Source organism: Chrysemys picta, chromosome 8 (genome assembly GCF_011386835.1).
Source record: "Chrysemys picta bellii isolate R12L10 chromosome 8, ASM1138683v2, whole genome shotgun sequence".
NCBI lineage: Eukaryota > Metazoa > Chordata > Testudines > Emydidae > Chrysemys > Chrysemys picta.
This window is the reverse complement of record NC_088798.1, coordinates 96063332-96207510: the sequence shown is the minus strand read 5'-3', so window position 1 is coordinate 96207510 and position 144179 is coordinate 96063332. Positions and strand designations below refer to the sequence as shown.

The window sequence follows — 144179 nt, the reverse complement described above, 5'->3', positions numbered from 1 at the left end:
GTCAATATAAACCTACTTTAAAAAACACACAGTCCAGCCGTTGCTGACCAAAGGAAAGAGAAAAAAACTAAATCCTTGTGTTCACTTTATAGTTCTGGGAGGTGCTCAGAGACTATGGGGATGGTCTCTGTATTAGGAGAAGGAATGGCAGCAGTTTTACGTGGGTTGTAGTCCCTCATTAAAAAGCACAATGGCTGAATGCACCTTTCCTACATCAGGAGACAATGAGAGGAACTTCTTGCCATGCCCTTTGGGAACAGCATCCTGAGCCAAAACTCGGAAACACCCTCACAGAAGTACAAAAATAAGACTCCCAGCAAGAGCCAAAAAGCAATTAAACCCAATGATTTCTATTTGTTCACAAGAAAGGCAAGAGGAAGAAAATAATTGGCTCCAACTGAATGTTAATCTCAGTATTATTTGGCCTTTCATTTATGAGACACACCTTAAAATTTGAAGAGCGGCGCTTCAAGCATTTCTTGGGAGTTGGAGCAATTACCTCATTTTACAATTACAAGGCTCAGTCTTTCCACAATTGTAAAGGAAATATCCAAGTTGAATTCCCCTTGAAAAGCCATGTTTGGTTGCTGTGGATAAGTATTAATATCCCCATTTTACAGATGTGGAAACTGAGGCACGGAGGTTTAGGACTAGAGTTTAAATGGAATGAAGAAATGACATCTGTGGACTTACATATGCAGGAGGAGGAAAATAAGGGCTGTGTTGAGAAATCAAGGGGTAACCCAAGAAAGACAAGTATGTTGGGTTATATAGCCTTTGTTTTCCTAAAATATCTAGGATGAAATAAGCAACAGAGGGTCCTGTGGCACCTTTAAGACTAACAGAAGTATTGGGAGCATAAGCTTTCGTGTGTAAGAAAGCTTATGCTCCCAATATTTCTGTTAGTCTTAAAGGTGCCACAGGACCCTCTGTTGCTTTTTACAGATTCAGACTAACACGGCTACCCCTCTGATACTAGGATGAAATACTGGCTCCACTGAAGTCAATGGCAAAACTCGCATTGACTTCAATAGGCCAGGATCACCCCTTTAATCAAGCAAGAATCACCCAGTATTCCTGATCCAACGTGTCCAACATGGACGTATCCCATAGACCATGGGTGTCCAGCCTTTGGAACACCCAGGATTGCATTCAAACCCAGCCAGGGCTCGGTTTTGTGGAGAGGGCATTGGAGTGGAAGCCAGAAGGTTGGGTTCTACTCCTGGGTGCACCCACCAACTCACCCATGACCTTGAGCAGGTCATTTAACCTCTCTGTGCTGCAGTTTCCCCATCAATAAAATGGTGCTAGTACTAACTACCTGCCTTGGCATAGCACCATGAGTTCTGTGGAGGAAAAGTGTTTTAGAACGACTAGGTATTGTAAAAATTTACATAAAAACAAGTGCACGTACACCAACTCCTAGTGCTCTTTGTCTTTCTTGCACTTGTGTTTATCAGGAATGCAAACCTACCATTGATCAGCTTTCACCTCATACCCTGTAGTTACAGGGAGAAGGATATCATGGGGTGCATTTTAGGGCTCTGTGTGTCACATTTGCAGCAGGACAATGGCCTGCCAAATAAATCAGATCACCACCATGTGGCTATTGAGCTTGTCTCCCAAGAGGTATAAGTAGCCATTCTCTAATGCTATGTTGTACAGTGACATTAATATTGTTTTCTAATGGCTTGTGATGTCTCCAGAGCTGCTTGATGGAATTACTGGCTTACACTACAGCACTGGTTGTACAGCATTCTGTACGTTACCAAAGTGCACGTTATTCGAAGTAGTGTTGGTGTCTCTAATTTCTGAGAGTTGTTGACTATTCTATTGTATAGCTTATCTGATTAGGGTGATAAAGATGCTTTAACATCACTGAGATCGGTGGACAGAACTCCAAAAGAATGGTTCCATTTAAATAAGCCTGTGTGGACGCTTTACGAGCTCCCTTATTCCAAACCTTTTCTGTAAGTTATAAGCAGGGACCGTGTCTTTATTTGCTTTGCGAGATGCCTAGCACATTTCTGAATGCTTGAAAATTAATAATGTCCCGCAAATTGCTTGCCTACCTGCTCCTGGTTACTGGGCATCATTGCTAAGGGGAAAATGACTTGAAGTGTTGGCTCCAACTGCCTTATTGCAATAACAGGGAACGCACCTCACTCAACACTACCGCTATCTGAGCAGTCCTGGCAGCTATCTTTCCTGTAAATGAAGACAGAATTTTGTTACCGAATAGATAGCACATGGGACAATCCTGGATACTGATCCATATCAGTAAATGCAGGCATGCTGCATCAGACAGTAGAGTAGCTGATGGCTTTCCACCTCATTCATTTCAGACTTGCTATTGAAGAGTTGCCAAAGACAAACGCATCCAAGATGCAATCAGGCCAGCGGGAGTGGTCCTAATTGCTATGCTCACAGGCTTCCAGCTACATCAGGGCTGATATAGGAAAGATGGAACTTTTAGAATGAAGAGAGTTAATGGTTTTTGGCAGAGTATGATCATATAATGCTTTGAAATGCTGGGGCAAACAATCCAGCAATTAAGACCATATTCCCACTGGAAGCATTATCCAGGGTTGCCAACCTGTTTAAAACAATAGATTTTGCTTTGCTCTGTGATATGTCAAACCCAGGGGCTAGACAAGCTCCCATACAAAGGTTGCTTTTGGAATAATGTGGAATAGAAACTATCTGAATATTATACATTCCCTTTATTTCTAACTCTCCAGATGGCTATTGTGAACATGGTAAAGGATAATCCTGCCAAGGTTTAAAATCTCTCTGATCAAAATGCACATAAATTAGATGCACGACTAAAAGCTGCCATGGACTCTAAACATGTAACTTGAATAAAAGATTGAGTGGACAGAAATGTTACTGGAGTGTCAGAATGGGGTAAAGAGATGCAATTTAACGTGGTCCCAGACCCAGTAATCTGAATGGGATGCATAGAAATTATGTGGCTAAATTCCATGCATCACACTGAAAATTAATAGTATAATGCGCAACATGATTGAACCAATACACTAATTTAGCTCCTGATCCTGAGGAGATTTTGAGGTGCTGAGTTGTTGCATTGAAATGAAGGGGACTATGCATACGAATGAAGTCACATATGTGCATAACTGCTTGCAGGATCAGGGCCTTATTCAACACTTTACATTAACCTTGATTCATGCTAAATTTGGTCCACGGGAGCTAGAGTCTCTCTAAAAATATTTAAAATACATGCTGCTATAGGTGGTTTAGGCTTCTGCTCTGTACTGCATTTAAACCGCTGCCTTCCAAAGTCTATCCTTTCTTTAATCAGTGCTGTGTCTGAGTCCCAGTTATAAAATTCAGTTAAAAGTACAATCATCCCCCAAAACAAAGAGTGTAAACACTTACTTTATCCTCCATCTTCAGCAAATCAGCCTCAAACCGTGCTTTAGAACCGGGAGACCAATTTCTAAGGGAATCTGACCTGTATGAACAGTCGTAGAAACTAAGATTTAAAAAAGCAGATTTTTGCATTGTGACCTAAAAGTATCAAGACTGATGCTGTGCCGGTGGCTGGGAGTGAGTTCCAGTCCCTGTCACTGGACTCCTGAAAGCTCAGCCTGGGGATATAGACAACTGGACTATCCCTGAAAAATTCTAGCTAAAGAAGGAACAAATACTGTGAATGTGATTCTGAGTTGGCTGTGAGCATGCTCCTGTAATACATCCTTGATCATGTCACCAAGGAAGTATACATGGGAATGGCACAAATGTGTAGGGACAAAATCAGGAAAGCCAAGGCAAGGAATGAGTTAGAACTGATTAGTGACGATATCATAGACAACAAAAGGGGAAGGGATACAGATAAGGATAAGTAAAGAACACATCAGAGATCTTCTGACTAATCTGAATGAATTCAAGTCAGCAGGGCCTGATGCTATTCATCCCATGGTGCTGAAGGAATTAGCTGAAGAAATCTCAGAGCCACTGGCAATAATAGTTGCAAACTCATGGTGACAGGCAGAGCTGTCCCTAGGGTACAGCAAATCGAGGAGGCCACCCCAGGCCCTGCGCTTTGGGGGGCCCTGCGGTAGCCGCCCAGAATCACCATACCCGAGGGACGGCTCTGTGTGCGTGTCATGTGGAGGGTGGTAGGCCAGCCCGGGAGGGGTGGGGTTAGGGTTCGGGGAACCAGGCTGGCCCAAGGGGTTAGTGGAGGACCTGGCGCTGGCAGCGGGGGTTGGGCCCACACTCACCGGCAGGAAGCGGCAACAGAGACCCGAACCTGCCCTGTCAGCTCCTGGCATCACTCGGGGGAGGGGGCGGAAGTTGGAAAGAGGTGGGGCAGGGGCAGAGCCTGGGGCAGAGAGGAGAGGGTTGTCCCAGGCCCCACACCCCACGAGGGACAGTCCTGGTGACAGGGATGGTCCTGGAAGACTGGAGAAGGGCTAACGTAGTTCCCATGTTTAAAAAGGTGAAAAAAGGAGTTGCTGGGGAACTATAGCCTAGTCAGCCTGACCATGATGCCTGGGAAGCTACTCGAGCAATGTATAAAACATTCAGTTTGCAAATACCTGGAGAATGAAAGGGTGACCACTAGCAGCCAGCATGGATTGACTAAGAACAAATCATGCCGGCACAGACTATCCAACAAATTCTTGGACTGCATTGCAGACAACTTTTTATTTCAGAAGGTTGAAAAAGCTACAAGGGGGGAAGCTGTTCTAGACTTGATTTTAACAAATAGGGAGGAACTCGTTGAGAATTTGAAAGTAGACGGCAGCTTGGGTGAAAGTGATCATGAAATCATAGAGTTTGCAATTCTAAGGAAGGGTAGAAGGGAGAACAGCAAAATAGAGACAATGGATTTCAGGAAGACGGATTTTGGTAAGCTCAGAGAGCGATAGGTAAGGTCCCATGGGAATCAAGACTAAGGGGAAAAACAACTGAGGAGAGTTGGCAGTTTTTCAAAGGGACACTATTAAGGGCCCAAAAGCAAGCTATTCCGCTGGTTAGGAAAGATAGAAAATGTGGCAAAAGACCACCTTGGCTTAACCACGAGATCTTGCATCATCTAAAAAATAAAGAGTCATATAAAAAATGGAAACTAGGATAGATTACAAAGGATGAATATAGGCAAACAACACAGGAATGCAGGGGCAAGATTAGAAAGGCAAAGGCACAAAATGAGCTCAAACTAGCTACAGGAATAAAGGGAAACAAGAATACTTTTTATTAATACATTAGAAGCAAGAGGAAGACCAAAGACAGGGTAGGCCCACTGCTCAGTGAAGAGGGAGAAACAGTAACAGGAAACTTGAAAATGGCAGAGATGCTTAACGACTTCTTTGTTTCGGTCTTCACTGAGAAGTCTGAAGGAATGCCTAACATAGTGAATGCTAATGGGAAGGGGGTAGGTTTATCGGACAAAATAAAAAAGAACAAGTTAAAAATCACTCAGAAAAGTTAGATGCCTGCAAGTAACCAGGGCCTGATGAAATGCATCCTAGAATACTCAAGGAGCTAATAGAGGAGGTATCTGAGCCTCTAGCTATTATCTTTGGAAAATCATGGGAGACGGGAGAGATTCCAGAAGACTGGAAAAGGGCAAATATAGTGCCCATCTATAAAAAGGGAAATAAAAACAACCCAGGAAACTACAGACCAGTTAGTTTAACTTCTGTGCCAGGGAAGATAATGGAGCAAGTAATTAAGGAAATCATCTGCAAACACTTGGATGGTGGTAAGGTGATAGGGAATAGCCAGCATGGATTTGTAAAGAACAAATCGTGTCAAACCAATCTGATAGCTTTCTTTGATAGGATAACGAGTCTTGTGGATAAGGGAGAAGCTGTGGATGTGGTATACCTAGACTTTAGTAAGGCATTTGATACGGTCTCGCATGATATTCTTATCGATAAACTAGGCAAATACAATTTAGATGGGGCTACTATAAGGTAGGTGCATAACTGGCTGGATAACTGTACTCAGAGAGTTGTTATTAATGGTTCCCAATCCTGCTGGAAAGGCATAACAAGTGGGGTTCCGCAGGGGTCTGTTTTGGGACCGGCTCTGTTCAATATCTTCATTAACGACTTAGATATTGGCAAAGAAAGTATGCTTATTAAGTTTGCGGATGATACCAAACTGGGAGGGATTGCAACTGCTTTGGAGGACAGGGTCATAATTCAAAATGATCTGGACAAATTGGAGAAATGGTCTGAGTTAAACAGGATGAAGTTTAACAAAGACAAATGCAAAATGCTCCACTTAGGAAGGAAAGATCAGTTTCACACATACAGAATGGGAAGAGACTGTCTAGGAAGGGCAGAAAGGGATCTAGGGGTTATAGCGGACCACAAGCTAAATATGAGTCAACAGTGTGATGCTGTTGCAAAAAAAGCAAACATGATTCTGGGATGTATTAACAGGTGTGTTGTGACCAAGACATGAGAAGTCATTCTTCCACTCTACTCTGCTCTGGTTAGGCCTCAGCTGGAGTATTGTGTCCAGTTCTGGGTACCGCATTTCAAGAAAGATGTGGAGAAATTGAAGAGGGTCCAGAGAAGAGCAACAAGAATGATTAAAGGTCTTGAGAACATGACCTATGAAGGAAGGCTGAAAGAATTGGGTTTGTTTACTTTGGAAAAGAGAAGACTAAGAGGGACATGATAGCAGTTTTCAGGTATCTAACAGGGTGTCATAAGGAGGAGGGAGAAAACTTGTTCACCTTAGCCTCTAAGGATAGAACAAGAAGCAATGGGCTTAAACTGCAGCAAGGGAGGTCTAGGTTGGACATTAGGAAAAAGTTCCTAACTGTCAGGGTGGTTAAACACTGGAATAAATTGCCTAGGGAGGTTGTGGAATCTCCATCTCTGGAGATATTTAAGAGTAGGTTAGATAAATGTCTATCAGGGATGGTCTAGACCAGGGGTCTCAAACTCAGATGACCCCGAGGGCCGCATGAGGACTAGTGCATTGGCCCCAGGGCCGCATCACTGAACCCCCGCCCCGCTGCCTCTGGCCCCGCCCCCACTCCACCCCTTCCAATTAGGCCCCACACCTGCCCCACCTCTTCCCACCCCTTCCCTGCCTCATTCCTATCCCTTTCCTGAAGTTCCCACCCCAATGCTGCCCCCAGGGGGTGCAGAAAGGGTGCAGGGTGCAGTGGGGGCTCAGGGCAGGGAGTTGAGGTGCAGGAGGTGTGCAGGGGGCTCAGGGCAGGGAGTTGGGGGTGCAGGATGCGGCAGGGGGCTCAGGGCAGGGAACTGAGGTGTGGGATGTGGCGGGGGGCTCAGGGCAGGGAGTTGGGGGTGCAGGAGGGGTGCAGGATGTGGCAGGGGGCTCAGGCAGAGAGTTGGGGTGTGGAATGTGGCGGGGCCTCAGGGCAGGGAGTTGGGGGTGCAGGATGTGGCAGGGGGCTCAGGGCAGGGAGTTGAGGTGTGGGTTGTGGCAGGTGGCTCAGGGCAGGGGGTGCAGGAGGGGTGCGGGATGCGGCAGGGGCTCAGGGCAGGGAGTTGGGGGTGCAGAAGGGGTGCAGGATGTGGCAGGGGGCTCAGGGCAGGGAGATGGGGTGTGGGATGTGGCAAGGGGTTCAGGGCAGGGAGTTGGGGGTGCAGGCGGGGTGTGGGATGTGGCGGGGGACTCAGGGCAGGGAGTTGGGGGTGCAGGAGGGGTGCGGGATGTGGCAGGGGGCTCAAGTCAGGGAGTTGGGGTGTGGGATGTGGCAGGGGGCTCAGGGCAGGGAGGTGGTGGTGCAGGAGGGGTTCAGGGTGTGAGCTCCAGCCTGGTGCCGCTTACCTAGAGCGGCTCCGGGGTGGCAGCGGCGCTCACTGGGGCCAGCTCACGGGGGGCGCGGGGAGCTTGGCGGGCCACACACAAGAGACAGTATTTGGTCCTGCCATGCGGGCAGGGGACTGGAATCGATGACCTCTCGAGGTCCCTTCCAGTCCTAGAATCTATGAATCTATGAATCTATGCCAATGTCTAACCAGCTTGATTTCCTTCTTTGACAAGGTAACAGGTTTGGTGGATAAGGGGAATGCAGTGGACATAATATACCTGCCCTTTAGCAAGGCTTTTGACACAGTCTCATATGACATTCTCATAAGTAATGTGGGCGAAATGCAGGCTTGGTAGAACTACCATTAAGTGGATACCTAATTAATTAAACAACTATGAACAAAGGGTACTATGAATGGAATGATGTCACATTGGAAGGAGGTCTCAAGTGGGGTTCCACAGGGATTTGTTCTGGGTCCAGTGTTCATTAACATCTTTATTAATCACCTGAATGTAGGACTAGAGAGCATACCGGTAACATTTCAGATGACACAAAGCTGGCAGGGGCGGGTTGCATTTGCAAACACTTTGGAGGATAGAGCTACAGTTCAAAAGGATCTTCATAAATGGAGAACTGGGCTATAGGAAACAAAATGAAACTCACCAAGATGAATGTAAGGTGCTACAATTAGGGAAGAAAAACCAAATGCACAAATACCGAATGGGGGATAATTGGCTTGGTATCAGCACTGCTGAGGAGAATATGGGAGTTGTGGTGGAACACAACCTCAACATGAGTCAGCAATGCGATGATGTTGCAAAAAAAAAGTAAATGCAATTTTGGGTTACATTAACAGAGGCATAGCATGCAAATCATGGGAGGTGATAGTCCAGCTCTAATCAGTGCTGGTTAGGCCTCAGCTGGAGCCCTGTGACCAGTTTTGGTCACCACTGTATAGAAAGGATGTAGAGAAATTGGAAAGGATCCAGAGGTGATCAAAGGGATGGAAGGCAAGCCATATGAGCAAAGGCGGAAGGAACTGGGTATGTTTAGTTTGGAAAAGAGGAAATCAAGGGGGGACATGATAGCAGTCTTCAAATACTTGAAAGGCTGCCATAAAAAAGATGGAGACAAATTGTTCTCTCTTGCCACAGAGAACAGGACAAGAGGCAATGGGTTCCAACTCCAGCATAGGTGATTAGATTCAATTTTAGGAAAAACCTCCTACCTGTAAGAACAGGAGGACAATGGAACAGACTGCCTTGAGAAGCTGTGGAAGCTCCTTCACTGGAGGTTTTCAAAAGGAGGTTGGAGAGCCATCTGTCTTGGATGGTTTAAACACAACAAACCCTGCATCTTGGCAGTGGATTAGACTAGATGACCCTTGCGGTCTCTTTTCACCCTATGGTTCTATGATCCTCCCAATTTTCATGCAGCTGTGACACATTTTAATGTCTGACTATTAAATATCCAGGCAAGAAAGAAAAACAACTGCTTCTCCAAATACCATATTATCTGCTGGAGTTAGTCAGTGGAGTTTCAGAGATTTGGTCCCTGAACTTCTTTTTTGTCTTATGGATCAAATTATAACCAAGGGTTTCTTCCAGGGCAAGCTAATGCGTTGTTAGTCTTTGGTCAAACTTCAGTCAAAGCACAGCGCATCCTCCTCTGCATAAGCATCACGTGGGGAGTCATGCAGGGTCAAGTGCCTCCCCAGATTTCTGTTTGGCCTGCTGGGGGTGGGGTTAGGGAGAGGGGCTCTGTCCTTCTCCTGCTGCGCCCTGGCTGCTGGGCCAGGCAGGGAGCAGAGGGGGCTGGTCCAGCCACTTCTCACGGCGGCCTCTTCTCCGCTTCCCCCAGCACATTTCTGGCTCACCTAGCCCCAGTCCCTGGCAGCTGGGCCCAGGCAGGGAGCAGGCCACCGCTGCCACTTCTTCAGCCGGGCTCTCTCTCAGGCAGAGCAGTGACCTGGAGTGGACAGCTGCAGCCAGTGGCTCCCTCCCGCTCCCTGCCTGGGCCCGCCTGCCGGGGACAGGGGCTGAACATGCCAGGGGAGGAGGTGCAGCGAGAGAAGGATACAGCCACCACGCCCTCCCCACAGGTAACTCTGGTGAGGCGTGGAGGGCGCGGTGGCCCCGGGCTAGATGCAGCGTGGGGGGGCAGGGGGTGTTGCTGGGCAGAGGTGGGGTGGTCACATGTTCCCCCCTTTCGATTGCCTCTTCCCCCCCCCCCCGCAGTATTGGGTGGTATGGGTGTTTATGCTCCTCCGTAGTATAATTCATGAACCCAAAGGGATTAGTATTCTAATATCTGGTTGCTACTTGCAGTCTTTCCAGATGAGTGGAGTAGGAAACCAAGATGACTTGCATAGTTCACAAAGTCTGGATGTGTGTCGTCCATTGCTTTCAGAGATCAAACCTCCCCCTTCCAGCAAATAGTAAATTGTGTGTTTGCTCAACCACTTATCCATGGCTGATGGTGTGGAGTCCAGCCAAAGGGTTATTATGCATTTCCTAGCAAAGTCTGCTGATTTGCTTCTTGGGGAAATTTACCAGTATTCGTACATGAATACCCCAAGGGAAGGGATGGGATGGATCAGTCAGAATTATTTAACAGAATGTTCTCTATTACTTTTGCTCCAATAGCATCTGCTCTGCTTTTACCTTTCATCTTTTCCCTCCCAAGTAGGAGGGGAAAGTAACTGATGGGCTGAATGAAAAGCTGGAAACACCTGGGGTGGTGCGTGGGTGGGGATACAGGAGATGTGGTGCAAGGGAGGGTTGCCTTAAGTTTTATGTGTCTCTTTCAATCCACATCTACCCATGCAGGTGTGTTTGTGAGAGTAAATGAGTGCATCTGTCTGCGAGGCACTGTACCTCCTCTGACAGCAGATGTTATAGAAGTGCAAAGTATTACTACTGATTTGTGCATACAATGGCGCTGCTTGTAATATGGGTGCTCAGGGTCAGGAGGGAAGATGTAAAGGGTCTCTTCCTTCAGATACACCCGCCTAGGGTCAGGCAAAATCCCAGTTCTGGGATCCTGCATTGTTCTTTCCCTGTCTATTTTCCTGGAGCACAAATTGCCCTGAAGGTGAGGGGGAAGAGGCAACACACTCCTAAGGGATGGTAGACTGTCCCCTGTGCACAGAGGCACATTTCCTCCCTGACTTCCTCTGGGCTGTGAGCTTCTACATCTCCCCCTGCTCTGGGCTGTGGCTAAACGCCCTATTCTAGCCCATAAGTATCATCCAATAATATATCACTTTCCCCCAGGTCCATAGATTTCCCCTCGCCTGGGCTTTGAGAACCTGTGATTTTTAAAGGATCTGGGCCCTTTCTAGAACTATCTGTGGCTTTGGGCCATTTACTTTTTTTCAAAATCAGACTGTTAGGACTTGGAGTTTGCCCCAACTTCATCAGCCAAGAGGAATGGGAAGGAAAAAAGAGTCAGGGCAAAGCTCCGGGAGCAAATCAGAGTGCTAATTTTCTGGACACGATATGATTGGTTGTTGGAGTTACAGACTGACCCAAACACTCAATCGGTGCCTATTATTTTGAGATTGGATTTCTTCACCCTCTGTTATCTGGGTTCTTGGCAACAACTAAGTGGTGACATGCAGTTAAATGTGTGACCTTCATGCCTGCCAAGTAACCACTCTGTAGAAAACTAACTCATGCAAGAGGATCTGAAATCTACTCATTGGAAATGTGGAATCATTCTGGGTCCAAATGTGGATACTTAATACCCAATTCTTGCTATTACAGAGACATGTCTGGGTCACGGAACACATAATGTACATTTCACCTTCCTTCCACAGTTCTACTTTCCTGCAAACTAACCATACTTATTTATAAGCTTTGTAAATTCTTCCACAGCCTACCAAATGTGCTAGTTAAATGAATAAAACAAAAATATGCTCAGAAGAAAGGAATATACACACATCACATGTTTTCATCAGATTGTTCAAGATGGTTGGAAGGAGGAATCAGAACTGGATGATGTTTCCCAGACAGCTGTTCATACATTGGTTGTTGCAATATATGAGCTAAAACAGAATTCTTAATCTTCCCCCCCTTCCTGATCACTGTAGATAACACCATCCTGCCTACGAGCTGGGTATCATCTTTGACTCAGAACTCTCTCTATATCCTTATAACTAGACTGTGTCTAAATCTTGCTGATTCTTTCTGCATGACATCTCTACGATATGGCCTTTCCTATCCAGTCACACAGCTAAAACTCTTGTCCAGGATCTCATCATCTCGTGCCTTGATTACTCCTCCTTCTCTCTGGCCTTGACAAATGCAGTCTTGCCTCACTCGTACCCATCCTGAATGCTGCTGCAAAGACCATGTTCTTAGCCTGTTGCTTTGACCATGGTGCCTTTTCATTCCTTCACGAGCTCGTCCTCCTCCTACTGCATCACACATAAGCCATTTGTATTCACTTTCAAGGCCCTTTATGGCCTATCCCCTACTTATCATCTCACATTCGCCATTGAGATGTTGACTGCCACATCTGCTTGGTCAGTCATGCCAGCTTCCATCACCGACATGTTAAATTTTCAAACAAGCACCTTTGTGCTTTCTCCCATGTCGCCCCTCATGGTTGGGAGGAGCTCCCTGTAACCCTCTGCAAAACTATCTCATTTCCCACCTTCAAATCCCTTCTCACAACTCCCCTTGCCCATGATTCCTACAAAACACTTGACAATGGTTAGTCTAGTAGGGTGCTAATACAACTGCCTATCATGCTGACCAATTTTGTCTCATCATTTCCTTGTGCTCCCCTATCTGCTATTCCCAGGTCTCATCTTATACTAAGGCCACGCGGGTAATTATCGATCTATCAGGGAATCGATTTATCGCATCTCGTCTAGACGCGATAAATCGATCCCCGAATCAACGCCCGTATTCCACCTCAGCAGGAGGAGTAAGCGGAGTCGATGGGAGAGCCGCGGCGGTCGACTTGCCACCATGAGGACGGCCAGGTAAGTCGAACTAAGATACTTGGAGTTGCGTATCTTAGATCGATCCCCCCCCCCCCCCACCAGTGTGACCAGCCCTTAGATTGTAACCTCTTTTGGGCAGGGACCATCATTTTGTTCTGTGTTTGCACAGCGCCTAGCACAATGGGGCCCTGGTCCATGCCTGGGGCTCTGAGATGCTTCAATAACACAACTAATAAATACACTGGAGGAAAATGCTAGTGATAGGCCACCAATGAGCAAACTTGTTTTGTTAATCTAAAATGAATGGAAACGACATTTTCTTAGCGATCCTTTTTCAGCAGTCTTTGGTGAGTTTTGCCTGAGTAAAGAGAACTCAGAATGATGGAAATACTATTTATTTATCCTCACATAAATACACATTTAAAAAAAAAACAATATTATGATTGGTTTCAGAGGGGTAGCCATGTTAGTCTGTATCAAAAAGAACGAGGAGTACTTGTGACACCTTAGAGACTAACAAATTTATTTGAGCATAAACTTTCGTGGGCTAAACCCACTTCATCAGATGCATGCAGTGGAAAATACAGTACGAAGATATACATATACACACAGAGAACATGAAAAAAATGGGTGTTGCCATACCAACTCTAATGAGACTAATCGATTAAGGTGGGCTATTATCAGCAGGAGAAAAAAAACTTTTGTAGTGATAATCAGGATGGCCCATTTCAAACAGTTGACAAGAAGGTGTGAGTAACAGAAGGGGGAAAATTAGCATGGGGAAATAGTTTAGTTTGTGTAATGACTCATCCACTCCCAATCTTTATTCAGGCCTAATTTAATGGTGTCCATTTTGCAAATTAATTCCAGTTCTGCAGTTCCTCGTTGGAGTCTGTTTTTGAAGTTTTTTTGTTGAAAAATTACAACTTTGAGGGCTGTAATCGAGTGACCAGGGAGGTTGAAGTGTTCTCCGACTGGTTTTTGAATGTTTTAATTCTTGACGTCTGATTTGTGTCCATTTATTCTTTTGCGTAGAGACTGTCCAGTTTGGCCAATGTAATGACTGAGTGTCATTAGTCTTGAGGCTCTGCTGGGCTGTCCCTGCCTTCCTCTGACAGGGACCCAGGAATAGTGGTTTGTGTAAATAAAATATGGCTATGAACTAATAGAGGAGATGGAGCAGGCAAACCCAGTTAGTGGTGGCTGCTGGAATAGGGAGACCATGCCAGCGGCTGATAGAGTGAAAGCCCTAAGGCAATGGCTCTGTTCTCCATCAAGCTTCTTCTAAATTACTTATTAAAATGAGTTTCCTGAGTATTCAGGTCAGTAGGTCGGCACTGCAAAAGGCTGAATTGCCCAAGTGGGGTGTGATGGTCCTCTTGGATAGCTTGGACATTATTGTCCTCCATCTTGCATCATGTGTAGTCATTTACATCAGCTCACAGTAATTGAGCTGTGTGTTAGGAACTCTGGGAGGGCTGGAGTCCTCTTCCTACAAGCTGAAGAGCAGAAGTAGTAGCGCTACTGCATGGCTGTTGCTGCAGACTTAGGGCTACAATGATCCCAATAAAGTTTTGGTGGAGAACAGTGAGTGCATCAACATACTGATGGCTCCACCTTACACTTTCCTCCACCATCCTGCCCTATTCTAATTTGCCTTGCACTCTGCACCCCACACCCCAACTCCCTGGCCCAGCCCTGAGTCCCTCCCGTACCCCAAACCCCTCATCCACAGCCCCACCCCAGAGCCCGCACCCCCAGCTGGAGCCCTCACCCCATTCCACACCCCGACCCCCTCATTTCTGGATCCATCCCGGAGCCTCCACCCCCAGCCCAGAGCCTGTATCCCCTCCCACACCCCAACCCCCGCCTCAGCCCGGAGCTCCCTCCCACACTCCAAACCCCTCGGCCCCACCCCTATGCCCAGCACCCCCCTACCTAGAGACTTTCCCCATGCACCCTCCGTAACAACTTCATGGTGCCCTGCATACCACCACCCCCACCCAGTACCCCCCTGCCAACAGATTCCCCCCACTGCCCAATGCCCCGCACAGCCCCACCACCACAACTGCACATAGACCTCCCTCACCGCCCCACTGACCAGCACCCCACCCATCCCTGTGTCCAGTGCCCCAAAACACACAAACTTCTCCCACCCCCACTCCCTCACTGCCCAGTGCTTGCCCACACAACCCCCAGAGACCCACTTCCCCACCCCCTGCCCCCCAGCTGCACTCACTGGCCCCGCTGGGAGGTGACTGTCCACCGGGCTAAGCTGGCAGCATGGCTGGGGACAGTCCTGGGGCGGTATTGCTCTGGCCCCTTGGGAACAGCGCCATCAGCCCGGCAGGAGTGGGAGTAGGGCCTGCCCAAGCCAGGCTCCCTCAGGACCCATCTGCCTGGCGGGGCCCGGCCGAGCTTCCTGTGTTGCCCGTCTCCCCCCACTGGCCGAGACCAGACCAGCCTCTGCACCAGTCCCAGGGGGTTCGGCCCTGGGGAGGAAGGCGGGGCCCCACAGGTAGTGGGCAGCAGAGACTGCTTGGAGCTATGCTGGGGAGTGGGACAGACCCCTGGGTTGCAACCCCCCAAGAGCCCACCCGGCTTGGCTGTATCCCACCAGCAGCAGTGCCCAGCCTGCATGTTGGAGGCTGGCTGTTGGGCAGCGAGCCCCCTGCAGGTGAGCTGGGAGCACTCACAAGGCCTGGGCACTGGACTGCCCTGGGTGAGGGGTCAGACCTGGCTATGTGGATGGGTTAGACGGGTCCGTAATGGGCCCTTTCCCAATGTGGGCCTGGCACCATGGTGCCATTGTAAACCCAGTACTGCCCTTTAAAACTTAACAGGTAAACCACAAGGAAAGAACTGAAATAACCGGGTAGGACAAAAATAACTGATGTGAGAATGATCTAATGTCACTAATATGTATGTATATGTCATCAATACGTACAAACATATCAGCCTATGGAGTAAGTGTACCCGGACATTTTGTGGGTGAGGACACCAAGTTTGGACATAAAAGGAGGGCCTGAGTGGTCAAGCTCTATAAGAGGGGTGACCCACCATTCCAAGGAAGCGTCTGAGCTTCTAAGTTCCAGTTTTCCTAAGCTTCTGAGTTCCAAAGCTACTACGTTTCTAAGCTTTAGGGTTTCTAAGTTTCGAGCTTCAAGTTTCAGGCTTCTTTGGCTTGGTCTACACTACCCCCCTAATTCGAACTAAGGTACGCAACTTCAGCTACGTGAATAACGTAGCTGAAGTTCGAAGTACCTTAGTTCGAATTAGTTCGAACTTACCTTGGTCCACACTCGGCAGGCAGGCTCCCCCGTCGACTCCGCGGTACTCCTCTCGGCGAGCTGGAGTACCGCAGTCGACGGCGAGCACTTCCGGGTTCGACTTATCGCGTCCAGACTAGACGCGATAAGTCGAACCCAGAAGTTCGATTTCCAGCCGTCGAACTAGCGGGTAAGTGTAGCCAAGGCCTTTGTTTATGAGTCTATTAGTCTGTTAGTTCTTAACCTCCCACTCAAGAATTGAAGAACCTGGACCTGAACTCTTTTGGCATTCCAGAAGCGCGGCTGGTCCTTTGTCTCTTATCATCGCGTCATCAAGGAAGGGTGGGAGTATATTAATCAAAGCTTTATAGTATATAATATCACATGTATCTTGTCTAGAACAATATTACTGCACTTGTATCTCTAATTATTTTACCATTTGATTACTATTTGATTATAATTCAATTTATCTCAATAAAAGTCTTTAAGGCTATATTTGTCTGATTCTGGGACAAGAACCTTATTATCTTCTGATTAGATGAATTGGCAAGCCTATAACCCATACTATCCAAATTAATAATATTAGCCTCCTAAAATCAGGCAACAACAGAGGCCTGCGATGGGGCCTACTCTGAGCCTGAAGGGGTTGTTGACTAATATATGCTGACTAACATATAAATATATATCATATTAATAATAGGTATTAGCCTCACAATATGTATATTACTATGCATTAAGAACCAATAACATTAAGCACAAATATTGTAACAGTGATATAGCTTCAACTGGCCTATACCATAATCCTATTCACTTATGCTAAGTATCCTATAACACCTTGCATTTGCTGAAGTGAACATTTGGCATAAGCAGATAGGAAACTTGTCAAAATCAAGATATATTTGTTCTCTGTCTTAGTACAAGCCAGGGAAGTATCTTCACGGGTCAGTACCTGGAATGCTGGTATCCAAAACAAAGATAACCAAGGAACTGAACAACAAATTCGGGAATTGGAACAAACTGATGGACTGGATTTTAGTGCCATGTAATGAGATGTGTAATTTGTAAACTCATATAAATACCAACTGAAATGTGTAACTTGGGGAGCACACCTTCTGTGTAAAGTGCATGTAATATGGCTGCGCAGGACTGCTCTTTGGAGACTGGTATTGTATAGAACTTTTTTTCCTGTACCCTAATAATAAACCTGACTGACATTGGTAATTTGGTCTCTTGAGTATATTTCATAATGGATCAAAGTGTGGTCAAGCAGTTGGCTATACAATTTATCAGCTGTGTTAGTAAGAGCCTGTGGGCTCAATCAGCCTCACCCTGCTACACTTCCAGTATCAGACCTGAAGAGAGGAGTTTAAAGGGCTGAACAGTGGCTTAGGCCTGGTCCCCACTTAGTCCGGACTTCGGACTAAGGTACGCAAATTCAGCTACGTTAATAACGTAGCTGAATTCGAAGTACCTTAGTCCGAACTTACCGCGGTCCAGACGCGGCCGGAAGTCTCCCCCCGTCGACGCCGCGTACTCCTCTCGGCGAGCTGGAGTACCGGCGCCGACTGTGAGCACTTCCGGGATCGATCCGGGATCGATTTATCGCGTCTTAACCAGACGCGATAAATCGATCCCAGAACATCGATGGCGTGCCGCCGGACCAGCCGGTAAGTGAAGACTAGGCCTTAGTTAGGGCCTGATCAGGAAAGAGAGCAGCTCTCTGGCTCAGGGAGTTGCATAGGACTTCTGGCAGACAGAGCTTCTCAGAAGGAAGGTACATCTGCAACGGGGAGCCCAAGGCAGTTGGGAAAGAAAGCATCAGGCAGTGAGTCAGCCCAGGATTCTGTGCTCTGGTGGGTTTTTTAAAGTTTGTATAGCAGTGGTTCTTAACCAGGGGTATACGGATCCCAGGGTACAGGTCTTCCAGGAGGTACATCAACTCATCTAGATATTAGCCTAGTTTTACAACAGGCTACATAAAAAGCACTAGCGAAGTCAGTAGAAACTAAAATTTCATACAGACAATGACTTGTTTATACTGCTCTATATACTATACACTGAAATGTAAGTAGAACATTTACATTCCAATCGATTTATTTTGTAATATGGTAAAAATGAGAAAGTACGCAATATTTCAGTAATCGTGTGCTGTGACACTTTTGTATTTCTAGGTCTGATTTTGTAAGCAAGTAGTTTTTAAGTGAGGCAAAACTGGGGGTACGCAAGACAAATCTGTACCTGAAAGGGGTACAGTAGTCTGGAAAGGTTAGAGTCACTGTTGTATGTGGCTAAGGAAGGTTAGTACTGTACATTCTAATGGCAAAGTGCTGCTCTCTGATCTGGATATCCAATCTCCTGACTCCCGTTTCACATCCATGCACAGAATGTGCACGGGCAAGAAGAGCTGAACTCTGCTGTGTGCATCTGAGAGTAGAATTTGGCCCTAAGGATTTTTGTAAATACTCTGAGATTACTTTACTTCTCTCAGACCACTGTCAACTCCAGCTGTTCAGAAAGTGCTGAGAATATATGGTAAAAACGAACACATGGGTGGGGAAAAGGGTACAGGGACTTGGTGCACTTGTATTTCACTGATGTACACCCATTTGTGTACATCCCTTGGCCCGCGCCGCTTCCCGCTGCCCCCATTGGACCGGGACGGCGAACCGTGGCGAGTGGGGGCCGCGATCGGCCGAACCTGCTGCGTCAGCAGGTAAATAAACTGGCCTGGCCCGCTAGGGTGCTTATCCTGGCGAGCCGCGTGCCGAACGTTGCCGACCCCGGTTCTATACCTTGAGGCAGTGTACTGTAACCCCCATATTCCTCATTTTCATATAATCGTGATCTTACATATAAAGCATGCCTTGTAAGGTATCAGGAGAAAGGTTATGATTTGCTGAAAGTCATTTCTCTATCCATATATGTGTATCATTAATGCATATGAAGTTATGAGAATTGTGTTGTTGTATGGTTGTCACTAAAACATACTGTAAGTTGGGGAGTCAGCCAGATATTAGCTCCCCAAAAGCAACAGCAAGGAAAGTAACCAACGCCCGGCCAGGGTGTCAAACAACCAATCAACAGCCATTGTCCAGCAAGGGAGCTACAGTGCAATGACTCACCTGCATGAGGCCATACCAGGGGAATTGCTCAACCTGGCCTGGAGATACTCAGCAATGCCCCCCAGACATGCCTGGACTTGTGCTCCCCAAGCACATGGACTGAGGGTATAAAACAGACAGAGTGGACACATACTGGGCCTGTCTCCTGCCCCCACCTTCGCTGCAAGCAACTAAGACACTGAAGCCTGGTCTGCACTGGGGTGGGGGGCAGTGAGGGAGATCAATCTAATACGTGTATAACGTAGCTGAAGTTGACGTACTTAAACCTACTTACCGCAGTGTCTTCACTGCAGTGAGTCGACTGCTGCCGCTCCCCCGTCGACTCCGCCTGCGCCTCTCGTGGCGGTGGAGTACAGGAGTTGACGAGAGAGCGCTCGGGGATCGATTTATCACGTCTAGACTAGACACAATAAATCGACCCCTGCTGGATCGATCGCTGACCGCCAATCTGGCGGGTAGTGTAGACATACCCTAAGAAGAGAAGACTCCAACAGAGGAGATTGGCCCAGGTTTAAGGAACAAACCTGTATATTAAGGTCTGCAGTATCCAGGGGGGTGAGAAAAACTGCTTAATCTAGATGTTAATTAGTCTCTAATGTTAGTCTCTAATAGGAGACTGCGTGCTTATGTTTTATTTTATTTTATTTTGGTAACCACTCTGACTTTTTGCCTATCACTTAAAAATCTACCTTTTATAATCAATACATTTGTTTAATTGTTTATCTTTACCAGTGAGTTTGTATGAAGTGTGGGACAAATCTGCTCAGGTTGGCAAAGGCTGGTGTATGTCCACTTTCCATGTTGAAGTAGTGAACCAATTAATAAATGTGCACTGCCCATCTTGAGCAGTGCGAGACGGTATATTCCTGGGGTACAGTGCTGGGAACTGGGGGGATTTGGCTGGTGCCTCTCTCTGTGTGATTGATGAGTGGCTCTGGGAGCATTCATGCAATCTAGCTGGGTGTGGGGCTCCACATGCAGTTGTGCTGAGTGATCACAGCTCCTGGAGGGATTGCTGCTGGTCATTAGCAAGGCATGTGAGAAACAGCCCAGGCTGGGGAGAGTTCAGGGGGCACAGTCTCAGGTTGCATTCCGGTCCCAGGCTGCACCCAGGGGGATCCCATCACAAGCAAATTGCCTTATATTAATTCTATAGCTAAGTACAGGTAATGGACCTCCTTCAAAGTCATCCTAATTACCTTTTGAAGTCCAACTTGTCAAAAGACATGAAATTGTGTAAAAGATCCTTGGGTTCTGATTCTGTCATCTCAGATCTGCTTAGGCTTCATCAGGGGAAGTTTGAGTCGCAAGACTGAGGGCCCAGTTATGCTGGTCCACCCTGAATATGAGATTTGGACATTGGACTATAACCTATGAACTATTTCTGAAAGAACTCTTTACAACTACAAAGCTCACCATCTCTGCTATGAATCTGAACCTCAATGAATCAAACTCATATCTGTATATATATTGATCTTTTAACCATACTCGCTCTCTTTTGTTTTTTAATAAAGTTTAGTTTTAGTTTAGTTAATAAGAATTGGCTGTAGCGTGTATTTGGGTAAGATCTGAAACATTCATTAACCTGGGATGTGTCTGATCCTTTGGGATTGGTGGAACCTTTTCTTTTGTATAACAGAAATTTTCATATTTGACGTGGGTAGCTGGATAGAGGCCTAAGGCTGGATCACTTTAAGGGAACTATGTTGTTTGGACTTCTGAGTAACCAGTAAGGTAATAAAGAAGCTGTTTTATGTTGGCTTGGTAAATCTAAGTATTGGAATAGCCACCAGCTTTTTGGGGATTGTCTGCCACATTCTTTGCAGTTCACCCTAATTGAGTGACCACAGCTGGCTCCCCACTAGGATCCCGGTCACAGCTTCTAACTTTTTTAAAAGTCTCTTTTACTCTGTTTAGCCCTGGTGGCATTTTTGGTCCTCTTAATGTTTTTTTGATTTGATGTATACATTTAGTTTGAGCCTCTATTATGGTGTTTTAAATACTCTCCATGCATTTTGCAGGTATTTCACCTTTGCAACTGTTCTTTTTAATTAGCTTCCTCATTTTAGTGTAGTTCCCTTTTGAAGTTAAATGCTACGGTGGTGGGTTTCTTTGGCATTCTTCCCTCAGAAGAATGTTAAATTTAATTACAATATGGTCGCTTGTACTTTGCAGTTTATCTGTCTTCAGCTCTTGGACCACAGCCTGTGTTCCACCTAGGACTCAATCAGGAATTGCCTCCCCTTATGGGTTTCAGGACAGGCTGCTCCAAGAAGCAGTCATTAATGGTGTTTAGAAATTTTATTTCTGCATCCCATCCTGAGGTGACATGTGTCCAGTCAATATGAGGATAGTTGAAATCCCCCATTATTAAAGTATTTTCTGCCTTTGTTTCCTCTGAACCCCAATGGAGCAAGCTCAAGGAACTCAGCCAGAGCTCAGAGTTCCCATTCTATGGACAGAGAGGCTAATCACCCCAACCTGGATGATGAGATTCTGCCCTTCAGAGAGTATATTACCCCATCTATCCCATAGAGGTGCTGCAGAGGGGCTAGGTCCTTGACAAGGGCAGAAAGGATCTCCTTCTGGTTAAGGCAAACGAGCAGGAGATGCAACTGGGCTGAGTTTGTGGCATCTGTAAAGTAGGGATGAGGATAAGGGGATGTAGAGGTGGTTGCCAAGCTAAATTAAAGGGATGTTTGCAGAGAGAGCTGAGATCAGAGGCCCAGGGCTATGTAAGTGAAAAGCACTATAAATAAAAACAGCCACTGACCTTATAAAAATTCAGCACAGATTTTTTTAATCTGTTTAAGGGGAAATGAAATCTAAGCTCCCTCTCAAAGCTCTCACAGAACTCCAGTACTGTCTGCGGCTATTGCTACTGCCTGCCAGACCAGCACTTCCAGCTTCACTTTCTCTTCCTGGCCTTATCGGAGGCAGAGAGAGAGAGAGAGTCTCCTATACACCTTTGATATCTTGCTGTGACAATCTGAACGATTTGAGTTTTCATAAACAATTCCAAGGGAGCTTTTAAAGATGTCACTGAATGGCACACGGCAAATCCCCCTACAATGGAGAGGCTTTAGAAACAGCCTTAAAGTGAATCCAAATGGAGGGACCCTGCCTTGTTCTCCAGGAGGCAGCCTTGTGAAACCAGGACACTCTGTGCAGGGGCATCAGCATCGTCTGCAGCTGCAGGAGGGGGGGTTCAGCCTACTTCTGGCCGAGCTGTAAGGATGCTCCCACTAAGTCCTGCCTCCCAAAGTACCTCAGAGGAGCAGTTTTGTTGCCTTTGCAATGCAGCAGCTGGAAGACAGCATCAACCCCATGTCCTGGGGGAAGTGGAAGTACAGATACCATGGGATCCCCTTGCTACCCAAGGCCCACCCCTTCCCCCACCCTAGTGGGGACACCCCTTCCCCTACCCTAGAGGACTCCCTTCACTCCCACTCCCTGCAGCTCCCACCCTGCCTGCCCTAGAGGCAGGGTTTAATTTCTAATGAAAAAAGTGGGGCAGCTCAAGCAACTTTTTTACTGTCCCCATAACCGCTGCAGCACGCCCAGAGGCGCTGGGGCTAGGAACTGCCAAGCCTAGAGGTGCTGGGGCTTAGCCCCGGCACAAATTAAGCGCTGCCTAAAGGCCTCCCCCGCTGCCGGCCTTAGAGGGGTCCCCCACCTAGGATCACCAGACAGCAAGTGTGCAAAATCAGAACTAGGGATGGGGGTAATAGGAGCTTATATAAGAAAAAGACCCAACAATCAGGACTGTCCCTATAAAATCAGGACATCTGGTCACCCTACCCCCCACCCCGGCTGCCTCTCCGGCATCTCCAGCGCTCCTTGCTTGGCTTCCCCCCTGTCCGTGCCCTCGGGCCGGAGGACACAGGAGGAGGAGAAAGCGCCCACGTGGAGGGGCCCAGCCTTGCTTGCGATGGCTCCGGGCAGAGGGTTATCTAAGCCGAGGCGGTGCCCAAGCCGCGGCCGTACGGGAGAGGAGGAGCCAGCCGGGGAGACCCCACCTCCGCAGAGGTGACAGGCGAAGCCGGGTGCGGAGGGCGCCGCGCCTCATGTCCAGACGTGCGTGCAGTGAGCGGAGCTGCCGGGGGACGCTCTGCCCGCGCCCGCTGCCGGCATGCGGGATTACGACGAGCTGATCTCGTTCCTGGGCGAGTGGGGCCCCTTCCAGCGCCTCATCTTCTTCCTGCTCAGCGCCAGCATCGTCCCCAATGGCTTCAACGGCATGTCCGCCGTCTTCCTGGCCGGCACCCCCGAGCACCGCTGCCGGGTGCCCCCCGGCGCCAACCTGAGCCGCGAGTGGCTCAACGCCAGCATCCCCCGCGAGGTGCAGGGCGGCCGGGAGGGGCCCAGCAGGTGCCGCCGCTACCGCCTGGAGTCGCTGGCCAATTTCTCCGCGCTGGGGCTGCAGCCCGGCAGGGATGTGGATCTGAGTCAGCTGGAGCAGGAGAAGTGCCTGGACGGCTGGGAGTACAGCCGGGAGATCTACCTCTCCACCATCGTCACCGAGGTGCGCCCGGGCGGGGGGCAGCGGGGGGTGTGGGTGCTGGAGCAGGGGAGGTGGGCGGGCGGCCCTGTGCCCACCCATGTTGTGTAGCGCGCTTTCCTAAGGCAGCTGATGTGCCGCTCCGCATCCGCTCTCCTGCCCCGCAGCCCTGCCTGCCTTTCCGGGCGGGTCTCTCCCAGGCTAGCTTGGCCGGTGTGCGATCTCATCCCTGCGCCTTAGCTCTGCCGAAACGGGTTTCAGCATCCATGGGGTTGCGCCTCGCAGCGCCATTGTTTTTAGCGGTGAGTTTAAAATCTGGTGCAAGCGGTCTCCTGCCCTTCCACGCGGCCTTGGACACGTGCAGACTGTGGGAGTGGGAGGGAGCGCGCGCGCACACATACACGGCAGCACTACAAAGCAACAGCGACACACACACACACGCGCGGCAGCACTACAAAGCAACAGCGGTCACGCCAGGGAAGTTGCTAGGGGGCGGCACAGAGATCCGCAGCGTGCAAACTGCTGCCAACTTCCTTCCTTCCCCATCCCCAGGCCGGCACTGTGCTGATTTGTGGTCTGTAGTCACTGATCACTGTTGATTGACATTTTCATGCCTTTTATTTCAATTAAAATGCACGCCCTAGTGTTTTGGTCTACAACAGAAGGAGCGTGAGCCGTGTTGTGTAGCATCCTAGCGTTGCAATAGTTAAAGGTGTCAAGTATCAGAGGGGTAGCCGTGTTAGTCTGGATCTGTAAAAAGCGACAAGGAGTCCTGTGGCACCTTATAGACTAATAGATGTATTGGAGCATAAGCTTTCGTGGGTGAATACCCACTTCATCAGACATCTGTTCGATAAGTTGCCACAGGACTCCTTGTCGATAGTTAAAGGTGTCATTCAAGGGGTGTTTTCATTAAAAAAAAAAAAGTTTTCTTCTTCCTCCCCAGGATTTTATAACTTGGTCCCAAAATATTAGTTTGGAGCTAAAATCGGGTTTTATGAGATTACAGTCTAGAGTAAAGCCAGACATAATGGTCTTCAGTTACCCAAACACAGACTGTTTTGAAGATCCCATCAGGACTTGGTTTGGAATAAAACATAATATAATAATCTCGACGCCACAAGCAATTGTTTCTTGGAACAGGCGATTCTGGAGGCTTCTTTTGATTATTCAGTCTTATTATTAGTCCAGAGTGAAATCATAGATGCTGGGAAAGCATTTTAATTGTCCTCTTTCCCTTCCTCCAGCCACTTTACTCTGGAAGCCTAGCAAGTGTTTTAATTTCTTGATAGTATTGGTTGTGTTGTTATTCAGATCACTCCTTTCGCTGCCTTAAACTTCAGAAGATAAAACAGAAATCGAGGGTGAAATCCTGTTCCCGCTGAAGTCAATGATACTTTTGCTAATGGCTTCAGTAGGGCCAGGATTTCATTTCATTGTTCACTGAACACTATGACTCATAAACAAATCTTATGACATTGGTTCTTGAGAAACCTTATGAAACCCACAGACCAACTGGATATTTTTCCTGTGGATTGTCATAAATTGTTTTTTCGTGGAAAACAAAAAGCAGCTAGGAATGGAATATTCAGAGCTTCTAGTGTAGATGAAAGAAGCTTATGTTGGCTCTCATGTTTTAACCCACTTTAGCAGACTATACTTTGGAGCTACCATGATATGAGGATGACACGGAGTGGGCTATGGAGAGTCATGCTAGTAGGTGTTGTAGGTTCTTAAAGAAACCCTGTCAACTTGAAAATCACACTTGCCTCAAAAATTTGTACCCATTATGTTTATGAATAAGACCCAGTCTTTGATTTCTATATGGCTTTACATCGGGGCGGGCAAACTTTTTGGCCTGAGGGCCACATCGGGTTTCTGAAATTGTACGGAGGGCCGGTTAGGGGAGGTTGTGCCTCCCCTAACAGCCAGGTGTGGCCCAGCCCCTGCCCCCTATCCATCCCCCCCTGCTTCTCGCCCCCGATGCCCCCCCCAGACCCCAGCTCCATCCACCCCTCCCTGTCCCCTGACCGCCCCCGGATCCCCCGCCCCTGACTGTCCCCCATTGCCCCATCCAACCCCTCCTCTCATTCCTGACGGCCCCCCCGGGACCCCTGCCCCATCCAACCACCCCTTCTCCCTGACCGCCCCCAGAACCCCTGCCCCTGACTGCCCCCCGCCACCCCATCCAACCCCCCCCCTCCTTCCTGACTGCCCCCGTGGCATCCCTGCACCCATTCAACCCCCCTGTTCCCTGCCCTCTCACCGCCCCGACCCCTATCCACACTTCTGACCACCACCCCGAAATCCCCTGCCCTCTATCCAACCCCCCCTGCTCCCTGCCCCCTTACTGCGCTGCCTGGAGCACCAGTGGCTGGCGGCGCTACAGGCGTGCTGCCCGGCTGGAGCCAGCCATGCCACCGTGCAGCACTGCAGCCCCGCCGCCCAGAGCATTGCGCCCATGGCGTGGCGCAGTGAGCTGAGGCTGCGGGGCAGGGGAACAGCAGGGGAGGGGTCGGGGGCCTCCCGGGCCAGGAGCTCAGGGGCCGGGCAGGAGAGTCCCGCGGGCTGTAGTTTGCCCACCTCTGCTTTACGTGGACACAGAGGATTGCCCATGCACAGTCAGTTGCAGGGTAGAAAATTATTTATTTTCCCCCAATCTGATTACTTGCGCATCTGATAGCACTTTAGCTGGTGTAAATCTGGCTGTGTATAGTCAATGTTGCTGTTTTCCCTCTATATCACGTCAGCTTCTGCTTTGCTGTAAAGACTATGAATATCAGCGGGGTAGCAGAAAATTAAGTTTTGTTTTTTTTTAAAGGATTTTACAAAACAAAAACAAAAAACCACAACACCCAAAACCAAGATATACTACTAAAAGAGAACTTTATTAGAAATTGTTTTTTGTGGGGGGGAGAATATGATGTCCCTTTAAAGTTGTAGCGTCTGGTGTTGCTAAGTTGGCTCGGTGTTTCTAGTCTCTGTGTTGCCTTAGTTTACTTGTCATCTGCCCCTGGCTTCATCCACATATCTATGTTGACATGCTCTCTCGAGGTTCAAAAGGTTTGGCATTGATATAGGAAGGCTTTAAAGAAACTTCTTTATTTGGCATTGGTTTACAGCAATTGCACGGAAGCCTTTGGCTTTCCTGACCTGATTTGGTGGCCAGTTCTGAGTCTAGCTGACTCGAAGTCAAAATCTTTATTCGGGCACTATATAATGTTACAGTTCATTTCAAAATATTTCCGTTATGGGAAACAGACAGCAGAGTATTTTTAAATTGGATCTGCCTCTCTCTTTTGCCTCTTTAAAATCTAAAAAGAGGAACTGAAATAATTTTTGAAGACTTTTTCTGATTATCTTTTGTGTTTAGAAAGTACAAGAATTTGAAGTTTGGTCCTCATTGCCTTTGCTGGAGGAGGTTTTGGGGGTCTCTGCTGTGACTGTGAGCTCACATGGCTTAAGTGAGAAGGCTCTGTGCCAAATATTTGGCAAAAACTCTTTCTCCATAATGTCTATTAGACGAAATAGGTGTTAACAGATACACTACAGCTAATGGCTTACTGGTTTTACAATAGCACCCAGAAGACCAAAACAGATTGGGCTCCTACTTGGATTGGAACTGTACCAATGCATAAGTGAACAAGCTGACTAAAACCCCTACCTCTGTTAAACACTCAGCTTTCGTTCTCTTGGTTGTTGTGATGTTGTAATTTCACTAGTCATCTGGGCTGAGATCATCAGGTATTTAAGCACCTAGCTAGCTCCTATTGAAATCAATGGGAGTTACACAAATACCTTTTGAGCTCGGCCCTAATTGCAGTAATCCTTCAGGCTAGATGAGACCTGCATTTCCAGTGTGTGGGTTGTTTTTTAAAGCAAAACGTTTTTATTTTTGGGGGGAAGGGGAAAAAAAGGACACAAGTCTAATTCTTTTCCTTTGCAGGTCAGCTATGAAAAGGCACTTTCCATCTTGGTAGACCTTCAGACTGACTTAAGTCAATCATTAATTCCCATTCTCAAGTATACAGTATGTGTAGTTATCTTTAAACGTAGTTTATGTAAAAGCTTAGTGCCTGAATGAGCCAAACAGACTTTGGTTGTTCTGGTGTGAGCACTGCCAACTTCTGGAAGGAGAGCCACTTGGTCAGTCCCCCATCCTACATCATGGGTTAGTCAGTACCGCATAAATCTATCATCTGTCACTTTGTAATGAAAACCTTTTCTGAGTGGAGAACGCTAACAGGCATTGTGGTCACTGGCTTAACACTTCCTGCAAGTATCATGTAGTATGGTTTTACCAGGAAAATCACTTGAAGTGCTGGCAATGCTGAAGCAGTCTTCCTCTTATTTAGGGCAGGAGAAGGAGCACTGTAATGAGAGCCAGTCTCCTTGCAGTGCCAGGCAGCTATCCACTTCCCTCAACTTGTTAGTTTTCAACACGCATGTCAGCATTGGGTAGGAAGAACACTGTGAAATATGATGACAGGAAATCTGGCATCAAAGCGTTCTCAGTACTGTCAGTGTCATTACAAAAAAAGTTATTTGTTTATCATCTAGTGGGAGTGCTGCTAGTGTCACATAGGCATTTATTTAGGTTTTCCAGGTGTCATGAGACAATGGTAAAGGACAGTCACTCTCTCTAACACTGATCAAGGAACTTTATTAAATGGTAAGGAAACAGATTTCTCCCTAAAGCTACTTTGCGTGTCTCTCAGCTTTTCTCAGCCTCTTTCTTATTAGCTTCCTGTTACCAAGTTAAAGAAACAGTATGCATATCTTCATACCTGCCAGTGCTGGTGGTAATGTTGGAGTCTTGCTACTCCAAAATGTGATTGACTTCAGCATCAGCAACGGTCCTTTCTGCTAATTGGAGGGATGGAGAGTATTACACTTGCTAATTTGAGCCAATATGCTTTTTCTGTTCAGACTAGTATTAGATGGGGAAAAAACCTTAGAATTTACACTGCAAGATTTTCCCAGTTGATCCTACACTTAGACTTGCTTTGACAAATCAGAGTATAGTGGGTGCAAGAAAGGTTTTACAAGTTTTCTTTACAAGTTTTTTTGACAGTTCAATTTATTTGTGAAAGCCTATTTGTTCCTTTGGCTGCCTTTTAATATTGAAAAGCGTCAGACTTGGTTTACCGTGATCCAGTTTCTCAACTAATGGCAAGTTCCAAATCTGCTATTGGAAGTGGAGAACTACAATGCTAGAGTTTGTCTACACTGGCAATTTACAGCGCTGCAACTTTCTGGCTCAGGGGTGTGAAAAAACACCCCGCTGAGCGCAGCAAGTTTCAGTGCTGTAAAGCGCCAGTGTGGACAGTACACCAGCTGTGGGAGCTGTGCTCCCAGCACTGGTAGCTACGCCCCTCGTGGAGGTGGTTTTTTTAGAGCACTGGGAGAGCTCTCTTCCGCGCTGTGCCGCGACCACACAAGGCACGTTAAAGCCCTGCCAGTGTAGACTAGCCCTTAGTCTAGCAGGAGAGAAGTTGCAGTACTATCCCTACGCTAAGGGTACGTCTATACCCAGCCGCTAGTTCGGCGGCTGGCAATCGAACTTCTGGGTTCGACTTATCGCGTCTTGTCTGGACGCGATAAGTCGAACCCGGAAGTGCTCGCCGTCGACTGCGGTACTCCAGCTAGACGAGAGGAGTACCGCGGAGTCGACGGGGGAGCCTGCCTGCCGCGTGTGGACCGAGGTAAGATCGAACTAAGGTACTTCGAACTTCAGCTACGTTATTCACGTAGCTGAAGTTGCGTACCTTAGTTCGATTTGGGGGGTTAGTGTAGACCAAGCCTAAGAAGTTGCCAGATGACAGTACCATAGGGTCTAATGCAGCATAGTGATTCAGATGATATAGTCGTATAGCAGTTTAGGGGAGAGGGAGGCGGGGGTGCTACAGGGATATAGAGACACAAAAGTAATTCTGTGTGAGATATGGTAAGTATGCTTCTGAGCTGTATATATTGTACAGTGAAAAATCAATTCCATGAATGTAATGAGAAACACAATATTCATTCAGATAAATAGAGCTGCTGTTAGGCAATGAAATCTAAGCTCCTGTACGTTAATAATAAACACCAGTTCAGTGAGGTTCAGTTAACTGAAGTCACTTTGTAATTTAATTGTATAATATGGATGCTATTAAATTGTTTGGCGTTCAGTTATACATTTTTTTCATGTAAAAAAAAAAAGGCTCACTAAACCCTGGATATCAGACTAGCCATAACTGAAATTTTAAACTAAAATCTTAATTAATTTGCTTTCCCTGCTAAATCCTCCTTGAAAAGAGAACATCCCACAGATTTCCTGAATCTGCCCAAATCTTTGAGTGACAGCAGATTTCACATGAGATTGTCTGCTTATCGTTCACCTTCTTATGTTGCACGTCTGGCAGGGGAAGAATGTTGAGGATCTGTTCTGCTTATGTACATGGTCAGTGTTCAGCCACTGGCGAATCCAGGATTTGGGATATTCTTATGCATATGATCTTGTTTCTAGGCATTGTGCTTCGTATGGCTAATCCTAATTGATTGATTGATTCCTTGGCTTTTCCTTCTGGCTACTCAGAGCAAGTCTACACTACAAAATTAAGTCTGTTTAAGTTACGTCAACATACAGCCAGTGCAGTAATTGAATCGGTTTTACAGGCGTGCGCATCCTCACCTGGAGCACTTGCACCGATGTAACTGCCAGTGTAGGGCATTGTGGGATTGATTCTGAAAGGCAGCAACAGTCAATGTAAGAATGCAGTGTTTATACTGACACTGTGTCGACCTAATTACATCAACTTAAGTGCTACACCATGTGTGGAGGTGGAGTTATTAAGTCAGTGTAGTGGCCAAGTTACATAGGTGGGAACTACATTTTAGTGTAGTGCTTTACAACATAACTCTGTAGTGTAGACCAGGCCTCAGTCTCCTCCCTGTTTTCTGTACTTCACACAGACTATTCTCCTACCTACTCCATAAAACTGTGCACTAGAATCTGTATGTGTAGGGGCCCTACCTAGTTATGGATGAATAAGTTAACTTCCGCTCAGATTCCTACCTTCCCTTGCACCAGTGCAATGGAGAAGGCCTATATATTGGCTGCTTGGGAGAGTAGAAAGGAGAATACTGTTGCCCCTTTGGCTGCGGTTAGCCAATATTTGGGATCTTGCAGGATAGTTTCTGTTAGGAGAATTGCATGATATGGGTCAGGTATATTCTTTGTTGCAATCCTGTTTATTTACAAAGAAGATACAGAGTCTTGTTTTCCTGAACACAGTAGTAATAAACAGCAAGCAATTTCCTTACTCAGAAATCTCCAACACTGCCTTCCCAGTGTGTTCTGTGCCCAAGGAGCTCTGTCTCCTTCCCCCCTCTTAGGGTCATTCTCACAACTGTTTCTCTTCCTGTCTGCTGGCTTTTGGTGTTCTCTCTCTCTCTCTCACGCCCCCCACCCCTACCTTGCAGGGAATTCCCCAGCCCACTGGCTTAGCTTCTGATCTGGCCTTACCATGCAGCCTGGGCCATTGCCTTGTGTTGTGGCTAGGATTACCATACATCCGTTTTTTCCCGGACATGTCCGGCTTTTCGGCAATCAAACCCCCGTCCGGGGGGAATTGCCAAAAAGCCGAACATGTCCGGGAAAAATACCGGCTGGGCACTTCCTCTCCCGCGGCTGCTCTGCTCCTCCCCGGACTGAGACTTCGGCTCTGTTTAAGAGCCAAGCTGCCCGAGCCAGTGCTACCGGTTTTGGGCAGCCCCTGCGCCGCCGGAGCAGAGCAGCTGGAGCCGGGGAGGAGAAGTGCCCAGCCGGCGGCTGGGGTCCGGAGTCAAGGGGGCTGCCCGAAGCCGGTAGCGCTGGCTTGGGCAGCTTGGCTCTTAAACAGAGCCGAAGTCTCAGTCCGGGGAGGAGCAGAGCAGCTGGAGCCGGGGAGGAGAAGTGCCCGGCCGGGGGCGCAGGGTCCGGAGGCATAGGGGCTGCCCAAAGCCCGAGTGCTACCGGCTTCATGGTTTGCTGGGCAGCCTCCAGACCCTGCGCCCCCGGCTGGGCGCGTCCCCTCCCGGGCTCCAGCTGTGCTGGGGAAGCGCCGGCCGGGGGCGCAGGGTCTGGAGGCTGCCCGGCAAACTGTAAAGCCGGTAGCACTCGGGCAGCCCTTTTCGCGTGGTTGGGAGGGAGGAGGGGGAGTTAGGGTGGGGACTTTGGGGAAGGGGCGGGGAAAGGGCGGAGTTGGGGCGGGGCCGGGGGTGGGAAAGGGGCGGGGCGAGGGCCTGTGGATTGTCCTCTTTTTTATTTTTTAAATATGGTAACCCTAGTAGTGGCTTCTTTGTTGTTTTCAGCTATCTCACTACATAAAGGGGATTAATTGCTCCTTCCCTTGAACCTGAAAAAAGGGTGCTTAGCAAACCAGCTTGCAGGCCTCTGTTCTGTAGACCACAGATCCACTTGATGACTGCTATTTACACCTTCCAGCAGAACAACCCCCCTCCCCAGCTCTGCCCATCCTGCCAATGAATTTTAAAATGGTGAAACCCCAAATGAATTGTCCCAGACAGAAATACAGTAATTTAACAAATTAATATTTATACAAAGCTTAATTGTTTACACTGTGTCTTTCTGTCAGGATATATCCTATCACCAACTCAAATCAATTTTTCTCCCATCCAAATCTACATGGAGTTTTCTTCTTCCTGTCTGAGCTCTTTTAGCCAGATGCGAAGGGCCACTTTCAGTGGGCTTGTGAGGAGTGTCCAGCAGCAACTTTGGTATGGCGTTGCAGTGTGGCTGCTCATACCTGGGTTAGGTTAACCCAGGTGCTCAGACTTGAGTGCCAATCATCCAAGTTAACTCTACAGTGAAGACATTCCCATAGTCTTTGGAGATCAATGCCACCACTTTGAATTGATTCTGGGAACAAATAGGAAGTCCGTATATGTTTTGGAGAGCTGTTCTAATAGGTGTATCCTAGCTAACATTACTGAACAGGTAGTGTTAGGCTTGTCAATGCTAGGGTTTTTGGGGCAAGAATTCCCCATTATTGCTAATGCTGATGCAGCTAAAAACGTTAGTGCCCCTTACTGTAAAACACTTTAGTTCTCGGACTGTGCTGAGGAGAGCATTAGTTATCAACTTGCTTTTTAATATTGACTTCACTATGATGTGCATAATTCCCAGCTGTGCATCATTGAAATGGGAACTTTTGCTCAGCATAAAATAATTACACCAATCTAATGTGCAGCAGTGGCCAGAGTTGAAAATCCTCCGAATAAAAAGCTGAATAGAAACCACTACAGTTCTAATGTACCTGCAGAGACTACCCGCTCAGCTAACTTTTCTCAGTGATGCTTTTGAAATAGATTTCATGAGATCTACCCAATGCTGGCAGTATGGCTAAGAATACAATATCTAATGCTGTCAGCTTTGTGGTTTAGATGGGATAATCTCACTAGTATATTTAGTACATTTGGTGCAATACATGTGAAATTTATGAACTACAGACTTTATACAGTCATGAGAACCAGTGACTATTTTTGAGTTTCCCTGGAGCTGCGTGCTATTGATCTCCATTCTTATTCTCGGATATGAGATTCGCATTCCTGAGATTTATAGGCTCAGCCTTTTAAACAAGGTTTCAAACATCATTTATTTGTTATGAACTAGGTGGATTTCAAGTCACTTTTAGTGTAGTTTCCTGCTAAGTATTATGGTTTCTGTACTATGTGATGCTAGGTAGAGCCCTGTAGCACAATGGAACACTGAAGAAAATGAAGCAGTAATTTCGGATAGAGTACCAGAATAAAGTGTTGTGTGTGGGAAAGCTGGTTGGATAATCTCCTAAAAGGGCACTGTCACTTTCAGCAATGAAACTGATCTCTGCTATTATTTTGGAGAAGTAATTGGTTTGCAAATCTGTGAATCCTAAATTGTCACCAAGCAGCAGACAAAATTCACTATTCTGCATGCCCTTGCTAGCTTGTAGTAATCAAGTTGAGGTATTTGGCTATCGTGGATGTAGTCTCTTGCCTAAATAGTTTTTGCTGCTGAAAGTAAAAGCACCTTCCTTCCAAGTTTACCAAGACTTTGCCCCTGGATGTGTTTGGTCAGGAATTCTGCAGAATGACTTGTTTGTTGGTTAATGAATAATTTATTCAGTTAAGATATTTCAGAAGGTGTGTTTATAGTTAATCTACAAAAGGGCTAAACTATAATTTAATTACTGCAATCCATTTTGTGTGGCTGATAATCAATTGACTTTATTTGCAATAATCAAGTCGGCTTCATGTTTAAAAGTTGCAGGATTGGGCCCAATAGAGGAGTAAAAGGATCTGGTTTATCCATGGAAACCTTGGATGATGCTGGGGAAAAAAGGAAAAATAATTGGCTAGTTTAAAAACTTTAAAATCAAGAGATTGGTTTAGAAAATGTAGTACAAACCTCACATTTTTGTTGCCTCTCCTTTTTTCCATGATTGGTGACGGGACTCCGTAAGATGCACCAGTTGGACAGTTACTAATATCTCAAAACAACTACTGTCACATTTTAGTAAATGAAGTTCTGTTGACGGTTAATAATAGTATAATTATTGTACTCCATAGAGAAAAGTAGGATTAACACTTACAACCCTCTCCTAGATTCTAGAATGTAGGCGTTCAATAGACAAGAAAAGTACTATAGATTAATATACTGGGTGCCAATAAGAGAGAGAATTTAAATCTCCATTGAATGACAGTAGATAGCTAATTGTATGAGTGTGAAAAGAGTCAGGTTTCACACACTTAAAAATAGAATCCTTCCACTCACTGACAGTTCAATCCCCTTTGCCATCTCTGCTTAAACTGACAATGGGAGTCAGAAATGGTGATAGTCTTCGCGTTGAGGATACCTGTCCATTAAGAATTGTACTGAATTCAATTGACAAAGACCATTAAGCAGCCAGCCAATCAGAATAAATTTTGGTTATATCAGCTGGACCAAATCTGATCTATTGCTCTAGATGTGAAATATTGCATTGCCTATTTCTTGAGCCATCCAATATGACCTGCATAAGGACTTAGCTATGTGTCTCCCATAACATTAACAGGAATACTTTGGCTAACTCAACATGTTTGGGTTGACTCTACTACAGTGGTACGCAAACTTTTCCACTTGCCTCCGCCTCTACCATTCCTGGAATTTGTTGTGCCCCTCCTCCAGTTGTGCCCCATTGCCACCCTTACTTCTCCGCTGCTGCTGGCGGCAGCGTTGCCTTCAGAGCTGGGCAGCCGGAGAGCTGGCATGGGAGGACTATTTTTTTTTTTTAATCCTGCTCCCATCCCACGCTGAAAAACCCACTCCCATCCATTGAGTGTTAAACTTTTATACCGCTACTGCAGTTATGACAGTAGGTTCTGTGGAACCTGTGGGATCCTGCAGGACCCTCTGCCATAATAGTAGGTGCAGGATAAAAAGTTCAGAGTGGGTATTATGGGATAAAAATAGAGAGAGTATTGCGGGGTATTCTGTATGAAAATAAATGTTGTGGATTTTTTCCCCCTCTAAATCATTTGAAAATTAGGCTAACGGTCTGAACAATCCACCATTGAGATTTCAGCTGAAGCTATCCTCTAACTACAGTACATCTGAATAGATTTTATTTACTTTTTCAAACATTGCCTCTGCATTATATTTCATGCTCTACCTGCTGCATTATCGAAGGACAAGTTCCTGTAAAGGGATGGATTTAAATGTGATTTATATTATGTTGTACAAGATAATATTGCTTTGATCTGATGCTTAATCAGCCTAGATGTATGGCAAAATGATCTAATCTGAAATCAATATTTGTGAACTCTGGACTTGCAAGCAGTTCTGGCAAACACATCTGATCAAGGTTGTTTATTTCAATTTATGCTGTGACAAAAACATACTCAATTGTCACTTGCCTGGGATGAGATTCATTATGAATGTTCTAAAAAAAACCTTGCGCTATCGGGTTGATATAAGCTTAAACTGAAGATCAATAGAAATGTTTCCACGGTGGCTCAGTTTAAAGGTCCAATCAAAACAAATTCCAGAATAAATAGTGAACACTAAACTAGCTCTGTAGCTTATTAAATCAGAAGGCATTTTAAAGTGTTTTTAATGTGTGAAATGAGTTGACTTTTTTTTTAACTTGACAGCATTTTTTAGATACAGAAACGCAACAAGCCTTGCACTAGAGCAATGCAGGTACAATGAAAACTTTCACAAATGTGGGATCATGCTGCCCGCAAGCCTGTGACCCCCTACCTGCCTCCCCACCCTGTTTTAATCCAGGAACCTCATCTCAAATGTAAATGACTCTTTTCTTGTTGAGCTGTTGTGGTGAGAGTCTGTATGCCAAAGAACTGGTGTAGGGCCCAGAAAACTCTCTGTTCCTGCCACTTCATTCAGGTGTGTGTGTGTGTGTGTGTGTGTGTAGGGGGGATTGCGCTCTTTCAGAGCTTCTGTTCCTCCTCCCCTCTCCTCCCCATATGTGTATATCCAGGGCACTGTGATAGCATTGTTTTTGCAGTAGCTGTACTGGCCACTGCTCCTGGATCTCCATTCAGAAGAGCAAGATAAGGTTGCATTTCTCAGCATTTATTGTACTAACTTATTTTCCCCACAGCTTTGTGGAGAAGGAAGCTATGATGCCTCTGATATCAACTGTGCCAGCCACCCCACCCTCTTTGGAAAAATGTAGAGCCCAACCCTCTAGAAAGCCTGGTGGAGGAACTTCTGCAGGGTTCTATGAAGGAGATAATGTTGTGGAGCTCTTGCTCTCTAACCCCCCTTCCACATCCGTTACACCACGCCCTGTTTGTGGAATCAGTGGGGGACTATCGGGCCCTGGAAAATAACCTGTTGTCTGAAACTAGAAATATTTACAGTTCTTGTTGTAGTAGTGCGTGGCTCTCTCAATGCCGTCGCTGCAATCATCACTTGAACAAACCTGTAACAAAGCTCCATAACTAATGTTCTGACTAAATGCTTTTCCCCCCAGTGAAAATGAAGCTGCTATAAATCCCATTAATTTAGAAAAAAAATCAGAAGGGTTTTGTGAAGGGGGGGGGGAAGAGGGAGAGACTAGTAGTAAATATTTTATATTATGATAGTGTCTAAGGGCCTCAGTCCAGGTCTGGGCCCCATTGTGCTGGGCGCCATGCAGACATAGCAAAGACAGTCCCTGCCCAAGTTGGCTTCAAATCTAAAACCCCTGACTGATGAAGAGGTAGGTTATGGGGATCCAATGAAACAAGCATATAGTCGGGAAACATTTGGGTGCTTGTCAGTCTTTTTGAATCTTTCCTGTCTTCCTCACAGCTCTCTGGCCTGCTCTGACCCTGTAAATGTGTCTCAATCTCCATTGTTTCTGTGTGGTCACAATAGCCAAAAATGACTAGTGGTCTTTGGGTGCCCAACTTAGGCTCCCCCTCTGGTTGTCTTGATTTGCATTGGTGGGTGATCAACCCTTTCTGAAAATGAGGCCCCTTTAAGGTGTCTCATGTTAGGTGTCCAAAAATACCCCCCACCTCCTGGGGTGTCTGTGTCAACCATTGTGCTGCACCCTGCTGTCACCAAACTCCGACTTGTCTGCTCTGTGGTGACATGTCTCAGACTGCATTGTAGTTCTGATAGAACCGGGGGCGGGGGGGGGGGGGGATTAAATTGGGGCCAAATAGGGAGGCAGCTAGAGGCCTTACAGAAACCATATTGAAGGGATAGCAAGGTTCCTTTTCCTGACTTCTATGAAGTCAGTTGTAATTTTGCCCGTCCCTAGAAGAGAGGAGGTGATTTCATTTTTTTCTTTTTTGCTGTCTGTAAACTATGCTTCTGCGTAGTGAGCCGTCGCTGTCTAATTAATATACTATGCCTAGAAGTGCCCGATATTCAGACCCAGGCAGAAAAACAAGTGCGGGAGAATACACCAAAGAATGTTGAAATCCAATCACTTTCAAAATGAACTTGTTACTAATCAGCTAATTTAAGTCGTCTTTTGATCTGAATGATTGTGAAATGATATTAAGTAATAAGGAATGTTACATGTTGCTCTTTCTTTTGCAGTGGAATCTGGTATGTGATGATGACTGGAAAACCCCCCTGACTACCTCCTTGTTTTTTGTGGGGGTGCTTATTGGATCCTTTATATCAGGACAGCTCTCAGACAGGTAAAGTACATGCAGAAGGTTAGCCTTGTTGCTTCTAGAATTGTACAGCTTGACCTTACCCTTTAAAAAGAGGAGCGTAAGCTTTCCTTTCTGAGCATGTTTCAAGACTAATCTGTGCTCAACCAAAATGAGGATGCTAAGTCATATACAGTGAGATTTTAAAAGGGGCCTAAGGGAGTTAGGTGCCCAATTCCCATGACTTTCATTGGGAACTGGGCACCTACTCCATTAGCTTCTTTGAAATTCCCAGCTCTGTTCTTCTATTCGTTCAGCAGGCACCTTTAGAATTAAAATCAATGATGCACTTCAAACTAGGAACTAATCTCTGCAAAGTGCACATGTATTTGCCTTGTACTCAGATGTGGTATTTGACCATTCGACAAAGGGTCAGTTGATATTTCTTTATCTATGCTCTTCAAGTAGTTTCATCAAGAATAAAACATCTAACATCATAATGGAAGACCCAGTCTAGGAGCAGTGAGATGGCTTGAACTCAATTCACCATTTCTGTCAGTGTACTGAAGAGGGTTCGATGGAGACAAACTGAGCAGATCCAAAATGAAGGATGGAGCCAACCCTAAATTACTGTAAATCATAACGTGATTCATTAGGAGCAGATATATTTTTCATAGATCCATTCTTCAGATTAAAGACTAGAAGGGACCATTAGATAATCTGGCCTGACCTCCTGTATATCACAGGCCATTGAAAACCACCCATTTAATCCTGTATTAAACCTAAAAGCTTGTTTGGTTAATTTGGTTAACAGTCTTGATTTGAAGACATCAAGAAGATATGGCGAATCCACCACTTTCTTTGTTAGTTTGCTCCAGTGGTTAATCAGCCTCACTGTTAAAAAAATATGTGCCTAATTTCTAATTTGAATTGGTCTGGCTTCAGCTTCCAGCCGTCAGTTCTTGTTATGCCTTTTTCTGCTAAAGAGCCCTTTAGGACCTTTCTCACCATGAAGGTACGTAGACACTATAATCACGTCACTCCTCTCAACTCTCCTCCCAAAGAGCTGCCATGGTGCCTTTGAGGATGAGCTCTCACTACCTAGAAAATGCCTCATGCAGCTGGCATAAGATCTCTGACAGACAAACTCCTATCATATGTCTTCTTGTTGCGAAGGCGTCCTTAATTGAAAGTATGGGTGTGAAAGGTGGGTGTCTAGTACCTACTAACGAGATTGCTCTGGACACAGGGGGCTTGTTAGCTATGGTTGGCAGCCCACCTAGGAGAAGGGACTCCAATTTCAAACTAAGAACTTCTGGCCTGGATAGCTGGTTTGTAAAATTTGTGCCAATCACACATGCTCTATGGCAGAGGTTCTCAAACTGGGGGTCAGGACTCCTCAGGGGGTTGCAAGATTATTACATGGGGGGTCGCGAGCTGTCAGCGTCCACCCCAAACCCTGCTTTGCCTCCAGCATTTATAATGGTGTTAAATATATTAAGAAGTGTATTTAATTTATAAGGGGGGTCGCACTCAGAGGCTTGCTGTGTGAAAGGGGTCACCAGTACAAAAGTTTGAGAACCACTGCTCTGTGGGTCTTTGTCCTCGGGGAGTATATCAGTACAATGCTAGGGCATCCCCTGGAAGCAACATGTGACCGCTTACCTGAAGGCTGTGGAAAATGGGAAAAGGCTACCACATTCTGGGTGCATGTGGCTAAAGAAGTGAGCGCAAGACCTATGTTTGGCTTTCTTGAATGTGGGAGCAATGACTGGGAAATCAAGAGAAGAAGCCAAGATGCTGAAGAAAAGGGGAATGTTCTTTGCCAACAGGTCCCAATAGATTACTTCCTGAGAAGAGGAAGAGACTAGAAAGTGATTCCAGGAGAGCGGATTGCAGAGCAACATACATTACATGTAGTGGATTTCTGTGGGCGGAGGCTAGCGGGGGACAAAAGATGAATTACAGAACAAAGGATCAAGTGGTGGAAGCTCACAGATAGAGAAGTTAGTCTGAGATTTAAGGATGAGGTTCCGTAGAGATTGGACAACAACCAAACCAACACAACGACACCAATGAGCTTTGGGGAGGAAAATATCCAAACATATTAACACAAACTGCCTCTGGCCAAATGAAAGGATGGAAATTTTATGGCAAGGAGATGTGGTGATCCAGCGATGTGCCAGAGGTAGTAAAGGAGGAGGATCGGTTTAAGCAATGGCAGAAAGTGGAAAGTTGAGGAATATAAGCTGGTGAAGTAAATGGTGAAAAGAGTAGTTGTAGAAAAGCCTTATGAACAGAACTACTAATGAAGGAAAGTGAAAAAGGAATATATAGTTTAGGAAAGAAGCACAGAGGACTTGGGAGCTGTGAAGTGTGTAAAAGATGGAAGACTGTGAAATCATTAGGAGGTGTCAGCAGTTTTATGAGAAACTATTCAGTGAAGAGACTGCAAAGAAATCATTGAGCAACAACCTCTTAAGACAACATTAAAGATGACGAAACATGGCTAGGCAGTGGGACCAGACAAGTGTAACAATTGAGGCATTTGAAGCATTAAGCCAGGAGGGGGTAGTGATGAGGAAAAAAATTTTCAGCTCGTCCATAGTGGGGAAAAATGTCTGACAGGCGAACTAAGAGTACATTGGTCCCTATCTTCAAGGTAAAGGTGATGTGCAAGAATGTAGTAAGTAACGACCCATCAAGTTAATGAGTCACACAATTAAATGGCTGGAAAGAATTATTGAGAAAAGTCTTCAGGAGGAGCTGGAGTATCAAGTAAGCAACAGCCAGGGCCAGGAAGGTCAACAATGGATAAAGTGTTTGCAACCCGAATGCTGCAGAAGAACAGGGAAAAACACAAGGAATTGCACTTTGTGTTTGTGGATTTGGAGAAGGCTAATGACAGAGCTCCTAGAGAATTGATAGGGGGGTGACTGTGATCAATCAATCCGCTGGAGACATACGTTTTGGTCTATCATGGACACGTATGAATATAGCGCGACCGTAGTGAGAAGCAGCTGCAGTGAGTCATTCACTGTGAAGGGAGGTCTATATCAAGGATCAGCCTTAAGCCCATTCCTATTTGTGACCTTAATGGACACCTTGACGCAGGAGATTGGGCGACAGGGTCCATGGAGCATGCTTTTTGCCAGTTACATTATGTTGTGCTGTGAAGATAAATATGAACTGGAAAGGGACCTAGAACTAATGGAGGGCTGCATTAGAAGAAAATGGCTTACAAGTCAGCCAACAAAAAACAGAATACATGTGATGCTTTGTCAAGAGGGACAATGAGAAGCCAGTAAAACTAGATGATGTGGTTAGATGTTTGGCTGCGTGTGTGTGTTCTCTCTGTGTGTTGCCCCAGCTCTGTGCAGACAGCTGGCAAAGCAGATCTCAAGCGAACTGCCCAATGACCACAAGATCCGTTAAGGTAAGAAGGCGTCAGGCCACGTTTATTGTCGACAAAGCACGGTAATAGCACCTGGCAGACTCTACGAGGATACTAAGACGTATATACCCGTGACAATGGGGACGCAGCTCAGTGAATGGTGGGACTTTCCATTCCCCCCTTGGCTGGACAAAGATACTCCCTCTGAGATACATCTTCATACCCTGATACAAACAAGTTCCGTACAGCCTCTAACATAGTTAGTTACTGCCCCCTGATGTGGCTAGTTATTACCCATCACCTTGTACATGTTGGTTCGATTAAAACATTTCTATTACGTACTGTCATCCTGACCTTATCTTTTAGGAGGGGTCAGCGTGTTCCTGTTATCCTTGGGGAATGTTTTTGTACCATCCTTGATATCAGGATGTTCTGGTACCACTTGATATTGGGATGTGTTTGCGTGAGTACTCTGTGACTAGCACTTCTTAGGAATGTGTATTTTTGCAATATCAGCCCTGTTCTTGCCAGATTCTGTAAGCAGGTCCTGCCTCATACCAGGCCTCTGATACAAGGGCTTATGTTTCAGGCTCTCTTCCTACTACAGATGGTATAGAGTTTAAAGTCTGTGCGGCAACTTAAATACCTCCATTCAGTGTTGAGCATTGATGGGAATGTTAGGGGCTGCATGAAAAGCAGTTGGTGTAAATGGAAGGAAGTGATGGGAATTCTCTGAGATAAAAATATGCCAAAGAAACTAAAAAGCAAAGTGTATAAGGTCATGATTGGGCCAGCCATGATGTATGACCGGTGAAGAAGAGGGAACTACTACTTCATATTGCTCAGGTGGGTCGCTGTGTAGGATGAGAGCTGATAGGTTATGCAGTGAAATGGTATGAGCCATGATTCAGGTAGTCCCCATCACAGAAAAGCTGAGGGAGTATTGACTGAGATGGCTGGGTCATGTGAGATATCGGATATGTTGGCCAGAGAGTACAAGAACTAGTAGTCACGGGACAAAGTACCCAAGAAAGATCTAAAAAGGGTGGTTCGAAACACTGAAGGAAGACATGAAAAACATTGGTGTCAGCTTGGAAGATGCTTGCCAATAATGCTTGGGGAAGAAGAACAGGAGACACTCGCCCTGCTTGATGGAACAAGGTGAAAGTGAAGAAGAAGAAACAGATTGAACTCTAAGTCTCTCACTGCATGGCATTTTCTCCAGCCCTCGTATAATTCTTGTGGCTCTTTTTTTGTACCCTCACCAATTTTGCAACATTTTTCAAAATGTGGACCCCAGAATTGGACGCAGTTGTCTCAGTTCAGGGTTAGCTGCACCACTGACTCCTCCTCCTGTGGTCTCTCTGGACTTTATGCCTCGAGTCTTCCATCGCTTTGGGGTGGAATCCTGCGATTCACCCACTCTTTGACCAGGATACTAGGCTACTGCCGTGTACCATTTGTGATTGCTCAGCAGGCCTGACGGGGTTCAAGCTCTGTGAGTCTTCTCTTCAGAAGCTGTGACCAGTGGGTCAAAACAGCCTTTTCAAAATAAAGTATTGCGTAATCCAGACAGTAGGTACAAAGCATGACAAGTGCAAAGGTGGGTAACACAATAGTCTATATGCATAAATGACATACCTAAAGCCTAGCTAGGCCTACCTTATCCAGACACCCCCAACTTTGGGAGTGAGGGGACAGTCTACATCCTTGGAGTCTGTTTCCCTCTCCCCTGTTCCTCAGAGTTTGCCCTTTTATCTACCCCAAAGTCCTTTGTCTTCCCCTGTGCCTTGAACCTGGTTAAATTGGCTTATGCGGCCCACCAGGGGGGTCAGGGATAGACTTCAAAGCAGCATTGTCCTTTAATTATCAGCAAATGCGGGGGGTGGGGGGGCATTTGGAAGTGTTTGTCCCCCATCCAGGCTACATATAGCTTAAGCCATGCCTGACTTCACCCCTTATTATCATATAGCAAACAACACAATAAAAGTCAACCAGAAGAACATAAAATATTATGGGCATCTTCCACATCCTTCATAGCACTATTTCAGTATTGGTCTCACCAGTGTCATGCACAGTGGTAAAATCATCTCCTTACTTCTACTCACTATGCCCCTGTTTATGTATCCAAGCACCGTATTAGCCCTTTTTGCCACAGCATTGCATTGGGAGCTCATGTTGAGTTGCTTGTCCACTATGACCCCTTTTATGGAGCATCCTCAAGGATTTTATGTATCTGCTCAACTCTTGTACAAGGAATCAGCTTCTTGGGATGACGAATGTGGGTTTGTAAAACTTTGATGGAAGTTTTAATCCTAAAACCTCAAGTACTAAATTGCATTTAATCCAAAAGTAATCCGCTGACTCTTGCCTGAAGAGCAGAACTCGGTTAATTTAATATTTTAAAAAGGAGACATGATAATCACTAAAGCTTTCTGGCAACATTTGTGGTGTGGGAAATCTCTTTAAAAAAAAAAAAATCTTCAGCATGTAAATTTGCTTTCAGATACATTCAGTTCTGCCTTGCTGCTGTCAGGGCCCTGATAGGACTTTTTAGTAAAATTTTTGACAAGAAAGAGTTGTATGTTCTGAGTTTCACCTGTGCTGTTGCAGAAACCACTCTCCACGTGAGAGAATATTGTAGCCACCCTTTATAATAAAAGCCCCTTAAACTCCACATACAGATCAATGTGTCCTTATGGATGAGGCAGGTATTCTGTGGAAAAATAGTACAGTCTTTAATGACATAAGTCTATATCATCATCCATATGCACATCGGGGCCGAATTAAGGTTGGAGAGGCAATCTTAATTCTGTCCTTTCCTAACTTTTGAGTGCTTGGCTTTGCAACCTTAACACAGCATGTGGAGGGGTTATGTGTCTTTAAATCCAGAGGTTAGCTTGCAGTTATATTTCCATAAGAAAAAGGAAAAGAAACGTAATATAGACCAGAAGTGGAGACGAAGGAGTATAGTTAAATCATTGCTAGATTTCTACTACCTCGGTTTTATTGTTCCAGCAGAGTAAGCTGCTATGAGACTCGCTCTCCTGCATGTTGATTCTGCATCCGTTGAAGTCAGGGGCAAAGCTCCCATTGACTTTAATGCAATGCAAGATTAGGCCTCTGATTAATTGTATATTTATCACACTGATTGGCACTCTGACTACCTTAGATAGATAAATGTCTTGCGTAACTGCAGCTGTTGTATTGCTGTTTCTATACTTTTGGGAGCTGAACTATTTCTGCCAGTATGTGACAATCAGAAGTGTTCTTCAAGAAGGACAGTATATTAAACCTTTATACTACCTATTATTAAAGTTGTCCAACACATCCCATTTTAAGAAACCCTTTTTTCTGTTGCCTATAGCGTGACCAAACATATGAGGGTTTGGGTTGAAATTTTCCATGCCAGGTGTCTGCCTCAGGCTGACTTTTCTTTATTAAAAAAAACAAAACAAACAAAGAAAAAAAAACTTCAGACAGAATAGTTCAGTTGTTTCCAAGAATGAGACTAGGTCAAGGAGCTGGGGTGGGAGGAGATTGGAACTTGGACAGTGAGCCTGGAGGGGGAGTGTGGGACTAGGCTGAGAAGTCTAAGGAGTGGAGAGTGGGTCTGGGTAGACAATAGGGTGGCCAGGTGTCCGGTTTTTGACCTGAAAGTCTGGTCGAAAAGGGGACTTGACAGTGTCCGGTTGAATCTACTGACTGGACACCCAAAGTTCAGTTACTGTGGGTGGGGGAGGTGCCGAGTCATCACCTGTGCCAGCCGCTACTCAGCTGGGGCCACCTCTTATCTGCATTGGGTGGCTGCAATTCCCCGTGCTGGCTCCGCAGACGAGTCCCTTCCAACCCATGCAGGAGATTGGGGGTGGGGGGGATGGGCAGAGGGGGAAAGAGGAGTGAACGGGGGTGGGGCCTTGGGAAGAGGTGGGGAAGAGGAGGTTCCGGCACTCCTGCTGGAGTGTTTGTTTTTTAAATATTACAAAGTTGGCAGCCCTCTTGTCGACAGGGAGAGTGGAATTGGGGCAAGGAGCCAAGGGTGGGGTAGAGGCAGATTGGCACAGGAACAGGTTAGAAATGATGTAATATTTGTGAAGCACTCAGATACGATAGGGAGGAAATTAATAAATTTGTCTTCGTACAGTAGTTGCCTTTGAACAAGGCCTAGAGCTGCATACTGAACAGTGAGGAGAAAATAAAATATTGAATAGCTTCTCATTAAGTGAGCAGTATCCGTCCTGTGTGCTGAATGAGGAATGGGATCTGGGAAAAATAGTATGTGATGATGTAATTAAAGGCTATCATAATGTATATGCACAAGGGGGCTGAATTGTATCTATGTCACAGAGATACTAACAACTCTTTAGGATGTCTGCTCTTCTGAATTATTTTTGTTAATGTCTTGAGTTCCAAAGAACCTCCATTTTTAATGCTCCTAAAAATGATGGACTAATAGAGCACTGCCAGTGTTGATAAGCTATGTGGCTTTGAGTGGGATGTATGTGCTAGGTCTGTATTGCCTAGCCATGCATCTTGAAATTATTTTTATTCTGTATTTTTTTTTTAATATAACTTTCCTCTCTTTGTTTTTGCAAAAGGTTTGGCAGGAAGAGTATTCTCTTTGCAACCATGGCAGTGCAGACTGGCTTCAGTTTTGTGCAGATCTTCTCTACCAGCTGGGAGATGTTCACAGTGCTGTTTCTTATAGTTGGCATGGGACAGATCTCGAACTACGTGGTGGCCTTCATTCTGGGTATGAACATGTCTGTTACATTAAATGCTTGCTGAGTGTGCTGGTGAATGACTTAGGTTTTAATTCCAAGCAGATCGTTTGATAAGAGACTGTCACATTCTCCACTATGCATAATCCTCAATCTATTCTACTAGGATATTTTCTTGAAAAAATTAAGGAATCTCTGTAAACAAGCATGAACTATATGCTGAATGTACATTTTACTGTCTTAGACGAAAAGAGTATTTTAGAAGACTTTTAAATAATAATGAAAAATGTTTCTTTATGTCAAACCGTAAGCTACAGTGTCCAGTATGTTTATAAATTGAGGTGGAAAAGAAGGAATTCCCACTCTCCCCCCCCCCTATTTTTTTTTTTTTAAAGTACATGCATTAGGACCCAAGTCAGCAACTCACTTGGATGATTTCAGTGAGACTTCAGCATATGCTCAAAGTGAAACATATGATTAACTGTTTAGCTAAGTCAGGGCCTTAACAAACTTCCATATTCGGAGAGCTACTCAAAGGTGAATTCAGAGAAGTTGCCAATAATTCAGGCGCAATAATGTTCTGCAGATAAAGGAATTTGAAAGTTTATTATACTTAAGTACCTTTCACTAGTTTTGTCAACTTCTCTCGATTTGCGTGGAGTACTGTGAACTCAGTAGTTCATGCTTTGCTCAAGGAAAAATGTACTCTGGCACAGTCAGGTCTGAAACCCTCGCCCTGAATTTTCCTCTCTCTCTAGGGAAAGAAACAGGCTCTGGAAATAGTTCAAGGCCTGTTATCCAAAGGAACAGCTCTCAGAAAAGCCGCGTCAACTCCCTCCCCACTCCACCCACCCACTTGCAGCGAACTTTTTTACTGCCTGTATTTCAGTCCCATGCCAAAGTTGTACCTGGTGTAAATCCATTGGCTTCAGTGAAATTGCACCTTCTTATGCCAGTGCTGGATTCCATTGATCATATTGCTTTAATAACTACAGTGTTGCAAATTAAAATGACCCTTCCATATGGCAAAACAAGGTAAAGTCTGACTAAGTGACCTTTCGCCAAAGGTTAAGTTACTGAAAGGACTGTAGATTTGCATGCATTCTTGACAGTGAGATCACATTAAATGTGTATAGTTCACTCACTGTGCCACCACTGGTTTTGGTTTTAAGCAGATGTTGATCAGACAGTTAAAACATTTTTATAATTTTTCATTTTTAATCTCATTTGGTTTACAAACTTATTTTTCCTAAAACCAGAAGCATTGTAACCATATTATAGTGTGTTACATGCCAGATTTTTCTTTTTCAATGTAATCCCCTGCAAACTGGATGGAAGCTGGAAAGGAAAATGCTGATACATCATGACCACGAATATTTCAAAAGAACGGACTTTTTTCACAGTGCATTTACTACAAAGTATGATTTCCAAATGAGATGATTTAAATAATATTCATTCCAATGGTAGCCAATTAATTAATTTCATCATCCATTTATCATTGTTTTATTTAGTGTTATGGTCAACTCATATGCTATTGCATATATAATCAGTGCATGTTAAATAGATTTAAGTTGTAGAATTATAGAAGTATAAGAGTTAATAAAAGGCCACGCTATAAATAATCCTTAAATATCCAAGAAAGCATGAATTTTTCTTTCAGCATATAGCTAATATGTCTTTGATAACAGGGTTACATCTGAATAATTACGTTAGTTATACTGTGGCTTTAAATACATACTACCTCATAGGAAAATAGCATCTGAAACGGGCAGTCCCTCAATAGGATACTAAGGTTGGGAGTATCTTGTAAAATGCTGATAACACAGGAAAAATGTACCCATTTCTATTCACTTGAGTCTGTGCTACTAGAACACCTGCCATCCCTCCAAGCGAATCTTAGTGGAGAGATTAAGGGTGGATTTATTTTGTAGAACTGCTTCCAGATGTGAAGGCTCACACTCAAGGGTTCAATCCACTAGAGAACCGTGTTATAGATACTTCAGACTTGCATGGCGTCCTCTCTAAGGGCTTGTTCCATAGCCTGCCAGAGTCAGTGGGCCTGAATTTAACTGACTGTGGAAAGTTATCTCCTAGGGACACTTTATTGAATATTCTCAAGCAAGCTCACTTGACTTAACCGAAAACTTAGTGGTTAAGGGACACGTGGAAGTAAAATATCTTGGTACTGTGCTATCAACATTTTCATAATCAAGAGGGGAGGAGACAAATGAACTGTGTCCCATAGCAGAGCCTTCCCCTCGCCATGTGGCTAGCTAGCAAGTGATTTGTTCCAGAGGCCAGTTACTTTTTTTTTTTTTTTTACAAAATCTCATTCACCTCTGTTGGGCACTTTCTCTCAACAGCACAATGTGGCCTTAGACAAACCTATTTTGTGTCTCAAGTATCCATTTCTAAGGCATCTGTGTAGCACTGCTAGTAAAAGACGACCTTAAGTTGTGAGATTGACCTCCTAGTAGAGGTGCAGGGTGTGATGCTTCCTGAAGGTACCCGGGGTTGTGAGGCAGCTCGCTGCCACCTGCCCTTAGCATGAGGAAGCCTTGTCTGTGCCTGCCATGGGTCAGCTCCCCGACGCCAGCGGCCATGGGCAACGTAAGCACTCTCCTCTGGCCTGGCAGGCCCCATGTCACTCTGCAGGTGAGCAGTAGGCCCTCCGAGTATCTCCCTGGCATATCCAGCCCCTGGTCCACTCGGTATTGAGAGATTTGCTGCATCCAAAGAAATAGTGCAACCCAGTTTACCAGTTCCCCCTCAGATCACTGCTTTTCTTTACACACACCTCTTAGATATGTTTATAGTGAAATCAAGTACAAGTTTGTTTAACAAAGATTAGAGATTCAAAAAGTAGGAAATAGAAGTATTGGAAAGAAATGGTTACATATAAAAGAAAATTGTAACACACATTCTAAAGCCTAGACTCAATTAACAAAATACTCTCAAGTCTTGTAGAATATTGCTCACCCAAAATCCTTGCAGTGCTTTACAGCCAGGCTTGGCTGTGACCCGCCTTTCAGCTTGCCTCCCAGGTGAAGGATTTATGTTTCTTTGCCCCAAGATATACTTGTCCCATCCTTTTGCCTTTATTTATAAACAGGACACCCACTGCTGTGTGTTTCATCTTACAGATTTCCTTTTTTGTAGATTTTGCAATCTCTCATTTTACAACTGGCGAAGTATGCCTCAGGCTGTATGCCTATTTGTATACAATACACCATACCCGTATAGTTAAAAATAGGTGTCTCTTACCTCCTGCCTGAAAGGAACATTCCAAGGTATGTCACCTTTTGGTGACCTTCTTAAATCAAAGACCTTAAGAACATAATTTTCAGTATGCATACATGCCTCCTTAAATACTATCTGTAAATATATTTCACAATGATTATGTCAGCTATAGCTCTCGGCAGAGACCTTCCGTGCCACTCTTCAGAGAACTGTTTTATGTACCGTATTTTCCGGCGTATAAGACGACTGGGCGTATAAGACGACCCCCAACTTTTCCAGTTAAAATATAGAGTTTGGGATATACTCGCCGTATAAGACTACCCCTCTTCCAACGCACACCAAAAAAAAATTAAAAAAATATCAGATTTGATTTCAATATGGTAATTTTAATTCAAATGCTTATGACATGCAGGTACTTAGCAGGAAAACTGTCACTTATAAACATAAGGCTGTTTGTCATCAAACATGTAAACATAAAACAGTGCAAGTGAATTAAACTTTTCCTAATTCACTCTAAAGCTGAAAGGAAGGATAAGACAATAAACCCATGGGAGCTGCCATGCTGTTTGTTTTCTAAGCTGTCAACCAAACTGGAACTGATGATGATAGGAGGAAGATAACAAACAAGAGAGAGAGAGCAAGTGCCGGGCAAGTCCCTGGCGAGTTAGCAACGCCCATCATAACTGCAAGCTACGGTATTTTTACAGGTTTTGCTGGCGTGACAGTTTCCCTTTAAAAGCCTTCAAAATCCTCCTGTTCGTCATCTGCTATCATAAGTACATCAATGACATCTTGTGATACATTTGTAAGGCAGTCATCGTATGGATCGAATTCCGTATCAGATGGTGTGGTCTCAGCTTCGGCTTCCTCTTCATCTTGCCACAAGTAGTCGTCCTCCATACCATCTAATGAATTTGATATGCCACACTTCTTGAAAGACTTGATTACTGTTTCTGCATCAATATCATTCCAGGCTTTTATGACAAACTTGCACAAAACATCCAACTGTGGAGCACGCATGTTTCCTCCTTTTGTGAATGACTTTTCGCCGCTAACCATCCATTCATTCCACTGTTCTTGAATGCGATCTTTAAATGGCTTGTTTAGGCACACATCCAGTGGCTGTACCAACGATGTCAATCCTGCAGGAATAACTGCTGCATCTGTGTTTAGTCTTGCAAGCATTTGCTTGGTGCTGGGAGTTAAATGAGCCCTGAACATATCCCACACCAGTAGACTACATTTTTGAATAAGTCCACCTGGTCGCCTGCTCCATACATTATCAAGCCATAGCTTTACCCCTTCTTCATCCATCCAGCCTTTTTCATTCACATGTACAAAACAACCAACAGGGAACTTGAATTTCGGCATTGTTTTTCTTTTAAAAATAATCATTGGTCTCAGTTTGGCGCCATCAGCTGTGCATCCTAGTACCACTGTAAAACTGGACTTCTCATGTCCTGTTGTTTTAATTAAAATTGTTTTTTCACCTTTTTGATGGACAGTTTTATTTCCAACCATATCAAAATTCATTGGAGTTTCATCCATATTTCCAATACTACTTAACGCATAGCCATGTTTAGTGCGCTGTTGTATTACGTATCGATGGAAACTATTTACTTTGCTATCAAGATCTGCAGGTAATTTTGGGGCAATTTTCATCTTTTGCCTCAGTACCATATTATGCCTTCCCATGAATCTAGTACACCAGGATACAGTGGCCTTAAATCTGTTGCTGTGATCTGGGTTAGATTTGGCCCACTGAAGTGCAAACAAATGTATTTTATTTCGTGTCACTACATAACCGTTTTGGCGATGCTCATTCACCATGTCTGCTACATGTTTTTCGAGTTCTGGCCAATGTGGAGTGCCTCTTCTTAATGCACACTTACCCCTTGGCATACTCTTTAATGCTTTTTCGTTTGCTTTCCAGTCCCGAACCATCTTTTCTGTTACTCCATATTGTCTTGCAGCAGCGCAGTTATTATGTTCCATGGCAAAGTTTACAACTTTAAGTTTGAAACTGGCTTCATATTTCTTTCTTCTTGCTGGTGGAGCCATGATGGGGTTTTGACTGTTGGACATTTGTATACTGTACTGTATGTACTGGTGCTATACTGTATGAACAGGTACAGATACTGGTGCTGTACTGTATGTGGTACCCAGTATACAACAACCAGCCAATCACGGCAAGCGATGTACCTTACCGGCGATTGGCTGGTTGTTGTATACAAAGCCTGCTTGGATTGGTCAGCTCTCCCTGCCTGCCCAGCCCTCCCTGTCTCCAAGACTATCAGAGCGGTAGCGCAAACACGCCTCTTTCACCCGTCTGGCCCGCCCTTGTATCCTATTACCTCCTTCTCTGCCTCTCAGATCTCGCACATGCGTGCCTGCGCCGCTTCACTGCAGTCCTCAGGAGCGAGATCTGAGAGGCAGAGAAGGAGGTACGGTAATAGGATACAAGAGCGGGCCAGACGGGTGAAAGAGGCGTGTTTTTCTGGGCACAGCGCCGCTCTATCTCTTTTTTCCATACCCCGGGCGTCCCAGACGCCTGCAGCTTGCTCCGCCCTTCACTTACACCTTCCCGGTGAGGCGCCCCCTCACCTCGTCATTGGGCGGGGATGCGGCCGCGGCCGTTTTTGAGCTCCCCCCACCATATGCGGCGACCGCAGATTCTCCAGTCCGGCTCGGAAGTTTCAGCACCCGCCCTATAAGACGACACCCGGCGTATAAGACGACCCCCGACTTTTGAGAAGATTTTCCTGGGTTAAAAAGTAGTCTTATACGCCAGAAAATACAGTATATGTCCGACTTGGGGATCCCTATGAAACCCATGCCTGCCCCTTCTGCCCTCTGCCGATTTGCACCAAGAGGTCCCTGGGTCACACAGGGAAAAATAAGTTGTGGAGAAGATCTAATTTCCTCTGCCTCATCTCCCTTCTTGGATCTACCTTCAACTCCTCAGAAGAAGAATTCTTCAATACTTGCTAATAAGTATAAGTGGATTGTCCAGCTTTTCCTGAATCCAATGAGGAAATAAATCAGCTGAAAGAGAAAAAAAATTACAGACTCTCATTCTTATAATTTGACTTTAATGGTATGTTTTTTTGGGAGGAATGCTGTTGAGTGAAGGTTTCTGCCTCTCTCAAGGAAAGTTTGCCTGATGGGAGGCTTGAATGGGTTTTCCATTATTTGGGAAAGAACAAAGTACAATATTTGAGAAATCCAAACTGAAGGCCAAATTTTGGTCCAATTGTTGCTGTTAGCAGAATTTCCATTCTTAAATGAGATCAGGATTTGGTTCTACACACTTAACTTAGTACACAGTTTGATCAAATAAATGAACCTAACGATTTGACAAAAACTTAGCCGAGGTTTTAGTGTTGTGCATTAACAAAGCAAATAGGTCAATCAGATGAGTTATTGTACTTCTAGCAGAGTATCAGGATAAGTTAAGTATTTAGGATGAAGGGGCAGTTAAATCATGGATTTTTGAAAGCACTGGGCAGTGTTTTTACGCCACATTGTATTAGGCTACATAGTTATAGCATGTAAGTGGCAATCATTTGGATTCCCTCTGCTTTATCACATGTAGGTTAGAGCAATGTGCTGTACTGGTATGTAAGAATGTGCTGTCTCATTAATGATAAGAGAAAGGGAAAATGTAAGAGAAATACACACCAGCTAGAAAGGAGGAAGATGTAACAAGCAAGAGTCAGCTGTCATATAACTATTCTAGGGCTGCAAGCCATCTAGCAGAAAAATATGGTGGGAAAAATGTTATAAAAGGGTGATCATAGAATATCAGGGTTGGAAGGGACCAGGAGGTCATCTAGTCCAACCCAGTGCTCAAAGCAGGACCAATCCCCAGGCAGATTTTTGCCCCAGATCCCTAAATGGCCCCCTCAGTGATTGAACTCACAACCCTGGGTTTAGCAGGCCAATGCTCAAACCACTGAGCTATCCCCTTCCCCCCCCAAAAAACCTTGAAAGGTCATTGAGTCCGGTCCCCTGCTTTCACAACAGGACTAAGTACTGTCCCTGACAGATTTTTTTTGCCCAAGATCCCTAAATGGCCCCTTCAAGGATTGAACTCATAACCCTTTAGCAGGCCAATGCTCAAATCACAGAGCTATCCCTCCCCCTACCCAATGAGCCAACAGTGAAAAGTTTTAGTCATGACCAGGCAGTTGTAACCAGGGTGCTTTTAGGAATCCTTATTTTGGGGGAATGTATCTGGTTGAAAAACAAACTGGGCCTTCTTGGTCAAAGCCTGGTGTTTGAAATAGGGATGTCTTTTAAAAAAATGTTTCTATGTTAAACTGAGATGCCATTTTAACACTAGCATCTTGATAATTTCAGTTAAAACCACATACTAACAGCTAATCCTATTCTTTTCCACCCCTGTGAAACACTAACGGGGAAACATTACTTTTAAATGTTCCAAAACACAATGTAAAATCAGTACTATGCAAGGGGGCATGGCAGGGTCTCAGCATGGCTAATGGGTGTCACAACCGTCAGCAGCATGGTGCTGATAAGTAAGTCAGGCCATCAGCAGAGATACAGTTTATCCCCATCCAAGCCCTGGTTGTTATCAGTCTCTTTCAGATGAAGTTGTTTGAAGTTGAAGGGGCTGTGCCAAGCCTTTGATCTAAGTTCATGGATCATTACTGAGCTGTACAGCACTGACAGGTTTCTGAGCTAGTAAAGTTGCTATTAAAAAGATTGTCTTTTGCTCAGTGGGCTAAGTCAATGCCATTTGCTGAACTGAAAATCCTTTTAGAAAAATGCGTTGGGTCTCTTTTTAACCTACAACACTGTGGATTAAGTTGGAGACATGGTGATTAACGGGAGCTGTATTTGTTCTCTAGTGATAACTATTCCTACATAAATCCCATCTACTAGGCTTTGTGAGTTTGGTGCTGATTAGATAACCTTAAATGGTTATTAACTATATAACCTCTCAGCATGTAAGCTGGGTAATTGGCTTCCAAACTCACAATGTACCTGTTTGTGTTCTCCTCAGTATTTCATGAAGGTTAACCAGTACAAGACAGCAACCTAGTTCTGGGAAGATAATTAGAATGTTATGTCTGGTCTTACTGTTTAATCCAGCCTGTTTCTAAACTCTCTCTGTGCATGTGCATTTGTGTGTGAAGTTAGCATCTGTTGTTAGGAGACAGGCCAATGGGAGCTGCTGGAAGTGGCGCGGGCCGAGGGGCTTTCCCTGCACAAGCGGCAGAACAAGTTTGGGAACCACTGCATTAGTGGGAATAATTTCTTTTTGAACCTATGTTTCATTTCTGCAGTTCTGTCCTTCAGCCGTCTACCTGGAAAGCCTTTTCTACAAGAACTTTTTCTTTCCTTCCTTAGCTTCAGGCATCTATTACTTTCCATGGTTACCAGATTTTTTGTGGTCAAGTTATGTGACTATAAAAATACACTACGTTTGTACAGTATCAGAGGGGTAGCCGTGTTAGTCTGGATCTGTAAAAGCAGCAAAGAGTCCTGTGGCACCTTATAGACTAACAGACGTATTGGAGCATGAGCTTTCCTGGGTGAATACTCACTTCGTCGGATGCATGTGAGGGGTTAATATTTAATGGTTGATTTCTAGTCATACAATTTCTAGTCATCCGACGAAGTGGGTATTCACCCACGAAAGCTCATGCTCCAATACGTCTGTTAGTCTGTAAGGTGCCACAGGACTCTTTGCTGCTTTTACATTTGTACAGGCACTTTGGTAATGTCCTGAAATTGCTCTCTTTTGGCGGGAAAGGAATATAAAAGTACTCGAGAGGCTTAATCTTATGTTAGATCTTATTTTTGAATTGTCGCAAATCCTAAAGTTCTAGGCATTTTTAACCAAATGGTTAAACCCCATAATTCATTGGTTTTTTTTTTTAAATACTGAACTTCTCATAAAGACACAAAACAAACAACAACCACCAGGGGAGAATCTTATAACTTTGCTCTTTTTAAAAAAACAAAAACACGAAAGGTGGGGGTGGAGGAGATCCTTTTTGAAATTGCTTAATGGGGAATTATTCATGAGCCGCTTGCTCAGGTTAGTCAGTCTCCTAAATAAATGCAGCTCATAAATAGACCTTGTGCATTTCTACCACAATAGCTTTTAGGCAATATTGCAATGCACTTTTATGAACTATATAACTCGTATGTACCCCCCTAAACTCCCTTAGACCTTTGTATCTGTCTGCTTGATGTCATTAATTGAGTCCACATCATATTCAGTGAGTAAAGGAGTCTAATGCCCCTAATGGATAGGAAATTTCTGTAGTCCAGTAACTGAGGACCATGTGAGAGATGGGATAAAATTGTTATGCACAGACTTTCTTAAGAGAAGGCTAGGCATTTTATTGGAAAAAGAACTAGGTAACTAAAGGCTTACACTGTACCTCTCTCTAAAGGACTGAGTATCACATTGGCACAACGTGTGTGCTGAATGAGCCAGCTGTCAAAAATTTGTTTTGATTTAGGGATGCATGGTTATTTGAACTGTAACTATTACAAGATATTATCCTTCTTATTGATGTCCTTCAATTGATGATCATGTTATCGTCTTCATATTGCAGTCCTTCTCTTTCAAAGCGAAATTATAGATTGATCCAACCTCAGTTCAAACTTGCAGTCCTTTACCTGGGAGAATCTATGTCCGTTTGTCCGTTAATTTAAATCCACAGACCTGCTTCTCTTCAGGATCTTTCAAAGCTGGATTATATGATAACTCTTAAACTGGAAGATCATTAAACAGGGAAACAGATTCACTCCTAGTAGGACGCTCGGTGAAGGTTCCCGAAAGCTGGTGTTTGTTATAAGTGATCTATTTTAAGCTCCAAAGCAGACACAATCTATCCTAGACAAGGCATTGTGAAAAATGAATAAAAACAACAAAATTCTGCCCAGATTCCTGGCTAAAGTTAATTTTATTTTTTGCTACTTATTATATTAATTGTATAGGTCCTTAACTGCTAATCACTGAACTAGTCAGAACTGCGAGAGTATTTCTCCACTCTTTTCCTTATGCAATATCTCAGTTGTATTTTATCTTGGATCACCACTTCCATCATCTTGTGGAGTGCCTCAAAATGATGATAGCATGACATTCCAGCACTGCATCTTCATGAGTCACCAGTGTTATTGATGCAATGTGTCAGCACAGCCCTGGTGTAATGATGTGGTGTTGCAACACATCCCCCTTTCCGACCCCATAAAAAATTTGCCTTTGGAGCTGCTGGGAAGAGGTGGGGTTTTCTTCTTCTGCCATTTCCTTCTTTCCATTGCATTTTCCAGCACTTTACAAGGACAGAGAGAGGCACGCTCTATTTGAGTTTATTTGCTCTGTTCTCACCGAGTTGCTCCATGTGACCAGACATAAATGCTTTTACTGTACATTGAAAGTCACTGCTGAAGTTGCTAGAGGGATGTTACGTGATCACAGATTAGCGGGAAAGCGATCTGCATGTTGGCAATAGGAGGTGATGTGTCCACATGACAATCTGTTTATTGAAACCTGGTCCATGGTATAAGAAAGTTGAGACTCTCCTGTCTTGAGAAAGGATGCAAAGAATATGAATAAGTGGGAAATGATTAATAATAAAGTGACCCAGGAATTGGAAGTAAATCTAGTGTTGTTTTAATATTATTAAAGAAACAATGTCAGGTTAAGTATCAGGGGGTAGCTGTGTTAGTCTGTATCCACAAAAACAACAAGGAGTCTGGTGGCACCTTAAAGACTAACAGATTTACCCAAATAAATCTGTTAGTCTTTAAGGTGCCACCGGCCTCCTTGTTTTTAATGTCAGGTTAAAAACTTCCAGGGTATTTTACTAATAGCACATTAGGTATTAAAACTGAAAATGTTGTAAACATTTTTAATTTTTCATCATTTTATGCTGTCTATTCTTTCTGAACATCAGTGGGCATGGGGGATGAAAACACTGGGTAGTTTGTTTAAATTTCAGGTTCTTATGCACTAACATAATATTTTTGTCTGGGCTGCAAAAGCATCCAGGGAATATTTAAATCTAAAAAATGCTGTTTTCTGAGTTGTTTGTTTTAATTTCATGGAAACAACTTCTTGCAAACCATAAATTACCTTAGCCTGGGCCAGTCCAGTGGCTCTGAGGAGGTGGCTTTGCTTTGTGTAGCTGGACCATTGCAGCCTTTAAACTAGCCAAAGTGACTAGCTGGGGATTCCCCTGTAGAATCCCTGGGTACCATGCAGCCAGCGTAGGGGATGTGCTGGGGTTGGAGTGAGTGTGGCTGAAACGTGCTGTGCTCAGGCGATCCTCAGATGCTACAAATCCTCCCGAGGCTGTTCAGGCTATTGTAATTTAGATCAGCCCTGAGGCTGCTCTGATTTGTGCTGAGGGTGCCCTGGAGATAAGGGAGAGAGAATAAAGGTGGCGTAAAGTCATCTTCATTCCCCTTTTGGGTCCTACGCCAAATGTAGCTCAGCCAGACTTGAGAGCTAGGATCTGTGTGTGTCCCCTTATAACTGCTTAGAGGGGCTGGACAGTGAGGTAACTAAATTTACTAGCATAATATTTAGGTAAGTCAAAATCAGTGAGGATTGTAAGCAACTCCAGAGCATCCAATAATATGTAGTAACCGGGCAACACCATGGAAGACTGATTTCAGTGCAAGCAAGTGCAAAGTGTTCAGCCCAGTATGTGGTAACCTAAGCCATATGTACCTGCGCTCGGGTTCCAGATTAGTTATAGCTTCTGTAGGGAACACTGAGACACCTCAAACTGAACAGGTTAAAGGATCTTTCTCCATCATGATATCAACAAGGCGAATCTACCACTGTGGTGTTTCAGAGAAAAATCCTGATACTATGCCATTATATGTAGGTGGTGTATCCTCCTCAAGAACAGTGCATTCAATCTAATTAGTGTAATTTTGAGGACCTAGGAAAACTCAAAGTTTGAGAAGGGTCATGGAAATGATTGGAGGCTTATAGGGACTTCCAAACAAGGCGAGATTGAAAGACTAGGAATACTTATTTTGGAGAAGTATGGTAGGAAATATAGGCAAAGACTTTCAGAGATGAGTGTCTGAAGTTAGGGTCCCAAGCACTTATTTAGACACCCAAAGAAGTGGCACTCAGCAAATTCCATTGAAGTTAATGTGAACTATTAGGTGTTTGGCATTTTAAAAACCGGGCCAGTGAAGGCCTCAAATGTCCCTGTTTATCCTTTCTGGGGACACGAGGGCACTCAAAATGTATTATAATAGAAGACTGCTTTATGCAGTTGGTGAACCTGTGGAACGTGCCACTGCAGGGAAGAACTGAAGCAAAGGGTTTAGCAAGATTTTCAAAAATCTGTTGTATGTTCGTGTGAATAACAGCATCTGCGGTTTTGTGTCTGAAATGTAAATTCTTGGAGTGAGCGAGAGATTCGCTGCCCTCGTCTTCAGGTGCTATTGTAGAGGATTAGGGGCAGCGGCTCTATGCCTTCCTCTGAAGCATCTGCCATTGACCACGGTTGGAAACAGGGCACTGGACATGTGGCCCCATCAACTAATATGGCAGTTTTTTAATCCTGATCTATTTGGAGTGAGCCATGTTTCAGTATAAACTTCCTTTATGTTCTGTTCCCAAATTACTTAAAAACTGCTGGGAGAGATGAATAAGAAGGCTTGATTAAAAGGACACTGTCAGCTGTTTTTTTCTCTCTTAACTCCCCAGTCTTTGCAATGGCAGAAATGTAAGTCTCCTCCTACTTTTGTCCTGTCCGTTGAGCAAGTATTGATGCTAGCAATGCAGAAATTCAGAGGGGTGCTGAAACAAAGCTCTAAAAAAGGGGCCCATTTATTTTGTTGTCTTTGCGACATCACAGAAGTTATGAGGAAGATGTCTAGTGTTGAAAATAGCGGTGTATTACTTGAAATCTGCTTTTGCAGAACCAGCAGGGGGCACTGAAAGAGGTGGTTCCCACACAGATGGTGGCTGGCCTTGCAATTACTCATTAATGGCTTGGCAACTTTGAAATCTCTTATACGATTAAAATCTGGAAGACTGTCCCACCAGATTATCTTCATGTTAAGGTTGGCCTTATTTTGGGCCAGAACTCCTTGGCAGTGTCCCTTTAAGTATTACAAGGGAAATGACTCCATTTTAAAGATTGTTTTAGCTGATTTTTGTAAATGCGATAAAATATTTAGACGTGGTTTTTACAAAAAGAGTTAAAATGCTAATACAAACTCCCTTGTTTTGAACAGGCACAGAAATTCTTGGCAAATCAGTTCGTATTATATTCTCTACATTAGGAGTTTGCATATTTTTTGCAATTGGCTACATGTTGCTGCCACTATTTGCTTACTTCATCAGAGACTGGCGGATGCTGCTACTGGCTCTTACAGTACCGGGGGTGCTCTGCGTTCCACTGTGGTGGTGAGTTTAATTGTCTTGCAAGGTGTTCAGCTTCAGACAGTCCCATCTGTAGCTGGTAACCTCCAGTTTAAATTGTGAAACAACCAGTTGGATTATAATTGCTGTGGATTTTTTTTCTCTTCACGTTTTGGTATTGGGCGTGCCAAGTGAAGGGATTTGCCTTGAAGACGAAACATTTTCAGCCAGTTTTAAGATAACGTAACTTATCTGTGTGCTGAACCCTGCTGACACTGCTAGAGTCCATCTTATGCTGGCTTTCCAGTGCTGTTTGGAAATTCTTTCCAGACTATCGGACTCTTAACCTCAAACTCTCTTTATAACCTTTTTGTTATCTCCTTTATTATTGCTGGATGAGTTGTACTATACAAACTTTCCCTTCCAACTTTTCTTCCTTCCCTTTTTTTAGAAGCCTATTTTCTATGTGGATGCAACTGTTGGAATGCAACAAAAATCTTCCTTATTGAAATGCTACCCAGAAACTGTGTGTTTTGCTACACACAATATTTGTGTCTGAGGGCAGGATAAGGGTAAGAGACTGGAGCAGGGAGGATGTTTAAAACTTGTCTATGACATTGTGACTGTGATGAACATCTCATACTCCTGCTCGGCCTTCTGGCTCAGATCATATGTCGTTTAGCTTAATACATCTTCCTTTGGGGGGATTCTACCCTGCCCTTAAAAGAGGAGAAACTCTATGGTCTAATAAATCTCCTTGATCTTTAATTACTCTGATCTTTTTCATAACTCACTTTTAGTCTCACCACCTCTGGGCACAGTGTTGAGTCATTAAAAACAAAGAAAGTGTGGTGGAGTAGGGAAGCCAGCAACTAACAGTTTCGCCTAGCAGGCTCGCTGGAATCCAGGGTTCTAGCTTCGCGCCAGATCCTGGAACTTGTACCATATGCCTGGACACTGCCATCAGTAGGCCTTTGTAGAGTGCACCTCTGTTAAGCAGCTTGCAAGATTGGGGCCTAAACACAAGTAATTTACTTTAATATGATCATTTTAGTGACTTACGTCATGTCTTGGGTGCAGTGCCTCTCGTACATCAGATTCCCCACTAGAGGGAGATGCTAGTGGCATATGGGGGTGAGTTGAGGAAAAAAAGTCTCAGCCCTAACATTTTGGTGCTCAGTTTTCTTCTCTCCTCCCCCGCTTCGCTCCCCCCACCCCGGGTAAAGTTTGGTCACAGTTTGGGGGGTTTCACAGAGCAAGGTATTTGTTCCTCTAATGTGGCCTTGGAAAAGAAGTCAAAATCCAAAAAATTAATGATGGATTAACCCAATAGACCATAACAGATCCTCTGTCAGCAGTTCTGAAAGCTAAGCTTATTTGCTGTCTGGATGGTATCTGCGCCAAATGCCATATAACTCTTCCAAGAGTGGCTGTGCGGATTGATTGGCTGTAACAGTTCACAGCTCCTTTGTCATCATAGTTGTGTTACTTTTGGAATGTGAGGTCAGCCATACAGCAGGAAACCACCCTGATAAAGCAGGCATCTCATGTGCATCTTTGCTAATCCATGCAGCATTAACAAATTCAGAGCAATCCAAGGTTAGTTTATCCTAAAAACAACATATCAGAATCCCTTTATCTGTCTGTGATGCCTTTTCTTTGCAAAGATCTACTTCACTACTGAAGTAAAACCATAGCATGCCGCTGTTAGGATGAAATATGGTTTTGTGTATTTTAAAATTATTTGGGGAAACCAGTCCTGTACAGTAAATAACTTTCCAACCATAACTCCCATTAAAAACAAACAAACAAAATGTTTACGTGCCTAGGTTAAGGGATGAGGTTGAATTTTAGTCTAAAGGAAATGGAAAATGTGCCGTTATAAAGATGTCGCTACCGCCTTCTCCTAACCCCCCATGCCAGCTGAGTGAAGGGAGTTCTGACAGGCTTACCCAGGTCCTTGCATATGTGGGTTATAGTGGCACGGTCACCAAAACAAAATTCTGTGCCACGATCAGGTGCATGATTATTTAGCGTGCGTTGTGGAAGCTGCACTGAAGACGAGAGAGCACACTAAACAACAAAGTGTATACAAACGCAGCCCCAGGGACAGCTCGCTGGGTCAGTATTGGTCAGTAGCTTGTCCAGGGAGGGATTTACATGAGCACCATGACCTCTTGCAGGTTCATTTGGCTGGTCGAGCAGAACTCGATGGCTTCTTTGGCTCCACCCTGTTTTTTTTTCTCAGCCAATTGGATACCTCATCCTGTAAGGGGCTATGCCAGCCTATCTGGCCTTTAGAGACTGGGGATGCCGTCTTGAAGCTGACCTGACTTCCTGGGACTTGGAGATCTATGGCTCCGAGTGCCTTATACCTTTCAAAATATTTGTACAAATTTAAAGTGGGGTAGAATCTTACAATCCTTTGGAAAAGGTTTCCACTTAGATCAATGGGAACCATCATATGCATTTCTCAGCTGTTGCCACTATGGGTCCTTCCCTCTTTCCTCCCCACTTTTCTTCTCCCTGCTCCTTTCTCCCTTCCCTTGCTACTAACACCATGCACCAGCCTCTTTCCCATTAAACCCTGGCTGGCTGAGCACACAGCCAAGTTGGAGCTGGCATGTGTCAGATTTCTGGATCTCCCAGCAAGGGAGTGAGCATCCGTGAAGACCTAAAACAGCCTCTATAGCAGGGCCTGCTTTAAAGGTAAGTTTTCTTTTCTTGGTTGTGGCAGTCAGGTGAGCTGTTTGTCCAGTAACGTGACTGACGGGCTAGGAATCTGACTGGCTGCCCCAGGTTTGCATGTGTGGAGCTCTGTATTGAGCAGGGGTGGATGTAGCCTTTCGAGCACTATACTAAACTCTTCTTAGGGTTGGTTTTGGGTTGTAGCCAAGGGGTGCAGCAACCACCCGCTGCAGCACCCTCTGCCTCAGCACCGCAACCCTAGTCCTGGCATGGCATGGAGGCCACAGGGGTGGAGCTAAAGAGCAAACCTGCCCTCCTGTCCCGCGGGGCTGGGCCCGGCTCCCTGCTCTGGGCATTGCGACGCGGCGCATAACATCACAGCACCAGTCAGGTTTGGCGCCCTCGATTTCGTTATATTTGTGGTGCAGTTGAATCCATGGACTCGTGCTAAAGCCTCTCCTGGTATTGGATCACAGGGGGTGAGGAGCATCTGGTCCCTATGTGACAGGCAGCTCCATCACAAATACCTACTTAACAGGGCTTTGATGGAAATGCAGACAAGCAACTAGCTGTCTCTAGGTCTAGCACGCTTACCCAGACCCTTACTTTTTTTACTTTTCCCTGTTTTTCCAGTTGGGAGGATGTCCGCAATAGGCTTTGACAATGACAGTTTACCAGAATAAAGAGCTTCTCCTTGCTTTTTGTTTCTCTTTGCATGCAGTTGTCATGTTGGATTTTAAAAACATCACCCTAATGGATTTCATGTGGCTAACCTTAACCCTGACCATTCCAGGCTCCGCTCCTTGGTTTTTTGTTTCGTTTTTTGGTCTCTCCTTTGCACTCATCTCCCCCCCCCCCCCAATTCCTTTTTAAACTGACCCCAATTTAAACAAACTTTGCCTCACTCACCCATGGATGGTTATGCACTCCCAGTGTGAAAAGAAAACAATACAGAGACAAGACGGGAAAGCCTGATGTTTTTGATTGGCCCTGTAGGCAGATTAGAGGAGGGATGCTATGCTTGCCCTTTCTCTGCATCTGTGGAGTGAGTGCACTCATTTCCTGATAGAGGTGAGAAATGTGAGGTGTCTCCCTCTCCCTCCAAAACGTACATGTTCCCTTCAAAAAGTTACATGAAATTGTTCCTTCTTTTCACGCTGGTCTTAACCAGGAAGCTCCTCTCTTGTTCTTCTGAAGCAGCCTCATTTATGATACATAAAGACCTCAAAAATAACAATGTCTTTATCGCACTGTTAAGTAAAACAAATAGACTTGTATCCTACACAGTGCGAAATACCATTCAGCTCCATCTTTCTGCTCTTTGAATTTGGCTGAAAACATGAAGTAAAACCCTTTTAAAAACGTTTTTCAGTGCCTGCTTGCTATCACCAGACTAGAGAGTTGGTCAGAAATTTGATTCCTCTCCAGAGTGACATTTTAAATAATGCTTCTATTTAACTTGAAATGCTTTAGAATCCTTGGCTTCAATACGGCGTTGCTTGCTTTTCCTCTGCGACACGCAGCTTCGTTTTGTTAGTGGGAGTAATGGAGGAAAAGTAGGTGTTTGAACATAGAAGTCCAATTGGAAAAGCTGTTGCTAGAGTATAAATCCTAGGAGAGCTATGGTGGCTCACTGAGCTGTTTCACTGGCCTCTTGCTGCTGGAGACCTAGATTCAAAGCCCTGCTTGGGGTACCAGTGAAATTGTGTTTGGCGGCTGTTCTTCCTAGTTTTTGTTTGTCTGCATTGCAAAACATCCATACGGATTGCCCTGACTCTCATCCTCCACTTCAGGGTCTGGGACTGGAGAGGCAAAGAGATGGTAGGTGGGGATTGAGGTGCATTGGTAGAGGTATGTAAGGGAAGTTTGCACAGTGCCTGCCAGTGGCTCTTATGAACCAATGTATTTACTTAATAACTTTTATACAGTGAAATAAGAACTATCCTGTCAAAAGCTTAGTAAGATAAATACTCCAAAGGGGTTCCGAGTATCCCTTGCTTCTGCAATCTGCATTCATATTCATTAACTGACCTGTAAAGAAATGCAGTGGGGGAGACAGTAGTAGAAAAATGTTAATCAACCCTTTGAGAAGAGGTCTAGCAGCCGTTGCAGATCATGAGGGTATCTTGGCAGTCTCTGACCTATTGTTCCAGAGAGAGGGAAAATTACCATTGACTAAGGAGAGCAAGACAGCAGCAGTTAGGATTGAAGGATTTAGAGTTTTTAAAACAGGGAAGGAGAGGCTTTGTGTTTGTTATTAATGGACATAATCATGTTTGGATTTTACCTGTTGGATACAATCATGTCCACAAGGTGGCACTGCTACCATTCTCTTAGCCTGATCAGTTTTGTGATATGAAGATGAAGAAGGTTGGGTATAAACTCTCTATGGCAAGTAGCCTTTAAATAGATCTGCACTTTCCTTTAAATATCTCCACCACAACTCTACACCGTTTGTGTGCTGTATACAACTTTTGAAAGGATAACTTGTTTATATGATTGATTTTTATGCTACCTAACTTAATATTTTTGCTATTTACCAAGAAACTTCTGACTCTCTGATGGAATTTAATTATCCCCTTTTCAGAGTAGCAGCCGTGTTAGTCTGTATCCGCAAAAAGAACAGGAGTGCTTGTGGCATCTTAGAGACTAACACATTTATTTGAGCATAAGCTTTCGTGGGCTACATCCCACTTCTTCGGATGCATAGAATGGAACATATATTGAGGAGATATATATACACACACATACAGAGAGCTGGACAGGTGGGAGTTGTCTTACCAACTCTGAGAGGCCAATTAAGTAAGAAAAAAAAAACACTTTTGAAGTGATAATCAAGATAGCCCAGTACAGACAGGTTGATAAGAAGTGTGAGAATACTTACATGGATAGATAGATTCAATGTTTGTAATGTTTGTATCCCCTTAACGTACATGAATACAACTAATTTCAGAAACCAATTATAGGAAGAGGGCCCTCTCCTGCAAGTATTTGACCATGTGAGTAGTTACCCTTGAGCAGTACCATTGAGCTCAGTTGTACAGTAACTCCTCACTTAAAGTCGTCCCGGTTAACGTTGTTTTGTTGTTACATTGCTGATCAATTAGGGAACATGCTCGTTTAAAGTTGTGCAATGCTGCCTTCTAATGTCATTTGGCAGCCGCCTGCTTTGTCTACTGCTTGCAGGAAGAGCAGCCCGTTGGAGCTAGCTGGTGGGGGCTTGGAACCAGGGTGGACCTACAGCCCCTATCAGCTCCCCTCTGACCGCTCCCCTAAGTTCCCTGTGCGGCAGCTGCCTGCAGTTCAGCTGTGTCCCGCCCCCCACTGCCATGTGCTGCTCCTGCCCTCTGCCTTGGAGCTGCTCCCCGAGACTCCGGCTTGCTGTGTGGGGGGAGGGAAAGAAGAGGAGGGCTAATGTCAGGGTGTCCCCCTCCCTCCTGCACCCCGCTTACCCCATCTTCCATAGATTAGGGCTCAGGACAGAGGGAGCTTGCAGCAGCTGCCCATTCAGCGAGCTGATCTAATTAACAAGGCAGTGTACTTAAGGGAAATGCGCATATCTCCCTCCATTCCTGCTGCCTTGTGTAGAGAGAGAGTTAACCCTTGAGGGCTCAGCCAATTGCTAGATCATCATTTAGCAGTAAGGGAAATATCCCACCCTCTGACTCCTCCACCTCAGCCAAGCTTCACAATCATCATCACTGTGTACCAGTATTAAATTGTTTGTTTAAAACTTACACTGTGTGTGTAATATATCTATATATATATCTATATATAGTCTTTTGTCTGGTGAAATTTTTTTTCCTGGAACCTAACCCCCTCATTTACATTAATTCTTATGAGGAAATTGGATTCACTTAACAACATTTCACTTAAAGTCGCATTTTTCAGGAACATAACAACAACGTTAAGTGAGAAGTTACTGTACTATTCATTATGGGTAAAGTGACCCACGTGTTTATCTGTTGGGAGGCTTGGACCCTACCACAGGAAGTGATCTATTACTGAGATGGCAAAATCCATCCCCACAGTGTGTTTAATAAAGATGATTAAGTCAGCAGTTGTGATCATTGTAGAAATGTTGATTCAGTCCTTCTGAAATTTGTTGCAGGGTCATTCCTGAATCTCCCCGGTGGCTGATCTCTCAGGGAAGATTTAAAGAGGCAGAAATCATCATCCGAAAGGCTGCAAAAACAAATGGCATTGTAGCCCCAGCTATGCTGTTTGACTCCACAGAGGTACGTTTTCATATGTCCTGCCTCAACTGGGTGGGGTTGGGGGAGAGAGGGACTATATGACCTCTTGAGGTCTCTTCCAGTTCTCTCTACAGTTCTGGGATTCTAATCTGCTACTTGGCAACCTTTGCTATTTTCCTGTTCAGGCAATTCATTTCCATATTATTCTGATAAGCTAGAACACCAAACAGTTCAAAGCACAGCTCTGTCACAAGTTGTTTAGTAAATTGTCCAGGTTCAATACTTGCTGTGACATGAGGCAATTGGTGGTGGCTCATTTGCGTCAGTAAATCAAAAACATTCAGCTGGAGTTGCTGTTTATTTTTGCAGTAAGATCTCTACCCTTCAGCAATGATTTTCTCTGGCTTTCAGTCAGGACTGGCTTGTCTCATGGGTGTAACGAAATGTCTATCATTAGGGCACCACTGCCTCATTCAGAAAAATGAGAAATTAAAATACATTTATCTTCATCTCTGTTGGATGCACTATTGACAGCTGATCATTTAATTTAAACGTAGCTCTTCCAGATGGAAGGATCCGTGTGGAGCAGCTGTTCTGGTACCCAGATTTTATAATGCATATGTGCACCTGCTAGTAGGAGGCACTAAAGGAGAAGGCAGGGCTTCACTGAAGAGCCTGTCAGTCCCAGCACAGCACTAAAGGGCACCCTCAAAAGCGCCCTTAATAAATACCCGTGTATAGTGTGTAGGCAGTTCCATTGCCCCACTGCTAAGTAGTCCTTTTTCGCTGGCTTAGCACACTGTTGGCTCTGTGTGTGTGCATGGGGGGTTATTATTTGTTTTCTGGCTTTTTAATAATGATCTGGTGGTAAAAGGGCTCCATTTTAATTAAAAACATTTAGTCCTTTCATAGGAATGATACCTCTTGGCTAATCTTCTTAGTTACAAAGAAAAAAGCCTAGCACAGAAAGCTTATTAGCATTTAAAGGTTGACCGCAACACAAGTACACACATAATACAGTGATTGAGCATTTGTGATCTTGTCTCCCTCTAGCGGCTAGCTCCGTGAGCATAATAGCCGGCTAGTTACTCTGCTTAATTAGATGGTAGGGGCTCATACTCTCTGGTGATTACGATCCTCGGTTTCAGTCCCATGTGTCTGTGTTCAATACATGTGCACATGTCTTTTACGTGAGACTTTACGTATTGTTGTCATATAAATAGCCACATCTTAAGCTCCATATAATCCATGGCACAGTACAAAACCACACGTTGTTATGACTTTTCTACAAGAATAATGTGTTCTTTGATGAACTTGCTGCTTGGCAGCATAAACTACTCAAATATTGTTTAGTTTTTGGTTATGCCACTTAAAATCTGTTCTCGAAAAGCAAGTGTGTTTTGGGGGTGGGAATTTTATCCTATGACGGCTGTGAGAAAGCAAAGCACTTCCTTTCTGTCTCAGCTGTAGATCAGCTGTAGGTTTAATACTTTAAAAGACTTTTTCAGGCTCCAGTAGAAAAGTCTGCTTTTCATCACTGCCTCATGCCTTTCAGTACAGCCACTCTTCCCCCTCCCCCCTCACCAACCATACAAGTCTGATTCTGATGTCAGCCTTTACATTTGCCAGTGGATGATGCCTGCACAATGTATGTTCTGTTAAAATAACCTTAGAGCTTGTGAGCGATGCCAGATGGACGTTCCTAGAAAGTGAAAACTTCTAGCAAGCCAAACAGGAACAGCCAAGGAAGCAGCATTTCAGCTTCCCCCAGGCAGGCCAGGAATGTGACACAGCCTTGTTGTCTGGGACTGAGAGATTAGCCCTGTTTTATGCCCCTTCAGTCCTGGGCTGGCCCCTCACCTGAGACTAACTTGGTATACGTTGTGGCAGTGGCCTTTGTAGTAATGGCCCCAGCCTACTAAGCCCTGGACCAAGATCACCAGCTCCTTTCTTCATCGTAGGCTGCTAAATGGTAATAGTTTTTGACCAGTGCTGGCCCAGGGAGGGTGTAATTCTTAGTTGGGAACCCTACCTCCAGACTTTGAATCAGTTGGACCCAGCAAAGAAGACTCTGCACATGCCAGATTGGCTGGAGATTGTCTGTTTCCAGTACCAAATGGTCTCTCAGCCTCTGCTAACATGGGGAGCAGTGGTGGCAAATATCATCACAGCAAGTAATTGAGTTCAGGACTGAGCTCCAATTTCCCGTGTGCTGTTGCAACCAACCATGCTAAATAGGCAGCGAGCCTGAGGATTCTTTGTTTTACACTGATCTGTGTATTCTAAATAAAGACAGATCTCAATAGCAGTGTGCGGGAAACTGCCCTTGTCAGTGAGGCCAGTGCCGGGAGTGCCTTTGTATGGCATGAAGGAGGAGAAGTTAGTGCAAGTTTTTTCCCTGTTAGATTTTCTAGTCTTTGACTTGTTAACTGATTTCTAGATCAAATTGGTATTGGTGTGTCAGTGCTGCCCTATGTCACAAGTAACTTAAAGTTACTTTGAAGTACCGCTGGGGTAGAGAATAATCAAGATTCCTATGAAACCCCTTTGCTGATGCAGAATTGGTTGTGTGGCAGTTGATTTGTGTATTTTCTGCCCTTTCACTTTACTTGGAAGAGTTAATGTGGGGGTATCTTTTCATAACCTCCATCCTCCCAAATTTGTGTGTTAAGATTTTTTCCCCACGGATTAGATTGATCTCTTCCTTGGGTATAGGGATATTTTGGGTTTGTTTTCCTTTTCCCCTCAGATGCAGGATATGAAGCTTCAGCAGCAGCAGAAGGCATACATTTTGGACTTGTTCAGAACCCGAAACATTGCAGTTATCACTGTTATGTCATTGTTTTTGTGGTAAGTGAATGTGTGATCCTAAAGGACATGGACAACAAACAATCTGTTTGTGATGCCTGTTGTAGGTTTTTATAATAACCAGTCTCATAAACTGGGACCTATTTCAAATGTGGGAATCTGCATAGGGTGTCTAAATACCTGCATTAAGGTGCTTGCATCCGTGTTTAGGCAGGTAGAGATTTGTGCTCCTGTGAGCATGCACATTTATGATGACTGTATTGATGATGAGCATTTATATAGCACATTGTGTACTCAAAATGCTGCTGTAAAAAAACAACAACCACCCACAATCTTATCCACACAACATCCGTGTGAAGTACATATTACTGTCTTGGGGGTATAGCAAAAGAGGTCATGTGGCTTGCTCAAGGCTACATAGCAGTTCAGTAGCAGAACAAGAATTAGAACCTAATACATGACTCTCAATCTGTGATCCAGGCCTTTGGACTCCACTGCCTCCCATCTAGAGGAATGGCTAATTCCTTTCAGATGTCAAATTGAGGTGTCCCAAGATTTGAAATACGATCTTCCAGCTCTGTTCTGCAGAACCATAGCATTCAGATGGTGTAATGGAGCTTTTTATGAGTACCCCAAGAATTTTCATAGAATTTGCTCTAGGGAGAGGTTCACTAAAAATGGGATTGTAGATGGCACACTGTAGTGAACTGAAACGTTTCGGGACTTCCTACTTCACTATATTGTTAATGGATCTGTCACAGTGAAACACCATCATGAATAACTTCCAGTGAGCCTTTCATTTACCGTATTGTATATGAGAGGGAGAGTTAAGTTAGGGTTCTGTGGAGAGGATTGTGTTCATACATTTTTAGTACAAAAAGAAGCTGCAGGGACTTAGAAACTGTGCTGTAGCTATTGAAAATTCTGAAAACCATCCCATCACTGCTGATGTTTGGTACAGTGCTGATTCTGAAACAGAATCTTGGGTAATACTGTAGAGACTTTACTTTTTACGCATCTTTCAGGATGTTGACATCAATTGGTTATTTTGGACTGTCACTCAACACTCCCAACTTGCATGGAAATGCCTACGTCAATTGCTTCCTCTCAGCCATTATTGAAGTTCCGGCTTATGTGATTGCCTGGCTGCTCCTCCGAACCTTACCTCGGCGGTATTCCATATCTGGCACCTTGTTCTTAGGAGGAGGAGTTATTCTCTTCATTCAGCTGGTGCCTACAGGTATGAGCTTCAACTCATGACATAAAAATAAAATATATCCTACAGTGCCATCTAACTGCTCCAGTAAAGGGTTCGAAACCAGAAAGTTCCTGGGTGAAATTTGCACCAAACCTCAATCATTTGTGGCTTGATTTGATTTTGGGGTTTTTTTTTTTTTTCATACATACTGAGCACCTGCAGCTCTCATTGTGTTGCTCAGCACCTCTGAATATCAAACTATTGATCTGTTTATGCTTCGGATGACCAGCTCATAAAATTGGATAAATTACAGAACACAACTGCAGCTGAACTAGAGTCACTGCTTACAAAAATCAGAAGTTCTCCAAATTTCACCGTAGACTTCAGTAGAACCTAAATGCACTGCTGATTAGATATGAATTTAAGCATGTGCTTATGTGGTTTGCTGAATCAGAGCTATAATGCATTTCAAGTGCACTCTCAGATTGGGAATGAACCAAAGTCCTGGTAGTACAAAATAAGCTGTCTGCTCAAGTTATAAATTGGATAATCTAGGTCTGGGGGGTGGTTATGATAAGAGAAGACTACAATTATAGAGAGGAAAAACTGAAGTCTTTGGGAGGTAAAAGCAATGGCGGTAACAACATGGGAACTTGGTGCAGCTTTATTGATCTTATTTAATTTTATTTTCAGACTTTCACATCCTGTCTGTCTTCCTGGTGATGCTGGGGAAGTTTGGGATCACATCCGCATTCTCAATGCTTTATGTCTACACTTCTGAGCTCTACCCAACAATAGTAAGAAACATGGCAGTTGGAGCTACTTCCATGTCTTCCAGGGTGGGCAGCATCATCGCTCCTTACTTTGTTTACCTTGGTGAGATGTCTTCTGTCATTTGGCTTGAATTTAAACATGAGAGCAAACTGCACAGAAAAATTATCCCAAAGAATGGGTGCAAGCTAGAAAGTCCTGGTGCTCCCGAGATTTTTAAACCAACTTTTTAGATATTGTAATTTCAGTCCCTTTCCTCCATTTTGGGCCATTTTGTTTTACACCAAGGGAAATAAATGGCATTACTCCAGTTTTATACAGGTGCAACAGTCGTGTAACAGGCCCTTTTACTCTCTTTGATTGAGGCAGGTGCTTTCCAAACAGAAGAGGCCTCACCCCCTGCTCACAATCCAAAGACAAAGGGGGAAAGCAAAGGGGTGAAACGTACAAGTAGAGTGGCTGATATGATACTTTGCCACATCTTGATAGTGCACACTTGAAAACTAATCTCACTCACTCCTGAAACTTGCCGTTTTCAGTCAGCTAATTTCCCAAGGGCATGATGGCCCAAATGGGCCTTCGGGAGAGACTTAAATATAGAAAGCAGAGTGGTGGCCTAATAGATTAGCACACGTAGAGCGTTCATTGCATAGCGCTCAGCCGAGAAGAGAGCACAGAGACTCATGAGATGCTGAAAAACAGGCAGATGCAGGTCAAATAATCTCTTGGAATCTATACTTTTCTGAAAATGGTACTTAGAAAATATGCAGTATAAAGTGTACATAGTGGTGTGTACATATAATATATCGAATTAAACACAAAACACTATGGTAAAAGAAATTTTAAGGTTGCAAAGTCAAACACTCAAAAGTAAAAGGAAATTCAGCCCCTTTGTGCGTATGCGTTACCGCCGTCGTTAATTAGATGTTCACATCTGTTTTATAGATTGGAGTATTTTATAGATGGAGAGCTGAGGCACCGAGAGATTAAAGTCAAAAGTATCCACTCATTTTGGGTGCTCAGTTTGCGATGGGTAGGTCCTGATTTTTTTCAGAGTATTTAACCTAAATAGAGCCACATGAGGCTATAAGCACAGCTTTGATTGACTTCTATTGCCGCTGTGAGTGCTCAACACTCCTATATATCAGACCCCAGGGTCTTAAGTGAAGTGATGAGGGACCACCTCTGAGAAGTTTGGTCTAAGTGATTTAACTAGCCTTAAATAGAGAAACTGAATCAGGGGCAAGGATAGAATCCACTTCTTCAGAGCAGCATTCAGTTGCCTTAGATATGAGACGACATGCTGTCTCTTCCTACAATCTGCTGCCACATTCACTACACCCCTTCCAAGTTCTGCAACAAATGAAGCAGGGGTCCTAACAGATAAGCCTCCTTCACTACAGAACCCTCATTCATCTCTAGAACAGGCCCATCCTGAATGAGATGGGTCCTGCAGAAAAAATGGTATGTGATCAAGTAATGACTGTATCCTAAGGCTTATGTACAAAAGGGTTGAGTTGCACAGATTTAATTCTCGCACTTTTGAGTGCTTGACTTTGCAACCCTGGTGTTTTTAATGTAACTTTCTGTGTGCGACTTCTTCGGTTTTTAAAAAAGCACATTGAAATAATAGAAATTCCATCAAGTGGCATCATACTGACACCCCCGGGTTCATCAGCAGGTAGGAACTTTTAGATCTAACAGAGTAACTGATAGCTATAGTAGCTTGTGATTCACTATGTGGACCAGCAGTAGTAGGGGATGAGACACACACACTTTGCCAGTGGATTTCACAGGTAGCAGAGAAATGGTGAGACTCAGGAATCTTGGTTTCCATTCCAGGTTCTGGACAGAAATGAAATAGATATGGACCCTTGTGCACGTTTCCCCCCAAGCTTGACCCCCCTCCTGCTCTATCTCTTCCAACCTGTCCCAGTTGGTCTCTTCACTACTCCTAGCTCCATGTCCCAGTCCCATTCTTTATCCCCACCCAGTCACTGTCCCTACTCCTCAGGCGTCTCACGCCATCCCAGTTTCCTTGCCCACCCAGTCATAGTATCCCCGTCCAGGCCAGCCTCTCACCCCCACCCCTCCCAGCCAGTTGTAGTCTCCTTGCTCAGTCAGTCCCAGTTCCCCTGTGAGGCTTCTCGGGGCATGCAGGGCTGTGAGTCACCTTGTTGCCAGCTTTCTCCAGTGCCTGTGCCAGTCTGGTGTTAGCTCCCTAACACAACCAGCCTGTCAGGCACACGAGCGTTCTCCTCTGGGCTACACCTGCAGATTGACAGTAGATGCACCGCAGCCCTCAAGTTCCTTCGACGGGTCCCCTTGTGGAATCCAGCCCCTAATCACTGGATATCCACAGAAATTCCAGATCATCTGAAACTGTGTCCCAGTTTTCACCTAGCCCACGACTCCTGTATCGCACACAGCCCTTGTTCAATGGTAGTAAAACAAAAGATAATTTATTTGAATCTCCATTTTTTTTTCTTAAACAGAAACAAGTGGAAACAAATGGTTACATACGAAACAAAATCATAAAACGTGAAGTAGGGCCTACCCTTATTCATACGGTAGTTACCTGTCCTAGCTAATAAAGTAGATTCTCACTCCAAAGTTCAATCTTTTGCAGTGCTGGCTATCCCCAAGGAGCTAGGACCCAGTCTTTCACAAAGCACCTCCACTCATCCAGGTACCACCTCAGTGGACGGATGTAGAATGGCTTTCTCCACCCTGTGATATACTGAATCAGTCTTTATTCACAGACAGGGCGCTCCCCTCACTCGCCTGTCCTTCCTTGTGGCTTCCAAGTCGTTTTGATGTTTAATTTTCCTGGGTTGGTGCAAAGGTAAACAACTGAGCAAAACATTATGTAATCAGCTAGCCAGAGAGAGGTGAGAGCTCCCTCCCGCTTGAATGGGCCAACACCATTCCCTGGTGACTCACTTTCACTTCAAGACCATAAGGGTATAATTTTAAGTATAGTTAAGGAATAATGTTACTATTACCCATATACGCATCGCACAATGATTATGAGTATTGATAAGTTACAAGCTTTCATTAGAGACCTAACATGCTACCCTTTATGGATAACTATCATGAAACCAGTGTGTTAGGTGTAGTGAGTTTGTCAAGTCTGAGACAAGAGTTGCTGGTAAGGAACAGTGACCCCTTTGCCAGTTGGCTGTGTGACATCCCCCTTCCAATCTGTCTCTCCCCTCCCACCCCACTGACTCCCAGTCTCCCTCCGTGGACTCCTCATCCAATCTCTGCCTCCCCCCACCTTCCCAGCTCCTTGTTCCAGTCCCACTCTTTCCCCCAGCCCTCATCCAGTCTGTGTCCTCCTCCCTTGTTTTCCTCACTGGCTCCCAATATTACCCCCTCTTACCTCCGCAGTTCCCACTCCAAGTCTCCTTGCCCAATCAGTGCCAGTTTCTCTTCCCCAGCTTCCAGTTCCAGTCTCCTTGCCCAGACAGACCCAATCTCAGCAGATGCCTTGTCCGAGTCTACTCCTTTTCCTTCTCCTCTATCCTGCTTTTGTCCCCTGTGCATTCACATCAGACAGCTTCCTCCGCCACACTGTCTGAGTGCCAGCAGGGGAGTTCTTGAGAGCTCCCTGCTCTCAGTTCCAATACCTGGCTCCACCCTAACTGGGAGCAGCCATCACAGGGCAAATCCTTTTCAGCAACTGTAGCCCTGGGTTGGAATGTGTCCAGCTGCTCTGTGGGGATGGACCACATGCAATCTGTCACAGGTGGGAACTGAGAGAGACTCGAGCGTACTCAGGGAGGACAGAATCTTCAGAGGTTTAGCTGCTTCTTCTAGCAAGACTCCCCTGAGCATATGTAACCTGCAGGTCTTTTCCAGAGGCTTATAATTAGGTCAAATTTGGGTGGTTATTTGCTGGGATGGCAAAAGACATGTTCTGGACATGAGGATGGCACCTCCATCTTCCCCTGGAGATGGTAAAGGTTCCCCACAAAACAATTGCATTAACCTTTTTAACATGGGCAAAGCAACTTATGTTTGTTTCCCTAATCTTCTCTGACATAGCTGAATCATTTCTGCTGAAACTTTAAACTAATAATAATGAATAATTCAGCCTGAGCAGACACCTGGTATGGAAAACTTCAGCCTGAAAGTTTCCGTTTTGGCAAACAGGATCTTGCAATGGGAACTGTCAGACGACCCAGCTGCTCCTATAATAAATTTCCTGTTACTCTACGTTCTCACATGATTAGATATTTGTATAAACATTATGGGCAAGAACTTTAGCTGGCATTAAGTGAGTATAGCTCTACTGATGTTAGTGAAGCTATATGTCCATTATATGCCCAGCTCATATATAAGGACTGATTCTCCTCTCCTGTCTCTCAAGTGGCTTTTAAACCAATGTAACTCCATTTACATCAAGGGAATTGATCCTTTTTTATGATGATAGAGAAAGTGAGAGGAGAATTTCACATGTACTGTCTCACCCATGTGTTTGAACATGGCAAAATTTTCAAATCATTTAACACCATCTAATGTTTTAGCAACTATTACAGTCACAAAACTACCAGCTTGTGGCCAGGATTTCTGTTTATTCTCTGTAATAAAAAAAAGTTCCCTCTGTTTCAATCTCTTCGTGTTTGTTCAGCACGTAAGGCAATGCGGCCCTGATCCTGCTTGGGATCCTTGAATGTTAATGCAATGCAAATAATCATTAATAATAATGCAGAGGTTATTCATATAGTAAGGAAAAATGTGCTTTTTCTCATATTTTGGATTCGTATGTCCCATGGGCCTGCCTTCAGGACCTTGGCAGACTGCTAGAGGAGTCACGCATATTTAAAATAGGAAAAGATAAGTTTTAGGAGAAGGCTGTGAGCTGTTGATATTTGCTTCAGCTAAATTAGGACCATATAGTTTAGCCAGTTATTGAATGAAGATGGAGATCAAAGCACAAACTTCGGCTTCCTCTGATATACCAGAGATCTTTGGTGGTTAATCCTAGCTTTGTTCTCTACATCATAAAGTCTACAGGTATAATTTCAATGAGAAATGATATTGTCATGTCTAGAGTACATGTATTCTATACAAGATACTCTCTGGTTCCGTGGTTTGCACCTTTTCTGAAAGATCCCTAATGTTCTGTGCTATTGTGGTTTGCAGATTTTGCATCCTGAACATACACTTGTGCACAAACAAAAGGCTTCTGGCAATAGGAGTGACTTTCCAGTCCCAAACCTGATTCTGACTAGACGAAGGGCACTGTCTGTCACAGGATGCTTTCCCCACTTCTAATCAAGATTTTTAAATGTGCTGTTAGCAGAGGAAGTTTAATTTTTATGTAATGAAGTTTTATTGTGAGGCTAAGATTTGAGTCCAAATATAAACAGACTATTGAAGGCTCACTTCCTCCAGCAGTGGTACTAGCACAATTGTGTTTATCTTGTCAAGACATTTGTTATCCTACATTGAAGAAGCAGCATGTAGGAGTTGTTAAATGGTACACAATTAGTGCCAGAGTAGTAACTGGCAACATATATGAGATACTGCTGGTGATATTATGTGATCATCCCATATTATAGTTTGGCATATTTTTAATTGAAAACCCCCTTTGGATAGGATTGGCAGGTACATAAGTAACTCCAGTTTGGGATTCACTTGTGCTGATTTCTAGATGGAAATATTGGCTAGCAAATTATGCAAAGTGAATTATACAATATAGTGGTGTCCTGAATATTTATTCCATCTGTGAGCGTCTTGTGATGGTTGGTGTATAACTCATGTTGTCATGTCCTGTGTTCTGCCAGGTGCCTATGACAGATTCCTGCCTTACATTCTCATGGGAAGCCTGACTGTGCTGATAGGGATCCTTACCCTGTTTCTCCCAGAAAGCTATGGAAATCCTCTCCCTGAGACCTTCGATCAGATGCTAAGAGTAAAAGGGTAAGTGGATTTCATTCACTCCATAGCTCTGAAACGTACAGCCACAATATCATCTCCTCATTACACTAAACAAATGAGTATTTTACAGGTCTGTTCCAATAGACCAGGGGTTCTCAAACTTCATTGTACTACAACCCCCTTCTGACAACAAAAATTACCACATGACCCCAGGAGGGAGGACCGAAGCCCCACTGCCCAAGGCCGAGGGGTGCGGAAGCTGAATCCCAACGGCTTCAGGCCCAGGCAGGGGGCCTGTAACCTGAGTCCCGCTGTCCAGGGCTGAAGCTCTCAGGCTTCAGCTTTGGCCCCGGGGCGGTGGGGCTCGGGCTTTGGCCTCGGGCCCCAGCAAGTCTAAGTCAGCCCCGGCGACCCCATTAAAATGGGGTTGCGACCCACTTTGGGGTCCCGACCCACAGTTTGAGAACCGCTGCAATAGACCAAACCTTTCAGAAGTGGCCTCGGATTTTTAGTACCTGGCTTGATACACACTGGGACTGATCTTTCAGAATTGCTGAGCACCCGTGACTCCCAACTGAAGTCCAGGTGGGTGCTCAAGACTTTTTGGAAACAAGACCAACAGTGTTTTGAGATAAGCACTCAGAAATCAGAGTCCTCTCTTGAAATGTTATGCTGAATGGCTCCAGTACTCACATTGGAGGTCTTCACTGTTGTTAGTGGGCTTAGTACACAGAGTGTTTAACAGACCAGAATTTCTCTTGTATGTTGGGGGCAACATGGCCCAGTGGATTGAACTCAAAGCCAGGAATGCCTGAGCTGTGGTGCTAGTATTTATTATAGAAGCAGAACCAGTGTGTCAGGCGCTGTACAACAGCGGTTCTCAACCAGGGGTCCGGGGCCCACTGGGGGGCTGCGAGCAGGTTTTAGAGAGTCTGCCAAAATAAACCAGAGAGTAGGGCCGGTGTTAGACTCACTGGGGCCTGGGGCTGAAGCTGAAGCTCGAACAACTTAGCTTTGCGGGCCTGCCGTGGCGTGCTGCCCCGGACAATTGCCCTGCTTGCCACCCCCTAATGCCAGCCCTGGCTTTTAATCTACTGGAAATGCAGAAAGAGTTGTTGTGGAACAGGCGGGCTGTGGAATTTATATAGCATGTTCTAGGGGGCCTCCTGGTGTACAAGACACCGGGGTAAACGTGGTCCCGCGCTGAGGTACTTTCATCTTAAATAGATGAACAACCCAGAATGTCCCAGGAGGACAGTTTTGTCTTAGATCATTTTTTAAAGATAGGTGGATACCAGTTGTTTTTTTTTTTTAATTGAAGAAGTCTGTTTTGAGGCAGGATTTGGAATAAGAGGTTGGGAGTGGGATACATTGGATCAGGAGGGAGCCTCAGGCATGTTCCAACTGCTACCACTGAATTGCTTTGCATCATCTAGGGCAAGTCACCACACCTCTCTGGGTGCCTTTCCCTGCATCTTTAAAACAGGGATAATATTTTCATCCCTCACAAGGATGGTGTATTAATTAGACCATGTGTATATTAGAGAGACAAGGTGGGTGAGGTAGCACACAATCATGTGTAGAGAACATTGCAAAGTTTTTGTATTTTCCCTTCTAGTATATAGAAAGGCTATTCATTTAATAGGATTGTTCTTGTTTCATTTAAATAGCGCTTTGTTCTTTGAATAGAAGGGGATTGGACTCTACTATGAAAACAGGACTTCAGCGTTTATAGTTCTTTTCTTTTGGTGGATAAAGAACTGCTGGTATAATCTGAGACAGATTACCCCCCTCCCCCCATTCCCGCCCCCTGAAGCTCCTTCCTGTAGCTGTAAAGAACATGCAATGCTCTTTTGCTACGCTGGACGCTGCTGTTTGGGTCACCCTGTACAAACATGTCCACTGAAATCTTAGGCATGCACGCACATGCATAGAGATGCCATGTGCCAAATCTCCAGTTGGTTCTAACGTTTGTCATAACTGTTTTACAGGAACGGTTTGTGATTAAAATAAGTTAGTTACAGAATGCTATTCTATAACTGTTTTCCCATCAGACCATTAAGTACTACCCTAACCTACTGCCCATGTGATTGTAATGCATCTGCAGAGCAGCCCATGTACTGGGCAGTCTGTTCTCAGAACTCCTAGCATTCCAATGAGACACTGATACTTAATATAGTGCTCTGCAGCGGCAGGTGCCAGTGGGGATGTGGAGAAGGGGCTGTGTGGTGAGGCGACGTACCTATCCCTGAAGAGAGGCCTAGTATTGTACTTTGTGTATTGTGGCTTGTGCTTTAAGTGACTGTACCTGTGCATATTGCAGTTGTAACACTGTAAGAGGCAAATCCTGTCTTCCTTCCCCAATGGGTGAAGAGAGGCCTGGATGCACGTAATTCTGCTGTGTGGGGTGAAGGAGGGGAAAACTGATGAGCCTAGACAGATCTAAACCTCTTGTGCTCCACTGAGGGTTTTCCAATATGCTGCAGCTGAGGGGACATCTGAGGTGAGCCCAACTATGCTTATGTGCCGGCCATTTTCTTTCTACCTTCTTCCATCACCAGGGAAAGAGTGGGCATTTGCCTTTGGGGATTGTGGTAGCCACAGTGCAACTCCCCTACCACACAGCCAGGTTATTCTGGCTCAGTACTGTGGGCAGATTTGCACTTAAGAGCAATAACTATTTGGAGAAGGCTGGAACTGCCTATAAAAGGCTATCCAGGATGTACATAAGGGTCTGTAATTCTCAGGGTCAGAGGCGCTCCTGAGGAAATGCCTGCGGCTCCTTGTCACTGTTAGGGGTTTCCTGGGTGTTTGATCAGTGGTTTGTAAGTTCTTAAATTGATAAAACCTTAAGTGCAAATACTGGGCACAGTGAAATTTTGCCACGAGCCTCATGCACATACTTCCTAAACACGTGCTCTGTGTGTGGATGAAATGATCTCCACTGGACCAGCGAGTATTGACACGCAGTCTCGCAAACGTCATTCATTTTATCATCTCTTCAAGAAGAGGGTCCCTTCTAGAGCATCACATCCCAATGTAATGGGCTTTTCTGCAGTTTTATATTGGAAGATGTTTTCAGGGATGCAGCTCGGTTATTTTAGCGGTTTTGCGCTAAATGTCTGGGAGCGGAATGTCTCATGTCTGGTTCCTATAAAGTGTTCTGTAGCCCTCAAATCTTTTATTCATTTTCAGATTCAGAAACAGACAACGCACCAACCATGTAAGGAGTTCAAAGGCGATTGAAGACTCCAAGACTCAGATAACAACGCTATGATAAGGCTCTGCATCTCCTGATGGGCTGGAAAAAGAACAAGTACTGCTCAGTGCATTTCCTACCAGAAAAAAAACCTGGGGTCAAAACTACTGGTGCCGCATAGTTATGAACCTACAGTCTACAGTACTATTGTACTAAATATAGTGCTGTGAAGATGCCATCTACTTCCATAGGATTCCCCATAATTTATCCGCAGTGACCTGATTTTCAGAGGTTTTGATCAGCTGTAGCTTCTGTTTAAGTAGGAAGCTATGAGTGCTCAGCACCCTTTGAAAATCAGGTTATAAGAGAGCATTCGGAGCAGTCACAGCATTGACTCAATGGAAGCTTGCACTCAAAAGCTGCTTAAACGTGAATGGAAATACCAACGTCAAAAATTAGTTCAAGATTCTAACACCGGTATTTTCAAATGAGAACTATTTCAAAGTCTTAACGCTTAAATGAACATTAAAAAAAAAAAGTTAGAACAATATTAGACGAAGAGTCAAATGACAGCGCTGCTTCCAGTGCAATACACTTTATACTTATGCTGTTAGTTCCTGCACTACAGGCTTTCGAACAAATACTGTGCTAGAAGAAAACAGTGTTATAATGCTTTCTTAGCAAAAAAGATATTTTAGTTGCATATCTACTTTCTGGCCAAATGAAATCTGTCTAGCCTGCCGGATTGATGATGGCTAATCATTATTCAGAAGGTGACATTCCCCGACTGTGCAGAGGACCAGCAAAAGGAGTATATACCAGTTAAGCCTCCGTCTGAAAGCTTAAGGGCGATTTGAGTGCTGTGTTTGTCTTGTGCTGGCCCTCGGCACAGGAGTGAATTTCACCTTAGTAAGCTTAAACAAAGAGAAACTTCATAACCTCTCGCCTACTTAAATTGTGTAACTGGCATGCACTGCAATCTGGGCTTCATGAATCTTTTTTGCTTTCATGTTGAAGCCAGTTGTGGCTGAGATACAAGTAACGATAGAACGACCGTCGTTTATGAAACTGAATCTATCAGGCAAAGGTATTCAAACGGAAATTAAATTGAAGTGCAACAGACTATTTGTTTCAGGCTTAAAGACTCTGGCTTTGAAAATTACACCTTTCTTTTGTATAAATGGTTTTGCCATATTGATAATGTAGCGCAAGGCAGCCATTGTCCTGGGCCAAGGTTCTGTTCCGTTGCTGCTATCTCATCTCTTTTCAAACAGAGTTTTCTTCATAAGGCATTTGCAATATTTAAAGATTTGATATAGCTGATTTTTTTTTGGTAATATAGAGGAAATTCCCTTTGGTCTAGCATGTAGAATAACTGTTTAGATTACTTCAGTTACCATTCTCATCAAACCCTTGATATTAGCATGGGATAGAGCTGTTTACATGAGATGCGGGGATTGGGCTTGGTATATCGTGGCCATATTTTTATGAAGATACTTTCTATAAAAAAGGCGATACTTATTCTCTTTTATGTGATCAGAGACTTGGATATTTCTGAAACCAATTGAAATATTTTTATACTCTTGTAACTTTTTAGGATCACAGAAAAGTTAATTTTGCATGTTTTTAATTAAAATAAAAAACAAGTTTGTCTATGTTTTTGACCATTTCCCAGGCCTTTAGCACTGATACATCTCACAGTTTAAGTATTAGCAGCTTTATTTTTAATGAGAATGTTTTTGACATTAGGGGACTGTACTCAGAAGCTTGTGAAACTGTTATAACAAGGACTTTAAATTGTGTCTAAACCTAGCAAAAAAGGAGTTACTACACCTGATGGAGCATTTGCAAGGAGGCTTTCTGTCTTCTGATAAATCTTGCCCAGGTTTGAACAGTGATGCCTGAAGAAATCCATAGAGTGTGACTCTATGGAGGGATCAATAGGGGCAAAAAGTCCAGTTTCTGGCACTATTATTATTTTATTTATTTTTTCTTAAATTGTAAAGCCTTCCTAAGAGAATTGCATAGGCTTAAAATGCTGCTGGACAAGTTTTAACATACACTTGGTTTCGCCTAGCACTGCAGTCTTCATGATAAGTTGTCTGCCTGTCAAATACAGCTTTGATTATAACATTTTTCAAATGAGTTATAAGTTGGGGCTCGATATGGGAGCTGTATATTTATGAGCAGTCAGGCTACCACTTGTAAAGCAGTGCTTTGGGGTTGGGGAAGGAGAGGATTATTCCCATTGATTTTGCTGGGAGTTGTATTATTCCTCGTGTGCCCTGCTAATCACATATACCCTGCTGTGTCTGTATAATCTATCCTCAGCAAGATCTGAAGCTGGCTTATTGGAGCTGCTGAAGTATAGACGAAACTGTGGCAGTTGCCATTAGCTTGTTTTTCTTTATTATAATAAAAATGTGCACTGACCTATTATATAACCTATTTTCTCTGTGGACTATAACTGAAAAGAGTGAAGTCTCCTATGTGTTTAAAACTTTGTGAAAGGAAGTCTCTTTCTTTAAGACATTGACTAAATTATGTTTCAGTAACTGGATATCCTGGTTATGAATCTGTTTGAATAGGCTCATAAGGTAGGTGTGTGTGTGTGTGTGTGTGTGTGGTGGGGAAATGCAAGTGAAATCTAATCTGCAAGCGGATGGGAAAAGTTTGCTAAAGCTAGAAGTTCATTTCACGTTCTTCTTGCACCAATTTGGGCTTGGTGAATGTACTTCAACAATAGAGTCCCAAGAGAGAGCCACTGCTACAGCTGTAGGAGGATTGTTCTTGGTCTTAAAAGCCTGTGGTATTTGCAGACTTCTTTGAAAGTTTGCAGAACTCTAGTGACTGATGTCTGAGCCTAGAACTCCTCATTGCAAAATGTTAAATGCTCTCCAAGTCTTAAAAGGACGCTGTCTAGACAAGGGGTTCTCAACCTTTTTCTTTCTGAGGCCTCCCCAACATGCTATAAAAACTCCACAGCCCGCTTGTTCTACAACATCTCTTTCTGCATTTCCAGTAGATTAAAAGCCAGGGCTGGTATTAGGGGGTAGCAAGCAGGACAATTGCCTGGGCCCCCGCACCAGAGGGGACCTGCAAAGCTAAGTTGTTCGGGCTTCAGCCCCAGGTCCCAGTGAGCCTAATACCGGCCCTACTCTCTGGTTTATTTTGGTAGACCCCCTAAAACCTGCTCACAGTTCCCCAGTGGGCCCTGTAAGCCCTGGTTGAGAAGCATTGGTCTATCTAGACAAAGCCCTTTTTGGAAGGGTGACTGGAGAGTGGCTTTACTTTGTCTTATTCTTCAGACTGCAGTGAGGAGCGGCTTCCTTTTTGCTACTGATGGATGCTTAATCGGAATGTTGTTAGAGTTTAAGCAGATATGTTTAACTCACTTGGGGCCCGACATTTAAACTTTGTAAGACAGTTTTACCAAAAATACCCCCTACCTGAGACCAATAGATACACTATATGAAAACAGTTTAGTTTTTTAAACATATGCCCTCTGCAGTGTTTGCAATTCAAACATTAAAACACAGAACCTGAAAATGAAACTGACTAAAGAAAAATGTTGCGGTCTGCACTGACATCCATTATCCAAAGTGAGATGAATGTAGGAAGTAAACAAATAACATAAATAGCGGAAAGTAAAATTAGATTTGTTTCTAAATCGGAAGAGTTTTAAAATCCAGAATGATAAATATAAGGAAATATATTTAAAATATAACTTAAGCGGACAGTAGCCCTATATATGTATGACATTCCTTGGAAATGGGGGATGTACCTCAGCTTATTATTAGACAGGTTGAGAAGTCATTTAACATTTAGTTAGCATGGAATAAGTGTTGAGGGGAGGGGAGGGGAGAGAATGGGAAGTGGGAGCACTACGGTAAGCTCTTCCAGAATGGAGAACTATCAAGGTAGGGCGGTCTTTTGGCTTAATAACACTGATCGTGTTCTTTTAAGGTAACTGACTCTTAAGGCCCCAGTCCTGCAAGCTAATTGGTGTAGGTGCACTCCTGCGCTAACACAACACCACTTTGAAGTCAATGGGGCTCTGTTTGGGTGCAAAGTCTCTGCCTACATGGATCCATTTGTAGGGTCAGGTGCATCCTTCCATGAAATTTTAAAATCCACATTCTGAAACACTAAGTTCCCATGTCCTATTTAATTTCCTTTATGGTAATTAAGTGTAAATAGATGTTCCCCAAGCTGAAAATGTTCTAAAGGGAAAGTTTAATATTCAATGTAATTGTTTGGTACCGATCGGTTTTCATTTTCTTTTTGGGGACGGGGAAGGAGAGGGTCTTCTAATTATTAGTTGCCTATGGTGCTTGATGAGACACACACGTAAGTTGTATCTAATGTTTGTGAGACTATAGTTTGTTTATATGTGGCATTTTTTGGGTCTCCTAATGCTTTGTATCTGTCATAAAGTCTGGAAAATAAAATCTTATTGGCAACAAGCATCAGTGAATGTGGTTTTTACTATGAATGAACTTCTGCTAGGGCCAAATACAAGCATCTGGTTACTCCAGATTTTTTTAAAAAACTGAACAAATATTCCGAAGTCATTATTAAAGAATCACTATTGCCTGCAAGCCTTTTCCAGGTTCTCTGAGCAGAAGGCACTCACTGAAACTGTGAACCTGATTAGGGAATATGGGCAGAAGAGCCAGGGCCCGGGGGCCTCAAATGAAATGAAAACAAAAAATGAAACAATAAAGAAAATAGGGAGAGTAGATGGCTCTAGTGTGAAATTCAAATTATTATGTAGGCTTCAGAATTGTGACCTTATTCTGAGGGCAGGTTTTTTTTTTTTTTTTTTTTTTGCTGGCTTACGTGATATATATTCACTTTCCATGGAAACAAATCTTGAGGGAAAGCACCTCCAAAAAGGACTATCAATCTTTATCATTTTCCTGTGCCAACAAGACCTGGTGCATTCAAGGAGATGCTGACAAACTGCAGATTTAACCTCGTCCAGGCTGTTGAGTTGTTCCCTTATGCATTTCTAAGCTATTTACTATCCCACGTCGCTTTTTCTGAGGATAATTCACCCCCTCTGTGCCCAAATTGATTAATCGATGCCATGAAGATTAACCCTTCGTGGCGGAGGAGAAAAGGGCAGCACAATTCAGATTCCATACCAGAAGGAGGCTCCCTCCTCACGCTACTGAAAAGTCCTCAGGCCCCAGCTGCTTATGTTTTCATACCTTACTGATCTAACTGCCCGTACACAAGTGTTAAATTGCACCCCCACCCCCATGGATATGGAAGCTTGGCACTTGGTACTTGATGGAATATTTAAATCTTGATAGGTAAATTGTCCAGCTGGAAGGCAATTTGTGCTCTGATAGATGAATGATTTTAATGGAAAACAACCAAAACAAAGTGGTTTACTACACAATATTAATTTTTACATACTATCAAATATAAGCAATTCACTGCTCAATGATTTGACTTCGTGGGGTATTTCCCATTGAAGGAAGCATAGATTAGTGCTTGAAACAAAAGACTGGGAACTGGGCAATTTGGTTTTAGTCCTATATGTGACATGGCTTGCTGTGTGACTTTGAGCACATTAGCTAATCTCTCTGCCTCATTTCCCATCTAAAGTGTGACTACATACTTCACTATTGAATAGGCTTTGTGGCTTAATTTATTTTGAATAATGTTTTTAAACTGCATAGATGTCCTAGGATAGAAGTGCAAAGTCTTACTATTATTGCTCCCAAAGAGGAAGGCTTTTCAATTTTTAGTGGATAGGAGTTTTCTATAGTTAGGTTTTATAATGGTACTGACCAAAGTTCAGAACTCTTATCGCAACAAGCTTAATCATTGTGATGTAGATACTGCTGTGAAAAAAGTTGCTGTTGCTTTGAGTATGCGTCAGTGTGGATCCCACTGTCATCGCACATATGCCTCATGCACATGACCAGAAATCTTGGAGAAATCCATCAGGACCATGCACACACTCAGGCCTCCTGGGGCTTCTGTACAAGGGCATAAAGGGCGGCATGGCTGCGACTCTCCCTCAGTTCCCTCTTATCTGCCCTTGGCAGTGAGATGGACTCTGACGAGTGTCCGACCGCTAGCTCTTAGCTTCAGCTAAACCTTACCACAAACCTTCTGAATTCTTCAGAACTCCTTGGCTACCTTTATCTTTGACCACTATACTGGGGGATGAGGGGGTGTGTGGTCTAGCCATCTTGACCAAATTAGGATGGCTAGACCCAGCCCCTTCTCTCTCTACACATCCTGGAAAGACCTCCTGTACAGGGCTCCTTAGCATGGTAAGCTCAACCTGCAAGCTTCAAGCTCTGCCCATCCTGTGATTGACTAATACTCTAATAAGAGAGACACAGAAGATGCCTTTCTACCTAGGGGAATTGCACATATCTAGCAGATGCTCAGTGTGTCTGTCAATTTCTGTTAGGACATGTAAGTCACAAGACAAGGCTCAAACACCACTTTTTGGCACAATCTGTGAATGTCTCATCAGACCCTAAGGAGACAAGCTCTCAAATCCTGCTAGTGGAAAGCCAGTGTTATCCAGAAGACAGACAACACCCAAGACCGGTTCAGAAATGATGGTGCCAAGAAAGGAACTAGTACTGACATCAACGCCAGCACTGTGCCTGACACCTACATCATCTGAGATCATAAGTGTTTGCTTTAACACACAGTCTGGCATCAACAGCACAGAGGCTCCAGGCAGAGCTCAGTATCTTCTCATGAACAGACAACGCCTCTGGAGATAACTCCACCAGTTGTGTCACACTTGATCTTCTCACATCCCACAGTATTGAAAGTCTTTAAAAGACTTCTTCATACTTACCCTCTGTTTGGAGACCCAGCTCCCTTTTGGGACCTCACTGTCATTCACCTGAAGCTCATGTAGCCTCCCTCAGAACCACTGCCTGAATGTTCTATGTACCACCTTACCATTAAAATGGTCTTTCTGGGGGTCACCACCTCAGCTCGGAGACACAGTCAACTCCAAGTTCTCATGGCTGGAGCACCTTATACAATCTTTCATAGAGACAGGTGGTGCTGAGACCACTCCCCAAGTTCACCCTTAAAGTGGTCTCAGACTTTCACCTAAATCAATTGACTGTAAAGGTAATCTTCTTCTCAAAGCTGCTCTCTGAGAAGAAACTGCACACCCTGGATGAATCCAAAGCGTTACTATATTACCTTACTGGGCCCAAGTCCTTTTGGCTTTCTAGCTGCCTCTTTGTGTCTGTATCTGGCCTGTCCAAACACCAAGCCGTCTTGCCACAGAGAATTTCCGAATGGATCACACACTGCATTTGTACTTGCCATCAGCTGCCAGGTGAGCCTTTCTCTTTGAACATCAAGGCACACTCCACCAGAGCACAGGCTGCATCTACCGCCTGCTTCAGAAACACTCCAGTCTTGGACATCTGCAATGAGGAGTAACCCAGTGACTTTCCTGAAACATTATGCACTTGACATGGGTGCCAGAGCAGATACCAAGTTTGGGACAGCAGTACTCCAATCACTATTTGATACAGCTAGAACACCTCACTCCCACCGTCCGAGGACGTTACTGCTCGCCCGTCACCAACAGCGGGATCCACACTGACACATTCTCGAAGAAAGAGCGGTTACTTACTGTGGAATAACTGTGGTTCTTCACAGTTGGCATGGATCCACAACCTACTTTCCATTCCTGCTTTTCAGCTACCTGAGTCCTCAGCTATGACCGGGTTTGAACTACAAGGGAACTGCATCAGGGTTGCAGCTGCTGTGCCTTTTATACCCTCGCACATGAGGTGGCACATGTGGGGCCCCAACAGATGCTGCCACTCAAAAATGTCCCATCTCACAGGCATGAGGCATTTGCACTCTAACATTGGGATCCACACTGACTATAACATATCAAAGAACCACTGTTACTGTAGAGTAAGTAACTGTTCTGGTCTGGACCTTTTAGTCTGGAATTTTAAAAAATATGGTTCAGTTTAGTAGTAGAACGCCATACCCATAATTTATAATTTATTAATCTCTGGCACTCTGTCCCAGAAAACAGTATGGGAATCAGACCTCAATCCTACAGAAGCAAAAGTAAAATTCTAATTGAATAGACTTTTAAACTAAGACCACTGAAAGAGTTAAGCAAATTTGCAGCATCAACCTGACATTAAAGTCCAAACCAGAACCCAATATACCAGGGAAGCCATGGCAGACTTGCTTTTTGATGCTATTTGCAATGGGAGTGTGAAATTAATGAACCTCAAAGTATGGAGTAGGGGTTATATCACTAAAAACTAGTATTTCCTGTTTAAAAGCCTGATGAAATTGTCAGCAGTTGGCAGGAAATGGGCTGAGGAGCAGAGGGACAACTCAAGCAATTTTTTAAACAACTTCCTTGCATGATGTGAGCTTTGTACTATTTCTTCAAAAGTCTGTGAAGCTGACTTATTTGAGTTCCTGGAACTCACTGCTTCTTGTTCTAAAATTTGCAGTCTATAAGGCTCTTTAAAAACAGAAAAGGACTGTTTATTTTTAAGGTAACCTGCACATTGAGAGATGTACAGTAACGTTTAAGTTACATGCTGGATGTCATCAACAGGTGAAGTCATTTTGCACCTGCACTCATTTTAAAATGTTGTCTTCCATTCCAAGTCCTCAACGTGCAGTTTTTGTGTGGTTGCTGTTTGGTGTAATACACTCATATGGACTCTACCAGGACCCAATTTGCCAAGCCTTTACATGTAAGCGTTTGCAGGATCAGGTGCCTGGTGGTGTCTTACTACCCTTGGAGATCACTGGAACATACAGGCTGTCTGTGAATGATTTAGGTACATTCATACGTTCTCCAAACTTTGAGTTTTCTACGACTATTCCACAGACTTTACAAATGAGAAAAGTGAAGCACAGTACATTGGGAAAATGTATGCAAAGTTACCTGAAAATTTCATTTGTGTGATAAGATCTGCTACAATAGGTGATTTCAGCCTGCTTGCATCTTGGGGGCAGAATAAGACCTGTCAGCTATGGGCAGCAGGGAAATGCGCCACCCCTGAAGTTCCCTTCAGTAGAGATTACTGCCACAGCTGGGCTAATTCTATCTGGCTTTCCTAAATGAGACTCTATGTGTTTTTCTGCAAATATAGTTAACACAACGTTTCTCCAACAGCGTGAGCATGGGTGTAGTTTCCCCTAATGACATAAACCTGAAGCTTTGGATGTCAATTTTCATCACTGTCCTGACTTGGAATGATTCCTCCATTTTTAAGGTGGGCCGGATTTATGGAATGTACCACTTAGTCGTTTTTCAGGTAAAGTCTCAAATTTTCCATTCTTCATTGTGCTAAGGCTTACAGATCAATTATAATGTGATTTTTACAGCTACCTGTCTCCAGGTGGGAAGCAAGATCATCTTTTTAAATATAAACAGATGTAATACAATGAGATGCAGGAGAGGAAATAACTGGATAAGTTGCGGGAGGGGGAAATAACTGGATAAGTTTCATATGAACTTTGATCTACTCAGTTCCTCAGTTTCCCCATCTGTAAAACTGGGATAATGATACTGACCTTCTTTATAAAGTGCTTTGAGATCTAGGTGCTATTATTTTTTAAGTACATTGTTGCATGAGACAAGTGTTTCCAAGAGGCTCCAATACAGATTGGATTTTTGTTTCTGTAACTGCACTTGTTTTCCTTTTTGGCTGTTTTCATCTTCTGTTAACATTCCTCTGAGATGAGATCTTCTGCCTGATACTCTGTGACTGACTTCCCTGGCACGACATGTCTATTCATTGGGTCTACTGTGAAACCAAGATAATCCAGAAGAATGTGTCAGTCTGTTTGTTTCTGCTTTCTCTTTGTACAGAACTTCCCAGGAAGAGATGAAGGGGAATTTCCTTCTTCCTTACAGCTAATATTAATACTCCTATGATCCTAGAAGCATTTGTCTGATAAAATAGTAATGACTGAAGTTGAGAAAATGGGAAAGTAAAGATAAGCCTCCTTTAAGACCTTTTTCAGATGTTTCAGATAGAGCTATATTCTGTTTTATCCCTGATTCTGTGAGACTAAGAATAGGGGAGGGTACAGCCCTTTATGGGGAATGGGTTGTTTCCCTGCTATCTGAAGTAGATGGCTGGTTTCCTCGATATATCAGCATTTCTGTGGGTTGATGAGTACTGGGAATGGGACAAAACAGTGCCTGTGATTCTTGCACAGCTCCATTAAATACATCCCGGGAATAGTGTCCAGTAAATTCATTTTGCCCCAGCTGTGGGTAATTGTTTGGTCTCAGAATGAAAGAGCCTGGCACCAGTCTGGGGGTCCAACCCCACATAGGGCTGAGTGACAGTCCTGCAAATTGCTGCAAGGCTGCTGAGGGCAGCTCCTGACCTTGTCTCAGCACCAGCTAGCACTCGCAAAGTGATATTCTCTCCTGATCTACTTCAGGGACTGCTTCAACTTGCCATCTAATGGTATTCCTTTCTGTGGAGTTGTGCGGGGCCAGGCAGGGTTAAATCTCTACTTCTCTGATTAGCCTCCACTTTTGGAAATGTTCCCCACTGGAGTACTAAGAGCCAGGAACTGAGTTGCCTGGGGCACCTATTCTCAGGGACCACAACTCCATCTACCTGCATGAAACAGATTTGTGTACCACTATCTTTTTCAGAGAGAGAAGCCCTTTAAACAGTGGGATTTTAAGTTGAGAGGGATCATGCCTGCAAAATCATCCACCCATGAAAGCACTGCTTGTGCAAAGTCTACAGGGGCCTTTAAGGTCTCAGACATCATCTCTTTCCTCATTATGCTAAGGTCCACAACTCCACTACAATGAGTACTTCAGCCTGGGGAAATTCCAACCTTTTATTCAAAATGTCAGACTAAAATTCAGCTCAATGATTTGTCTAATTCCCAGCCATGTCCTGGGGCTGCACTTCTCTTTTGAGGAGATTCTCCCCTCAGCTCCACTTCCTGCTCTGAGGCACTTGCAGCGGATGTTGCAGGCTTCAGGGAGAGAGCCAGACTGAGAGAGCCAACGACAAAAGGAAAGGCCTGTGTCTCCTGCTTCCCCCCCTTGTTGAATAATGTCTCATTGAGGAGCTGGGGGCAGAATGCATTTTACCCTTCAGAGGGCAAGACTGCAGGAAAAGAGCCTGGCAGGAGTGGAAAGATTTAGCTGTAGGAGAAAGGTTCAGACACTGTCTCAGAAACCTATTGTGGGAGTGCCCTGCCCTTCGAAAGAAAAGGGGGCAGGCAGGATTGGAAAAGCTGACACAAGGAATTAAAAGGCCCAGGCCTGCTTCAAACCCTGCAGATTCCAAGAGCGGTGCTGCCATGCCTCCCCCTGTAGAACCCTCCCTCTCCCCAGGTCAGGGTTTGGATGAACCAACAGAGCCAGCAGAGAAGCTCAGCAAAACTTAGGAAGATTGTGCCTAGATCCTGTGCTGGATGTACAGCTCAGCCACCTCCTCCATCTCCACCCCTTATTCAGGTTGTAGTTGGAGGGTTTTGGAGAGTGTGCTACAGGGCTGCTGGACTCAGCCCAGTAACAGCTAGGGTGACCAGACAGCAAGTGTGGAAAAATCAGGATGGGGGTAGGGGGTAATAGGTGCTTATATAAGAAAAAGACCCAAAAATCGGGACTGTCCCTATAAAATCGGGACATCTGGTTACCCTAGTAACAGGCTGTCAAGGCTGCTTCCCCACTCTGAACTTTAGGGTACAGACATGGGGGCCTGCATGAAAACTTCTAAGCTTAACTACCAGCTTAGATCTAGTCCGCCGCCATCACTCCCAATGTGCTAATTCCCTTCCCTGGGTAGCCTTGAGAAACTCTTCACCAATTCCCTGGTGAATACAGATCCAAACCCCTTGGATCTTAAAACAAGGAGAATTTAACCATCCCCCCTCCTTTCTCCCACCAACTCCTGGTGGATCAAGATCCAACCCCCTTGGATCTAAAAACAAGGAAAAATCAATCAGGTTCTTAAAAAGAAGGCTTTTAATTAAAGAAAAAGGTAAAAATCATCTCTGTAAAATCAGAATGGAAAATAACTTTACAGGGTAATCAAACTTAAAGAGCCCAGAGGACCCCCCTCTAGCCTTAGGTTCAAAGTTACAGCAAACAGAGGTAAACACCCTAGTAAAAGGTACATTTACAAGTTGAGAAAACAAAGATAAAACTAACACACCTTGCCTGGCTGTTTACTTACAAGTTTGAAATATGAGAGACTTGTTCAGAAAGATTTGGAGAGCCTGGATTGATGTCTGGTCCCTCTTAGTCCCAAGAGCGAACAACCACCAAAACAAAGAGCACAAACAAAAGCCTTCCCCCCACCAAGATTTGAAAGTATCTGGTCCCCTTATTGGTCCTTTGGGTCAGGTGTCAGCCAGGTTACCGGAGCTTCTTAACCCTTTACAGGTAAAAGGATTTTGGAGTCTCTGGGCAGGAGGGATTTTATAGTATTGTACACAGGAGGGCTGTTACCCTTCCCTTTATAGTTATGACACAGGCTCACAGAGATTCACTACTAATATCTTAGGCTGGATCTTCCAGGGGAAACGCAAACCTATTTTGATCATAGAGGCCCTATGCAGAAGAGATGACAAGCCTTGTCCTCTTTTTTTGACAGCAGGGAGAGTCCTCATCCCCTGCAATATTTTTGGAGCAATCCCTGAGCCAAATTTCACTCCTCCTCTTAAAGCAGAATCATAGGGATAAATTCCCAAATGAGAAATAAAATTAAAAATAAGCAAATAAAATCTGCATCTGGAACAGGTGCTCACCTTCACAGAGAGCAGCATTGTAGCTAAACTCAGGAAAGACCAAGCCACAGACCTGTGCTGATTTGTTTTTTCTTGAGCCCTGAGTAGAATAGAATCCCTGTACTTGAAACCGTAGGTGGTGTTTTCTTCCATGTTTTAAGTAATTATTTTAAAAGATTTACAGGCACCTTTTTCTAAATACAGTACTACCATAAAAAGGTCATGCCCAGGGTCTGATTTAAACTCATAAGCAAAGCAACTCAGCTAAGAGTATGAGCCTATTCTTAGCCCACTCTGTTGAGCATTACATATTGTATGAGATTTAGAATGCTGAGGCCAAATTCTGCCCTAGCCAACAAAGTGGGGGACAAGCCGATCTAATAAGGGTAGATTCCACGAGGAAAGCCGAGGCTACCACATGGTGCAGTATGCTCTGTCGCTCCTTTTAAAAAAGTAGGAATGTCCCGGAACTTGGGCTGTTTAGTGCTACTGAACGCAGCCAGCTGTGGGGCGATGGCTGTAAACCGCTGGCTGGAAAAACCACACCCTATGGGGCCAATGTGTTTGGGGAAGTTCAGCAGCCTGTCTCTTTTCTTAGCATTTTCTGGAGCCCTAGGGAGAAATTCTGACTCTCTTGGTGCTTTTGGGGGACAGTGGCTGAATGAAAAATACCATTTTACCTTTAACCCACCAGCACAGCAGAGGGGCAGGGGTAGGCCAGGCCTATACCCAAAAGTTAAGTCAACCCAGCTACATCGCTCAGGGCTGTGAAAAAAACACACACACACAACTGAGCAACATAGTTATGCCAACCTATCCCCCGGTGTAGACATCAGTAGGTTGTCTTCTATCAAGAGTTCTTCTATCAACATAGCTACCGTCTTTCAGTGACGTGGATTAACTATGCCATTGGGAGAACCCCTCCTGTGGCTGTACTGATTCTACACTGAAGCGCTACAGCCTCAGCTTTCCTTGTGGAAACTACCCTTATTAGATCTGCTTGCATAGACCCCCTCTGAATCATATCTAGTGAGGTGATAAGTCTGCCTCTTAGTTCTCCTTTCCCTTGACTTTGTGACCTTGTGTGTAAATTTTAACTCTACGTAAATACAGATTCTTAAAGTTTAGTTGTTTTATTACCTGGTAAAAGTTAAATTTTCATCAAAGAGATGTATTAATACTGTCTGAGATAAAATATTGTTATGCTGAGAAGTAGTGACTGCTTACATCACAAACCTCTTTGAGTGTAACACACTCCTCAATTAACATAACTGCCAGGATAAATTAATCACAAGCCCCCCACCTAAAACAAAAGGGGGGTTGTGAACCAACCTGCCCAGAAATTTTTGGACTGAGAAGGCAGAGGGGTTTTGCTGAGTATTGTTTTGGATATGTGCATGCATGAGCAGAGACGGCCACAAGGAGCTGCTGAAAGCCGGGTCTGACCCTGGAAGAAACCTAGGGAGAGATTTCTTGGGTCAGAGGTTCAGGCTGAAAAGAGTGGTCTTGGGTCTCTGAGCAAAAAAACCTGTTTCCTGCTATTTGATACTTGCTGCATTCAGAGTCACAAAGGTTTTTTTACATTCTTTGTAAATAAACAAAAGTGTATCAAAGCAATATCTAACCATCACTGATTTCTACTCCCAAATGGAACATTGCCCGGGCCCCAAACTTGGATTAGCCACTTGGGCGACAACGTTTCACTGCTAAGTGAGGCTGCTTTACCTTTGACTCAGATACTGTAAATGAGAAATGTGAATAAGATTGCAAATAGTTGTGCAACACTTCAAGGTTTATTTGGTTTTGCTCCATGGCAGCTTCTCTCAGTTGCCATGAATGGCTTTTCAAGGAACTACATCGTTGGAAATTAGGCCTGCAGCAGCACAGGAAAGGTCTTGTGCAATGCTCTATAAACATCTCTATACACAACACAGCCCAACCAAGTTACTAATGCCCTGTTGAATTACATGTGTGGTCCATGGAATGTGCCATTCATTTCAGGGGAGGGCAGATGCACTAAATCACCCATATAGCACCCAGGGTACTGCTCCTGCATCTATCTCCCACCTCATCTGCCCCTGAACCCCTGGGGGCTGCCCACTCTTCCTACCCCAGGCTACTGATCCATTGAGTCCTATGCCCCGATCCTGTCTGACCCTGGGGTTCTACCACCCCATCCCATAGGCCCCCTTCTAGCATCCTGCCCCAACCTATCTGCCTTGTGGTCTGCTCCTTGCCCCATATTCCTAGCCTGCCCACCCATCTGTCCCTAGTCCCCCCACTCCATTTGTCCCCCACTGTGTCCTGAACCCCATCCCATCTTTCCCATGTACTCATCTCCCTCTGAGTCCTGGCCTGCACTCCATCTGTGTCCAGGTTTCAGTCCCCGACCAATGTTATCCCGCCTTGTTCCACCCATGTATTACATGCCCCCCTCTCCCTCCAGCATATCAGGGACCCCCTTCTGGCCTAGTGCTGCTTCCCCTGTATCCTAGGGTGCCCTTCAGATTGACACTCAGATGGGTTCGTTCGGAGGGGAGAGCAGATGGAGTCTCCTTTCAGATAGTACTAGATCAAAGCCCATTAATGAACTGCTAATGCGGGTTAGCATGGTGCACGTAGACAGTGTATGGCAGGCTGGGCCGTGGCAGATGTATCGTGAATGTTGTAGGCATTTTATGGTAAATTCATCTCCTGTTAAAGCTATGCCTATGGCACTTCTGGGGGGGAGGGGAGTAGTACATTGTCTTGAGCCGTCTCTGCTCTCCTCATCTTTCCTCCATTATTCTCCCACTTGTTACACTTCGTCTTAAACTAGACTGTAAACACTGCAGGGGAGAAGTGGCCCTAGACTGGCTGAACCTGCACAGTGGACCTAGATTGGGACCTTACTTGCTCGGGGGGCAAAAGGCCACACAAGGAGGAATGAGACTCAGGCCCAGGCCTTCCAACTGGGGGCAGGTAGGGGAAAGATGACAGATCTTCTACAAACCAGGGGCTGTAGCTTGTCTCCTACCCAGGGCCGAGCTCTGTGGCTGCAGGGCCCGGCTGCTCCCCTTCGGCGCTGCTGTGCCTGGAGCCCCTGCCTGGCTCCCACCAGCTTTCGCGCCCATTTGCGGAGCCGGGGCTCTGGAAGCCGGGTGTAACCGGCCGTCTCCACAGCGCGGCGTGTTCGGGGCTGCCGCCGGGAGCTGAGCTGGGCTCAGCAGCGCCCCCCAGGATGGGCAGCGCCACGCCTCGGGGGCGGGACGCCCTAAGCCAGCGCCTGCCTTGCCCAGCCCGGGCAGCAGGGAGAGGGCGGGGGCGACGCCACCTGTCCCGCGTGGGCCCTGGTGGGAAAGCCCCACCCCCTTCCCCCGCCGGGCCCGGCCCCTCGGCCGGCCCTGGGAGCGCTCCGGCGGCCGCTCCCTCTCCGCGCCAGAAGGGGCCGCGTGTACCCACCGCCGCCGCTCCTCAGCGCCGGGCCCAAGCGCTGCGCGGCCGCTGCTCGCCGGCTGCGCCCCGCCATGCAGGACTACGAGGGGGTCACCGCCTTCCTGGGCGAGTGGGGCCCCTTCCAGCGCCTCGTCTTCTTCCTGCTCAGCGCCAGCATCGTCCCCAATGGCTTCACCGGGCTCTCCATCGTCTTCCTGGCCGGCGCCCCCGAGCACCGCTGCCGGGTGCCCCCCAGCGCCAACCTGAGCCGCGAGTGGCTCAACGCCAGCATCCCCCGCGAGGTGCAGGGCGGCCGGGAGGGGCCCAGCAGGTGCCGCCGCTACCGCCTGGAGTCGCTGGCCAATTTCTCCGCGCTGGGGCTGCAGCCCGGCAGGGATGTGGATCTGAGTCAGCTGGAGCAGGAGAAGTGCCTGGACGGCTGGGAGTACAGCCGGGAGCTCTACCTCTCCACCATCGTCACCGAGGTGCGCCCGGGCGAGGGCCGCCGCCGTGGGGGAGCCCTGGGGGCCAGGGACGAGAGGGGTGGGGAGTGAAGGGGTCTTGGGGTGATGGGGAGAAGGATGGGGGGTGGGGCCAAGGAGTGGGATGCGGCTGGGACGGGTGTTGGGGGGTACAGGGAGTGGGGTGCTCAGGGTGGGAGGTGCTGGGGATGGGGGCCGAGAAGGGGAGTGCTAACAATGTGGGGCCAGTGTGGGAGTTAGGGGGGCCGGGGTAAGGGGTCTGAGTGTATCGGTAACCACTGGAGGCACAGAAGTACAGAAGTAATTGTTGATAACCTGCTGGTTTGGTGCATAAATGATCAATAATACAGGGAGAGACTCTGCTTTACTTCCTAGTCCCCGACCCATGACCGGAGACAGAATTCTACACGCCAGTACCTCTGTCACAGGATGTGGGAGCTAGTGTTTACTGACTCCAGTGGCTACTGTTTCAGTTGAGATGTGCTGTGGATGGGAGCCCTGAAGCTTGGTGGAAGGGGAAAAGTGGGCCCATAGATATCTAGTGTGTAACAATAAGTATGCTTGCAGGAGAGGAGGCTGCAGGGCCATGAATACACGTGTTCTCTATGTTGAAGCCCACTACCTTCACACTTTTGGGACTGCATATCCAATACTGGACGCATTACTCTAGGGACCTGTTCATCTTGAGTTGCTTACTGTAGCTACATCAACCCTACACTTTCTCCTCTTGACATGAAACAGATTTTTCTCTGACTGTTCAGGTCACTGACTATATTGCCTCTTTCTTTTGAAAGTTTTAACAGGTTAACTAATCATTGCTATGTAAATATCAGAGACAAAACTAAAATAATTACATCAGTGAGCTTTTGTTTAGAGAAACATTATACAGTAATATAGGCATCAGCTTTCTCCTTAACAGGGTGCTATCAAATTACAGAGACTGTTTACAAAACCCAGTACATATTGTTTTTGCTGATCTTATTAAATTAAGTGAAACTTCTGATTACACATTTATTGAATCAGACATGTCTATCAAATGTTAATATTTAAAAAAAAGGACATTCCCTAGTGAAGCAAACCACTTTGCACGGGGAGGTTTGTGCTGGGCTTTGCTGATGTGTCTCTTTCTTAACTGAAGATCTAGGTGTTTGCAAAGGAACCTATATTTGGTCCCTGCAGCCTGCCTGTCTTTATAGTGCGTCATGAATGTACATGCTGTTTTAAAAATCATTTGGAATGCCAAAGTGTGGGTGCTGGAGGGCGTACAGTTTAATTTAGATTATTAAAATATACAGGACAACAGTTTAGATGCATGAAGAAGAGAAGGATTAGCTAGACAGGAGATTGGTGTAGGAAGCTATTGCTGAAGGAAAGACTGGAGGTGGGGGAGTTATGTCATCTCTATTTAAGCTGCTGGAAGTGTGTCTATGAGGCAGAAACAATGATAGTCTGAAAGTTTCTGTCTTCTTTCCCACACATCATATGTAAATTTGTCTGTCAAGCTCTTGTGATATTTTTCCCCAGTTGAAAGCTTCTACAAGAAACAGAAACCTTTTAAAAAATAAATAGCAGGAATAACATGCACCATTGTGCTTCTCTGCAGCAGTGCCTAGGAGATTGCTGTAACAAAGAAAGTGTAAGCCTCTTTTGATGTAACCTGCATACTTCAGTGACTTAGAATTTTGCTGTCCCAGTACTAAATTTGGCAAATCAGATTTTTTTTTTTAAATGGAAGGCCTCTGATAATTTTTCACACCACTGTACCAGCCAGTGTAGACAGGGCAAAACTTTAATTGGTTGTTGACAACTGTTATTGAGCTTAGGTAGTGACAGAGGCTTGAACGATTTTCACAGCTGATTTTAGTGAAGTTTTGCCATCTCCACACCAGCTTTCACCTTTCAGCACTGATGCATCACCTAAATTGCTTTTTAAGATCTGCTTTAGACACTTAACTGTTCTGAACTTCTTTCAAGAGAACTGTATCTGGACACCACCCAAAAGCACTATTGCAAAGGCCTAAACTATTATTACAGAGAAGATTAAAAAATTGAGCTTTTTTTAAATTATTCCAGTTCACATGACATTGTGTTGTTTTTGTTTTGAATGCTTCAAAGCTCAATGGCTTGGTGGTTTAGACATGGTTTCATCCTATAATTTGTCTCCTCGCTGACAAAACCGTGTACTGAGTTTCAGCACATTGCAAATTAAACCGGCTGAACTTTAAACTTCAGAAAGATGGAGAGCCTGGTAACAAACTGTAAGAATAGAGGAAGCTGATACAGTGCGTGACACTAGAATTTCAAGAAAACACACTGTACAGTTTGGCTGATTTTGTTTGAAACTATTTTGTTTGCCTGATCCCTGTGCTTGCAGGAGTTAACTGTACTTGGCAGTCCCAGACTTCATGCATCATGACTTCTTTTACGAATGTTTATGCTTCTGGGTCAGTTTTGCAAGAGCTGTGGCCTTTCACCTACTTAGAGGTTTTCAATGTTAAACTTGTTTAACTCTCTAATCTGTTGACTCATTCCTGCCCTTTTATGATTCATTAATCTCATGTTTAGCTGCATATCTCTCTCTGACTTGTCAAGATGGCCATGAGGACCTTTGTCCCAGATCTGGTTTTAACTGAAATCTAGAAAAAAAAAAATGTTGCCTGAAGCATCTTCTGTCTCATGTCGCATGGCCACAGTAAAGGCCCTCACTTATGTGACAGTCTTTAAGAAGCAGAAGCGGCTTAAAATTCCTTTCCCTTCTTCCTTATCTAAAAGCAAACCCCTCTTTCTCATGTCAGTCTTCCCAGTGTAAATTTAACAGAAGGTTGCAGTTAGAGATGCTGGTATATTTGATCATTTTATACATACTGTAACTGCTTTTTGTATTTGTGACTCATTTTAAACACTATAAGTGGAGAGGTGAATAAAACTTCATGCCCTCAAGAAAACCACCATTTATGCAATTTCTATTTCTTTTCTATGTAAGTCAGTGGCAGAATGAAATGGTAATAAAAAGTGATATATGGCACTTAAAACACTTAGAGGTGTGATAATTAAACAAAGGGCTAAATTCCTCTTCCAGTTATAACTGTTAAACTCTGCTATCTTCAGTGGCATTGAGTAGGTGTAAGTGGGAGCAGAATTTGACACTGAAATTATCGAGTGAAATAGAATCAGACAAAGGGACTGTAGAGGAGGAACAAAGAGGAAGTAGCCTTCTCTTGGATAACGGAATGGTCTTACATATTTTGGCCAATTTTAAATGTGCTCAACTTTTAGTCTGCTATTCTGAAAACCTCTGTTCAGCCACTTTCTAAGTGTTATGATGGTAGGAGTAATTGCCGCATGCCAGGTGGTATATGACATAAAATTATTATACTTGTGTGTTCATCCTTACATTTTGCAATTTTTTTTTTTTTTTAGAATATCTCATTACAAAATTTACACTAGTGGGAATTTGAAATCAAGTGGTTAAGGGCAAGTTTTACATTTTTGTTCGTTTAACAAAATGCAACTATTATGTGACTTTAAAAGAAGAAACTTCATTGGAAGCCTACTTCTCTCTTATCGTCTTGTTGTTATTGGAATTACATTAGTGCCTCAAGGCCTTAGTCAGTATTGGTACCCTATTGTGCTGGGCACTGTACAAACCTATAGTAAGAGACACTCCCTGCCCCCCAAAATTCACAATGTAGGGCCCTGATCATGTAATTAGCTCTATGCAGGTAGACCCCTGCACCTTTGTAGAGCTCATATGAAGCGAATTAACAGAGGGGGTATGGGAAAGTGGAGACAATGGTACCAACAGTTGGAATTGCCCTCGGAAGCATAGACTAGTAATGTGCATAATTTCCAGGTATTCAAGTTTATTTTTTTTAAAGAGTAAACAGGAGAGATTAATGAAACTGCACTGGCCTTGTTTATATAACCAGTGGCTGAAGTTGGAACCAGTGGCTGAAGTTCAAATCAAAGCTTTCTCTACCAAGTTAAACATTTACTGACCTCTTCATGCATATTCTAGTGGTGGCATAGCATAGCAAAAGTCATGTCAGGATTCTCATTAGATTTCCTCCTCTTCACATGTTACCAGCTTTCTTAATACATCTGCTCTCTGTGTGTAATTAAGCTAAACAGAATTAAGGGTAGAATGAAGGTGTCCACATGGGTTTAATGCCATTTAACTAATCCACCTTTCGCTAATTTGGATTAACTTTTCTGAGTGTCCCTGTGTAGACAAGACTTTAGTTAAACTTTCTTTCATAGCTAGGCTACTTCTGCAGGGCAATCAGAAGTGAAAAGCAATCCGCACTTATTTCAGAAAAATGAGCGGATATGATACGTCTATACACAGAGAACAGATGTATTGATTGGGAAAGCTACTAACATATGAAGATGAGGAAGTCTAATGAAAGTCCTGATTTCAGAATCTTTGTTACTGGTCATGTCAGAGCAAGAAAAATATTTATCTTGGCTTTCAAATCACAGGCTGAATATGCCCACAATTTGAAAAGACATCCTGTTTACTTATATACTAGAAACTGATTTGATCTTAAAGTCCTTAAGAGGTCCACAATATCATTGTTTAATAAGCACTTTTTAAAAAGAGAATTGCACTTGAAGGAGCTCTTTGATTCTACAATATCAGATCGTAAAAATGTAGGGCTAGAAGGGATCGCAAGAGGTCACCTGGCCCAGCCTCCTGCCCTGAGGCAGGACCAAGTAAACTTCCACCATCTGTGCCAGGTGTTTGTCCAACCTCTTCGTTGTTTTAAGAACGGGTTAGACTTCCAGAGATGGGGATTCCACAACCTCCCTTAGAAGCCTATTCCAGTGCTTAACTGTCCTTATAATTAGGAAGATTTCTGAATATTTAACCTAAATCTTCCTTGCTGGTCTTGCTCTACATTCAGTGAACACGATGAATGCATGATCACTGTCTTCTTTATAACAGCCCTTAACATATCTGAAAGCTTATCAGTTCGCCCCATAGTCTTCTTTTCTCAAGACTAAACATGCCCAGTTTTTTTAAAACTGTTTCTCATAGGTCAGGTTTTCTAAACCTTATCATTTTTGTTGCTGTCCTCTGGACTGTCTCCAATTTGTCCACATTTTTCTTAAGTGCGGCATCCAGAACTGGATCCAGTTCTTCAGCTGAGGCCTCACCAGTGCCAATTAGAGCAGGATAGTTGCTTCCTTTATTTTACACATGACACTTCTGTTAATTCACCCCAGAATATTAGCCTTTTTCACAACTTTATCACATTGTTGACTCATTCAATTCGTGATCCATTCTAATCTCCAGATCCTTTTCAGCAGTATTACTGCCTAGCCAGTTATTCCCCATTTTTGTTGTTCATTTAATTTTTTCCTTCTTAAATGAAATTCTTTGCACTTGTTTTTATTGCATTTCATCTTGTTGATTTCATACCAGTTCTCCAATTTGTCAAGATTATTTTGAATACTAATGCTGTCCTCCAAAGTGCAACTTTGTGTTATCTGCCAATTTTATAAGCATAATTTCCAGTCCATTAGCCAAGTCATTAATGAAAAGATTGACTAGTACTGAAACCCTGGCTGACCCTCTGTGGGACCTCACTAGATGCATCTGCTCATTTTGACAGCCAGCCAGCCAGCCATTGATAACTACTCTTTGGGTATGATCTTTCAACCACTTATGCATCTAATTTGTAGCAATTTAACTTGTACTTAATTTCCCTAGTTTGCTTATGAGAAAGTCATGTGGGATTGCATCAGAAACCTTACTAAAATCAAGATGCGTCGCATCTACTGCTTCTCCCCTATCCGTTAGGCTAGTAACCCTGTCAAAGAAGGAAATTAGATGGGTTTGTTCTTGACAAATACATGCTGGCCATTCTTCATAATCCTATTATCCTCTAGATGATTACAAATTTGTTCTGGTATTTTTCCAGGTATTGAGGTTAGGGTGTCTACTATATAATTCTCTGGATCATTTGTTCCCCTTTTTAAAGATAGGTACTATGTTTGCCCTTCTCCAGTCCTCTGGGACCTCACCTGTCACCCATGATTATCTCAAAGATAATTACTAATGGTTCCAAGATTGCTTTAGCTAGTTCGTTAAGTAACCTAGGATGAATTTCATTAGGTCCTGCCGACATGACTGCATCTAATTTTAGATAAATATTCTTTAACCTCCTCTTTCCCTGTTCTGGCTTGTGTTCCTTCCCCCTTATTGTTAATATTACTTGTGTTAAGTATCTGGTTAGAATTTACCCTCATGGCTGTAAACCGGCGGTTACAGTTCTGTAAAGGAACAGGGAAGCAGTCCCAATACTAACATTCCCCTAATTCAAAGCAGGTCACCATGAGCGACATCACTGTGATGCGTATTTCAGACAACGACAAAGAACGCATGCTTCGGGAAAGCCTGCAAAGACCAGGGCCGTATGCCGCCATGCTGTGCAAGGCAATGATACCGGAGTACTTGATGGTAGCCTGGCGCGGAAACGTTTCATACTACGGAGGACACAACATGGCCGCTCTGCCAAGGAACCTCATGCAAAGGCTTTCCAATGACCTCCAGGAGAGCTTCATGGAGATGTCCCCTGAGGATTTCTGCTCTATCCCCGGACATATTGACCAAATTTTACTGTAGCTGCACTGGCAAGTGCTAAACAGTAGAGCGCCTAGGGCAAACCAATCAAGATATACCGGACATTGTTAGATTTTTTTAAAAAGAAGAACAGGAGGACTTGTGGCACCTTAGAGACTAACAAATTTATTAGAGCATAAGCTTTCGTGGACTACAGCCCACTTCTTCGGATGCATATAGAATGGAACATATATTGAGGAGATATATATACACACATACAGAGAGCATAAACAGGTGGGAGTTGTCTTACCACCTCTGAGAGGCCAATTAATTAAGAGGAAAAAAAAAAAAAAAAAAAAACAAAAAACTTTTGAAGTGATAATCAAGCTAGCCTAGTACAGACAGACAGTTAGATAACAAGTGTGAGAATACTAACAAGGGGAGACAGATTCAATGTCTGTAATGGCTCAGCCATTCCCAGTCCTTATTCAAACCGGAGTTGATTGTGTCTAGTTTGCATATCAATTCTAGCTCAGCAGTTTCCTTAGCTCTCGTCCCCTAACGCCCCTACTCTACTTGCGCTACATTGATGACATCTTCATCATCTGGACCCATGGAAAAGAAGCCCTTGAGGAATTTCACCATGATTTCAATAATTTCCATCCCACCATCAACCTCAGCCTAGATCAATCCACACAAGCGGTCCATTTCCTGGACACTACTGTGCTAATAAGCGATGGTCACATAAATACCACCCTATACCGGAAACCTACTGACCGCTACACTTACCTACATGCCTCCAGCTTCCATCCAGGACACACCACACGATCCATTGTCTACAGCCAAGCTCTAAGATATAACCGCATTTGCTCCAATCCCTCGGATAGAGACAAGCACCTACAAGATCTCTATCAAGCATTCTTAAAACTACAATACCCACCTGCTGAAGTGAAAAAACAGATTGACAGAGCCAGACGAGTACCCAGAAGTCACCTCCTACAAGACAGGCCCAACAAAGAAAATAACAGAACACCACTAGCTGTCACCTTCAGCCCCCAACTAAAACCTCTCCAGCGCATCATCAGAGATCTACAACCTATCCTGAAAGATGATCCCTTACTCTCACAGATCTTGGGAGACAGACCTGTCCTCGCTTACAGACAACCCCCCAACCTAAAGCAAATATTCACCAGCAACCACACATCACTGAACAAAACCACTAACCCAGGAACCTATCCTTGTAACAAACCCCGATGTCAACTCTGTCCACATATCTATTCCAGTGACATCATCATAGGACCTAATCACATCAGCCATACCATCAGGGGCTCGTTCACCTGCACATCTACCAATGTGATATATGCCATCATGTGCCAGCAATGCCCCTCTGCCATGTACATTGGCCAAACCGGACAGTCTCTACGCAAAAGAATTAATGGACACAAATCTGACATCAGGAATCAAAATACTCAAAAACCAGTGGGAGAACACTTTAACCTGTCTGGTCATTCAGTGACAGACCTGCGGGTGGCTATATTACAACAGAAAAACTTCAAAAACAGACTCCAACGAGAAACTGCTGAGCTAGAATTGATATGCAAACTAGACACAATCAACTCCGGTTTGAATAAGGACTGGGAATGGCTGAGCCATTACAGACATTGAATCTGTCTCCCCTTGTTAGTATTCTCACACTTGTTATCTAACTGTCTGTCTGTACTAGGCTAGCTTGATTATCACTTCAAAAGTTTTTTTTTTTTTCTCTTAATTAATTGGCCTCTCAGAGGTGGTAAGACAACTCCCACCTGTTTATGCTCTCTGTATGTGTGTATATATATCTCCTCAATATATGTTCCATTCTATATGCATCCGAAGAAGTGGGCTGTAGTCCACGAAAGCTTATGCTCTAATAAATTTGTTAGTCTCTAAGGTGCCACAAGTCCTCCTGTTCTTCTTTTTGCGGATACAGACTAACACGGCTGCTACTCTGAAACCTTAGATTTTTTTGCAGCAGTTGCACTACCAAAGATTAGAACTTTAAGTGCCTAGGACAATCTAATCATGAAAAAGCCACAGTTAATATTAATATTCTTTTCAAAATAAATGTTTACATGTTTAATCCACTTACCGGCTGATCCTTCCCCTGATTCTGGGTCCGGGTTAACGCCTGGGGACGGTTGGTACGGGATCTCTGTGAGGGTGATGAACAGATCCTGGCTGTCTGGGAAATCAGCGTTGTAAGCGCTGTCGACTGCCTCGTCCTCCTCATCTCCTTCCTCATCTTCCCCATCCACTACCATCTCAGAGTAAGCGGGCGTGGACAATATCCCATCCTCAGAGTCCACGGTCAGTGGTGGGGTAGTGGTGGCGGCCGCACCTAGGATGGAATGCAGTGCCTCGTAGAAACGGCATGTCTGCGGCTGGGATCCGGAGCGCCCGTTTGCCTCTTTGGTCTTCTGGTAGCCTTGTCTCAGCTCCTTGATTTTCACGCGGCACTGCGTTGCATACTGGCTGTATCCTCTCTCTGTCATGGCTTTGGAGATCTTCTCGTAGATCTTTGCATTCCGTCTTTTCGATCGCAGCTCCGAAAGCACGGACTCATTGCCCCACACAGCGATCAGATCCAAGACTTCCCAATCAGTCCATGCCAGGGCCCTCTTTCTATTCTGAGATTGCATGGCCATCTCTGCTGGAGAGCTCTGCATTGTTGCCAGTGCTGCTGAGCTCGCCACGATGTCCAAACAGGAAATGAGATTCAAACTGCCCAGACAGGAAAAGGATTTCAAATTTTCCCGGGGCTTTTCCTGTGTGTCTGGTCAGAGCATCCGAGCTCGGACTGCTGTCTAGAGCGTCAACAGAGTGGTGCACTGTGGGATAGCTCCAGGAGCTATTAGCGTCGATTTCCATCCACACCTACCCTAATTCGACATGGCCATGTTGAATTTAGCGCTACTCCCCTCGTTGGGGAGGAGTACAGAAGTCGAATTTAGGAGACCCCTATGTCGAACTAAATAGCTTTGTTGTGTGGACGGGTGCAGAGTTAATTCGATTTAGCGCTGCTAAATTCGACATAACCTGCTAGTGTAGACCAGGCCTTAGTGAAGACTGAAGCCAAATAGGTATTAAACACCACAGCCTTCTTGATGTCATCTGTTCTTAGCTTTCCTTCCCAGCTAAGTAGTGGACCTACACTTTCCTTCATCTTTCTCTTGCTCCAAATGTATTTCTAAAACCACCTATTACCTTTTATGTCCCTTGCTAGATGTAACTCATTTTGTGCCTTAGCCTTTCTGATTTTGTGTCTACATGCACGTGCTATTCTTTTGTACTCATCCATAGCAATTCGTTCATGTTTTTGCAGGATTGCTTTTTGATTTTCAGGTCATTAAAGAGCTCCTGATGGAGCCTTTTACAATTTTTCTTATCTTTCCTTTGCATCAGGATAGTTTGCTGTTGTACTTTTAATATTGTCTCTTTGAGAAACTGCCAGCTCTCCTGGCAAGTTCCCAGCACAAAAAAGTGCTCCTTTTTTGCCTCTCAAAGTTAATCAATAGCAATAAGACAGAAGTGCCCCAGGGATACTTACCTGAAGTAGCCCATTTTTGTCTAGTACGGTAGGCTAGCATTTCAGTGTTATTGCAGTGAAAATTAAGACACCACCACCTTAGACATAACGCAGACAATGTATTTATAGAGCTAATGTTTCCATGACTCTTTAAAACTAATTTTAGCATTTAAAAAAAAAGTTGCTGGCTGGTTCACTGTTAGATCATGGTCAGTGTTCCTTTCTCCACCACTCCTCCCAAATTCATCATCATCAGCATTGTTTTGGGTTTATTTTATTGTATTGGATTGATTTATAAAGTAATGAAAAAGCTTGAAATTTCCCCTAACTTTCTGTACAGATGAGACTATTGCAAAGGCTTAACACAACTTCAGGAGAAGGAATTCAAGAAATACACTGTATCCTTTTGTAGATGTGGACCTGGTTTCCATATTTGGATAGTTTATATAGTGAAATAGCGCATCTTGGGCGTTGGGCACTTGATAAATGTAAATAACACAAACTTATGTGATAATTCTTCACTTATGCCCATGCTACCCCATTAAGTGTAGTGGTTTGCATGGGTGTAGCTAAGGGCAGAATTTGGTTCAAAGTTCATAAGTAGTGAATGGTGAGAATGACAGATCACTTGAAGGTCCTGCCTTCATTTACAGGGTAGCAGGTGGGAGGGAAGAGCAGGGTTGACCAAAACAAAACCGTTACTATCAGCTCAATTTTTAAAAGGAGATTTTAGCTTGTAGAATACTTCCAATTTCTTACTGTTTTTTTATCTTTTATGTTTGCCCGTGCTGGGATCAGAAAACAATAAACAGCATAGACTGCAACTACAGGTTTCAGAAAAGTCTTCCTTATATACCAGGGGTGAAATTGAGCAAGCCTCTAGAGGAAGTATTTGATATTTGTAATGGTCTATCTATGTTTGGTGCCTGTAGTAACACTCTTAAGGAAATGAAACCTTCATTAATATTAGAGTAGTGCTTCTATAGTGGAACAGTTCTTTGTAACCTCATAGACGTTAAGGCCAGAAGGGACCATTATGATCATCTAGTCTGACCTCCTGGACATTGCAGGCCACAGAACCTCACCCACCCTCTCCTGTAATAGACCATAATCTCTGGCTGAGTTATTGAAGTCCTCAAATCGTGATTTAAAGACTACAGAGAATTCTGTACATTTACACTAGTTTAAACCTGCAAGTGACTCGTGCTGCAGCGGAAGGCAAAAAACTCCCAGGATCTCTGCCAGTCTGACCTGGGAGGGAAATTACTTCCTGACCCCAAATATGGTAATCAGTTAGACCCTGAGCATGTTGGCAAGACCCAGCAACCAGACACCTGAGAGAGAATTCTCTGTAATAACTCAGAGCCTTTCCTATCTAGTGTCCCATCACAGGCCATTGTAAATATTTGCTGCTAGCAGCCGCAGATCAGTTACATGCCATTGTAGGTAGTTCCATCATACATCCTTTCCATAAACTTATCAAGCTCAGTCTTGAAGCCAGTTAGGTTTTTTGCCCCTACCACTCCCCTTGGAAGGCTGTTCCAGATTAATCTGAGAAACATGCCTACTTTGTGGGGAGTAATAAATTACAAACCACTGGCTTGGCAGTTACTTCTGTAACTTTCCAGGCATATACAATAATGGTGAAGCTTACTTTATGCATAATGGTACTATATAGTAAGATGTTCTCAACCTCCATGGAAAAAACTCCCCTATAATAGAATTGCAATTTACATGTTATAATGCATGAAAAATTTGTAGTGAAATCAGATTGGAAGTTTGTTGTAAGAAGGTTCTCCTATCACTGTAGGTTGATTGATTGGATTTTTTTTAATGGGATGCTATCATATTATCTTGTGAGGTATGGAACGGCTGCCGTAAGAGGAGAGATTAATAAGACTGGGACTTTTCAGCTTGGAAAAGAGATGACTAAGGGGAGATATGATTGAGGTCTATAAAATCATGACTGGTGTGGAGAAAGTAAATAAGGAAGTGTTATTTACTCCTTCTCATAACACAAGAACTAGGGGTCACCAAATGAAATTAATAGGCAGCAGGTTTAAAACAAACAAAAGGAAGTATTTCATCACACAACGCACAGTCAACCTGTGGAACTCTTTGCCAGAGGATGTTGTGAAGGCCAAGGGTTCAAAAAAGAATTAGATAAATTCATGGAGGATAGGTCCATGAATGGCTATTAGCCAGGATGGGCAGGGATGGTGTCCCTAGCTTCTGTTTGCCAGAAGCTGGGAATGAGTGACAGGGAAAGGTTCACTTGATGATTCCCTGTTCTGTTCATTCCCTCTGGGGCACCTGGCATTTGCCACTGTCAGAAGACAGGATACTGGGCTAGATGGACCTTTGTTCTGACCCAGTATGGCCGTACTTATGTTTGTATGTTATGCTCTTATGAGGGCTGACAGAATCACAGCACAAGCTGAGCAGGGTCAAGCCAGGTCACTGTCTGGTTGGGAGTCTTAAGATTTGTCTACATGGTGCATTAGTCTGCACTAAAGGGGTTTAAATTGTAGCGTGCACCAGCATGTTGCACACTAACAGGATTGCATGGATCCTACTGGTGCATACTAAAAGTTCCCTGGTGCACACTAATGAAGTCTTGTTTTGTGACTACATTAACAGTATAATTTACATCCCACTAGTGCAGACTAATGCACCATGTAGACAAGCCCTTAGACACTGCAGGATTTGGTCGTGTTAATTTACAAAGTGCCATTCTTCCATCTGAGTTAGGTAGGACTTTACGGGTGTAATGGATGCATCTAAAATGTGATTTTGACCGGTTGAGGCTACTGAAAGTCTCACAGCACTTTTCATAAGAATTATTGTGTTAACTGAAAAAAGAACAGGAGTACTTGTGGCACCTTAGAGACTAACAAATTTATTAGAGCATAAGCTTTCGTGGACTACAGCCCACTTCTTCGCTGTAGTCCACGAAAGCTTATGCTCTAATAAATTTGTTAGTCTCTAAGGTGCCACAAGTACTCCTGTTCTTTTTGCGGATACAGACTAACACGGCTGCTACTCTGAAACCTGTGTTAACTGAAAATTTGGCCAGGACACTGAGGTTAAGGTAACTATAGTACATTCTGTCTACCTAAACTCCCACTGCAGTTCTAATTTGGTATGATAGTCTTCTTCACTTCTTGTCTTGAATGTTATTGTATAGCTCGGTTGTGCTTGTTTAAATAATTGTAGTGTTTCATCAGAGGGTTGTTTTCATACCATTTGTGATTGAAGCAGTATTCGAAAAGAGTTTTCAAAGTTCATTCCTTTTAAATAAAAGGTACTATGTAAAATTTCAGATCATTATTTGATTACAGGGCATATGATGAAAGAATAAAGGAAATGCCAGTTTAACAGGTTGAATTCTCTTAATACTGCTGTGACTGTAATCCTATTTAAGTGTAAAATTCAATTTTTAAATACTTTCCATTGTTGAATTAAAGGTAGAAATTCATAATGGGACTAAATTAATTAAAAATGCGTTAAGTTTTGGAACTGAGTTCCCTATAATGCTAGGAATTTGGGTTTACTTTGGTTCCAAATGCCCAATATTAAACAAAACAGGTTGTACAGAATTTTAGAAATATTCTCCAGAGAAAAGCATTAATTACTACTACAAAGTTAGGGCTTTGTACAGAGGACAAATCAAACATCTGATAGTGTGAGGGATATTAAGTTCTTCCCACACCCATTTTATTATCTGGCATATAAACAGCAACGGTGGGTTCTGGACTAACAAATGAAGAGACTGGAAGTCAGATTACTCTCCCACAGACTTCTGTGACCTTTGTCAAGTCACATAACCTGCTTGTGCCTCTTCACCTATCATTAATGAAGTTTGACACTCACTTGCCAAGTGTGTTTGGAACAGATCAAATGTGTAAATTACTATTGTTTCACCTACTCTTTTGTTATGACCTTTGCTTTCCCAATACATTCTGTGTCACCCACCTGACTGATATCTTGAAGCTGTTTCTGACTTTGCAGTCAATAGGGCTGACAATCAACTTCAAATAACACAACGTTAAGAGTGCCTGGGAGCTGAAGTCTTGTAAAATGATAAGGTTTAAACCTTACCATACGAAGGATGTTTGCCAACAGCTTTAAAACACGATACAGCAAGAGTTCTCTGTGCCAGTGGTTTTGAATGGTAGGATTCATCATGTTCCTAAATATTGGTATCTAACATGTTAGAAAGCAGCATTTCTAGCACTTGTTTCACTCACTGCAGCTTCTTAAAATCCTCAGGAGATTTGATTACGCTGTTGCTAGCATTTGCATGGAAACGACTGCCGGATTTGAAGACAAAGACCAGGCAGCTTTAAAGAGTTATACAAAGTGAAGGGTGCGGGGGGAAAGAGAAGGAAGGGAGGCTTCTTTTATGAACTTGTTTTGCTTTTGATGTAACTGGGCCCATTCTTCTCTGCTACATGGAGTGGCTCTGAGTTGAGAAAAAAAAATAGGCAGCTGCTGCACAGAATATGCTTGGAACCATCGAGAAGGCCTTTTGGGAGCCTGGGATGACTCTGTCATCCCAAGCTGTCATGTCAAGGGGAGAGAGTAGAACCTCTAAAATAGACTTTTGAATGTGATGGGGACAGAGGAACTGAACAGCAAGAGAAGGTGGGAGCATGGAAACAAGAATGCCTATAACCTCTTCACTCCAGTTCTGACATACTTGCTATGCCTGATACATCATTGTAGGCAAATTCCATGAACTCTAGTAACCTCGTTGAGAGGATATGGGGGAATGAAAATTACTCCTTTCTCTGGTCTCAGATATTCTATATTCAGTCCTGGACCAGTGCCAAACAGCACTTCTAGTGGAAAGTGACAACCCAAGTGACCTTCAAGTATAGTGGTGCAGGCCTTGAATTAGTTACACCTCAGAGCTTTAGTCCTTCAAGATTTCTGGACTGGCTACACCCAGCAGGAAACATGATTCCTAAAGACTGGCAATACTTCATTATTGTGACAGCGGTGGCTTTGTAGACCACAGTTTATGAACCATTTCCATATGTCACTAGAAAACTGAAGACTCCAGCGTTCATTTATTGTGCTCATTCATGACCAAACAAGTCATGAGATATTGGACCTTAAGATTTCAACATTCTGATTGCTATCTGGCCCACGCTTTTATTGTCCTACTTAAAATGACTTTTTGTTTTTAAACCACTGATATTCCACAAACAGAGCCCTGGAAAGCTGTGATTTCAAGTTGCTCACATTGGTTTCTGCTTCTAGCAATTCTCAGCATTACAGCTCTTAAACCGCTTTATTAGAGTGGAAGAAAAGCCAAGATGGTAATTAGAGTGGCATTTTAAGATTGGATATCTCTCCATCTGCTAGTGTAAGTAACCAGTTGGCAGAGCAGTATGAAACTTTCAGTACCCATGAGTGTTTCCAGGAAGTGGCCCTGGGCCAGTGACTAGAAGAAAATTTTAGCCCCTGGACACACACACTGATTGGACAGCATGTTATGTGTACACAATGGAAGATCCATAAAAGCAGGTAGCTAAACATTACTTCATATAGCTAAATCACAAGTACAATATGACAAGTTGAGAATAATCACTGGACTGCTTTTGCCAGTTACTCTATAAATGTCACGGCACAATCTTTGGCCAATTGGATCTTTGCCCCATGTTAGAAGTAATGTATTTAAATAGATGCCCATTTCCATTGGCTGCTGTAGGGGGTGGGATGGATGAAGGGGAGGGTCTTTACTAATCTAGGATTCAGGATTAGCATTTACTATGCAGTGGGTGGTGCTTTATTGGTATATTTAATAATAGTCAATTATTGTAGGTGCTTTGATGGATTCAGTTTGTTTGGCAATGGCCACTTGCTGCATATTTTCAAGGTGTTAAATGTGCGTTGCTAAGATTTCCTAGTCAGTTTAGGCTCTCTAGTTTTGTTCAGTGACAGGAACATACTATATATATATTTTTTTTTATTGTTTGCAGTGTATGTGTGATAGACTCTGAACTAAGGAAGAATTCAGAGATTAGCAGTGTGCTGTTTCCTTGGCAAGATAGAATGGCCATTTTTTTCCCTGTGACTTCTGCGTTGTATTATGTAGGAGACATCGCATGTTAGAACATGGAGTGACGCCATTCAGTGAATTTCAGAGAGAAAACTTTAAAAGAACAATCTGTATTGCAAATTCTAGTTTGTATAAACGGGCCTGTTTCAGGCAAGATTGGTGAAATTTACAGTAGCATTGGGTGTGGAAATAGTCTAATCCACTGTTTAGTTCAAAACACAGAATTATTAAAGGGAGTCTCATCAGCCTGTTCAGGAAACGGTTTCGGGTCTCATATTAATAATGGGGAATGACCGATTTTTAATCCAGTATTCCACTAAGCATCTTTTTTGCGTTTAATTTGAGATATTTTTGGACGACTTACCAAGGTTAAAGAGCGGGTTCTTCCAGCATCCACTGTAACACTCAATCACTATTATTGCATACAAACTATTACTTTAACAGTGCAAAAAAGCAATAAATATTCCTGTTCTATATCTGGAAAGTACCTGGACAGTGCATTCATATCTTTCTATTGCTACAGTAGAAGTGGACATTTAACTTTAGTAGATGCAGTTTGAAATTTTAAAATCTGCAGGACCAGATAACTTGCACCTAAGAGTTTCAAAAGAATTGCCTGAGAAAATATGAGGTATTAATGTTGATTTTTTTTAAACAAATCTTGGCATACTGGGGAAGTTCCAGAGGACATAAAAAAAACTAATGCTGTGCCAGTATTTTAAAAGGGTAAACAGAATAAACCAGCAAGCAGTCCTGTGGCACCTTATAGACTAACAGACGTATAGGAGCATGAGCTTTCGTGGGTGAATACCCACTTCTTCAGATGCATCCGAAGAAGTGGGTATTCACCCACGAAAGCTCATGCTCCTATACGTCTGTTAGTCTATAAGGTGCCACAGGACTCCTTGCTGCTTTTACAGATCCAGACTAACACGGCTACCCCTTTGATACCAGAATAAACCAGTTAGTCTAACATTAATCCAAGGCATAATCATGGGTCAGCTGATATGGGAGGCAAACAGAAAAAACTGAAGGATAGTTGCAGAATTGGAAAAGTTCAGCAAAAAGCTACAGGAACGATCCATGGTCTGGTAACTTGCCGTATGGCAAGAGAGAAGCTGAATCTATTTAGCTTATCAAAAGGAAGGTTAAGTGGTGACTTGATCACACTCTGTGGGTACATCCACACAGGGATAAAAAATCTGCAGTTGGCCCAGGTCAGCTGACTCGGGCTTGCAGGGCTCGGATTCTGGGCTGAAGAATTGCTATGTAGATGTTCGGGCTTAAGTGGGAACTTGAGCTCTGGGGTCCTATATGGGTGTAGGGTCCCAGAGCTCAAGTGCCAGCCCAAGCCTGAATGTCTACACAGCAGTTTTTAGCCCCACAAACCAGAGTAGGCTGCTCTGGGCCAGCCTGGCCATGCCGCAGGTCTTTTATCTCTGCGTAGACATACCCTATAGGTACCTATGTAGGGAGAGGATTTCTTTTACTAAAGGGCTCTAATATGGTGGACAAAGACATGAAATAATCTCATGCCGGGAAGCTGAAGCTAGCCAAATTTAGACTGGAAATAAGTTAGAGATGAGGTAATTATTGGAACAGCTCACTTGGGGATATTGTGAATTTTCTGTCACTCAGAGTTTTAAAATCAAATTGGATATTGTTTAAAAACATGCTTTGGCTCAACCAGAAGTTTATAGATTTGCAGATTTTTAAGGCTGGAAGGAACCATTGTGATCATCTAGTCTGACTGGATTGCTGGTACCAGAGGCTCAGTGGCGTAGGGATCTTGAGGAGCCACAAGGTGCCGGAAGGGGTTTGGGCTGCCCAGCGCAGCGCTTAGGGGTTCAGGCGGCCCAGCGTGGCCCTTGGGGGTGCGGGGGTTTGGGTGGCCCAGTGAGGCGCTCGGGGGGGTTCGGCAGGGGTTTGGGCAGCCTGGCGAGGCGCTCAGGGAGGGGGGGGGGTCGGCGGCGCAGCGCTGGGGGGGGATGTGTTACGGCGGGGCGGCGCTCTTCTTTTTTGCCTGGGGCGGCAAAAAAGTTAGAGCCGGCCCTGCCTGAGCTGCCAGCATGTCCCCTTCTTATTGATAACTGCCCTTTGCAGAGTCCTAAGTTCTTAAAGACTAGCAGGCCTGCACAACAGTAGGGAGAAAACCAGGGGCCCAGAGCAGAGTACCAGCCTCCAGTCAGAGAGGGGGAGGCCTAAGGTTCCTCCTCAAGGAAACCAGCTGACAGCATCCAGGCCTTTAGATAACTGCAGTTGTTCTTCGCTGCTCTGTACTAAGGTACTGAGAATACTGTCCTCTTCAATACCTCAGTCTCCATAACCTCCTCTCATCCCACACAAGCCCTCCTTCCTGCCCCACTGTCCTCAGTGTAGATCAGCAGAAACTCACCCAACACCCATCCAGCCAACAGCCTTACACTGCCTGGCCAACTCTTTTCATCTGTTGGTCCCACAACCCTGCACAGATCTGCTATGAGCTTCATGCTAGCTCATCCCTGCCTCTACTCTCTGTGCAGCCTACTCTCCCACTACTGGCTCCTTGCAGGGAATAGGGATGGTCAGCAGGAACCAAGGAATAGTAGGAATTTAGGGCCTCAGCATTTGCTTCACTCTAGAGTCCTAGCTCAAAATGGGGATAGCTTCCCTCCTTCCCAGGACTGCATTGCCAGTGGGCCCAGAACCCCCGGGGAAAATCCAGCCTCGATCCATCTGTACCTGCTATTAAGGTAGATCCTTAAGGGCTGACGAGGTCCTGACATGTAAATAGTCTGAAGGCAAAGAGGGGAAAAGGCTCAGACCATAAATGAAGTTGTTTCTGGGGTGTGTCTAAATCTCAGGGATCCATGCCACCGAAGCCCCCGCCCCCCCCCAGCGCCGCGCCACCGGGGAAAAAAAACCAAACCCTCGAGCGCCACCCCGCGAACAAAAACAAAACACCGCAAGCACCCCCCCTACACCCCAACATTGGCCACCCCTTATAAGGTGCTGCCCCAAGCACGTGCTTGGTCGGCTGGTGCCTGGAGCCAGCCCTGAGATCAGGAGACTGCTTCCCTCTCTGCGATTCAAAGCTCTCCCTTGGATTACTTTGTTCTCTGACTCTCTTTGTTGGACAGCAGGGTCAGGATCCATCCATAGCATTTGAATCAGTGGAACTCTATGGATGAGTGAGACAAGCAGGATTTGGCCCTGCCACATAGGCAGAGCTAGAATTAGAACTCCTGAATTTCTGGCTTCCAGTCACATGCTCAGCCTACTATTAGGTGCACTGCTCCTGCTTCTCTTCCCCAAAGTTCATTGGTCCTCTGTTAAATCCCTTTAACAAGCAAACCTCAGCAGGGGGTGAATGCCACAACTATTCCTGTGCAGGTGATAGAACAGCTAGCTATGGGTGACTTGCCTTCCGTGCTGGCTTTGTTTTGTTTGGCTCTAGTAAACGAATTTTTAAAAAAAATTCCAGATAATATTAATAAAATTAAGCCTCTTTCGTTACTTACTGCTAATATATCACCTTAAGATTTAAAGTGCTTTATGAAGGTTTTATTATTTTAGTAACATCTGTTCTGCCTCCCCTCAGCTACGTGAACAGTTGTGAACTATTGCATGCCTTTGTTGATTTGATATCTTCTCCCCCCCTTTCCTTTTCCCTACAATATTTGTCAGTAATGAGACTCAAACACTTGACCTTCTTACTGTATGTTTGTGTTTGCATTTCTTGGAAGGGAAGTTTATGACCAAACCATTCCCAAGCAGAATTTCTGGAGCCCTGCATTTTTTGTTTTCCCCCTTTTTGCATATATCCTTTAAGCCTAGCTGGGGGGGGGGGGGGGGGGGGTTACAGTAAGAACAGTATCTGGAAATTCTGCTCCTGAATAACTGCATAATCTGCACTCTTGGGTTGCATAGTGGAGCAAAACCATAGCGTAGGAGCATGTCACAAACCCTGCTTGCATAACTAGGCACAATGGATAGCTTGTTCTCTGCTCAGTGGAGGCCTGTCTCTACTTTATATTGTTTTGAGGAAGATGGTGTTAAGGTAAGAGAAGTTTCCCTTGCAGTTCCCTGCATTTTGTCCCAAGTCAGAAATCCAAAGATCTAATGGAAAACTTTTAAAATTATTCTTTTATTTTCTTTACTTTAATAGGATGTTTCCATTGTCTTTAGCGGGACTTAGATAAGGCCCATAAAGAAACACTGCCATACTAGTTGATTTATCTTTGTTTCAAAGAAGAAAAATCCCTTTGGGGGTGGGGGAACTACACATGATGTGAATAATCTATTGTTACTGAGGCCCCAAGTTTTCCAAGATGACAAGGAATTCACCCCTGCTGCAGAATTAGGCTCTGGATTCCAATTCTGCCATTTAAATGATCTTTCATGAAGTTATATTTTGGGGCCTAAACAGGTTGACAGTTTTTTTGTTTGTTTGGTGGGGGCTTTTTTCCTTTCAGAGTGTACGTTTGAATCATTTACCATCAAGGTATTTGGATTAACCTTGGTTAATTTAGAAGAAAAAAATCAAAGTGTTATTGATAAACTTGTAATGTTAAGGCTCGCTCTTTTTCTCTTGCAGTGGAATCTGGTATGTGATGATGACTGGAAAGCTCCCTTAACTGCCTCCTTGTTTTTTGTGGGTGTACTGGTTGGATCCTTTATATCAGGACAGCTCTCAGACAAGTAAAGTATATACACCAAAACTTCTAGCTCTCTATCTGATTTTCTAAAAGCACACTTAAAAAATGAAATGAGCCAGCGGTGAATGCCTGACCTGTTCAAACTGTAGCAAAGTTGATATACTCTTGGGTTGGGCCTACACTGATGAGAAATGGTCACCAAAAACACTATGGTTGTAGCGCTGATACTAACAACAATGAGAGCACTAACGTGTATTGGCTGCTGGCATTTTTACCTCAGACAGTCTAATCTCATTGTAGACAGAGCCTTAGCCTAGCATGAATTCAGCTACCCTAATCAAAGCAAAACATTATTCTGAGGCTTATTTTTTTCTGTATTTCAAGTCTATCTTTTTGCAGCCACAAATGAAAACAGGCACAAACAATTGTTGGGTAGGTTACATAGCACTCAGTCCTCTCACTGCCTGATGTGTTGTGGGAAAACTACAAGCTGCTACTGAAAAAAATCCGGCTCATGTTGTACCATTTGATTTAATGTGGACTATCTCTTGATATGGGTACTTAGGAAAACATGTCTGCAGTTTTTCTAGCTCAGTTCAATAACTCCCTTTGTACAAGCTTTCATAGATTCTGGTGTACCCTATAGGGTCAAATTCAAGGTCTAAGTCCAGTGGTTTGTGTTTGTGGAAGCTGCGCCGTAGAAAACACGAATGCTGTTCAACAATCTCTAATAAAGTGGCTTACTGACCCAGCTACTAGAACCATGGGCTGTCTTGTTGATCAGCACCAGGGTGAAAACAAAATGGAAGCATTCTTGTATTTCAAAAATCTGGGTTTTTTCAGTCTCTTGCATTTCAAACTGAGGTCTAATGTGCAATACATTGGCATCTACCTGGTTTTCAGTGAAATCATGTGACACCCTTCTACTTTTCTGATTTAATAGCAGTACTCATACATGTTTAACATCTGGTCTTTTGGGGCCAAATCCTGAAGTTCTTCCTCAGATAAAGCGCCTGCAAAGATTTAATAGTTTACCTGAGTAAGGTATTTAGAATCCATCCCTCTCTTCTTACAACAGGGAGGGACTTCTGTTGCAGGGCTGTTTCGGAGTGTTCCATCATGCACTATTGGGGTATGTACATGCTTCGATAAAACCCTGCTGCACCAACTCTCAGAGTCTGGATCAGCTGATGCGGCTCATGGGGCTTGAGTGCAGGGTTAAAAATAGCAGTGTAGGCCTTTGGACTTGGGCTGGAGTCCAGGCTCTGAGACCCTCCCCCCTTGCGGTGTCTTAGGGTATGTCTACTCTGCAGTTAGACACCCACGGCTGGCCTGGACCACCTGACTTGGGTTAAGGGGTTGTTTAATTGCAGTGTAGATGTTCTGGCTCGGGCTGGAGACCAGGCTCTGGAACCTTCCCACATCACAGGGTCCGAGAGCCCAGGCTCCAGCCTGGGCCACAACATCTACACCACAGATAAACAGCTCTTTATCCCGAGTCCCCTGAGCCTTACTCAGCTGGCATGGGCCAGACATGGGTTTTTAACTGTAGTGTAGACATGCCCTCGGAGTCCAGGCTCCAGCGCAAGCCTGAACATCTACACTGCAATTTTATAGCCCTAAAGCTTGAGTCCTGTGAGCCTGAGTCAACTGATCTGGGCCATCCACAGCCCTGCTGTGTTCTCTTTTATTGCAGTGTAGACATACCTTTAGGTTATGATAATCCTGAAGCTAGATTCAGCTGTCTTGCCACCTTAATGATTTCTGAGGAAACATTGCTAAGGAGTCCAGAAACAACCATTGGGATAGGTACAGAGTGTCTCTTCCAAATGCTAATGTGATCCTTGTACCGAAGCAGGCATGATGGACAGCCACACGCTGTCCCAGGAGAGACTGGTTTGGCAAAGTTTTGCTCCCAGGGGATTTCTCCCTTTATGATATGTTTTACACTCTAGCGCCATCTAGCAGTGTGCCTTAGAAACAGTATTGCAGACATGTTGGAATCTACCTTCCTCCTACAGAGCAGGCAGGCAGTAATCTGAGAGGCAGGAGTAAATGGTGAAATAGCAGTTCAGAATGGATTGGTGAGGAAAGGCTTTTTTCTGGTTCATCTGTGCATCCTTATCCCTCCAATCTATCGAAGTCTTATACTGCAGTTACATTGTGGTATCTGGGCACCATTGTTGTCCCTCTGGATCAAGTTTAATTTTGAAGTAGGGTTACATGAAATCTGTGATGCAGGGAACCCTGCATCAAAGTGGGAAGCTAAGGCAACTGCTGATATTTAGATAACTAGGCCAGAATGTGCGTGTTGTTAAGGTCAAAGTTTGCCAAGAAGCTGGGGCTAAAACTCCCATTCCTGTAATAAGTACCAAAGGGCATTTAGTGCCGGATTCTGACATCATTACATTGACTGGTACTCTGCTCCATGAATAGTCCCATTGGAAATCAATTAGGTTACTGTAGCAGCATGACGACTCACCCCTGCAGCGCCTCCTGCTGGTCATCCGGGAATTAGCTCTTTCCAGCACAGAGCACCCTCTGCTAGCCGGTGTCTCGCTGTCCGCTGGCCTCGTGTCCTTCCCAGACCCTGGTGCCCTTTTATCTGGGGTGCTGCCCCCTGGCAATACCCCCACACTCTGCCTCTGGGTCTCCCCTCTCTGGGGAACACCCAACCCTCTAATCCCCACCTTGCCTCAGTCTGGGCTACTGCCAGTCATCATCAAGTCCCCGCTCCCTGTGGCGGACTGCAGTGTAAAAGCCACTTATCATAGGCACGGGGGGGGGGTTGGACCAGCTGCCTTCCTTTACCACCCAGTACCTCTATGAACCTAGGACCAGGCCCTGCAGCCTGGGGAGTTGCCAGCCTGGAGCTCCTTCACTTCCAGTACCCTTTCTGCAGGCAGCTAGGCCCTGCTCCCTCCAAGACTGGAGAGAGCCTTTCTGAGCTCCTGGCTCCCAGACTTTTCATACGGGCCAGCTTTGGCCTGATTGGGGCATGGCCACAGCTGTGGCTGTTTCCCCAATCAGCCGAGGCTTGCTGCTTTCCTAGCCGCAGCCCTCTCCCAGGGCTGATTTCAAGCCCTTCAGGGCAGGAGCAGGTGACCACCCCGCTACAGTTATTCAGAGAGCAAGGTATTGCTCAGTGTAACTGAGTATGGTTTGCAGAATTGGGCCCCTTAATGACTATAGATTGGCATAGGGCCAGAGTTTTCCTCCTTAGAAGACTCCACTTCTCTGCCTTATGTTTATTGTCCCACTCTGGGGCATGGAAGAAAGCACTCCTTTTGAGTCACTGACACCTCATCTTTTGCATTCTAGCGATAATTCACTTTCTAGGTGTTTGCACTTGTCCACACCCATTCCATCATCCCTGAAGAGAGAACCTCCCACCACATCCTCAGAGAAATCTCTTAAGGTACGTCTACACCACAGCTGGTAGCATGCTTCCCAGTGTGGAAAGAAAGACGTGTTAGATCTGCTCAAGCTAGCATGCTAAAAATGGCGGTGTGGCCATGGCAGCACAGACAGCAACTTGGGCTAGTGGCCTGAGTACAATCACATCTGTTGCCGGGGTTCTCACCCAAGACGACGCAACCACACTGTTATTTTTAGCAGTGAGCAGAGCTAGCATGTGCCTGTCTACCCGTTCTGAGAAGCATGCTCCTAGCTGCAGTGTAGACATACCCCGATTGCAGCACTTAAGATATTCTTCCACTTTTGGAATGGAATTTTTAAGCTTGTCTGAAATATTTGTTTACGTGTCCCACTTTCTGAGACATTTCTCCTCATTATAGAAACCCCCAATGTGCAAGACTAATTCACTGATCTTGCTCTTATTTTCGTGATTGTTTCTTCTGTAACCCTCTCGTTTTTGTCTTTGTCCACCAAAGGTTTGGCAGGAAGAAAGTTCTGTTTGCGACCATGGGGGTGCAAACCGGCTTCAGCTTCCTGCAGGTCTTCTCTACCAGTTGGGAGATGTTTTCAGTGCTCTTTGTCATCGTCGGCATGGGACAGATCTCTAACTATGTGGCAGCCTTTGTACTTGGTATGGGAGTTTGTTATGCATAGCACATTTTCAGTGTTATTGTTCCCCCTGCTCTCCTCATTTACTAATGGCTTGTTTTTTATTTTTTCCCAAGCAGCACTGTTAATAAGAATATAACCTTACCAAGCATGGCTAACTCCTAATCCATTTGAAAATTTTCCTTTTAGTAAAATAGTAACACATTAAAATAAAATGCTTTGTTTACCAAATACTTAAATGAGCAAAGGGAGTAAATCAGAACAAGTCTTTATCTGAAGCAAGAGCTCTCCAGTGAGAGGATGCAGTTAGACGCACGCTCATAGTCATATGTTGGTAGACGTGTAGAATGAGTTGTGCCCAGTTGCTCTGGTGCACTGCAGTTTGGAGCCAAACACGCCAATTGTACATATGATACTGTAATTTGTAATTGTGATCAAACATGTAAGTGCAATTTAAAACTTCTGAAAACAATCTGTGATGAAAGTTAAGCTGTCACATGGATTCTGTCATTGCATCCATTCTATGATATCTAAGCAAAGGTGTCTGATTGGAGGACAAGTAAGACTACCTATGAATCTGTTTGAGAGAGCGCTCTGAATGCTTTTGTTTTAAAAAGCGACTTCAGTGTCTAGAGCACTGAATTCTTTGTGGCCATAACAAAGCTCAGAACAGCTCTGAAAACAGTGTTTAGCTAACTGCTGCAGCAGGCAAAAAACATGGTTTGTTGGTGTAGGTTTTACCAGACTAGTGCCTTTTGTTGTGAGTTTTTTGGAATCCAGAAGGCTTTTACTCGTTGAGTTAGAACAATTTTAGGTTCTAATCATATAGTTTTTATTCATAAAAGTACTCCCTTTTGGTGCAGAATCAGGCCCTAAGATAGATCTGGCAGCATCTTTTTAAAACAGGAAAAAACCACAACTAATATAGCGCTAACAATTGTAGCATGTGTGAGGAAGAGTTTTGCTAAAAGTAGGGTCAGTTCTTGTATAGTGGTAAAATATTTGGCTGCTATTATTTCTGATCAGTTAAAATGCTAATCCACACTCTCTTGTTTTGAACAGGCACAGAAATTCTTGGCAAAACAGTTCGTATTATATTCTGCACATTAGGCGTTTGCATATTTTATGCAATTGGCTACATGTTGCTGCCACTGTTTGCTTACTTCATCAGAGACTGGCGGATGCTGCTTCTGGCTCTTACTTTACCGGGGCTGCTTTGCATTCCACTGTGGTGGTGAGTGTAACTACACTAAAAGATGTTTGGCTTCAGAAAGTCTCACCTACAGCTGATCGGGTTCAGACTTGAGGTTAACATAACAGAAATGTGGAATCTGATGCAATATTGGCCTTTAGCAAGAGGTTATGACTGAAACAGTATGAGTGTATCTGGTGTCTCCTTTGGGGGTGTTTAATAGAATCACAGACAGTAGAAATCTTTAGGTTTCATTTCTTCTGCCAGATTTTGCCATTGTAGTACAGAATCTTAAATTTTCTTTAAAAAAAATAAATAAATAAAAAATGTATAAAACTACTTTTAAATTTAGGGCTGTCTGGCTGTGAAATTAAGGTCAGATTCTTGTCTCAATAGCTCTGGATTCACACTGATGTAACTGCTGGCTTCATACCAATAGCTGAAATTGGAATCTGGTCGATAAGTGTTATAGAAACACCCAAGTCCTACCTACACTTAAAGCTTCCACCAGTAGCACCGCATCAGTGGAGAATTACTGCTCTGAAGTTGGTTAACATGGACCTGTGGTTTTCAACCTGTGGTCCCCGGATCCCTGGTGGTCTGCAGACTATGTCTAAGGGATCCACGAAAGGTGACTATGAAAATAAAGTTTCAGGCCCCCAAAAAGGCATTCTGTTTTTCTTATCCATCAAAAGTATGTGAATACTCCCACCTACAGGTCAAAACCCTGAAATGTTATCATTACCATAGAAACCCACAGTTTAGCGCCCTTTCTCACGTTGTGTCAAATGCCGTGCCAAGCAGGTGCAACATCAATAGTTGAATTCCATTCAGTCAGTTTTCAGTCTAAGACTTCTAAGATAGGGATCCACGGACCACAGGTTGAATTTCCAAAGGGGGCCGCTCCTCCATTTGAGATTTTTTAGGGGTCTGCAAATGAAAAAAGGTTGAAAATAACTGACATAGATAGAACCTACATCTAGAGCTCTATCAGTAAAGAATTAACCTTCGCGCCAACACCTCTGGCCTATTACTAAAGCCTTCCTTAAGAACTTTCCGTAATATTACTTAATGAAGGATGGCTTAGTTGTTGGCATTATCATTAAGCTAGAGGAAATGTGTTGCACTTTTATTTTCTCACAGATAAATTTTTGTTCTCTTTGCACTTGGCTAGTCCTGTATTTATCTTATAGATACTTTTTCTATAGTATCCATCACTGTATTCTGATGCCTTCTGGTGCATTCTGATGCCTTTGCCTACATATGGTCTTATTTAGTGATGCCCAGGGCTTTTCTGCTACATCTTTTTCAATTAGCTCCTCTAAATATCTAAGAGGTTATGTGCCCAAAAATAACTGCTGGCATATTTTATAGAATTTGGCTATCTTTTGCACCCACAAATCATAGAATCATAGAATCATAGATTATAGGACTGGAAGGGACCTCGAGAGGTCATCGAGTCCAGTCCCCTGCCCGCATGGCAGGACCAAATACTGTCTAGACCATCCCTGATAGACATTTATCTAACCTACTCTTAAATATCTCCAGAGACGGAGATTCCACATCCTCCCTAGGCAATTTATTCCAGTGTTTAACCACCCTGACAGTTAGGAACTTTTTCCTAATGTCCAACCTAGACCTCCCTTGCTGCAGTTTAAACCCATTGTTTCTGGTTCTATCCTTAGAGGCTAAGGTGAACAAGTTCTCTCCCTCCTCCTCATGACACCCTTTTAGATACCTGTAAACTGCTATCATGTCCCCTCTCAGTCTTCTCTTCTCCAAACTAAACAAACCCAGTTCTTTCAGCCTTCCTTCATAGGTCATGTTCTCAAGACCTTTAATCATTCTTGTTGCTCTTCTTTGGACCCTTTCCAATTTCTCCACATCTTTTTTAAAATGCGGCGCCCAGAACTGGACACAATACTCCAGCTGAGGCCTAACCAGAGCAGAGTAGAGCGGAAGAATGACTTCTCGTGTCTTGCTCACAACACACCTGTTAATACATCCCAGAATCATGTTTGCTTTTTTTGCAACAGCATCACACTGTTGACTCATATTTAGCTTGTGGTCCACTATAACCCCTAGATCCCTTTCTGCCGTACTCCTTCCTAGACAGTCTTTTCCCATTCTGTATGTGTGAAATTGATTTTTCCTTCCTAAGTGGAGCACTTTGCATTTGTCTTTGTTAAACTTCATCCTGTTTAACTCAGACCATTTCTCCAATTTGTCCAGATCATTTTGAATTATGACCCTGTCCTCCAAAGTAGTTGCAATCCCTCCCAGTTTGGTATCATCCGCAAACTTAATAAGCGTACTTTCTATGCCAATATCTAAGTCGTTGATGAAGATATTGAACAGAGCCGGTCCCAAAACAGACCCCTGCGGAACCCCACTCGTTACGCCTTTCCAGCAGGATTGGGAACCATTAATAACAACTCTCTGAGTACGGTTATCCAGCCAGTTATGCACCCACCTTATAGTAGCCCCATCTAATTTGTATTTGCCTAGTTTATCGATAAGAATATCATGCGAGACCGTATCAAATGCCTTACTAAAGTCTAGGTATACCACATCCACCGCTTCACCCTTATCCACAAGGCTCGTTATTCTATCAAAGAAAGCTATCAGATTGGTTTGACATGATTTGTTCTTCACAAATCCATGCTGGCTGTTCCCTATCACCTTACCACCTTCCAAGTGTTTGCAGATGATTTCCTTAATTACTTGCTCCATTATCTTCCCTGGCACAGAAGTTAAACTAACTGGTCTGTAGTTACCTGGGTTGTTTTTATTTCCCTTTTTATAGATGGGCACTATATTTGCCCTTTTCCAGTCTTCTGGAATCTCTCCCGTCTCCCATGACTTCCCAAAGATAATAGCTAGAGGCTCAGATACCTCCTCTATTAGCTCCTTGAGTATTCTAGGATGCATTTCATCAGGCCCGGGTGACTTGCAGGCATCTAACTTTTCTAAGTGATTTTTAACTTGTTCTTTTTTTATTTTATCCGCTAAACCTACCCCCTTCCCATTAGCATTCACTATGTTAGGCATTCCTTCAGACTTCTCGGTGAAGACCGAAACAAAGAAGTCATTAAGCATCTCTGCCATTTCCAAGTTTCCTGTTACTGTTTCTCCCTCTTCACTAAACAGTGGGCCTACCCTGTCTTTGGTCTTCCTCTTGCTTCTAATGTATTGATAAAAAGTCTTCTTGTTTCCTTTTATTTCTGTAGCTAGTTTGAGCTCATTTTGGGCCTTTGCCTTTCTAATCTTGCCCCTGCATTCCTGTGTTGTTTGCCTATATTCCTCCTTTGTAATCTGTCCTAGTTTCCATTTTTTATATGACTCCTTTTTATTTGTTCAGGCAGTTAAATGAAAAAGAGGTATAAAATGTATCTGCAAGTACAAGGTATGTAGGTGCAAAATCCAAGGCCAAAATGAGACTGTTTTACAAAAAGCCTTTATATGTATACTGAATCTCAAGGCCTTTGCCCCCATATTTGGAGAAAGTTCTAAGCTGGTTTCTAGTGCTGTTTGGAATTGCTTTCAGGATTCTGACTCTTACCTTCCTGTCTGTATGGGTTGGTGTGTGCTTTTCCCCTTGTGACTCCAGGTTTAACTGGTTTGTCTTTGCATTTTGTTGTTTGGGATATTTTACAGATACTTCATTTATGTTTATTCATGAATGGAGTAAACTAAAGTAAATATCTGCTTATCTGTTTTAAATCTCTCTACAGTATCATCAGTCAACCAGTTATGGAAAAGGACATACAGTTTAGACACAATTTTTGTGGGGCCAAGACAAAATAAAAATGCTATCTGGGTGCAGTCTGTGCAGCTGCAATTTACTGGACACTGTCGGATCAAATTTTACCCAACATTTATGTTTTATTTTTTAAAAAATTACTAGAAATGCTTCCATCAAATTGAACAAACAGTACAATACAAACAAGCTTTACAGAATAAATTGACATTCTCCTCTACAGCAATTGCAGCCTGAACAATGCAGCACTGTGCTAGTTTGTGAGAACCAAATATCGAAGTTGACCATGCTGGGTGAAATGCCATTTGTAGCAGGAACAAAAGTAGAACTTTAAAATGTTCACTTTTAATAAACATAGTTAATTTGTACCATGGGAAGGGAAATATTTTTCTCAGGATTGTTTTGTCATCACTGCTGCTGTCAGGCAAACAAGGAATAAACAACAAGCCATGTTAGTTTAAGGTCCATTAGAAACAATCAGTCAGATCCTGGCCCCTGGCTTCATCCCCTTTGCACTAGGTGGGGCTGATCAGGGGAGGAGAGTAGAAAGGTGGTGTAGAGCTACTTCCTACTCAAAACCTCCTCCAGAGTCCTGTGGCTTGCTTTCTGAAAGGCGGGCTCTTGCCTAGCATTTTGGACAGAAGGGAATGATTAGCTCCTATTCCCATTGAAGTCCATGGACTTCGTTGAGAGTAGGATTAGGCTAAGAGAGGCAGAATTCGAGACCACTGGTAGCTGGGAGATGAGTTGGGATTGAGGTCTGGGGAACTTTATTCAGAAAAAGCAGCATTTGGGCATCTATATGATTTCAGAATTTTCCTCCACTGAATACTGTTTTTATGGAACACGATAATCCTAAATAGTCCACAAGGTGGAGCTCCTTCTCTTCCTAGATTAGAGGTGGGCAAACTACGGCCTGCAGGCCACATCCAGCCCGCGGGACCGTCTTGCCCAGCCCTTGAGCTCCCAGCCAGGGGGGCTGGCCCCCGGCCCCTCCCCCGCAGCCATGCCGCCACACGGGCAGCGCTCTGGGCGGCGGGGTTACGCACTCCTGCCAAGCAGAGCTGCAGCGTGTCTGGGTCCAGCCGGGCGGCGCGGCTGCCAGATATGCTGTTCTGAGCGGAATGGTAAGGGGGTTGGGGTTGGGGGGTTGTATAAGGGGCAGAGGGTCCCGGGGGGCAGTCAGGGGACAGGGAGCAGGGGGCGGTTGGATGGGGCGGAGGTTCTGGGGAGTGGTCAGGGGATGGCGGTTGGATAAGCGTGGGCGTCCCGGGATGCCTGTCAAGGGGCGGTGAATAGGGGTCGGGGCAGTCAGGACAGGGACTAGGGGGGTTCGATATGGGGTGGGGTCCCGGAGGTGGTTAGTGGCGGGGGTCCCCGGAGGGGGCGGTTAGGGGACAAGGAGTGGGGGGGGGGTTGGATGGGTCAGGGATTCTGAGGGGGGCAGTCAGGGGGAGGGGTCAGATAGGCACAGCCTTCCTACCCGGCTCTCCCAATGTGGCCCTTGGGCCAAAACATTTGCCCACCCCGTCCTAGATAGAAGGAAATACAATATATAATTGAGTCCACTTTCTCTTGTGAAGGCAACTTGTATATAGGTGTCTCATCCCACAGTGATATCTACAATTATTAACTTATATGGATCACTATCCAAATGTTACCCATCTACAGCACAACGTTGTGCACACAGTTTCACACTGCCTTAGTTTCTTTTGATAAAACGTTTTCTTCCTGTACTCTGCAAGTTTGATTTGTAGCTTAACTTTTTAGTTCCTTTTAAGTCCATGAACAAATTTCAATCTCTTTTTCACAGTATATGCTAATCTGCTTTGCATAAATGTGTGTTTTGTTTTTGTTTTTAATCACTGCAAGGTACAGCACATTTTAAACTATTTATGCGTATGGCGATATGTATGTGTGTCTTTGCAGCAGTGGTCAGTGTGGAAATGCAGATGTTGTTGTTCTGAAACTTGTTGCAGGGTTGTTCCAGAATCTCCCCGGTGGCTGATCTCTCAAGGAAGAGTACAAGAGGCCGAAATCATCATCCGAAAGGCTGCAAAAACAAATGGTATTGGAGCCCCAGATGTAATATTTGACCCTATGGAGGTAAACTTTCATGTGTATTAAAACTGTCTGCCTGATCCTCTGGTTACTATTCAAGAAAATCCATTTCCAGATTTGTTATTTGGATTAAGGTAGTTCCTGTAACGTCCTAGGCACTTTCCAAACAGATAACAGATGTTCACCCATATGCTTCCTCTTCGTAAATCTTCTGAACCACCGTGACTTCCATTCCATGAGCACTCCAGCCAGAAAGAAAACGCATCTCGGTGTTCTGCATTGTACCCGTTTGTGCCTTTTTGATTGTAGTCTCTTTAGGGCAGGCACTTTAATTTGTTTCATAGTTTACTTGTTGCTCTGTGGCTTGTACATACCCTGCACTGTAATGCAGTAAATCTTCTCCCCCGCTTGAGAATGGACTCTGTTTCTTTATATGAAACAGCTGACGCATGCCCGTGAATTCTCACTTCTCAGGGTGCTGGAGCCTGGCCACATGGTGGGGAGATTCCAAGATATCATACAAGATGGACTTCGCTTTCAGATTTCCCCCAGCCATTGATTTTTGGATATAAAGATCATTGTCCCAGACAGAGATGTAAAGCCCCCCCAATGGTGAAACAGAATAAGAGAGCACATAGCAAAACAGGCAAAAAACCTGGCCTTAAACTAAAGGGATGAATGAAAACCCAGGGACCCCCACTTGCTATTTAGGACCATTCCTAGAGAAGGAGAGCCCCACTCAAATGATTTGAGGACTTCCCCTCAAAACTAGAGTCTAGCTATTTATTGTACTGTTCTCTAGTATAATAGAGCCCTGACCACATAAGCTCTGTATCTTCCCTGAATAGGACCAAACCCAATCAGGTTACAGAACTGTGCTACAGCCTGATTGGAGCCTTAAATCTCATGAGATTTCCAGCACTCCCTGCCTTTGGCCAGGGCAGAGAGAGAGTGGGGACAGTCTTCTTCTGAGTCTTCAAATCCAATCTCTGGCACCAAAGAGCCTCTGAAACATTCTGTTAACTTAAACCAACACAAAACAAAACATCCGCAATCTTCTCTATGTCAACCTTTGTTGCTGCACCACAAATGTAGCCTGGCAAAAAAGTTGCCAATGTCTCTCTTTTTTTTTTTTTTAATAAATGGAGATATCTTATCTCCTAGAACTGGAAGGGACCTTGAAAGGTCATCGAGTCCAGCCCCCTGCCTTCACTAGCAGGACCAAGTACTGATTTTGCCCCAGATCCCTAAGTGGCCCCCCTCAAGGATTGAGCTCACAACCCTGGGTTTAGCAAGCCAATGCTCAAACCACTGAGCTGTCCCTCCCGCCAGTCACTAAGGGCTGGGTGTTGAATGTTAAAGGGAGAGACTATAACTCCTCAGATTGTAAGCAGGGATTCATTGCAGGGATTGGGTCTACTTCTGTGCTTGGATAGTGTCCAACACAGTCCTGATCCCGGTCAGGCCCTCTGGGTACTACTGTAATATAAATATATCCAAGCTCAGCATTTCTCTAAAACCCTTTAGGGCGTCATTATTATGCACCACTTTCCTCTTCCCTCAGCCCCACCAATATTTCCCCCCCTCCCACCCCCCGGAAGTTTTCTTTCTGTCTGAGCTGGGCTGAAACAATGTAGGATTTGAGGTGGGAAAAGTGTGTTAATATCCAAACTTGTCTCATTTTTGGAAGTCACACTGACACCATTTGGGTCCCCCAGTGATCCTGGAGGATGAGGGACTCCTGGACTCTATTCAATTAAGGAGCAATGGGGTTTCAGATTATATAGAGTTACATTCAAAGCATCATTTCTGTCTCATACCAAATGATCAGCCCTCTCAGCCACTCTCATACCTTCCTTCTGGGACCTGCCCCATCGAGGATTTCATTGTCTGTGTATCCAGCTACTAATGGGCAGAGCCTCTTCTCACGGATAGCAACTGTTAGACTTACACTACGTTCCTCTTTTTTTAGTTTCCTGTTTGTTGATTTCTTGGCAGCTAATGGTGACACAACAGTATACACAAAGATCATACGATTTACAAGAAAGGGTGGAGAGTTGCACCGCTGCAAGCTGTTGACATGTGACATATTTGTCTTTAGGGGGCAGCTTGTTTTCAGGAAAACAAAACTCTAGCTCTTAATGCTACTAAAAATGTCAGGCTTTTTAATGGACGATGTTTTATAAAAACAACAAAAGGACCCTGCAAGGTGCTGAGGCTCCAGAGCTTGGGCTGCAGCCCGAGCCCGAATGTCTACACCACAATTAAACAGCCCCTTAGCCTGAGCCCAAGTCAGCTGTGACGGGCCAGCTGCAGGTGTCTGCTGTGTAGACGTACCCTCAGAAATAGTTTACATTCACCCACAGTAGCTAGGGGGAGGGATAGCTCAGTGGTTTGAGCATTGGCCTGCTAAACCCAGGGTTGTGAGTTCAATCCTCGAGGGGGCCATTTAGGGAACTGAGGTAAAAACCTGTCTGGGGATTGGTCCTGCTTTGAGCAGGGGGTTGGACTAGATGACCTCCTGAGATCCCTTCCAGCCCTGATAGTCTATGATTCTATATCAGCCTTATTGAAAAGCTGCACTCACATTAGCTCAGATGCAATTTACAGCACATTGGTGAGGGTCTTTTGGTGTTGAGGAGTGAAGTTTAGGGCTGTTATTCACATTAGTAATTCTTATTCATGCAAGTAGTTCCTTTGATTTTAGTGGGACACATTGTGTGTATAAGGATTCCTCACATGGAAGGCAGTTCTCCCACCATTTTTCATGTAGAAAATACTTTACTCCACTATTATTCCCATTGAAGTCAATGGAACTTCTTTCATAGTAAGGTAATATTCTGCGAGTAAGGGTAGCAGATTCAGGCTCAGTAAGATTGCAGGATTAGGCACTATGTAACTTTTGACAGTTTATTAGGATCAGAGTCTCCAATGCAGTTGGCTTATAGGGACTTGATTTGGTATGAACTATTTTGTACATTCTTACATTGAGAACTAGGGAATGCTGTGTTTATAGCTACTGTTACAACAGCCTCAAAGATAACACATTCCTTCCATTCTCTGCATGTGCAAACCTCACATTTATTTACATGCATCTCTATGCTTTGGCTGCAATTTAATCTCAGAATGACCTAGCTGAAAAGGATGTGGACAAACCAGAGATTTCCTCAATCTCCAGGAACCAGCTTGTTGTAAAAACAAGAAATGTAGAACTGAGGCTGATCAGGAAGTTGGGGCGTGTATCATAATATAGGGTTGGTCAGATGATAAAACCAGCGGTTGGATTGTCCAGCATACCTCTTGATTGTTGATTTGTATGGATTAAATTAGTGAACGTTGTACCCCTAAAGTAACCTAATGCTCTAGGAGAAAATGCTTCTAAACAAAAACTTCTGAAACTTACAGTATCAGAGTGTACTGTAACATCATCTGCCTAGTGCCTATTGAAGTGCCAAATATTGTTTAGTATTATTACTAACATGCTTAGGGGGTTCAAAGAACCAACATAAATCCTGTCTTTAGAATTTGCCATTTTGAATTTAACTTGAGAGGAGAAAGAAACCTTCCACACAATTGTTTTTGATTGCCTTCACTCAGTGTTAATCTCCACATATAGCAGTGTATGGAATGACACTAACGTGCAAAAAGCTCTTCTTATTGCAGTTGTAGAAATGGAAGTTTTCACCTAAACATAAATTGCCAAGGGTGGATAAAAATCACGATTAAAAATGAAATCAGATTATTGTTTCCGTGTTGATAGTTCTTTACTTTTCATTTTATAGTCTTGAATTGCTAAAGTGGATGCTTGTACTTATTTCCTTAATTGGTTTCCTAAAAAAAAAAGATAAGTCCAGCATCCATTGTTACTGTGAGAACCACACAAACTCAGATATGAAATTTGTGCTATATTTCCAACCAACACCGTCTTCTGATATATCAAACGTCCGCAAGTCAAGGATGCTGAAATGCTTCAACCAGGCTATTAAGGGTTTGCAATTTGAAGTCAGTGGGACTTATGCTCCTAAGTCACTTACATGCTTTGGAAAATCCTTCCCTAAGATACTTAAAAATAGGTCTAGGAGTCTAAAATTAGTCAGAAAAAATTAGTTCACAAATAACTTTTCATCTTTAATACTGAAGCAATTTTGTTTTGAAGTAACAAAATTTGTATGCCAATAAAAGAAGTTTTGAGTAAAAATAGAATTTTACCCCCTGATACTGTAAACACTTATGCAGATGCCTAACTGTAGTCACATGAGACGTTCCATTGAAATCGAGGGACCAGTCATGTAACTAAAGTTACATACCTGCTGAAGTGTTTGCAGGATCAGAGCCTTAACTTTCAATATTTTGTCTCTTGCTGATAGCAGTTTTGCAAAGAGACCCTACCAGTAATGACATTTTAAGAAAGCATTTTATAAATTAATTATAAATTTTAATTTAAAGTTGTAATAGCTCAAATTTTCAAATTAGTTTTACAAAGCCTGTACCAGATTTAAATCAGTGATTTTTTTTTTTAAAATCCTGTGATTTAAATCAAGGAATTTAAATAATGTAAAAGACTACTACTTCTCTTGGTAGTTTGTTCCAGTGGTTAATTATCCTCACTGTTAAAAATTTCTGTCTTATTTATAATCACCCTGATTTAAATTTCTCTCCCTGTAAGGTGTCCTAAAGCCTCTCGAGATGTTTACTGCAGTCCATATTGCTCATTCAGAATAAACATTTTGCAATACAGAATTGGCTCTAATGACAATGTGTCCATGTATTTTTCCCCTAGCTGCAGGAAATGACTTCCCAGAAGCAGCAGACGCACACCATTTTGGACCTAGTGAGGACAAAAAATATTCGATTTGTCACTATTATGTCAGTGATTATTTGGTAAGCAATAGTACGCGCCTAGAACGCACGAGTACAAAGGCCGCTGAATGATAAGCACCTGCTGTTAGAAACTGCTGTAAAAAAAAAAAAAAAACCCTAAGGAAAAAGGAGGCACAGACAAAGTTATTAGCATAAAGTTCAAAGGCCAGTAAACATCTGGCTAATGCTACAAGATTCAGATTAAACAGATTGGTTTTTCATTTAAGGATTACAATAAGTGACTTTTTTCAGTAACTAATAAAAAAAGACTTGTGAGAAGAGTGAATATTGACCAATGTTGAATATTGACCTGTGTAGTTCTCACTGCTCTTGAACTTCTTGCAGGGATGTCTGCTGCCATTGTAAAAAGTGCATGGCCCACTCTGCCCTCCAACTTCATTTCCAGTAGCCACCATAGAGTATCTCTTAATGTCTTGGAAAAGCTGGCTAGTATCTCCTGCCCTACAAATAGTGTGCTCTCTATGTTTGGGGTATTAGTACTGGGAGTAGTATAATATAGGGTGGCTGCAAATAAAGGGGTGATAACCCATCACACATCTCAGACTATATGAGATGTCTCTAGTGCCTCTGAACAAGTGAGAGCCCCCTAATCAAATCCCTTTGCCAGGCTCTAGTAGATGGGGCGGAAGTCTGAGGCGTCATCATCACATAGTGTGTAAATCCCCCTACAAGAATGTTCTTTGAGAATCCATATCGGAGTATCAAGCTTTTCCAACATGACAGCCTAATGTAAACTGCTTTAGCGGGGGTGGTGGGTCTAGATTTGATGATGCTTTGAGCTCAGTAATACTTTTTGAAAGCACAGATTTGAATATACGGCAGAACAGCTGGGAATTCAGTCACAGGGTTCAAAGGGATAATTTTTTATAAGAACCATTCTTCTATCTCATTAAATTCTGGCAAACAATTATTGTTTGTAAATTATAGCTTAGGTTGCCAGGTCACACCAGGAAATCTGCAAGACTGTAGTGACTTAAATATTTACTTAGTCATGAGGCTTTTCCTGGTACCTTACAGATGGCACGTTTACATCTCCACAAGTGCACTGATAGCTTCTTATTTTGTTTTAAGCAATTGAACCCTGAGCATTTTTTTGCTGTGCGCGAACCCAGCAAGAAACGAATTGTCTTTTGGATTGCAAACTCTTTGGTTATTTATTACATGTGCAGTTAGCATTATAGGGCTTGACCTCCTTGAGGCTCTAGGCCAGGGATCGGCAACCTTTGGCACGCGGCCGATCAGGGAAATCCGCTGGTGGGCTGGGACGGTTTGTTTACCTCCAACATCCGCAGGTTCAGCTGATCGCAGCTCCCACTGGCTGCAGTTCGCCATTCCAGGCCAATGGGATCTGCAGGAAGCGATGTGGGCTGAGGGATATGCTGGCCGCTGCTTCCCGCAACCCCCATTGGCCTGGAACGGCAAACCATGGCCAGTGGGAGCTTTGATCGGCCGAACCTGCGGATGCTGCAGGTAAACAAACTGTCCCGGCCTGCCAGCGGATTTCCCTGATGGGCCATGTGCCAAAGGTTGCCAATCCCTGCTCTAGGCCTTGATAAATAATAATGATAAAGGTAAGAGCTCTGTGCCTACATGATTCATTCAGAGATTTCCCAGTACAATAGCTGTGACCTCCTCATTTCTTTAATGGTTGTCTCTTGTTGGTGAAATGTGACCTTCCCTGCTCAATGTCTCTCAAGATATCCTAGTTCTCTAGTTCTTTACAGGCACTCTTGTTGCAGAGCAACAGTGAAAACCCAGTTTTCTTTTTCTGAGTACAGTCCTCTCAGCACAGAGCTCCCTCTCCCCTTCCTTGTCTCTAGCTAATAATATCTAATGTAGGCCTCATTTTAATTTTGGAAACAGATTGAGTTCACTAGTCTAGATTCCTAACTTTCATACTAAGACTACAATTTTTTATTATTAGTAGTATGATTATTGTAATCACTCTAATATGGGTGCACCACTGCCCTTTACTTGGTGCATTCAGAAATCTTCAGCTCTATGTTAGAAACCCTCTATGCCAGCAACAATCAGAAGTTCTTCAGACAATGTAGCATGGACCCAGATTAAAAGTGACAAATGTATGAATCGTTTTTGCTAGGTCTATACTGGAGAGAAATTGACATGGGCATCTAGTCAATCAAAGGTAGCGGAAGCCGTGTGTGGCCACTGTTGTTACAGGAGCTATAGTGAGGATCCAGTAGATTGTGCTTACATGGACTCATGCATCAGCAGGGCTAACAAATATCTCTGGAATCATCTAGTCAGATTGGATTCCTTTTTAAACTCAACAGGAGGTTTTAAAAAAAAGCTGGTTTAAATTCAGGAAAAAAAATGGAAAGATAAATTCAGTCTCTAGAAGGCCTTGTCTGAGTCTGTTACACCACTGTGTACAGCAATAAATCTACCTGATACTAGCTTCAAAGCTGAGAGAGTCTGGTAGGCACTGACATTCCTTACATAGGCAAATCAATGTTAATATTTTGCACAGTAATTATGTGAGAGGCACTTGGCAGTCTGTGGCCATAGGAGGCTGAGGGAGAGCAGGAACAAGTCTGTCTGTCTGTCTGATTCTTTCCTATTTTCTGTGTCTTTCAGGATGATAATCTCTGTAGGCTATTTTGGCCTCTCACTTGACACTCCTAACTTGCATGGTGATGCCTACGTAAACTGCTTCCTCTCAGCGGTTATCGAAGTTCCAGCCTACATTATAGCCTGGGTGCTTCTCCGAAATCTCCCGCGACGATATTCGATGGCTGCTGCATTATTCTTGGGAGGCTGTGTCCTTCTCTTCATTCAGCTGGTCCCTCCACGTATGAACTTTTTAGCTGATATCAATCAGATTTTTTTAATGGGTAAATTCCAGTGCCTAGCACTGGGCAACTATGTGAAGTACTGTGGAGGAGAAGAATCTTTCTCCAAAGCTGTAGACCAAATGCAGATTCTCCTTACCCATCCTTGCCCTTTCCCTCCACGTCTGCTTGCTGCTGCACAGGGAGCTCATGTGACACAAGGGGTATGTCTAGAGCTGCAGGTGTAATTTCCAGCTCGGGTAGACTTACCTGTGCTAGCTCTGATCGAGCTAGCATGCTAAAAATAGAAGTGCAACCCTGGTAGCACAAGCAACGGGGCAGGCTAGTGGGACGGTATGATCATGTCTGAAACCCTAGGTACATACTCGGGGTAACTAGCCCCTTCTCCCACCCAGGCTGCCATGGTTGCATTTCTATTTTTAGTACACTAGCTCAATCAGAGCTAGTGCAGGTATGTCTTCCTGGGGTGGAAATTACATCTCCAGCTCTAATGTAGACATACCCAGTGTCAGATACATTCCTGAGCTTTTTCTTTCTCTAAAGTAAAGATAGTTTGTTCTCTTTATGGTCAGTTAAGATTCAGACTCTAGTCTGGTTTTGCCCTAATTTACACCCCTGGAGTCCCAATAAATTCATGGTGTGGGACAAGGTGTAGACCAAATGGAGTAGTCAATTGGGTGGCACCAGAAGCTGGCATAATTCTGCAGAACTTATCTCCAGAAGAACCAATTGTCAATAATGTTTTTCCTACTTTGGTCTCATTAAGAACTTGAATTTCAGGAGAGCTATTAGGTAGCCTTTGTTATAAATAACAATACTAAAAGTAAACAAGTGTCAATACTTTTTTAAAAAAGTGAATGTTTGCCAATTAAAACATATTTGAGGAAGGTATCTCATACTTAGAACCCCACCATTAAATAGCCTTCTGCTAAGTACACTAGAGATCGTTACCATACTGATCTGTTGATGGCTTTGACCATGTGTTTAGGGCTTGGTGTATAAGCATGTTATTGCAAATCAAAGAATAATTAAATGAAAGGGAGAAGTGTCTTGCTTATTCTCCAAAAGTGAAAGGTGGGTTATATTATTTGCTACTCCTGGTCTTTAAATCACCTGTACATTGGTATGTGTTTTATTACAAAGCTCATCCCACTAGCTAGGGTTGAACCAGGATCTTAGAAATACATTGGCAATGTGTTTCTCCTTAAGCTGTCTCTCTGTTCTCAAACTTTATAGGTGGCAGGACTGGATGACCTTGGGAGAAAGATGGTTTTATTTTATTAAGAGTCTTTATGTTAAAATGAATCAACCAAGAAACCCCAACACTGGAATTAAGTTGACGAGAAGCGAAAAATAAAAATGGCGTTAATAGATGCAGTGACTTGTTACAGTTTGACTGATGTTCTGATTGAATCTCCCTTTCAGACCTTCACATCCTGTCCATTATCTTGGTGATGCTGGGTAAATTTGGGATCACATCTTCCTTTTCAATGGTTTACGTTTACACTGCTGAGCTATACCCAACAGTCGTGAGGAATATGGGAGTTGGAGCGAGTTCCATGGCCTCCAGATTGGGCAGCATCCTCTCACCTTATTTTGTTTACCTTGGTAAGATACCAGCTATTGTATCTCCTGCCAAATTGGCTACTATTGAAAACAGACTTGAACAGCTGCAAGTCTAGGCTGATTTCTGTAACAGGGAATCAGTGCTTCAGTATGTCTTTAAAGTCACGCTCTCATCTTGCCTTGTAAAGTCCAGGCTATTGCCCTACATTTGTCGCAGATTAGTCAACAGATATGCTATAACAGAATCTCAGCTGCTTCTACTCTTCTCAGTGAGTAACCTCAGCTCACAGAAGGCATTTAGAAATTCTAACATTGCTCAATACTTTGTGATTTGGAAACACAGAACTCGAAGAAATTGTGCCCATATAATAGGCTCTGTATTTGGCCATTAGTTTCCTAAAGAACATTTGGCCTCAAAAAATCACTGAACAATGATATCTGCGTATTGGAGTATCTCTTCATTAGGCTTCTGAGGCGACATCCTATCAGGATGAATGGGGCAGTTCACTTTTCTCTCTCAGCTTTTTTTTTTTTTCAGGCTGTCTGGAGACTCAGGGAAATGCCAATAAGAACAGATTTTTACCATGTGAAAGTTATCTTTGCAACCATGTGGACTACAGACTTGACTTTTTTTAACAAACGTTTATATCTTGCAGCACAATGGTACTGCAATTTAGACTGCTGTATGTTTGCATTATACACAGGACCCAAATATTAACCACTGGTTCATCCTGGTGGTGATGTAAACCTGAGGTCAGCATGTCCTATGTTCTTTTAGGTGCCTATGACAGATTCCTGCCTTACATCCTCATGGGAAGCCTGACTGTGCTGACGGGAATCCTTACTCTGTTTCTCCCAGAAAGTTATGGCACGCCTCTCCCAGACACCATAGAGCAGATGCTGCGGGTTAAAGGGTAAGTGTTACCTTCTAATCTTCTCTCTTAAGAAAATTATACCATCTCTGAGAAAAATGTCCACATAAAATACAGTTCCCTCTTAGCTGTTTGATTCCTGGCTGTCTTTTGGGGGTGGTAAACTAAAAAAAAAATTAAGATCTCAAATCAGCAATAGAATTGACCAAATGGAACTCCACTGAGTTACAGCAGAGATGACTATCGGCAATATGCTGTGCATATCATACATCGTGCTGCTTGAAAGTTGTTCACAAATTGGAGGGAGCTCTTAGAAGAGGAACAAAAAGGTTTAAGGAGTTGTAAGGATTAAAGTACGAGAAACAACTGAACAAGCAAATTAAATGGAGCATAGGTAGGCACGTATAGCTTGTCTCTGATGGGTTTACACAGGTGTCATTAAAGGAAGAATTTAGCCCTACTAATGGAATTTAATTGTGATTCTGTTGACGATTCATGAGCCTGAATAGAATCCAAGTCATTCTTTCAGAGTTGGGTGGCTCTGTGTACATGAGTACACAGTGCCCACAGGAAATAAACATGTGAAAAATGAGCTATTTTATGTAGTCTTTTTAAGAGTATAACCACATTTAAGATATTTAATATAAACATCCTTGACATGTAGCAAACATGGTAAAAATGTTGAAATGTTGTTTCATAATATGAAAGTTCATCATCCAAATAATTTCTCCTGATTCGAGTATAGGTAAAAAGTCCCTTGGGTATCAATCGGAAGTGTTCAGCACTTTCAAATCACAATGGTATCACAAGGTCATTGAGAGTTTTCAGCACTTCATTTTCTGATTTAGGAAGATGCATAAGCATTTTAAAGTAAGGCACATGCTTAGGTACTTTGCTGAATCAGGGCCCATATGGACAAACTTACATTTAGGATTTTGGAGGGTACTGTTTTAATTAGAACTTGCACTATTTGTTATTTTTCCTTGTTTACAGACTCAAGTACAGACATACATCTAATAGCACAAGGGTTTCAAAGGATGAAGAAGAAAGCCCAGTGATTCTTAAAAGCACGGCTTTTTGATGACACTACACTGTATACTTCATGATGGACTGAAAAGTAAACTGACTTTTCTTTTAATTTTCCTTCCAGAAAGGGCTAGTAGCAACACTTTGTGTCCTGTAATTATAAACTTATTTATTAAATGAAACACTGTTTTTAGTACGTTCTTTTTATATGAACGTAGATACTGTATATCCCTTCGTGAGATCTCCATCCACAGTCGTTTAATGTGTCAAAACCACAGAACTATGTTGGATAAACCCAGTTTATAATTTTAAGAATTACTACGACACTCTTGCTATAGACCTCAATATCTAAAAGGTGCTTGTCACTGAGTGCTGATGGAGTGACTTCAGTCCTTAACGAGCTTAAGATAACTCATGTTAACAAGAGTTAAAAATTGCCAGCTCTTTCCAAATTGTAAGAAAAGGCTGCTAGTGATACTGGATTTCTCGACATGCACAAACACACATATCTGCCCGCAGGCAGGGAGCTTTTTATAAAGTAACAAAGGTGGTGAAAATACCTGGCTTGGCAATTTTACATCAGAACATAAATCATACACAGGTGGCTTTGCACAAGATTAATTCCTGAACAACTTCAGGGATGAAAAAAGAAAAACTTTGACAAATGAATTTGAAAACTTGACTTTATTTTAGCTGGAAATGGATTGAGAAGATTTTCTTGCACAAATCATTTGCAATATTTAAGTTTTGCTAGCGAAGTAATTCTGATTGTTTCAAATATATTTTTAATATGACCACAGGGTGAAGTTGTTTACATCTGGTATTGGGGTGTGTCCTATTCCAGGTGCTTATTTATTTTTAAAACTATAAATAGGTTTCATCTGTATTTCTTTTATCCTTTAGGATACAGTATGTAAGCTAATCCTTCTAAGTCTTTTGTACAGTTTGATTCGGGGCATTATGTCTATTTTCAAAACTTTCTATTTCCTGTTTTGTTCTTTTTTTTTGTCAGTTTCCTCAACATGGAGGGCTAAATTCCACTCTCAGGTGTACCCTGTGCACTCACATAAAATTGAATGTGCGCGGGTTACATGGGTATAATTAAGATCAATATTTAGCCTCAAGTCCTGGCCATAAGCTCGACTCAGAGCCAAGAATGTCATTTCACATGTTCTGTTTTCTCACAAATATCATGAAATCAGTGGAAAAAATTTTTAAAGAGCAAAACCAAGAAATCGTGTTGAAAATCTGCCAAGAGCCAATTCCTTTGATTGCAGAAGCTGCCTTCGTAGCATTTGTGTTTCTTTCAGGAAAACTTGTTTCTTTCTCATTTGGACAATGCTGAAAGCACATTGCTTCACACTGGGACATGTTTAAGAAATGAATTTCATGAAGCATTCTGTGGTACTTTAATTTTTTTGGAACGGTTTAATAAATAGAGTCTTACCTTTCAGTAATCAAAGCTGTTAGAGGCTTTTCTTTCTGGAAAAGCAGCTATTTACAAACATTTAACATTTTACTACTGTGTTAAATTCAGCAGCAGCTAATTATCCTGATAGCCAGCGTGCCTTATTCTCTCCCTGAAGACCATGCTGTAGCAACAGGTTTGGTACAGTGCCTCCTGCCTTATAGAAGTATGTTGTAGACCCTTCCTCTCTTTCTTGTCCTTACTATGTGCATGCACATTGCATGTGCTGTATGTGTGTGAGTTGACCCTGATCTGATTCTGTAGTTCTGCCTGCCCACAGCTAAAGTTGTGAGATTTTATGTACCTTAGCCCTATCTATTCAATCTCTATCAGATGTGCCATTGGTATGTCTTTCATCATCTGATGGAAGTAACTACAAGTTGGCAAGTGTTACTGTGTTTTGGGGTATAGAACTGACATTATCCTATGTAAAAGGGAGCTGCAAGGAACATGCAAGGCCCCTATTAACTTTTAAAGGGAGATTCGTTGTTTCTCGCTCTGCCCTTCTACATTTCCTTGTCCTGTTAGGGCCATTATGAGATCTGGAGTGAGATTTGCAAAATTGACACAGGTCAACGCCATACTCTACACTGGTCTCAAATCATACACCACTGCCTTATAAAATCCACTTGGCAGGGACTTGTCACTCTGTCAAGACAAGAGCGTCTGCTTTGGGTAACTCTGGTTACAGTGTTTTGACTATATTTGCATTTTCCCCGCCTAAGAATTGCACTTTGCAACATTCCTACCAGAAGGGCACAAACAGCCTCTTAGAGAGCATATGTCTACACTTTGCACTGGGGCTGTAATGCCCAACTCTAGGAGACACGCCTGCGTTAGCTGGCAGTGAGCTAGCCTGCTAAAAACAGAATGTAGCTGCAGCAGTGCATGTGGCAAGAGGGGCTAATAGCAGCAAACACCTGGAATTACACCTCGAGGTCAAAGTGCAGACATACTGACTTTCTGTGTCTTATGCATGAGATCATTGGAATCTGTTCTAAAATATAACTTGAAGTCTTACAGCATGTGGGCTTTTAACTGATGCCTAATCTAAAACTGGAATTAACTCCTGGCCAAGGTCTGAAATGCCCTTAACACCTCATTTAGCTGTTACTTTCCTCCACTGATTTATTCCATTATGTCACTGGGCAATGAGATTTTCTTTTTTAAATGTTCCAATGTTTACTGAGCAATCTTGAGGACAATGGTTGAGCCAGCTGAACGGGGAATTTCTCAGTTGTGATGCAAGGCAGATATACCATGGCAATAATGAACAATTCTGATATCACAGCATGTATTTTAGTGCACATTAGTCTTCTAAAAATGGAAAATATAACACAAAATATCCTCCATGCTGCTGCAAAGTGTATGGATATTAATGCCGTATATACTCGTTCATAAGCCGAATATTTTTGGTAAAAAAGTGCCGCATCAAAGAGCAGGGGTCGGCTTATAAATGGGTTTACACCAAAATTTGATGATTTTAACTCTATGGAATCATTGAATTGAATATCTAATACATTGTCATTTTGTTTACTTGGAGTGTCTGCAGGCATGGAGCCCCTCAGCTCCCTGTAGCCGCGGTTCGCCATTCCCAGCCAATGGGAGCTGTGGGAAGTGGCGCACGACTTCCCGCAGCTCCCATTGGCTGGGAACGGTGAACTGCGGCTATAGGGAGCTGAGGGGCTCCATGCCTGCAGACGCTTCAGGTAAACAAAACGTCCCGACCCGCCAGTGGCTTACCCTGACAGGCCGGGAGCCAAAGTTTGCCAAGCCCTGAAATATAGAGTCAGCTTATGAAAGGGTCATACGGTTTTTGCTATTTTTACCTAACCATCTTGGGGGGGTCAGCTTATAAACGAATGGGCTAATGAACAAGTATATACGGTATATTAATCTGATTCCCATTTGACAGTTTATCCCATGCACTGTTTTCACTATTGGTTTTGTTAATGGGTGGCACTACCCACCTGGGTTATTTTTCGGTATGACTCCGTGGATTCTCTGATCTTGAAAAGAATGCACTAATTTTAGTAAAATAAAAACCAGCTCAGAATCTAACTGAAATATTCCTCCTATGTTCTTTTGGAGATGTATGTTAATAAGATCAATGTGCAGGTGAAGAGAGTCACAGATAAAATCTAGACTAGAGGAACACTGAAAATGATTACCTGAATCAACAGTGACATCAGTAATGGCAATAGAAGATAAGGTCTGGAGGTGCTTAGCACAATTGTAGATACTTGTAGAACATTTTGGTGGCACCATGTTGTATTTAAACTTTGGCAGAGTCATTTTGAGTGCTACATGTTCAGACCTTTGTAGCTTCAAGACATCATCTCCGTAATGGTCTTTAAAGATTCTGTTGGCCTGTCACTTATTTTTAGTGTTTTGTAGGTTGGGGTGGCATTGGGGCCTTCTGAACTGCTCTGATCTGAATATAACATTTTTACAAACTGAGGTTTTTGGAAATGCTCCATTCTTTCTAAAAAAAGCCAACACGTACATTTAATAGAAGCCTTCCTCCTTCCATGAATTACTTTCTAAACCAGAAAGACCCCTATGAAAGTAACATTAGAACAGGGTCCTTTAGTACCAGTAGAGTTCCAAGGTGAGGTCATCGAGGTGTACTGTGTAATTCCATCTGCTATTATGTAAAGGCTTTTAAAATTGTACCATTTTTCATTTTTACAAGTATGTTAACAGCAGATATAGTATACAGAACATAAATATGTGGCTATAAAGAAGACTTTAACTGTGCTTCAGTTAATAACTGAGGGCCCTGTTCTG

The 144179-nt window shown here is 43.8% G+C and overlaps 2 protein-coding genes across 2 annotated transcripts; both read left to right on the top strand.

Annotated features, from left to right (window-relative positions):
• Positions 1-23118: 23118 nt before the first annotated feature.
• LOC101933667 (solute carrier family 22 member 4) lies at positions 23119-84686 on the top strand. Its single transcript, XM_065554987.1, has 10 exons — positions 23119-23644; positions 37680-37783; positions 45731-45885; positions 59345-59516; positions 66271-66397; positions 69105-69205; positions 70189-70403; positions 71055-71237; positions 76928-77063; positions 80217-84686. Exons 1-10 carry the CDS (start codon positions 23252-23254, stop codon positions 80296-80298), a joined length of 1668 nt encoding a protein of 555 aa, XP_065411059.1. The 5' UTR covers positions 23119-23251; the 3' UTR covers positions 80299-84686.
• Positions 84687-96354: 11668 nt separating this feature from the next.
• Positions 96355-142713, top strand: LOC101933201 (organic cation/carnitine transporter 2). The gene is made up of 10 exons (XM_065554986.1): positions 96355-96887; positions 117664-117767; positions 121618-121772; positions 122813-122984; positions 128682-128808; positions 133544-133644; positions 136243-136457; positions 137883-138065; positions 138802-138937; positions 139889-142713. The coding sequence occupies exons 1-10, from the start codon at positions 96495-96497 to the stop codon at positions 139974-139976; spliced, it is 1674 nt and encodes a 557-aa protein (XP_065411058.1). The 5' UTR covers positions 96355-96494; the 3' UTR covers positions 139977-142713.
• Positions 142714-144179: the final 1466 nt, after the last annotated feature.

What these genes read in the sequence shown, in the direction of transcription:
- LOC101933667 (XM_065554987.1), top strand. Translation starts at nt 23,252, where the DNA reads ATGCGGGATTACGACGAGCTGATCTCGTTCCTGGGCGAGTGGGGCCCC. An exon ending in TCAGGACAGCTCTCAGACAG is followed by an intron (nt 37,784 to 45,730) that starts GTAAAGTACATG and finishes TTTTTGCAAAAG; the next exon opens with GTTTGGCAGGAAGAGTATTC. An exon ending in TGCTGTTTGACTCCACAGAG is followed by an intron (nt 66,398 to 69,104) that starts GTACGTTTTCAT and finishes TTTTCCCCTCAG; the next exon opens with ATGCAGGATATGAAGCTTCA.
- LOC101933201 (XM_065554986.1), top strand. Translation starts at nt 96,495, where the DNA reads ATGCAGGACTACGAGGGGGTCACCGCCTTCCTGGGCGAGTGGGGCCCC. An exon ending in TCTCCACCATCGTCACCGAG is followed by an intron (nt 96,888 to 117,663) that starts GTGCGCCCGGGC and finishes TTTCTCTTGCAG; the next exon opens with TGGAATCTGGTATGTGATGA. An exon ending in CTTTGCATTCCACTGTGGTG is followed by an intron (nt 122,985 to 128,681) that starts GTGAGTGTAACT and finishes AACTTGTTGCAG; the next exon opens with GGTTGTTCCAGAATCTCCCC.